Here is a 144179-nt window from a genome sequence, read left to right as displayed (position 1 = left end):
AGCTCTGATCTCTTTAGACATATGAAAATCAGCTCCTCAGTCAGCCTCATGTTCAGTGACATTTCACAGTATTGCTGGAGATACACCACTGAACCCCAGTTGTAATAGCACCTACGTTGCAGAGGGTGAATCAATATGACAGGGCAGGCCAGGGTTACACAAAGAACATCTGTGCTAAAACTAACAATATCTCATGAAAAGAGTCGTGCTACCTGGCACATAATGGAATCTTAATAAAGTTCGAAAATGTAGAATTGAATAGAAACTGATGAGCACTCAGAGACGATTTTCTTGATACATTGCTTCTATTAAAAAAGTATATTTGCTTTAATAAAATTATATTAAATGTAATAAATGTACATTTTAAAATATGATCTCTATAGTGTCAAGTCAAGTTTAGTCAATTTCAAGCAATTAAATAATCTTTTCTGACATCAATGTTCAATTCATGAAGATATCACATACTGGATGCATTGGAACTGCTTCTGAATATTTATTCAGAGTTAATAAAAAAATAAATTAAATAAAATGATTATATTCTGTTAATTCTGATGTCAGCGCATGGGCAAACAGAACATAGTTTGCACAAAACACTTGCAAAAGCACACACACCCATGCCAATTGTTCCACCCATCTCCCTTCCATCCAATCCCACCAGCACCCCAGCATCCCTGTGGCTAGTCTGCTCCCTGCTCTACAACCTGGCTTCAATACAACCAGATCCCATCCTGCTCCATCTTCAAAGCACCAGACTAGACCATTTCCCTGACCCAACTGATCTTTGATCCCAGGCTAACACACATCACCCTGGCCCTGCCTGACTCACCTGGGTCATGAGAAGGGAGCAGCTGGGTTGAGGGTGTTCAGCAGGCCCTCCGCAGATGGATGGCTTGATGCGCAGTCTTGCTCATTAGTAGTTTGGCACACCTGACAGGTCTGTGAATCCCTGAGAGGGGACTTCATCTTGTCTGCTATCGACGACGGTTTTGGCTTGATTTTCAGGTCTGTGAGAGAAACTCTATAATTATAATTGTTAAATAAAATCACATTCTATGTGGATTTTTATAAAGACTCAATATCTAAAACAATTTTGGCTATTTATTTCTACATGGTCTAAACCTTTCCAAATTGTACTAAACAGAACAACTTTGAATATATGTTAGGGTAACTTTTGAGTAACTACATGAATGGTTCTAAGCTGTGTTTTGAGCAAATTATGGCCGTTGTTTCCGAATTAAAGCAGCAAACAAATTTCACTCAATCTTCTGAAGCTCAATAACTGTAATTTACTTCTAACCAAGCACACATAATTTTCTAGTTTAACATCGTCAAAGTCAAAGAGGAATATTTTGGGTTGAACCACTGGGAGACAATTATTACACTGGGAATTCAATTCGGAATTCAAATAAAACCACCATGTGTTGTGGCATCAAAATGAACATCATCCAAATGTGCTCCTGTCCATAGAGGGTTAAAAAAAGGTGGGAATGAGTGCATCTGTCTCCGGTAAAAACACACACATGCACAAACACACACACACCAAGGCAAATTTCTCAGGTATAGTTAGCAGTCTCTAGGTGGCAGTGTTGTCATGCCACCAGCAATATGGATGCCACATGCCTCAGAAACTCTAGAGATCTACAGTCTCTTATTTAAAAAGCAACGAAGCGCAAGGCAAGGTCTTTCATTGATCACAGACATCACACTTTTTTCCCCCGTCTTTCTCTCTGAAACCTTTTCTTCTTTTCCTGTCATGGCAAATATTCACCTTACCCAGTGAAGCAAATTGCTGACACCTTTTTAAGAAGTGACAACTGTGTATATTTCATGATAGCAAATTCCATTTTCATATCAAGCGAGACGAGAATACAATTTTCACTTCATTTAATCAAGGTGGGGACTTCTATGGGTTATGGCACTTAAAGCTGTCAGAAGTTTAAGATGCACTATTGCTGTCAATCTCACACCTTGATACTTAATGAAGGAGTTCATTCAAAAACTTTCTAATTAGTGCAGAGAAGGTGAAGCTTTGCGTCATTAAAATAAAGTACGGGGGGGGGGGGGGGGGGGGGTACATTAGTGCTTGTTCTAAGCTACATTATAGAGAATTTAGATTAGATAGAATTTGATTAGTTGCTATTACTTAAATAGTACAAATACAATTTGACAAGAAAATGAAAAATTAGCACTACAAATATTATAGAATGGCTGAAATATTTAAATTAAGACAAAATGTCCAACAGATTTTAAAGAATTCAATAAACCAAAAATATATTTATTTGTAATAAGCATTATATATTATTTAGTTTATCGAATTAGAATGTTCTTGCTTGGCAAGCCAAATACTGCAACAACTCTCTCACTTTCTAATGGTGTGAATGACAGTTGCGTAGACTGGGAGAGCTGGTAGCGCTGGCCCCTGCCATTCAGCCTGAAACCCACAGTTCTTTCTCATCACCACGCTCTAGGCCTGTTTGTCCCCACTGATTAGAAACCCCCACAATGCTGTTCAGTCCTTCTACACCCGCCCCCATAACGCGCACACACTTGTACGAGAACGACATATGCAAAGCTATAATGTTAATCATACTAATTTCATCTTAACAGTGTAGCTTTCCTTCTAAACTCATGAACATGTCTAATACATGTATACACACAAGAAAGGTAAGGGATTGAAACTGACAGGATTGGGACACTGAACTTGAGGTAGTTTTGGAAGACAGCATGTAATGATTGGTAAGAGATGAATGTGAGGCATTAAGCCAATAAATAAACAAAAACAGATCCTAAACAGAAAAGAAGGCGGCCACAACTACATAATTAAGAACAAAAGTAAATACAAACACTTAGAAAGAACAAAGTTTTGCCATCTGAATATGTTTTCCTAAACTTGGCTGACTCTCAACCACCCACACAGGAAATTATAAAATTCATTTAGAAATCAAATTCACTTTGTGCAAAAGAACATTCAGATATCAGAATTGCCGATTAGTCTAACATGATGTCCATCTTAAGTTCTTCTGAACTCCAGGTGAACCTGGCCCTTCCCAGCACGCGAGAAAGATGATAAAAGTTTAGACATGTCAGTCAAGGGCAGGTATTCCAGTAGACAGTTGAGCAATTCCTTTAGGTTGCAAATTTGAAATTAATTTGGCTTCTTATATTTGCGTGCAAGGAGGAAAATGTTAATAATCAGTGAGTGAGATTTCAGGGAGGCAAGAAAGAAGAAAATGACACCTGTCATACCAGTGAACCACATTTAAACTGACATACCTCAATAAGGTTGTCAATCTAAGTAAAACCGTGGCAACATCACTCAGCCCACACCATCCACTTACCTGTCTCAGGTGTTCCTGGTTGTTATGCCCCAAGAGACTCTTCCCAAAGGCCTTTGTGAACTTCTCATAGACACCCATTTCAGAGGCCTCCACAGATGCCTCCAGTGGAAACACTGACCTCCTCAATTGTCCAATAGCAAGAAGTTGTAAAAGCATCTTCTCACTCCCGTACTCTACGCATTCTGATCCATATAACATCGCAACACCTGACCTGTCAACAGAAAGAAACTACACCAAGGAACCAACATCCAGCTCCTGCCAGAGTGTTGGCCACCATCAGGGCTGTGTACGTATATATAGAGGGCCCCCCCAACGTCAGGACTCACAGGCACACCTGAATGGGCTCGAAGTGTGCCTAACTAGCTGCACACCGTGTCATGGTGTGCTCTGATTGCCTTATCTTCTCATTTATCACAGATGAATTGGAACCAGCCTTGCTGAAAGCTCTTTTCATTGTTGGAGAATGAAAAACTGTGTGAAGCCCGGTGTGCATCTGAACAAGGGACCTTCTGCCAACCCCGAGTGGGTGAGGAAGAAAGGTGAGTGGAGAGGAAGAAAAGAGAGAGGTGGAGAAAGAGAGAAGGGAGAGAGAGGTAATGAATAAATGTGAGTGAAAGCAAGATTATGTCAGCCTCACAAGTTACTGAGTAGATTCCCCGAAAGGTAACAGTGAACCATGATGCTTAACAATGGTGCTTCACACTAACCAACCATAGGGTTAAGTGAGCATGTTTCCGCCAAGTTAGCACCCTGGCAAGCTCATCTGCAACAGCTTTGGTCGGTGTTATAACGAAAACAACAAACAAACAAAAATTGAAGTGTGTTTCTTTCTTTGGAAGACTTGCAGCACTCATCACTCACACATAGATTTAATTTGCAAGTTTTGACAAGCAATGGCTGTATGTCTAACACCTTAAACCACTGCTGTAAATGAGATGCAGATCATAGGTTTAAGCGTTACAGCACACTAGATGTGTGCTACTATCTGTTGTGGATAAGTTGTTTAAAAAGGGCCCGACCTATCACCCAATGTCTCTGACTCTACACCCCACACACACCTTTAGGTGGTCCTACAGTATATGACAGCTGTCTTTCCAAGTGTAGACTTTGTAGACCTTCTTCTCCTAAATATCGATGCCTATTTGAATTTGGCTCAGCACAGTACAGAGGAGAGTGACAAGTGCACTACTGACGAACTTTAAGCAAAACCTCTCACAGCTGCTTTGCACTCCAGTGATCTCATTAAATTGACAGAGATCACCTGAGGGGGTTGCCAGCAAAGTCTCTACATGGCAAAGCCGCCATCATGATTTTGCACCTTGGAACCTTAATGGGACATCTTCACCATGGCCTATGAAAAAACTGTCCAAAAGAGGCTGCCACAGCTGAGAAGACGAGTACTTCCAAGATCTGGAGCGATGTTTTAATTGCCTGGATAAGGTGCAACGCTAATATGGACAGTGGCAAGGCAATTGAGAGTTCCTCATCCTTTCCCACCCCCTAAATCAATGCACACTTTTACAGAATAGCTTGTGAGTCATGTCTGCCCTTATATAAAGTGAGGTAGCTGTGCATTAGATATGCTGCCGGAATCTTCTGCTTGGGCAAGTGGACTGAGAACGATGTGAATTGTTAATGCCTTTCTGCCTTAGTTCACGCCTGCTGATTGATCAACTCGCAACTGTATCTACTCTTTCTTCCATGAAATCCGGTGTTAGTGTCTGTGTGTGCGTGCGTGGGGGAGACGAGGCAGAGAGGGTTCATCAGATTTTGGGTTAAATTGAGAGTGAAGGAGGTTTGCTGTGTAGATAGAGAGAAGGGGGGAAAGACATGTTGGGGCCCAGCCTCCAAGCAGCATGGGCCCTAAAGGAGGACATTCAGAGGCACTCCGCCGATCACACGCTCCCTGAACTCCAATGGGACCCAAATTGCATGGGATGTGTGGGTCTTTTCCCAACATATTTATATCCTTTACTCTTTACAAATCCACTCAAACGCGCATGCCGCTGCCTGGCAATGGGGTGGCTGACAGGGTGGGTGGAGGGTTAACAGAACAGTGCTGTAATACAAGAAGGCTTATTTGATTTTGGATGCACACAACACAGGCTGCCTCATAAATAATGCATACTACTGTACAAACAGGGAGCTGCGCGGTGACTTGTTGCTTTGTGTTTGATTCTGCCAAGATGGGATTATTCAGTAGAGACAGAAACAGTCCAATGAAGCCACTGCGTTGGTATAAGAATACAGAATTTGGCTTTTCTTTGTACTTCCAAGCGCCAATAAAACTAGAGTCCTTTGACTTGTCTTCTTGGGAACCAAGCATGCCTAGAAAGAAAGTGAAAAAATATTGAATTCGACTTAGGACCAAAGCAGGTGACAGTCAAAGGAGGTTCAGAGGTGCTGAAGTGTGTGTATGCTCGCAAGTGTGGGTTTGGTAACCACAATCACACTTGGATACAGCGTTGTTCTCTACAGTAAAGGTTAGTGACAGACTGGTCCCCAGTGCTCAAAGCAATCACTGCAAAGATGTCAGGAGAGGAGATCTTCTGCATACCACAACTGGGGCCTGCCCTCACCAGGACGACGTGGTGAAATTAGCATTTAACACTGTTTAAAAATTAAACATATGTATTATTAAGTCTCTCTTAAAAAAGGGAGAATTTGTTCAAAGAATTTTATCAGTTGACCAAAGTTTTTTTTTCCTATTGTAAGTGCACAAATGTGAAAAAGATCTTGTTCTTTTGCAGTAATAAGACCCTAATATTCATATAATACCCAAAATATTCATTTAAAGCATTGTTAGAAGCAAACATGTTCATTATCTTACCTAATGTACTGTTGTAAAAAAACAGGTCCATCGATGAAATTGTAAAGAGAAACCATCTTTACAGTATATTCTAAGGTTTAGTTCATTTTCTCGCAACACTTAAAATTATATATATTTGTAACATACATGTTACACCTTGTATGTACATTTTGTGATACACAACCTCTAGGAAGCTGCACCATGATTCATAGATAGACTAATCTCTGTGTGATTAGACTGACATCTTTGACACAAAGAGGAATGACGGGTTGTCCGTCACTTCACGTTATTACATGCCAAGTCACATTACAGTGGCTCTGCAGACCTGGCACCAGCGGGTGAAGCCTGTCATTCCCCTCAGCAGCATCCACTTACACTCCAGGTGCCAGGACCGAGAGGAAGAAGGCTGCCCACACAGCCTGCCAACCTGCAGGGAAGAAATAGCGATGGAGGCGAGCATGTTAGCATGTGGAAACTGTCTACCCTGTCTTCTCTTCTGCATTGAGTGTCACTACAGTACGCCATATCACACAAACATACCTATCAAGACGAGAGCAGATCTGATTGGGAATTGCTGAGATCATCCAGATAGATACAATGTAGATGAAGGCTAACATTGTCATGGTTATTTGAAACTTTCACAACATTTGTGGCAAAGTTGTGCGTGCATTGGCATTCAATACTGTTTTCCAGAAGGTGTAAAACTGAAACCAGTTATTAGATCGTTGAAAAAAATCCTGTAGAAGCGCTAATGCTTGTTTTTACACTGCAGTGCTAAACCGAACTTAAAAAAATGTTAAAAGTACACTATAATTTTATCTGATTATCAACACCCGATTTTGTTTAATACAGCAGAATCTGCTTCACTTACACAGTGGTGATTGGGAATTAATGTGTAGCAATTAACAAACAGAGAAGGGCTGAAATGTTGAGTACCTATTGTAATTAAGTAGCAACGGCTCTGATGTGTTTCAACTCTCAAAGCCCAATGGAGACGCAAGTGACAGGCTATAGCATCAGCTGTAGTATCCCTGTACTATCCCTGACACATATGCAACGTTAATGACAAGACAAGATGGTGCCGCTGATGGCAGCTATTGTGTGTTGCTCTCCAGTGTTTGTACTGTTTTTGTTTGTTTTTCCTGTTTTTTGTTTTTCTAATACGATCAGTTTTACCAGGGATGACCTGCTGAACATTCGGCAGAACACACCACAAATTATTTTACCGGATTTTGATTTTTCGGACGTTTTGCTGGACATTGTAGTTGGCGGAGCCGTAGCTCTGGTCAAATGCTACAGGAAGCGTAGGCGGGGGAAGCAAGCCGGACTCCTTCTGCTCTCCCGGACAAACAAGGATTTTTCTAACTCTGCTGCTCTGTGTTTCCCGGAAACCTGGCTAAATGGCGACATACCGGACAGCGTACTACATCTGCCTAATTACCAGCTGATCAGAGCAGATCGGGATGCAGAATCAACAGGGAAATCATGCGGCGGCGGAATGTGCTTTTACATCAATGAGAGGTGGTGTACAGATGTAACTGTGTTAAAGAAGATGTGCTGTTCAGATCTAGAAACGCTCTTCATTAACTGTAAGCCGTTCTATTCGCCGCAGGGGTTCTGCTCGTTCATTCTCGTGAGTGTCTACATTTCACCACAAGCGCACGTGAGCACACCTTTACAGAAACTCGCTGATCTGATCACAGAGAGTGAGCAACAACACCCGGACTCTGTTTTAATCATTTAACCCTCTGGGCCCTGAGGGTGTTTTGGGGGCCTGGAGAACTTTCAACATGCCTTGACATTTGTGCTTTTTTCAGTTGCTTATAAAAATATAAATGGCTAAAGTCTAATAACACTGTAAACAGCACAAACAGGGCTACACTAATATGTTAGCAGCATTTATGTACATGATTGTGTTTTTGAGAAAACAACGTTTATGCATGGTTAGTGAAAAACAAAAATTTTGAAGTCACTGAAATAAGACCATAAAACACATACAGAACAATTGTTTACAAGACTCTTGAGAACCAGATCTTGTAGGCTAGAATTTTTACTTCACAATTATGTGAAAATCATTCTGCTTACTCATTCACAGAAAACAATATATTGATTTACATTTTTAAAGACATGTTTTGTGATTGAAAGACAATATGCGAGGGAGTGGTAATAGTCTTGAATAGTAAGTGATTTTCACCTGAGAGACAAAGGGCCCTCCCCTAAAGGTGCTAATGGCCCATCAGTGTGACTGTGACTGAGGCAGGTAAGAGAGTGTGAGGAGACTGAAAAAATGGGGTTTTAAAATGATTTGTATTTTATTTACAACACAGTATAATCAAAACATACATAATGAAGGTCAAAGACACATTATTGTGCACACTGATCTAACCACAGAGATGTGAACAGACTGTGACTCGTTCCTGCAACAGATTCTGAACTTCTGATGTTGCTGCAGCGAGGAAAACAGTTGGAAGAGACTGAAAGTCAGCAGGATCTGTGGTGCAGGTGTCTGATTCAATAAAATACAAACAACCAAAAAAAGAGAAAAAACATTTGTGAGCATGTTTATATCAGGAGCATCTATATATATATATATATATATATGTTTTGTAGTCATAGACTCATTCATGCTTTGTATTATCGTAAAAAAAGACATTTTATTTTTCAGAAACAAATTATTATTGTTTAGCACGCTATTAAAATCTATTTTTGAACAGAGTAGGCTATTAATAATAAACATGTTGTAAACATACTTAGACTCGTAGCATTCATCATGTTGCAGTGTACTCTCATATTACTTTTATTGTTTTATAAAATGTTTTACTGGATTTCAAACATTTTAGTCAGGAATTATAGTTTGGGGAAAACCCAACTATGATTTTGTAGTCATATAGCCATCCTGAACATCATGTATGATTTTATAGTATAAAAGATATGATTCTGCAGTCATAGACTCACTCATGCTTTATACTATAAAAGGATGTACTTCGTAATATAAAAAAAGGATATTTTATATCTGATAGCTAATTGTTATCGTTTAGCACACTATTCAAATATATTTGTGAACAGATTATTAATAATAAACATGGTCTAAACATTCTTAGATGCGTAGCATGCATCGTGTTGTACTTTGGGAACAACCCATCTAGTAATGTGTTAAAGTTTATGTCACAATAACAGTTAACTAATGCAAAACATAAACATTACTTACTCATTAGATCGATCAGCAGCCTTTATTCAGCGCGTCTTCTTCCAGAAACTAACAGTATAGCAGCGATGAACAGTCTCCGTATTTGTTGTTGGGCGTCTCCAAGCGCGCGCGCGTCACGTGGTTATTTGCATGTGAACACGAGGGGGCGGGATCTCATTAGAAATAATGAGTTAGACGGGACAGACTGAACATCGTGTTGGTTTCATACGGATTACTTCATCACAGAATATTTGTTTTCGATATGACTTACTTCATTTGAAAGAAGACACTTCAAGCTTTCTATAGAGATAACTCTCATGTCTGTGTGTAGAGTATTCGCTGAGTTACACTTCATTTTAGAGACGCATTTCTGAAAACAGATCGCGGAGACGGAGAAGACAGAGAGCGCACCCTGGTTGTTTTCTTAATTCTTCAAAAGCACAAAGTTTAGTTGTTATTATGAGTGAATACAAATAAAAGAAGACCCCTTACAGATTCGAATGGTGTATTGCTCTTATCTGAACGATCAAAAATGGCAGAGTAATTCAAGCTCATTTCTGCCTTATCAGAAAAATCTGCCCCAAAACGCGTATTCGCGTTTGTCGGGCTCAGAGGGTTAAAACTTTAATAAAGCAAATCTCTCCCGCGAACTGCCAAAATACAGACAGCACATCAACATGTCCCACCAGAGACAGTGATATACTGGATCACTGTTACACAACAATAAAGGATGCATATCACTCGGTTCCACGAGCAGCTTTAGGACTCTCTGATCACTGTTTGGTTCATCTTATTCCGTACAGGCAGAAACTTAAATCTGCAAAGCCTGTATTAAAACTGTTAAAAGATGGACTAATGAAACAGAGCGGGACTTACAAGCCTGTTTCTCTCTCACTGATTGGACTGTTTTTGAAGCCGCTGCCATCGATCTGGACGAGCTCACAGAGACTGTAACATCTTATATCAGTTTCTGTGAGGATATGTGCATTCCTAACAGGACTCATCTAATCTAAAACAGTGACAAACCATGGTTCACTGCAAAACTCAGACAGCTCTGTCAGGCCAAAGAAGATGCTTACAGAAAGGGGGATAAAGTCTTGTATAAACAGGCCAAATACACACCGGAAAAGGAGATCAGAGTGGCAAAGAGAAATTATTCTGACAAGCTAAGGAAAAACTTATCTTCCAGTGATCCTGCTTCAGTGTGGAAAGGAATGAAGGATATCACCAGTTACACCATCCCCCATCGCTCTGGAGAATCAACACCTGGCAGACGACTTGAACGAGTTTTATTGTCGTTTTGAGAAATCCTCCCACACCCGCCCTGAACACCTCTCCACACAACCATTAACACCTCCAGCAACCCTCCTCTCCCCCACACCTACAATTCAAATCAGTGAAGAAGATGTGTGCCAAGTCTTCAGGAAGAACAAAAGAAGGAAAGCACCAGGCCCAGACGGTGTGTCAGCAGCCTGCCTAAAAATCTGTGCTGTCCAGCTGGCCCCCATCTTCACACAGATCTTCAACAGATCACTGGAGCTGTGCGAAGTTCCCTTATGCTTCCAACGCTCCACCATCATCCCCGTCCCAAAGAAACCCAAAATTACTGGACTTAATGAATACAGACCTGTGGCCCTAACGTCTGTAGCCATGAAATCATTTGAAAGACTGGTTTTGAAGGACATCACCGGACCCTTACTGGACCCCCTGCAGTTTGCCTACAGAGCAAACAGGTCTGTGGATGATGCAGTCAACATGGGACTGCACTTCACCCTGCAGCATCTGGACAGACCAGGGACTTATGTGAGGATCCTGTTTGTGGACTTCAGCTCCGCTTTTAACACCATCATCACGGAAACCCTTCAGAATAAACTAACCCAGCTCTCCGTCCCCACCTCCGTCTGTCAGTGGATCACCAGCTTCCTGACAGACAGACAGCAGTTAGTAAAGCTTGGTAAATTCACATCCAGCACTCGTACCATCAGCACTGGAGCTCCTCAGGGCTGCGTACTCTCCCCACTGCTCTTCTCCCTCTACACCAATGACTGCACCTCTAAAGACCCCTCTGTCAAGCTCCTGAAGTTTGCAGACGACACCACACTGATCGGCCTCATCCAGGACGGTGACGAGTCTGCTTACAGACAGGAGGTTAAGGAGCTGGCTGTCTGGTGCAGTCTTAACAACCAGGAGCTTAACACGCTCAAAACTGTGGAGATGATTGTGGACTTCAGGAGAAACCCCCCTGCTCTCCCCCCACTCACCCTCATGAACAGCACTGTGACTGCAGTGGAGTCATTCAGATTCCTGGGCACCACCATCTCCCAGGACCTGAAGTGGGATATTCACATAGACTCCATTGTCAGAAAGGCCCAGCAGAGGTTGTACTTTCTTCGCCAGCTGAGGAAGTTCAACCTGCCACAGGAGCTGCTGAAACAATTCTACTCCGCCGTCACTGAATCCATCCTCTACACTTCAATAACTGTCTGGTTCAGCTCAGCTACCAAATCTGACCTCAGAAGACTACGGAGAGTAGTCCGAACTGCTGAGCCCCTCACATCCAGCACACTCCCTCTTTGAACTGTTACCGTCTGGTCGACGCTACAGAGCTCTGAGCACCAGAACGACCAAACACAGGAACGGTTTCTTCCCTCAGGCAATCCATCTCATGAACACTCAACAATAAACGTGGAACACACAATTATAATACAATGTCCATTCACCACACTCACTTATTTTATTTTTATTTCTCATTTCTAATTTGCACATACTTGACCTGTACATAAATAGTTGTCTATATTATATATATTGTGTTTTTGCTGCCTTGTACATTGCCTATTTGGATATTTGTATATTATTCTTTTATTATCTGTGTCCTGTCCTGTTGCTGTCTTTCTGTTGCACTGTGGAGCTTCTGTCACTACAACAAATTCCTTGTATGTGTTAACATACCTGGCCAATAAAGCTCATTCTGATTCTAATTCTGTTTTCTTACAAGCTCTTCACTCCTTGTAACAGCAAATTCTGCCTGTGCATTAGGGTATAGAAAACCCTTCAATGATCTTTTGAAATTCATATAAGGTTGGAAGAGGGAATTACATATCACGAGAGCAGCGAAATAGCTAACCGTGTGCATCACATTCCATCAAACCATCACGCAAGAATAAAAACAGTCTAGTCTTGCAGAAGGAATGCAGCATGCCACATAGCTGGGTTCAACGAAACAGCGTTGGAGGTGTTTTTTCTGCTCAATTTTAAAGCACGCTGCTGGGGATTCTTCACAAAAGGTGTTTGTAGTAGCTCTCTGAGGGATTGTAGCAGAAAGGACCTGAAAATTGACTAGCGAATGTTGGGAAAATGGTGTGAAAAGTCAAACGCCAAGGCTTGCAAAATGAGCAAAAACTGTTCTGCACATCTCCACCAGCAATACCGCAATGAACATATGACAGTACTGAGGATATCTTTTGGAAATAATTGCTAGATTTACAGTATTTCCATATATGAGCTTCAGCTCATAAGCCAAAGGGTCATAGTTACATGAACAGTACAGTATATTGCCTTTCCAATCAACAGGCAACCTCTCTGCAACACATTTGGGTAATAAAAGTAACACATTTACATTTGGGTAATACAAGTAATGCTTAACAGACAAGCCTTAAGGAGTTTGGCCCACTGCCTGCAATGAATGGTCATCTCAATCCTAGCATGCATATGTGTATCACAGGCAGTGGGGAGCAGGTTGCTTGGGCTGATAGAAACCATAAATCAGCGCTCCTGAAGGGAACAGATGCTGAGAGCATGTGGGAATAATTTCAGAATTTAGCCATAATTAAAATTCACCTTAGCACGGCTCTGCCACTTATCAACTGATTATTTCCTTCTGATTCAATATTGGTCTTATTACGACGCTCCTGGCATCTGCCCTATTGACCTTTCCTGTGCTAGTTTGTTCAAGACATTTCGCATGAACACATCTTACCACCTTTTAACATCACATGAGCAGATGATCAACAACGCAGTAGGGAGTTAAGCGGAGTATGTGTAATGATTCCTGATGCATCTCTCTATGGACTGCCTTGTAATAACACATTGTGTATCTAAACCCATCTGGATGACCAGTGTACACATTTTAAATAAAGGGCAGTTTCTTTTAAAAGCTTCAAGTAAGATGATTCTGAAGCAGCACTGGAGCAACAGTTCTTTTGTTGTTGTTGTTGTTTTCAAAGCCTCAATGCTTTTCAGAAATGCTATTTTAGTGGCACGAAATATGTAGGCATGCACGTTATTAAAATTCCGGTGGATATTGATAATCTGACAATTATTTTCTTTTTATGCCCGTCTGATAACAAAAGTAATCTAAATGTAAAATAGGAACAATGAGAATACACAATTAAATATAAAACATCATTGTAAATCCCTTTAAAAAGGGGTTGTCAGTATTTTTTAAATGTTGATTAAATTAATCAAATGAATCACATATCACACTTTTACAATTGCAAGACTTTACATTATTGTAGCTGGAAAAAGTACTGAATAAACAAAAATGTGGCTTTAGAAGTCAGTATATTGTTTGTTTTACTTATGCACGTTTGAACATAAGTTTATCACTGACCTAAAGTCCAAAGCAAACCATTTTGCTATCAAGTTTATCAACTATGGACACTACAGTGTTAAAATAGCATTAAACACACCTTGGAAATTAAAGGACAAACCCCATATATTTTTTATTTGTCTCCATCTACAGTGCATATGCTTCAACAAGAATTTAAAATGTGTTATTGATGGCCTCAAGGCTGTATCTAATGACTTGGCATTGGTGTCATGTGACAGACAATGCCCTCAGACAGGCATTATGATCAGTCCATTAGCTGTGCCAGTCAGCCTGTCAGAGCTCAGAGACAAGGCTCCACTGAGACGAGAAACCCACACACACTCCTGCAAATTCCTAAACAGCTTTCGTCCAACCTGTCCCATGCAAAACAGGCCATATACTGAGATCTTACCATTCATTTACTTACCACTTCTGCATATACACTGATTTTTTTTCCCTGAAATTATAATAAGATTATTGGAGTGTTTTACACTCTTTTCTACTTTAAAATGTCACATTTCATTCCATACTGGTGCTTCATTGTAATTGTTAAACTTACTATAATTTTTTTTTCTACACTCATTTTTTTCAGTGTCATCATCACAGACAATGTCTTATGCTAGCTACCCTTAGTAATTTTCTGTTGATGTTGCAACATAACGTAAAGTCGAAAGCTTTCATGTACTCACCAATGTAGAAATGTAGTTGTATGTAGAAACCAATGTAGTGTTACGCGCAATCATCATTAACTTGTTCTGCCAATGAAATAATCCACTACCAGTGGGTGTGGGGAAGATGTGGGGGTTACAGCGATAACTAGTAGTATTTGGCTGATCACGTGATGTCAACATGGCGCCCCCCATGAGTGGACCCGTTCCAAATATGCTAAGAACATGTAGGTATAAGACCCATTGGTTTACTGGTTCAATGACCTTGGTCATATCTGGATCCTGGATCCAAATTAAATATCTGTAATGAGAAAACAAATATTTGCTACACACGAATAGAGGCATTTCAGTTATTTGCCTATTGATGTCAAGTGTTCAATATTTTTCTTACATCTTTGTTTAATTACTGCTAAAATCATCGGTAACACTTTATAATAACGTCCAGTTATAAGTAATTTATAAGTGATTAGTTAATGATTAACTAATCGTTTACAAAACATTCATAAGCAATTAATAAGTGATATGCTAACAATTTGTGTATGTTTTGTTAATTCATTTAAAAGTCATTTACAAGTAATTAGCTAATGATGAACTAATCATTTACAAAACATGACTATGCATTCATAGATGATTAATAATTGATATGTTAATATTTTTATCTATGTTTTGTAGAATAAGTTTTGAATAATTTACAAGTGATTAGATGATGATGAACTAATCATTTACAAAACATAACTATACATGCACAAATGATTAAGTAACATGCTAACAATTTATAAATCTGTCATAAGTTATCTTTAAATATAGCATCATGAAATAATTAAACAGATCCTTAATGGTTAATAGTTACTAGTTAATATATTATTAATCACTTATAAATCATTGAAATGTCAACATTGTACTATTATCTCAATAAACATTATAAATCATTTACAAAGCTTTCTGCATCCCCTAATCTAAAGTGTAAACTACTCATCAGTTGTAAATGTTTTACAAACCTTCCAGGTTACAGGTTGTTTGTGAATATATATATATATTTACGCACACACGACTGGAAACCATAAAGTTTGTAAAACATTTACAACTGATGAGTAGTTTACACTTTAGATTAGGGGATGCAGAAAGCTTTGTAAATGATTTATAATGTTTATTGAGATAATAGTACAATGTTGACATTTCAATGATTTATACGTGATTAAAGGTGCCATAGAATGAAAAACTGTCTTTACCCTGGCATATTTAAATAATAACAGTTCTGTACATGGAAATGACATACAGTGAGCCTCAAACACCATAGTTTCCTCCTTCATATGTAAATCTCGTGATTAAAAAAGACCACTGAAAAACAGGCGAATCAGAACATAACACCGACTGTGACGCAACAGTCGGGATCACTACGCCCCCAACATTTGCATAAACCCGTCCTTGTTCTAAGCCGGCCGAACCATCAGAAGCTCTGCAGGTAATAAATAAATATTGTAAATAAACAAGCGCGGACAACAGCGAAAATAACAAAATAAATTTTATGTTCCAGGCCGTGCAGGGGGTGTGAAGTGCAGGGATGGGTTGGTGTCTGTATTCAGAAAGGCACAGAAAGCAAATAACGCGAGCCACTAAAGGGACATAATGAGAGATGAGGATGATGGCGAATGACTTACAGATCCTGAGCACCACTGACAAGCATCTGATCTTGTGAAATGTGTGGTAAGTACTGTTGCTCCATAATGTAAACATAGTTTGTGTGATCGCGTCTCTTGAAAGTGAAACTATAACGCGATCGATGGATCGTTCAAAAGCAGTTTCAATGCCTCGCATATTAATAACGGCTCCCTGATGCCTGCGTTTTATATACAGTATAATTACCCGACGATATTACTGCGAGAGAAAGTATTTAAATATATATATTTTCCTCCCTGTGCTTCCTTCTTGCTGATGAGCCGTACTGTGAAACAGCCAATCAGAACAGAGCTCATTATTATTCATGACCCTGCCAAATAAGCCAATAACAGACCGTTTCATTCTAGGGAGAAATCCTAGGGTTGTAAATGGACATGTAAAATCGTTTCTGGAGATTTTTTGCCCTTACCTAAGCCACATACCTTCTGTGTAGATATCAGAGAACAATTTAAAATACTGTATCAATGCATTCTATGGCAGCTTTAATAATATATTAACTAGTAACTATTAACCATTAAGGATCTGTTTAATTATTTCATGATGCTATTTATAAAGATAACTTATGACAGATTTATAAATCGTTAGCATATTACTTAATCATTTGTGAATGTAGTTATGTTTTGTAAATGTTTAGTTCATCATTAGCTAATTACTTGTAAATGACTTTTAAATGAATTAACAAAACATACACAAATTGTTAGCATATCACTTATTAATCGCTTATGAATGTTTTGTAAATGATTAGTTAATCATTAACTAATCACTTATAAATGACTTATAACTGGAAGTTATTATAAAGTGTTACCAAATCATCTATTTCATCAGCACCTTCTGTTTTTAAGAAAAAAGGTCGGGTAAGTGAATGGATGTGTTTTTTAATCACGCCTCACTGGAGTGCTTTGCCCTTCTCTCACCGAACATGGATGTCGAACTGTGCGGGTGGGAACATTCCCGTTTACCCGTGCTTCATTTAACAGCAACCCAGACTCGTCCTGAAGTACAGAAAATGACAGCGCAATTACACGCGAGCCCGTGCTTGACGCGAGGAGGAGTGTTAGCGCGCTACCTGTCTCCGCCTCAGTTTCCCGCGCTCCGTCGAGAGGAGTCATCAGCAATTAGACGGATGTAAACCCGTCCTCTTCCGCCCAGCAAACAGACTCGCGCCAGTCACACCTCCCAGTGTCAATCACAGCCCGTCACAACACATCAGCTCCGTGAGCAAACAGTGGAAAACGCGGGCTGACAGCTCGGCCTTTTCTCACACCTCGCACCTGTGGCTGGCTCGCGTGTGCTTTCTTCCCACACCTTGATTCCACGGTTCATGAGAAAGTATGGAAGTGTGTTTTTATTAGTGCGCTGAACAGAATGCAGGCGAACCAGCTTTTGTTTTATATAACAAGAAATCAGGAATTTGTGGGGTTTTTTTTTTTTTCCATTTTAAAACTAAAAATGATTAGGATAGAAGGACAAAGTCATTTATTTGACAGTACAGTGGCAGAAAAAATATGTGCAGTCACAAAATATGCTTAAATATGCAAAAAAATCCTTAATAAATGCATAGTCCTAAATATAGTACATAAAGTAATAAAAAGGCAGTGAAGAGTGGTTAAATATGTTGTGAGAAAATGTAGATGTTAAATCATTATAAACCATATTGTAGGGTAGGTTTTTAAATGTGTATTTAAATAAATAATTAGTTAACCCTATAATGAAAATGGAGAAATTGAGAAATTCAGCATCACTTCATTTGATCCATCACCACTCTGCACTGCATGGGTGCCGTCAGAATGAGAGTCCAAACAGCTGATAAAAACATCACAATAATCCACAAGACTGCACTCCATTAATTAACATTTTGTGAAGTGAAAAGATGCAGGCTTTTGAAAGAAACAAATCCATCATTAATGCATTTAACTGTCATTACTGGTCATAATACGAGTCCATAATTAATCATAATGCTTTCTCCAGTGAAATAGTTCAAATACACCAACATATTTGTTTAGAAATAGTTTGTACTGTCTTTGCTTGTAAACGGTGATTGATCTGTGCTTACAGTATTTCTCTTCTGATTCAGACAATATGACTTTTTCACTGGAGAAAGCAATATAATTGATAGAGGATTCATATTTTAGCTGGAAGCAATGATTTGAAGTAAAAAAAAAATTAATGAATTTATCACAAACACACAGCTATTTTTTTTGTAGCCAAATTTAAACAGTAAAACAATTCTTAAACTCCAAACACTTCAAAAACAGCAAAAATGTAAAAGGTAAAATACAAAAATATCAAATAATTTTGGCCAAAAAATATTTTGTGTACGATATTATACATTTATAAGATTTAAAAGTCATTCAAAAACCTGATTACCTTTTTCCTGACAACAAACTTCAAACTTTCAGTCAATATCTATCTTCATTATATAACTGATCCTTTATTTAATGTCAATACAGTTTTATTGTGTTAACATCTGTAATGGTAAGATTATTGTAATAGTAAAAATCATTGTAATTTAAAAAAGTTTTGAAACCAACATACTAATTGGACTTTTAACTCAAAACCTTACTGAGAACAGCCCCATATGACATCTAGCACTGGTCTCCCTACATCCAATTCTGAAACAACTAAAATAAAGGCCAAAATCTAAATAGATCATTCACACGAGGCCTCTGTTGGTTTTTGTGTTAGTGTAGTTCTAAGCCCTGGTTAACAACACCTACACGTTCCCAGTTTTCCTCTCTGAACCTCTGTGGAGCAGGGAGCTAAATCTGTACAGTGGGTTCACCTCTCTGCACTGGGCCAGGCCTGGGCTCACCTAGCGTCTCCTCTCTCAGCAGACAGGCCCCATCTGCCACCTGCTCCGCCTCTCTGTCCCAGTGACAACTGTCGAGCAGGCACGCAAGATTGATTATCAGTCAAAGCCCATAGCGCTAGCAGCAGATTTCGCTAGGTAAAGCTTGCTGATCCAGCAAAGAGCCAGAGCGCAAAGTTACGCTGGGCCGTGCCAACCACGCTCAGTGTTGGGGCGCTCAGAGAACAGCCGTGCGTGTCGCCATGAAAGCCAGCCAAGGAAACACAGCTGCAGCACAGAAGTTCCGGCCCGGAAAACTTGGCACCCAGAAAAGGACTCATAAATAAACATGGCTGTAAGATGGCAGATGACCGTTTTTGGGCGTCTCCTGGGCCAGGATAAATAGCACATGATCTCATGCACAACCCATTTGGAGAGGAACAACTAAATATAACAGCACTTGCATGGAAGAGAATGTGAAAGCATTCATATATCTCATCAAACGCCTGACTAATACGTTAAAGCTTGACTGTAATATTGGTCATTTTAAAAAAAAGTAAAATTGGAGCACTTTTCAGTCTATATGGGAATAGAACTTATGTAGTACTTTACTTAAAGCCTTTATGTATAATGCATTATAAAAGTAGTTTTAATGCATTAATTATGCCTTGTAATGCACCTTATACATTGTGCAATCTCATGAATAATTGAAACCACAGTTGATACATTATAACACTTCATTGTTACACTATGCATTGATTATAATCATTTACGACAAGATACAGCGCACATTATGTAATGCATTATACCCTAATAACCCGTTATAATGCATTATACATAAAGGCTTTAAGTAAAGTGTTATCAAACTTATTTACACACACACACACACAAGATAAGACGAGATTTAAAATATAATTTACACGTATAAGCTATTTTAATTATCTATACATATGTCTATATGTATAATTATTTAATATTTGCATTATATATATATATATATATATTAGGGCTGTCAAACGATTAGTTGCGATTAGTCGCATACAAAATAAACGTTTGTATTCACATAATAAATGTGTACTGTGTATAATAATTATGTATATATAAATACACACCTATGCATGCATATGTTTATGAAAAACATGTTATTTTTATAAATAAAATATTTATATTTATAGATAACATAAATTATATATAATTATAAATATATATTCACATGTTCATATTTTTAAATATATAGATATGTGTTTTTATTTATATATACATGCTATTTATACCATATACACACATTTATTATGTGAACACAAACTTTTGTTTTGTATGCGATTAATCTCGATTGATCGTTTGACAGCCCTAATATATATATATATATATATATATATATATATATATATATATATATATATACAAGGCCTAAAACTAACTTTTTGCCATACCTGCCAATGGCCGGTGACCTGATAAAATTTACCGGCCAAAAGTTTTTTTACTGGTATTTATTACAGCTACAATGACTAAACATATTTACAATGTTTTTAATTTGTCCTTTACTTTACTTACAAGAAAAAAACAACAAACGTATTTATTGATTTATCTTTTTTTTGTCCTAAAAATGTTCTTTTGTATGTTTTCGGCAAACGGAGCAGTCCATCGTGTTACACCTGTTTCACACATACTCAGTTTGCAGTGCGAATGTGATGCATATTTTTTTTCCGGACCCATGTTAACAGATAAGAGCAGGGCTATTCAATTAGCTTCATTTGAGGGCCGGATTATCGACCAGAAAATTTGAAGGGGGCCAAGGGGGTGGGGGCCATCCTGATCTCTATCTGGGGGACCTATAAAATTAGAAATTAAATAGAAATTTAAAATCTATAAAAGGTTAACATTGGTGCTGTCTGTCAATCGATTAAAAAAAGTAATCACACATTTCTCTGTAATTAATCATGATTAATCGCATATTTATATTGTCATAATTTCACATTGAACCTCCAAATGAATGTAGAAACAACATAAAGATAGTATATTTTAAATAAGTTTTTAATGCCATATTTTTACAAAGTAGCCTATTATTAATGAAGCATTAATACCACAGGTGTCTCTATTACATGCATTTTCCATCAAGTTTACCTATTAATTATAGCCATTCAACATTATAATAATAAATAATAATACATTTTATTTGTAACGCACTTTATATTCACACAGAATCCCAAAGTGCTACAGATTAAAGCAAGAAGAAACATTAAAATAAAAATGTTATTTAAAAAAAAAAAAAAATAAAAAAAATTCATTTAAAAGCTTTACTAAAAAGGTAAGTTTTGAGACCACTTTTAAAAACATCGACAGGTTGTGGAGTCCGCAAATGATCAGGGAGGGCATTCAACAAACTCGGAGCAGCTGAAAGCCCGATCTCCCATAGTGCGAAGCTTAGTCCTGGGAGTTTTTAATAGATATGCTGAAGCAGAGCGGAGTGTACGTTTGGAAGATTGTGGAGTAAGGAGTTCCTTAAGATAAGATGGGGCATCGCCATGGATGCACTGATGAGTGAGGAGAGAGACGTTATGATCGTATTTCCGTACCCTCATCAGGATCCTGGCAGCACTATTTTGGATGTACTGCAATTTCTGTAGGCTTTTGCCAGGGATCCCGATGAGGAGCGCATTACAGTCTTGCACAGTTGTTTAACATGAGACTCAAAAGTAAGATGAGAGTCCATTTTAACACCCAAATTAATAACTGATGTTGAGAGTGAAATATTTTGGCCAGAAAAAGTAATACTTGAAATTACAGATGTCTGGATCTGGTGAGGGGTACCTACTAGAATGGCTTCAGTTTTTGAGCCATTCAACTGCAGGAAATTTTGACTCATCCAGGCCTCAACCTCCTCCAAGCAAATAGCCATGATGGAAGATGACAGGGCAGCAGAAGAGGATGAGTTGATCTTAAGATAAAGTTGAGTGTCATCAGCATAACAATGAAATGATATTCCATGCCGGCTGATGACATGACCGAGAGGGAGCATATATAATACAAACAAAATCGGGCCAAGTACTGAGCCTTGAGGGACCCCACAGGAGACATTATATGTCTCGGATTTAGCCTCTCCCAAGGCAACATATTCCATTCTCCCAGTAAGGTAAGTATAATTGAAAGCCATTATTTTTAATAGCTATTTAATGCTCTGAAATTAAGTGATTTTAAAACAATCTTCACATAAACCATAAATTGTATATGCATAAACTATACAGATTAATCTTATTCAGCTACAAAAGTTAATCAGCGGCTAGAGCAGTTGAGTAATTTCTATTTTTCTTTTGTTCTTTGATTTACATCACATGACAGACTTTACTAGCAGCGCTGTCTCTTTAAAACCTGATGCGCATGACGCGGATCCTATTTTCTCGAAAGTCTTTACGGTCACTTTATAGCTCATTTAAGACTACGTTTACGAGGTAACTGGCCAAATCGTCAGAAACAGTGAATCTCTTTAAAAACTGTCTGTTGTTTTTACTACATTGCATTGTTATATGGCGACTGACACTGTTACATCTGCTCGCCAACGCTGATTTTTACTCGCATTTGGCGCATGGTGACTGTTAATTTTAGACCCTGTATGTATATATATATATATATATATATATATATATATATATATATTTCTAATTATAATAAATGTGTTTGGCTTTACATTACAATTAGGCTACTAATAATTACTAATAATATTTATAATAATTAAATATTATATTACAATGTTTACTGTTTTGAATGTTTATGGAAATAATGAAAAAGGTCCTCCCAGACATTTAATCTGTTGTATTCTTCAAAATATAACTTTTTTTTTTTTTTTTTACCAAAATTGTGTCCACTATTTTCAATTCAAACGATTCAAACTCAATTAAGTGAAAACAAGTTGGAGAGGAAAAGGATTATGTGGTTTCCACTTGCTCTTAATTGAATGGAAAACACCCTTTCTTTGGTAGAGTTTCTAAACAGTACGAATACTCCCAAATGTCTGTACTTTCTAAAGCTCTTTGACTGCATTCCCCATGTGGTCGGTATTCCCATTGAAAAACAAATACGAGCGCCGAGTGCTTCTGGGCTGAGCTTACCTCCTCCAGGAGAGCTCAGAGCATTGGGTCGGTTGGGACGGCCCACTGGTGGGGAATTCACCTCATGGATAATGATGGTTGGCAGGGGTGCTGCCTCGCTTGTGGCTCCCTGCCAAACTGCTGTCGGTCAAAGCCCCTTTCGCGGGGGAAGCCATTGTGGTAGATTTGCATTAACCGGCGAGGCCTTGTGAGTACAGTGCGTGTCATGCTGAGATATAACTCTTTAATCCGTCATCATTCACTTGAACTCCTTTCAGCGCTGCGTTCTGCCGTGGTATCTCTGTGTCATCTCAGGTGCGACACGCATCCACAACAACATTCATTATCCGGGACCACTTCCCTCCCTGAAAGTAAACCGTGTTTGAATTAACAGCCAGAATGAACCGAAGGGCCCCCCATGTAGACGGAGACAGCAACCCTAAAGCTTGGCAGCCATTCAAGGCCTTGAATTCCTCTCTCCAACCAGGATGTCACAGCCAAGACATAGAGACTGTATTTTCCTTTCTTCTCCTGGATCTTCTTTCCCTTTTTTCTTTTTCACGTCTGTTTGGTGGGGGCGCTCCGTTCAGACTGATTTAGGGGGCATCCTTGTCGACCGGGAACAATCAATGAACCGAGGGACAAAGCTGCCCGCTCTACTTGAATTACAAGTGGTTGGTACTCATGGAGAAGAAAGGGTGTTTCAATGCACCCTTCAGGGGGCAGCGTAGAGCCTCACCTATGTTAATGATGAGTACAAGCAGACATACACACAAGGAACTCAAACACGTCCCTCTTCGCCACTGGAGTGCTTTGCAAACAAACACGGGGATAATTTTCATACTAATGGCCGGGCATGGAACCTCAGTCTTGAACTGCTGATTTGATGTGGTTAGTGTGGCACGGTTGAAGTAAATAAGTGTTTTTATGGCCTGTAAACAGTTTGCAGAGGAAAAATGGTGTCATTAGAGGTGTTGGTTGGTGGATGTATCATATCAAAGAGGTCTGCAAGGAATTTTGAGATGCAGAAACTTCCTGAAAACACTTGTTTATTTGTGAACTAACAATGTCCCATTATATATATATATATACATCTGTATACAACCATTATCACACAATAAATATTGAAATGGTTTAGGTATCTCACCCTTTAATTACAGTAGATTATTATAGTTATAAATATAATAAAAATACATAATAAAATATTATAAATATCTTATTTTAAAATTGAATGTACCGGGGACCAGAGTAAAAATATGGCATGTTTAAATATTAATTTGAAAAGGTCATTAAAAGTAGCAAAAGCAAATGACATGTTTAAAAGTTTCCAAGGTATAATGTGACTGTAATATAATACAAAGAAATTTAGTTTTTAGGTTTAATAAAAATAATTTTAAAAAACCCTGTAGTTGAAAAACACCCATGGTTATGTTATGAATTGTAAATACCTGTAAATGTACTGCTGATAATCATAGTTTTATGAGATACAGTATGAAGCTGAGGATGTAGGCTGTATGTAAATATGTTATTTTTGTTGTTTTAGTATCATTGATATATTATGGATTTTTGTAAATATTGTGAATTATTTAATTTTTATGTGTTCTGTTTTCAGCTTTAATATTTGTGTATGTGCAAGTAATGAAAATCCTTGTTTTTTTTGTTTAGGGTTTCATTAATGATAATAAGCCTGTTTTGAACATCAAACATTTTGATAAAAATGACACTTATGGGAGTAATAGAAGCTTCAATACATTGCAGTGTATCCTTTAATTAAGACTGCTTGACTTCAACAGGATCAATAGCTTCATTTTCAGTCTGCTATTACAAACAAAGGATTGCCCTTCATCTCATTTAATTAGCGCCTTGGCATTGCGAGACTCCAGCTACCCACGCACTCTCTGGTGAAGATGAATATGTTTGAGTGTGCAGGGCGGGGGTGAGGGTCACAATGAACCGCACCTGATGACTCCTTCCTGTTTAGTCCCGATCATGCATGGACAAAATGGACAGAAGGAATGCAATACAACAAGACAAAACCTCATTTCGTCTGGCAACAAATGCAAATTTTTTAATTGCACAAAAGGTTATTTATCGTGGAAAAACTTTCTTTAGATTATTAAAATGTTCTTTAGACTAAGAAAACAATGATTATTTTAGGAAGGTTATTTGGGGAAACCAAAATGCTTTGTCACCTTTTCACAATAGCCAAAATATTCTTTATTTTGAGCATTTAACAACTTTTGGAGGTAACCTACAGCTTCTTTGGCCCACAGTTTTAAAAATGAATCTCTGGAGTTATGGACACAGCAGGAACAGCCAGTTTCCTACAGCCAAATTTCAGGGTGAAATTCAACTCTGGGTCAATGAACAAACTGATCACTCATAATCTCTGACTTCCACATCCATTACATCCATTACACCATTACATTACAACTGGATAAAATATTTTTTCTTTCAAAAAATTTCATTTTTCTTGACAAAATATGAACTATTCACAACTGAGCTTGCACCAACCGTTTCAACCACAGACTTCTAGACGTCTTCATAACGTGTCCATTCAAGGAGCAAACATTCTTAAAACCCAAGATTTCTTATTTGCATCGATGGTTCCATTAAGAATATTTAAAGAGTCCATGAACTGCCTTTGTTTTTATTATGTACTGTTCTCTGAGGCCCACTTATAATGTTATCAAGTTTTTTACATTAAAAAAACCATCATTTAGAAGTAATAAGCTATATTTTGTCCTGTTTTTAAACCACCCTCATCATAACGCTCTGTTTGAATAGGATTGTAAAAGTAAACGCCCACTGCTATGATTGGCCAATAGTTGTGTATGTTTGATATCATACATTCCTCATAGATGGACGCTGCTGTGATTTAGGTAAAAAATACATAAATAATTCAATACATATCAGATGTTCTGTAAGAAGAGACAATGCAATGGTTACCATGACAGTTTGTCAGATCCAATATTCGGCACAGCATCATCTTTTAGTTTCAATCTTTCTGAAAATCTGGCATCGAATTGTGCCTTGTTTGTAAACGAATGTGTGGTAAAATAAAGTGAACAAAGGACTGAGTTCTTACTGACGCAGTCTGGCTCATCCACTCTTTCCTAACTTTGGGATCAGAAGGAAGACAACGCAAACACTGTTTTCCACAACTTGGCACTGAACAGCATCTTGTCTTTAGAGCCATCTTTATCATTTGGTTTCAGCATAGACCTGCGCGTTCGCCTCTCTTGTAAACACTACATGAGCGAATTGGTGGGCGGTGCAAGCATTGATCTTCTTCTGCGGAGGCGGTGCTTAACCACACTATTACATCATAGAGTAGAACATTCCAAAAGCTGTGGTTTTGCCACGCTGCCTTTAATATAAGCAGTTTTTAGACTAACGACTGAGTTTTGAGTTCTGAAACTTACAGGATGTTACAATGACCTCTAATATGTCAAAAGATCAAGGGAATTTTGGTTTCTCAGTTCACAACCCCTTTAACATCCATAGAACCTTTCCCTTCCGCAAAAGGTTCTTTAGATTATTAATATGTTCTGCACACTAAGAAATAAATGGCTCTTCTAAGAAAGTTCTTCTATGGCATCGCTGTAAACCCCATCTATGTTTACACAAAGAACCTTTAACATCCACAGAACCTTTTCATTGCACAAAAGATTCTTTACAATGGACCAAAGTTATTACAGATTATTCAGTTGTTCTTCACAATAAGAAAAATTATTTTAGGAACGGTTCAATGAAAGGTTCTTTGGTGCACCCTTTTGGAACCTTTATTTTTCAGAGTATATCTGTTAGCACAGTTTTTCTGCAGAGTTCATAAAGCACTTGCTTATTAAACCAAAGATAATCCTGCTTAATTTATGAAAGACACGCATTTGCTCGTTTGATCATGGAGTGCTTCAAGGATTTATGCATCACACGCATACACAAGAACAAGGCTCGAACTAATCAGAATGCTATTTGCTAATTACTTTGTTTTATTCCTCCCAACTTTTAAATCAGTAATTAGCACAAATAATTATATGTTAGAAGTGTTGCACAATGTCATGGTAAAGTTTGTTCTGTTTGCTTTGTTTACTTTTCAGTTCCAGTAATTAAAGTAATATTTGAGTGCGGTTAGATGTACGCCAGTTGAAAGCTTTTCTTGTTAACACCTACAGAGTCTGTAAATAACAACAGCCGTCGAATAGCATTAAAGACTCTATAACAGGCAATGTTTGACATATCAAGTGCCTTTATAATTCTGTTAAAGTGTTTTTTAAGAGACATGCTGCATATTTTGAATGCTGTATATAAAAGCTGCCTTTATATTTTTAGAAAGGGAATCACATTAGCATAAGTTCATGGTAAGTGTTCTGTAATGAAGCTGTAGTGTTCTCTATACAACTTTTCAGATTCTTTTCCTGCCCTTTCAGACTTGATTTTCTAGAGGCGAAAGTGGAATTACAAAAACTAATTACACGCATCAGTAAAACAAGAAAACAAACAGCTGTTATTGTGCTTTATATATCTGAAACGTCAAACAAAAATAAATCAGTACATTTCATCATGGAATTATTAATTGCTTCATAATAAACCCAAATTGAGTAAACATGTATCGACAAACAATCTGGTTTGTCTGTTACATGTGGCTTCTATCACAGCGCTCATTAAACACTTTGTTAATTAGCAGCTGGAGACAGTGGCTGAGGTGTGCACCGTGTGATTTTTTTTCTTTTTCTGCCCTCTGTAGACTGTGACACCCAGGATATATTAGATAATTCCCAGCACAATTAACAAACATCCACCAACTTTTCTCGCAACCCTTGTCACAATCACACATATGCTGCCAGATGGAAGTGTTTTGACTAATTTTGCCAAAGTAAAATCTCACTATTTTGTGACATCCCTTTGTAATACGATTGTTGCATTTTCTTATTTAGCTCAGTTCTGTATTTGAACAATATTTGTTTCAAAAACCATGCTTTCTATCAGGATTTCTGCTGATAAATAATTTATATTAAGTAATTGTATTAATACACCACGTATTTCTGAATTTCAATCTTCATGCATGTCCTATGATATGTTTCCACTCCTTGCAATACCACATATTAATCAATAAATCAATTTTATTATGCATATAATACCAATAGCATGCGATTAGGAACCATTCTAGAATCTTTATTATTATTATTATTATTATTATTTATTAAATTGTTAAATTAATTAAAACAAAAAATAAAGTTTGAAAAAGTCTGCTTTAAATATACTCAGAAATTAACAAGCTGCAAACAAAAAAGCTTCTTTGCCTTCGTTTCCACAGATACAGCAGTGTGTTTCTCTCTAAAGCATCCGTGTAGAAACGTTTAATTTGAGGAGTTCCGCCATCTCGAGAGCAGTGGGATGTCAGAACATAGACATTTAATTGTTGAAGTACAAACATAAGTACAAATGATTTGTTGCCCAATTTTTGTAGTTTACATATATATCTAATTACAAAACATGGCTTTTTGTTAAATCATACTTGTTTCTGTCAGGGCGTTAAAGAGCGAGGCACACGCTCACACGGGAAGCAGCATGGACTGGAAAGGCCAACTCTCATGACAGCTGCATAGAAACGGAAAAAAACCCTCTTTATTGTAGGTTAGTAAGCTCGACAGTATAATTATACAATATTATTCTGCAATATATATGTACATTACACTTTTTTATCGCTTTGTATGCTGTTACGTTAGTTATATGTGGCGTACAGTACATCTTGTTCACTAACTGACTACTAAAGACAGTTTAAAATGTTCTAAACCTATTGACTATTAACTAATTATTGCTTTACAGAGTTAAATATGGGTGTGTTTATGTTGTAAATAAATAGATAGCGAATCGTCCTGCACTTACCTCTTGTTGTAAACACATAATTCATGCTTTCCTGTGCATTTTTTGTTTTTGTTTGTATTCTTCAGGAATATGGTAGATTCTAGTGGCCCACAGAAAGATTGGTACTCAATACTGGGTGCCTGTCCAACAGATGGCATACAAGAACTGAAACAGAAGTATCAGAAACTCATCCTCATGGTAGGTGTTCAGAAAACTGTTTTAAACTTTGACAATAAGAGCCAGTATTAATAATTGAGCAGCAAGTCAACATATTACAATGATTTCTAAAGGATCGTGTGACACTGAAGAGTAATGGAGCTGCGTAACTTCGGCATGTATTTCATTTTAATATATATCAAAATAGAAAAGAGTTAAGTTAAATTATAATAATATTTTACAATATTACTGTTTTACTCAGTTTTTTTTGGTCAAGTAAATGCAGCCTTGATGAGCATGAGAGACTTATTTCAAAAACATATAAACAATAAAACAATCAAAATATGATATGTACATTTTTCCCCCCTCATGGGTTACTTTAAACCCACTCCTGACCGTAATGTGGAGATTTGGTCCCATATATAACAGTCATGCAGACCAACAAAGAGTTTTCGAAACTTCTGAAATCACAAAATTAATTGCTGTTGTTAGTATTTTTGTTTTAATATATCGATGCTCATAGGTTTAAAAATCGTCTTGAAAAATGATAGGCTTTGGAATCAAAAAGAGTGTGAACCACTGCCATAAATGCTGTCTAATATGTTATTCAGTGCATGTCTACCAAGTTCATAGTGATAAAATTCATACCGAGATAAAGATTATGCAGATTATGCTTGATTCTCCCATTAAAGTTTCCTCCAAGGGCAAATTGTTCTTGCTAAATACGAGCTTTGAAAACATATGCACAATTAATCAATGGCATCAGTATTTCTCATTAATACACATTGCAGGTTGACTTATCCCAGTCAAGTTATACTTAAGCTGATTTGTTTAATCCCAAACCCATTTTAATTACAGCAATCACATAACACCAGTCGATCAATCAGGATGTGTGCCGTGCAATTTGTAGAAGCAGTTTGAAGAGTCCAGACCAGCGCCTTACGCAATATACAGCAGGAAAGTGATTGGTAATGAAATTGATGGTTTAAAACTTCAGATCCAAGTCAAATGAATCAGTGTTTCATGATAGAAATGATATGTGTTTCTTCATATTATAGCCAGACAGTTGAACAGGAGTCAGTTTACGGATCCAGAATCAACCACACCATTTGCATTACCAGTGTAACCCCAGGCTTAAACCAATCCATACTGCTGTAATACGGTTTGCAGTCGTTCAGTGTCCTGCGTTCATTCAGTCTACTGTCAGATCAGCCTGACAGTAGGTGGCAGTAGTGTGATGGTAGTAGCCTTTGTGCCCCCTGTCTCCTCTCCTCCCTCTACATTGAAGCAGAGAGCGGCTGCAGGCAGCATACTAGAGCCCAGCGGAGGATGTGGCAGTGCTCCCTTCGCAGCCTCTGAGAGATGATGATGTATTGTTAGAGTTGGCGAGTGCTCCAAATTGCCCAGCCCTTTATATTGTGCTCCTGCTCTCCAAGCTCCATTAGCCCCAGTAAATGAATATTTTACAATGCGTGCAAAGAGACAGCAATTAAAGCGTGTAACTCCAGAGGGGCAGGAGGACGGGCCGCTCCAACCGAGCACCAGCCTCTCGTTGTGTTATGCATTTATGACAAGTACCTGAGCCACGCAGACTGGAAGTTGTAGAGTAACACCATAGGAAATGTGTGATTAGTGTTTGTCACATCAGAATGCATCTTGAGAAAACTTTGGAAAACAGTATAGTAAGCATTAATGTTTACATCAAGCTAATGGTTTCAGAAATTTTGCTCCCTGAGATACACATAAAAAAAATTGGGTGTAGAAATAATTTTCTCTCAGAAATACTTTTAAATTAATTACAAGGAATTAGAAAGTAACGTTGAATTAAACATTACATTTTGACTGAAATACTTTTTTCTTGTAAAATGTACCCCAATAATAATTTTTTTAATTTACAACTTGGAAAAATATTTTTTTACAGTAGGTATGTGACATAAGCAGATATTTATTTTAAAAAGATCTGCCCGGTTTCTGACAGAATTATGTATAGCATGAAATATTTAATATATTTTAACATTACAGCTGTTCAAAAGTTTGGGGCCATTATGATTTTTTTTAAGAAATTAAAAGTATGCTTTTAATAAAGTATACTTTTTTCAGCATGGATGCTTTAATTTGATTAAAAGTGACAGTAAAGGCATTTCTAATATAAACATTTTTTCAAATAAATGTTGTACTTCGACAATTTTTTTTATTCATCATAGGATCTAGAAGAATAATATTAATCAGCACAACTGTTTTCATTTATAGTAATGAGAAATATTTATTGAGCGGCAAATCAGCATTTCTGAAGGATCATGTGACGCTGAAGACTGGAGTTATGATGCTGAAAATTCAGTGTTGTGATCACAGGAATAAATTACATTTAAAATACATTAAAATAGAAAACAATCATTTTAAGCTCTAATAATATTTTACAATATTACTGTTTTACTCTGATTTGATCAAATAAATGCAGCCTTGGTGAGCATAAGAGAATTCTTACTGACCCCAAACTTATGAACATATATTATCTATTAAATAGTCATTATGAAAAAGAATATTAATAAACCATGCCTAATACAACCAGGGACATTTTTAAGAAATTAAATAAGTCATTTTGGACAGGATTTTGTCTTATAAATATATATATATATATTACACACACACATTTTTCTTCATAAAAAATGTCATTTTTACATTCAGCCCAGCATTCCTTCATCTTTCCATCAGACACTAAATCAAACACTCAGTTACGACAGACCTGAAACCCAGTTCACAGGGATTGTCTATTTGACAAAAGACTACCCAGGGAGATGTTTGTGGAGCGGCGGTATGTGTTTGCCAGGGCTAAGCTGCACTTCACACCTGTGGTCCTGACTCCTCAAGCTTACCTACAAAGAGTAGAGGGAAGCAAAACCCTATCTCCGATTCCGCCACTGGGGAGAGAGTCTAATTCTCTGGCAGAATCTGGCGTCCTGCTGGAGGTAACTGAGACATTGTGCTGCCAAGCTTGCGCGACCATTCTCAGGGTTCAGGAACAGAGCTGTTTTTCTGTTTCTGGTCTGGCTGAGAATAGAAGTGGACTTTAGGAAAGGTGGTGTTTCAGATTTACCACTGAAATAAAAACAGCATTTCTGATATCTAAACATAAGGCTTTGGTTTCTTTAGAAATTTTTGCACATGCTGATTTAAAGTTTCACTTACAGATAAGGTTTTCACTTTAGCTATTTAGCTTTGGTCATTCTCTGATCCTCTGATCTGAAGCGTCCTAAACACAAATCGATTTAATCCTCTTAGCTGGTATCCTGTGCAGTTCCAAATCTTAATGTCCTTTTTTTACTCTGGTACGTTTAATTAAACTAGGATTTGAGTGAAAAAGGATGCTTTCTTGCATTTTACCAACTTGAAATCCTCCTTAGTACGTAATAGTGGTGTGTGAAAATGCTAGTACTGGACTGAACTCGCTCCCAAAAGCCTTCCATCTTTTGGATGGCCCCAATGAATGATTTACGACAATATATTTAAGGTTCTTTCAGTTAAAGCTCATCAGCCCCTCTTTTTCATATTCGAGGCGGCTGAGTGCTTGCCCTCTTTCACCCGCACTGTGATAACGCCAAGAAACGGTTAATGATTCTCTCAATCAGGAAGTTAATTTTTGGCTTGTTGCTGCATTTGCTTTTCTCATTGCATTCTGACCGCCCATTAACAAAGTGAAAACATCAACAAAAACACAGAGAAGGGGGGATGAACGGGAAACAACGGAGAACGGCGCCCTTAAATTTTAATTAGTTTTAAACGTAATTGCTTGAAATGATTAGTTGAATTCAGTCTTCCTGTTACTTAAAATTAAAAATTTAATCGCTGTGGACAGTAATTGGCTTGCCCCGGATTGTCGGTTATTGTAGCCCAGTGTCACCCCATGCATCATTACCCGACTTTGGCGGCGATGCAGCTTCTGAACTATAGCGACCATACAAAAACACACACATGCAATGCTCTGCTCGCCTGTGCCAGAGCATAATCAGAGTTTGGTTGAATGCCTGCTCGAAAGGATCTAAGTTGTTTTCCGTTTGCCCCTCTCAACCTTGCTCTTCTCCAGTGGGCGAATGAAGAGCCCCGCGGCTCGGCTGACCCTCGACCCCCACTAATCGATAGCCACAGCCTGCGCTCTGTAGATTCCTCAAGGAGAAGAATAACTCTATACTGTAAGAATCCATCCAGGCTGGAAGGGACTGTCAAAATAACCCCTAAAGCTCACTTTTGGGGGCTGCATTAGACTTCTGGGTAAGAAAAAAAATATATATTTTAGTGAAGCTGTGATGTTACGGTATGAGCTGTCATATTTTAGGATGCAAAGTGGAGATCGCATTAGTGTTTTTGGCTGGAGGAAGGAGGCACCCTTTGCCCTTCTAACATCCACTCTGTCTAGCCTCGTCATTGAGAAGACACATCTGTCCTAACTGATATATATTTTGCCTTTTTTGCACCATTGTCCGTATTAGTATCCATGCTCTGCCTTCACTGCTAAATTGTCCAAAAGCAAGGCTAGTCCATCAGCAAATTGCCCATGAACTTCCGTCAACTGTCGTTTTGTTTACATTCTTCTAGTCTATCTTTTGTATCTCCAGTCAAATTGTCAGTTTCAGTTGTGATTTAATAAAACGTAAATGTCCATGTGTAATAGTTTCAGTAAAGCATGATTGTCCTCAATCTCATTGCTCAATTTTGATTGGTAGTTTCACCCGGACAAGCAGAGGCTGGGCGTATCAGAAGGTGAAGCGGAGCAGCACCTGCAGAGATTCATTGATGTTGACCAAGCTTGGAAGATCTTGAGTAATGAGGAGAGCAGGAAGGAGTACAACCTTCAGCTACGGGGTACGTTCCCACCAGTCTGTTCTCTCATGGGCTCTCAAGTATTGAAACCATACTTGACTGAAGAGATTTGGAGGAATTAGTTGTTTAGATGGGCTATGTTTTATTGAATTTCATAAAAGCTCAGTAAATGCTTTTGCTAAGCGACCATGCTTGCGTTTTTATTTATTTATTTATTTTGACTATTGAATAATAAAATGGGCAATAAAAATAAAATGGGCAAATGGGATTGCTAATTAATCTCATAGTAACCTCCCATAATACTTTTGTTTGCTCCCCATTTTGATTTCATCCACTCTTGAAAGAGTACTAGACAATTTTTGAAGAATTATGTTTAGATGTAACCGGCTTCAATTTTGCGAATGCACAGCAAATTAATGTAAAAATGTATCATTCATTTTTGTTCGTCAGTGTTGATACAACTCTATTCAGAGCATAAACAAGATTTGTCACTAGCCCTTTGGGGCAGACAACTAAAATTGTCTGAAATATTTAAAATACCAAAGGAAGGAATGAAAACAGAGCTGTTGTCTTTGGTCTGGACAGATGCTTCCTTACAGAAGAGGATAGTGAGAATTGTGGGTAGCAGAGAAGGAGGGCAATAAAGAGAGATCGCGAGAGAATGTAGGTCAGGTCTGTCACACATGGCCGATTCTTACATGAAGTGATAGTCTGCTTCTCTCCTCTCTCGCCTAAGGAAAAAGCTCCCCCTAGCCCTCCATTAGGACCTTCAATAAGTGTACATCCAGGGTCCTGTGCACCATTAACTGGGGAGCTGTGGCATCGCCTTTGGGGGGGAAACACTTTGCGCAGCTACTTGCTAACATAGATCGCCACAGCCACAGAATTGACATTGAAATTGTCCAGAATTGTCCACAGAAAAGCCAGACCTCGCCTGGGCTGCACGTGCAGGAGTGATGGAGTTGACCTCTTCAATTAGATGCAGTGACTTTATTTCCCACATCAGACATGCTTTGTTTTGATTTCATATGCAAGTGTTAAATAAAGCTTTGCCTTTTATTGTAGAAATATTTGAAAATGAATTGAAAAAAAGAAAGAAAACTATACATTTTTTTAGATAGGATATTATAATAACTATTATATATCACATATATTTTGGCTTACAAGTAAGGTAAAGCAGGGGTCTGAAAATATACCAGTCCTCAAGGAGCTTGCAAGTTCGTATACTAGTGCTGTCAAACTATTAATCGCATCCAAAATAAAAGCTTTTGTTTACATAATATATGTGTGTTCTGTGTATGTTTATTATGTATATATAAGCATACACACGTGCATGTATACATTTAAGAAAAATAAATGTTAGGTTTATACATTTAAAATATTTCTAAATATCAATTATATGAATATAAATATATACATGGAAATGCAAGGAAATAATAAGAGAGCAATTTTTTTGTGGTCTCTTTTTTTCACACAAAATAAAAAAAAAATTATATTCTGTAAGTTTAAAAAGTAGGGGATGCATGATATCTAACCACACCATATTGATTCTTGGCAGATATTACTGTTTTTTTTTTTTTTTTTTTTTTTTTTTTTTTTTTATTACTGATTTTTTTTTTTTTTTTTTTTGATCGTTATCCACCAATTTGGATTTATTGACTGATATTGGATATTTAATTTAATGCTCTTTTCCTTTATTTTTACATTTAAATGACCTTTGCTTCCAATGCTCATAAATTTAAAACAGAAAAAATGTCAAAATGGTTGCCGCTGATAGCCTAGTGGGCAAGTGTGCCGACATATAACGGCTTTGCGTTACAGACGTCCTGAGTTCGAATCCCGGCTTGAAGGCGTTTCCCTTTCCCACCTCCTCTCTTTTTTATTTTTATTAATTTTTTTATTTTATCAGGCATTGTAGTATAGAATTTTAACAGTGACAGTGGTCTTCACTTATAACATGACAATAATTATTGATACATATAAATATTGGTGCATCGTTAGAAGAAAAGAGTCTGCGCAGATCATTTAACAAACTCTGTTTATATTTTAGTCTAAGGGGATATTAAAATTAATCTTGGCTCTCTACTCAAGTCTATGTGGTCTGCTTTAATTAAGTTTGGGATTGATTCTGGCCAGCTCAAAGGATACACTAATCCCCATCCAACTTAAGTAGCCTGCCCTGCAGTCATTGACTAGACATTGAAATGTGTGTCAATATTGAACAGACATGGTTTGCTGTCAAACACTTTGGCCTCTATTTAAAAGGCCACGTCTGATTGGCTTAACCTTTTGCCGTTACAAAATATATATAGTATTTATAAATATTCATGCACCCTTCTTATCAGAAATGTATTCAGTCATTAATATTCATGAGTCTTATTCCTAAAATATGAGAAGATAGCATTTTACTTGTGTTTACTGTCATAGGAGAAGTCTTTATGCCTCTAATCAGTTTATGCATCTCTGATTTAATGACTGAGCAGAAATGCATCAAGGGATAGTCATGCATTCGTTACTGGAGGTTATTCTGGGGGTACTCTTTGAATAGTGTGAGGTAATTAATTGAGTTGTTGGGTTGCATAACTGAAATCTTCCATTCAGTTCCTACTTGGCATTTTAAATTTAAATTTTGCTTTATTTTATATCCAAATGAGATTTTTTGAGGTACATGGAGACATCAGACTACTAATTTCAAAAACGGAGCTCATTTCTTTGTCTCATCAAGTTCTTTTTTGTACCTGTAGGGAATGAATGATGTAAATTAGTTGCAAGAACTGAAATGGCACCTACTTAGGACATTCCTTTAAACTAATTAAAAGAAAGCATGATAAAACGCTGCTCTCAAACCTGTTAATTGCCAGTATCTCAGACAGGCTGCCAGAAAGGGATAAGAACCATTAAGTGGAAGTGTCGCATCTTAGATTCCTCAATTCATTATGAAGCGACGTGATCTAATTTCATTCTCGGCCTCTTGACAATTAATTGTCATATTGCACTTTTTCACACACAGTTTTAGTTTTAAATTCACTTATTAGCCGCCCTTAAAGTAGTGCCTTTTGAGATGCCCAGCATTCCCTGCTTGAATATTCAATGAATATTTTAAGACAATTCATTTGTGTGTATTCATAGCAGCAGTAGGAGAAAGACACTCTAAATGACCTCAGATGACTTCGCAGCTTCCCTTTTTCTAAATGTCTTATAAGTGGAACAGCGGCCCACCAATCCTCTGTGATTATTGCTTAAATATTTCAACATACAAGGATTGCTCTGGAAACTTTTTACAGATGCTTTGAATCTTCCAGACACTCTTTCTCTCCTGCAGGTGGTAACTACCAATCCCAAGTGGTAAATAAAATGTAGCTTTCAGAGTACATTGAAATATAGACCCTAGTCAGGTTAGATGCCTTATTGAATTTAATATATTGTATTAAAGGTCCTAGATCATGTAATTTTCACAACGCACAACTTTTTAACAATTGTTTTATGGAGTTTTTGTCAACTGAAAGTTTCTTTTTTCTTTTCAGCTGATGAATCGGTATGTTGTTAAGGGCATAGTTCACCCAAAAATGAAAATTCTGTCATTATTTGCTCACTGTTCCAAACCCGTAAGATCTTCAGAACACAAATTAAGATATTTTCTATGAAATCCGAGAGCTCTCTGACCCTCAAAAGACAGCAAGGATACTACCAAGGTCAAGGCCCAGAAAGGTAGTAAGGACATTGTTAAAATAGTCCATGTGATATCAGTGGTTCAACCGTAATTTTATGAAGCTACGAGAATACTTTTGTGCCTTGAATGTGGTAGTTGCATTGCGGTCTATGCAGGGTCAGGAAGCTCTCAGATTTCATCAAAAATATCTCAATTGTGTTCTGAAGATGAACAAAGGTCTTATGGGTTTGGAACGACATGAGGGTGAGTAATTAATGACAGAATTTTCATTTTTGGGTGAACTATCCCTTTTAAAAAAAGAGCTGTACATCCATTGAATGCACAGTATGATTTGGAGAAAAAAATCATTTACGTTTCTGTCAAAAATGTAGGTCTATTTATTTAATATTATTAGTGGTGTATTAGCCATAATGTATTGCATTCCCATATGCTATGCTAAAATGTGGTGTTAAAATTACTTCTTAAGAGGTCCTTTAGGAAATACTGGTTTGTTCATGATAGACAAATAGCATATTCTTTCATTGCTTGATTCATACTGGACTCAGACATCAATTTGACTGCATCTTCATATTATATTTCTCTCTGCAGCAAATGAACTGAAACAGAGCTGGCCAGTGGACGCTCGTATAACCCTCGATGACATGAACTGGGATTGTGGTTGGTGCTCTGTTCTTAAGCGGTTTACTGGTTAATTTTCAGTCTGGGTTATACTTACAAAGCATCTCTTCTGTTTCAGGCACTGAGTGTTATACGTACAGCTGCCGCTGTGGAGGAGAATTCATCTTAGAGAAGGATGACTTACAAGAAATGGAAACGGTTGTGTGCTGCGATTCCTGTTCGCTCAGCATTGAAGTTAAGAAGGTTACATGACACTTTTGGATATGTTCAGCAAGATTCTCTTATTGGACTATTATTTAGCTATTTTAAAATGGGACATATTCTATGGACACACGGTTGATTTTAACAGGAAGTCAACCCCATTCATAACTCAGCAATGTGTGGCAGCAGTGAGAAATTATTTATTTATTAAATATTTATTCATGAATTCAAAAGACATTTCTTTCTTAATGATCTTTTTTAATGGTCTCCACATACACATACACTCAAAATGCTGGGTTAAAAACAACACCGTGGTTGGGTTAAACATTTAACCCAACTGTTGGATGAAAACAACCCAGCATGTGTTCTGTACAATATTTACCCAGCACTGGGTTGTATTTAACCCAGCTTTTTTTGGAGTGTAGATGTTCAAATCAACTACACTGTAAAAACCTTCCCATTATCCATTTCTTTTCTTGTGCTAGGGCACAATATTTTCACTCACATGTACCTTACAGCAAGTGCATCACCAAATAACCAGAACTGGTTTCCAGAATTGGGTCACACTAGACTCTCACCGTCTCAGAAAGCCCTTTGGTTGTTTCCTCTGAGCTAGACGTGCTCTTTTACAGACCAGACACTTACCAAAAGGAAAAAAAAAAACTTTGTTTGCTCCCCAGCCCCCTCCTTTCACTCCCCTGTGATTGCGAGGACCAGGCGGCTCAGTAACCTCTTAGCTCTTGTCAACTTTGTTTGCATGTAAATAAATGCACTTTTTTTCCTCCTCTGACAATGAAGTCACAAACTGCCTCCACACATCACTGGTTGAAAAAAGCCCTCCAGTTAATGATGAGCTTTTCTTTGCCTTATTGTTCTCCGGTCCACTCAATTTTGGGGGGATCCGCAAGGTTGCGGCATTGGAATAGGGTCATGGCTTTATTAAACTTCAAACAGTCATTAGACTGTTTGCTAAAATCTGTCGTCCCACAGTAGAAACAGCTTGATCGGGGCAAAACCACGCTTTTCATCAATGTCCTGAGGCCTGAACCGAGGCTAGACCTGCCAGTGGACCGGCAATGGACCGAACTGTAATCGACTGTGACATCAATTACGGATAATCTCATCACTTTTGGAGAGTGGGCTTGTCAAAGCTCTAATTAAGTCCTCGGTCCCCCCTATATGTGCAGACAGGATCAACAACACATTATAGTGCAATGATAGACATCATTCTATTTTTGAGGGGATCTAACTTTTAACCTAGCATGCACATGTGGGTCTGGCCAGGCAGTAAAGCTGCTGTGTTCATTTGAATGATTGTCCCTTTACGCCTGTGTATATGACTGTAGATGATGCAAAACAAATTCTAATAATTCATAATAATTTGCATGGTAATGATGTTTTATTTAAATATTTTTTTTTCACTTCAGTAAACTTTTTATATATAATTTCGGTCAACTATTTCAGCGTTTCATAAAAATAGATCAGATTTTTTGTGTATATTTAGTTTTGGGTTAAGCAATGAGAAAACTATGGCCCGGTTTCACAAACGGTGCTTAGCTTAAGCCAAGACTAGGCCTTCATTAAATGAAGATATTCAAGCAACTTTTACAAAAATTCCTTAGAAGAAAACATTACAGGTGTGCATCTTGACACAGAACAATGACACAGACATATTTTAAGCAGAGGTGGAAAGTAACGAATTACATTTAACGTTACTCGCGTTACTGTAATTGAATTGCTTTTTTGTGTACTTCTACTTTTTAAAGTAATTTTTCAAATCTGTAATTTTACTTTTACTTAAATACATTTTGTTTGAAGTACTTTACTTCGCTACATTTTAAAACGTAAAAAAAAAGAAAAATCGCTCCCTGGAAACTACTGCAGTGAATAATGGGCAGGATAACAAATATCAATAATATGCGATAATATCGTAATTGTTGTTTTAACGATGTGCGATTTGACATTATCAGTATTTAGCCAAAAACCAAACAACACGCTCCTACAGAGTGCCGTGAAGATTAGACTAGTGTGCGCGCGCATTTAGAGTGTTCTTTCGTGATTCAGTCTGTTAAAATGCATTTAAAATGATAAAAAATTGAAGATATAGGGGCAGAAAATGTATATTTATATAATTTCATATAATAAATCAATATCACACGAAGATTGTCGTTTTTCTCCAAAAATCAGCATGATTACATATAGATTTTTTTTTTTTTTTTAACAACAGTTCAATAAACAAGAAGTTAATTAAGAGACTTGCCTTTTAGACACTGTATTGCCTGTTTTTGCTCTATTTCGACAACAAAATGAATCCCAAACACAGCCACTGCACTGTTCTGAGTCTCTGAGCAGCATGAGGGTGTTTCGTTCCTGAATGAATCAACTGTTTAAATGATTCGGTTCAGTCGCAATGACTCACTTATTAACAGTGACTTGGGGACACCTACTGGCGGTTTTAATTTCACATTTAAAGTATATATTTTTTTTTTTTTTTTATATATATATATATATATATATATATATATATATATATATATATATATACATATATATATATATATATATACATATATATATATATACATATATATATATATATATATATATATATATATATATATATATATATATATATATATATATATATATATACACACATATCTTTTTTTTTTTAATGAGTATTCAACATTTTATGTCTTTTTGTATATCAAACATTATTTCTGCATTTGTTACTGCAGGTTAAATGCATTCATGTCCTGCATTAAACAGTGTGTAAATGCATCTAAATGCCACTTCAGATGAAGCTTCTGTGTTTCCTCTGCATTGCAAAGATGAATTTTGTTGATATTGATTTAATTTGCCTAGTAACAGCCCAAATGTCTTATTATTCCAAATAACTGATTCATTTAATTAAAAACAACTAGTTTGAGATTTATAGGCCTATCCCAGGGGTGTCAAACTCAGTTCCTGGAGAGCTGCAGACCTGCAGAGTTTAGTTTCAACCCTGCTCCAACACACATACCATGTAGTTTTCAAATAAGCCTAAATGATTAGATTAGTATAGATATAACCCTAATTAAACACAGCTGATCCAGCTGATATCTATACTGTGTAGGGCTGTGGCCCTCCAGGAGCTGAGTATGACACCCTTGGTCTATCCCATTTTTGCGTCCCTCCCACTGTTAAAAGGTAACTAAGTCATTTTTACTCTGAGTAAATTTTAAATGAGCTACTTTTTACTTTTACTTGAGTAGATTTTTAGACTGGTACTTTTACTTGTACTTAAGTAAAATGTCATTAAGGTAATGGTACTTTTACTTGAGTAAAATATCTTTGTACTCTTTCCACCTCTGATTTTAAGATAAGTCAGAACAAGATATTTTAAATTGAGACAGCTCAAACATGCATTTTAGTCTGGGACTAGCTTAAGCCTTGTTGTCAAACCAGGTTTTTTTTTTATTTTTAAAATAATCTTTGCAATGTATATTCTACTGGCTAATGCAATGTTTTCTACCAAATTTTTTAACAATATTTCAAATATTAATTAAAATTAATGGCCATTACCTCATCAGGACAGTGGGTCCAATATGATTTTTGTGATTTTTGTGGGGGAAATTACATCATCATAAACTATTTAAGTGGAACCTTGGGTCTCTCTTTTTTGGTGACTCTTCTCCCGTTATTGTCCCCATTGACGTCTGTGTGAACGGTCACCTGAAACCTTTGTCAAAGTAAGCAAGACTTTCGTTTTTTTTAATGAACTTTAATCACCTTTTTGCCCTCATGGTTTCACATTAAATGCAGACGCAATCTCAGTTGCACAGATGAGGAAACCTCCCTCCATCTTTTCAGTTCCTATTTCAGTTCAAACCTAATGGCTTCCCTGTTTTGGACAAGGCTGCGTCTACATGCCTTTCAGATCAAAAGTGTCCAGCCAAATTTTCAGAGGGACCAGCAAGAGTTACCTTTTTAGAGAACATTAGATGAAAATATCTGAAAAGGTCCATTAGTCTTTTAAATGTTCAGAATTCTAATTTATTGAAATGTGTCAATAATAGTACATTTGTATTGTAGATCTGCACTTTCACAGGCTTTTATGTTCCTATTGGTACAATGATTGATAAGTAAGTCTGCCCCAAACACATGCTATTGATTTACGCGGAAATTAACACGTTTGTCCACCCAAACAAATTAGAGCAATGTTTTGAAATTGCAACAGTGTCTAGACCCTTCAGAATTAGATTTATGTTTAAAAATGTCACTCTTCACCTTAAAGGTTGTATCATTTTGCCTCTATTTTTGGTGGATGAGCTCTACTAAAGATGTTTACAGGAAGCTGACGGCTCTATGCTTGTGTTGTGGTTGTCTGGTTTGTTTATGACTGGGAGTCTTTCAGAGAGTCAGAGGTTTACTGCCTATCCCATCATCCTATCCATTCAATTGGCAATAATGCTAACAGCCCTCATGCAATGCTAGACCTCTGTGGTTTTGTGTGTATGTGTGTGTGAGAATGAGAGAGGAAGAGAAACCGACTAAGTGGGATACAGTTCTATTAAGCCAAAATGTAACCTCTCAAAATAACTATGAAACATATTGAAACATTATAGGCATGTTTTATTTCAGATTCCTTTTTTTTTTTTTTTGCTGTAATGTGTAGACCTAAGCTATGTGCTTGAAATATGAATTGTTGTTTGAATCATGACTGTTTTCTTTTAAAGGCTACTTACACATTTATTGTGAAAGCAGTTGCCAAGGGGAGTCACAATGCCACAGTGTCCCCGATGTGCTCATAGACTGAACAAGTGACAGCACTGGTGCACCCATGAAGCCACCAGGCCCTCAGGTGCCCCACCCCGCCGTCACAAGCCCGAACATGTCAGGACCTGGTTTTAAAAATAACTCCTGCTTGTTAATCAAGTAAACTCGCCCCCAACCACTATGCCAAAAACATGCACTGTCCTCCCTTGCTGATAATTATGTCAACCTGCTCATCACACACCTTAATTTACCTGTTTTTTTTTTTATATTAGCATATCATACAGGTTGGCAGACAGATGATTTCTGTGTTTAGCCAGATTGACATTGAAAGGTGCAGCAGTAATGTCTCAAAGCAGGTGGACTTGCTAATAAACGACTGCAAGTTGAATTTGAAACGCAACAAGGAACTGTTTGGCCACACACAGCTTGCTTGGAGATGCAACTTCATTGTTTGCCAATCTCTTAATTGGTTATTGGCCTTATAGCTCCATTGAGGGAAACCCACTAATTTGGAGTGAGAGGCAGTGGGTGGTAATTGCAGTCATTGTAGCCATAATTCATTTTGAGGTGTCCAACGCACCTGAGCTGTCCGTTTTGTTCCCTGCCCTTCTCTTTTAGGAAGTGAGCATCGGCCTACAACTTCCGGGTCCTAAAAACCCATCATGTGGTATTGATTCCAAGTGAAATGGGAATGCCTGCATATTTTAGGCCATGGTTGGGATAATGAGCTTGGCCCTTTATTCCCATCGCCTGTCGCTCCTGGTGATGGAATTAGCTTGAAGCAAGCAGAGCGGAAATCACTCTCAGCTTTATGAATGACATCCCAGAGGTGGGAACGGATTAGTCTTCTCCCTCTCTCCCTCAGTCTGTGTGTCTGTCTCTCTCTCATTGCCTCCACACCACCAGGTGGCTTTTTTTCCGGGCACAAAGGTGTTTCGCTTAATCCCATTATGCTAGTGCTAAATCTCACCAACATCAAAATTACCCCCACCACCACTAACCTTCATATCTCTTTGCTTCTCCCACCCTCAGTTCGCTTTCCGTCCGCTCCCTTTCTGAGTAACTGGAAAGGTGACTTCACCTGAATGGAGGAAGAGATCTGCAGGCAGCTGCTATTTTAGCAGTCCTCGTTACCGTTGCTGACTCACAGCAATTGCCAATCCTGATCCAATTTCGCCATGCTGGTGGCCCCTTATTCCCTTGTCCAATAATGTGTCTGCTGGAAAAAATCCCACTGCTCCAAATCAAGTCTAATCCTAGCTGGAGACCTCATGTCAATCTTGTTCTCCAAAAGGGGAAAAAAAAAACAAGACAAATCCATACATCTGGTCCCGCCCCAGATCTCTCTTTCTCTCCTTTTCTTTGGCCTCTAGGGATGGCTTTTAAGTCCCCCATCTTCTCCAAAGAATAGAGAAGGGATCACGCAACATGACCTACCAGAACCTTGATATCACAATATTGCCACCCTTGGGCATTGGGACATAGGTGCGGATTAAGACTTTGCATAATAAGATTACACGCTGACTGAATGATATCAAGGGACGATCCATATGTGGCAAGCTGGCTCTCTGTCGCCGGCTCATTGGCGGGTGGTACAGCTTGTGGAGAGAGGTGCCTGGGAGAGCCGCTGGGAATCAAATGGGATTCAGATTGTAAATGAGTTGGCCATTTGCAGTCATAGCTATCAGCGCCCGGATCTCTCCTAGTTCCACATTTAAATGTGAGAGGTTAGATCAGCTGTCCTATGTGTGATTACCACAATGACCCGCAATGATGCCCAAGTCTACTGGGACTTTCTACACTGATTTGTATCTTCTGATCGCAGATGTTTGACAAAGACCACTTGCTGGGCGAGTCTTCCCATTCTCAGTGAGCAGTCAAAGCAAGTGAGATGTTCTGATTCTGTGACTTGCTTATGTCTGTAAAATACACTTCTTAACTTCTTACTTTTGACTTCTTATTCCTTATTGAAGAAAAGTCCAAATTGGTCAAGAAAGCTGGAAGAATCTTCTTTTGTCCACAGAATACCGTGGATGCCATAGTTCAACAGTGACGGCCCCTGCTGAGAAACCCCTCTATCCCAGGAGCTGCTTTTCTCTCAAGAATCTCACCATTCATGGCTCCCCATTCCCGCATCTTCAAAGCAGCATTCCGAGAAAATCCCTCACATAAAAACATACCTCTCCTCATTAGCTGATGATCCAGGGGTGTCGAGCAGTAGTTCCTGTCCCACTGTGTGCTGTGGGAAATGGATGTGTCTGTCGGCTGGATGAGATCAATAAGCACAAGGTCACAACATTGACCCGCTGCTCTTCTAAATGACTCGATGAGTCCTTGTCCGCTGTGCTGGGCAGTCAGGCACTGTGGGGAACTTAGAGAAACTGGAAATACTTCAATCCAGGGGGTCCCAAACAGAAAAAAAACACACCTGCTAGTATTAAACAATACTTTCCACACAATGTAGCAAATACAGACCACACTATGAATGAGGCCAACTGCGTGGTCCGGTTGTGTCAAAATGCTGGACAAAAGGAAAACTATAGAATGAAGTTAACTAAATGCCAACAGAGGTCCAATGTAGTTTAAATAGGCTAAATCTAAAACACCATCTAGAGTCCAGAGTTACTTTCATATTGGTCATTGATAGGAATACATGATATATTGGTTATCAGTAGAGATACAAATATTTCAAATGTCATACAAATATCATGTTCCTTGTTTTTACATTTACTTCTGTCATAAGTCTAGTTATTCTTTAAATATAATCATTTAATAATTTGCTAATGCAAATCTCAAAATTAAAATCCATTTTTCATACTGTACATTTTCATAATGTTGTGATGCCTAAATTTACTTATAGCATTTAAAGCAATGCTTTTTAGTTTTTTTTTTTTGTTTTTTTCAACATAATATAGATGTTGGCTGTTTATACATTATTGACCATAATATGATAATACTTATTAGCATAAGCCAGAATTTAAAATTTTTAAATTTAAAATGGATGCATCCTCAGTCATTAGTCAACTGTAAGAACCATTCCACCATTGGACCAATCTTCTCGCACTGTTGAATTTTGTCATTTTGTTCCAATATGGTCCCAGTAGTAGAATTTCTATATATTATTGCATTGCAGTCATTTTGCATTCAATATTCGTCCTTCAAAACATTGCCTCCTTAGGCTGCTTAATAAAAACTTATCCGTTATCAGTGTTAATAACAGCACCCCCAGTCATAATTGTAGCATATGATCACAGAACATGTGACACCTGCCTGTCCAGTATCAAAGCTGCCTACCACTTATGCAAATACAGCAAGATATTTCTGTAGATCAATCTATGAGGCCCCACCAGTCAGACTTCCCAGGAGGTTTGTGTGACTGATAGCAATCACTGCCACACAAGCATATGACATTACAGACTCAAATTAGCAAAGCGCAAGAGAGAGAAAGGGGATTAGAGCGATCCACAGTCCCACCGGCCCAACTTACAAATTAGATATGATAATCAAACAACTCGATCACAATTGGATTTGATGACAGGGGTTTAGCGAAATTTAACTTGTTACCCATGGTTGCACACTTTAATTTGGATTTTTTTTTTTATTGATGCTGGTGATTACGGCTTCTTTGTTTGTCTTTTTGTATTACTAAATTCAAGTTGAAAGCGCTAACAATGTCTTCTGGCTGCTTGACTTTAGAAGCGGAAACGCTTTTGCATTACTGTATCCATATTTTTAACCATCGATTCTGTCATTTTTATGCATATCAGCATTTTTTACCAAGTATTGTTGATTCTCTTGCAAAAAATGTCTCTTGTGGTGAAACCACATATTTAAAAAGTTGACTTTTTCAGTAACTACTGTCAGTTTGGTTAGTTCAGACTAATTAAAATTTTTATCTTTCTTGAGTTTGTGTTTCTTATTGAATTGTTCATTAAAAGGTCCAATTATGAATTACTTCATGAATGAGACTACACTAGTTGGGCTGTTTGTTATTTAGAAACATTGACAATAGTGAAAGATTGGTCTTGGGATTTTATGAATTGATATGGAGAGCATTAAGATTTTTACTCAGCCCTAATTCTAAAGACATTTGATCATTTTTGGAATATGAAATGTTAGTGGAAACAAAAGCAATCTTTTGTCTTCCTAATTTGTCTTTCTAGTTTTTATTTCTCAATCCTCAGGCCTGTAAGTTAACCCCATTCAACAAGTACTAGAGCTTTCCAATTGCATAAAAACAGCTGGCATTCAAATTGGATTCCCGGTCTAATTTCCTCTAAGGTAACACTCATGTCTGTCCCATTTGTCAGCAGGTGAGAACCAGAGCTGAAGGCGAATGCTCTGGTGGCTGCCTGCACAAACAGCCTAATTCAATAAGATGATGTCAGTGTCAGCCAATGCTTATCTACTGAATTCACACAAGGTGTCTGGGAGTTTGAACAGTGCTGGTCTGAGCAAGGTGGGAAGCTGACACCTGCCTTTCCAATCCCTTAAGACAACAGTAAGTACCTCACCTGCTGTAGTTGAATCGCATCCTAAATAAATAACCTGATTTTATTAGCATCAATTCTATGAATAGCTATAGTAAAATTAATCCGTCAAACTGTCCTTGCACTGATTCTTGAGTTGTAAAACCAACAGATTGCAGGATTCATGACTCGCAACTTCTCACCTCCTTTTTGTCAAAGCATTCTGGAGTTTATTCCCAGTTAAGAGCAATGAGAGAGAGTTGAGCGAAAGCCCCTCGTCAAAAGAAAAGGCCCGAAACAATTGTTTTGATGACTGATCTGTGGCCCAGACTGTCATCATTACCCCCCTTGAGAGGGACTCCCACCCCCTAAAACAATCCACTCTGGGCTAATGGCTCCTACGCATTTCATTTGTAAGACACTATAGAAACTCTGCTACAATAGGCTCCATCTTGAGAGTGCCCATCTGGGTGCCTCTTAGATCCTTTGAACAGCACGGAGGGTCGCTGACCTAGAAAGCCATCAATAAAAGACAATTCTTGGGAGGACAAATTGAAGAGCGGTGGAATCTCTCGTCTTTGCCTTACTCAGCTTTGAGTTTATGGGTGAGGCTGATGATATTTGGCCACTTTACTGTTAGTTACTCAACTTTACTGTCATTCTTTGGCCGTCAGGGGGTTAAGTTGTTTCTGAGGTGAATTGTACTTGGCAGGAGATTTGGAACAGGCTGTCACCTTAAGAATGCTGAAGTGAAATGTAATCATTTAAAGGGATAGTTCACCCAAAAATGAAAATTCTGTCAGTAATTAGTCACCGTCATGTCGTTTCAAACCCGTAAGGCCATCGTTCATCTTCAGAACGCAAATTAAGATATTTTTTATCAAATCTTTCTGACCCTGCATAGACAGCAACGCAACTACACACGTGTCGATGTAGACTCGTGAACTCGCATCAAAGACTGACACGGAAGAGAAGAAATTATATTTTTGTAGCTTCTTACGGTTGAACCACTGAACCTCTTCATGTCACATGGACTATTTTAAAGGTGGGGTAAGCGATTTCTGGAAGCCAGCGTTGATATTTGAAATCACCAAAACAAACACGCCCCTACCCCAAAAGGGTCTCGCCCTTATTTTGATAGCTCCGCTCCACACATACGTAATCTACGCAACCCAAGCAATGAAGCAAAGCGATGTGTTTAAAGAGAATAGAAAATAATATAAAAAACATCGGTCCTGTCTGTTGTTTATTCATTTAAGCGGTGACGTTCTACAATGTTGTCCGTTGACGCTGTACGTAATCATGTCACTGGAATTCGAGTGATCACTGTCCCAATGTGCAGTGAGTCAGGGAACTTACCAGTGACTGAATTCGTGTACACGATCAACTGATTCACGAGCTAGGGAGCTGATTGAGGCGCACCCCATGTCTACACTGGATGCTGTGCGTCGTGACATCTCCGACAGAGAACTGCTGCCGTGTTTTATTTATGACATACTGACACAAATTTCAAATGATTTTCAACAGTCGCTTTATCGCGTCCAGTGTAGGCAGACTTTAGCTGTTGCTGTCGGGCTGACACGGTGTAGACGCGGTGTTACTTACCTGTCGAGAAGAAACAAAGCAACCTTGGCGTCCGATCGTAGGCCTTCCGCTCCTGGAGTTCTCTCCAGCGCTGGAAAGCTGATCCGATATTTACACGGGTCCTACGTCTTGCCTTATCGTTCTGCAGACATTTTACACTTTTGTTTTTTATCCACCATCTCTATCTTTGTCATTCGGCTCGGCTATTCACTGAACGCTCTCTCCTTCATATAATGAGTAGACATGCCCCTTACTGCTGATTGGCTGCAAGTTTATTTTGGTACTCGGCCCCGACATAACCCACCTTTAATGATGTCCTTACTACCTTTCTGGGCCTTGAACAGCAGTTGCATTGCTGTCTATGCAGGGTCAGAAAGCTCTTGGATTTTATCAAAAAATATCACAATTTGTGTTCCGGAGATGAAGAAAGGTCTTATGGGTTTGGAACGACATGAGGTTGAGTAATTAATGACAGAATTTTCATTTTTGGGTGAACTATCCCTTTAAGTGGTTTTACCCCATTTTTCCAAACCGGCCAAAATTAGGCTGGTCAAAATTATCTGGCTTTAAAGAATGTTCTAGGTTTAACACAAGTTGAAGGGATAGTAGGATTCTGTCATCAGAGTTTAGATTGTACTGAACCTAGGATATTTCTTTAAGTTGCCACATTCATACCTGTATTGATCTACTATAAGCGTTTACTTCTACACATACTGAAGTTTTATGTGCTTAGTTTTATGTTTTGTGGCATGCTACTGTTGATATTTGTTAGCCGCTTCAATGATCTAATCAGGCTTTGATGTGCTGGACCACATTATTGACCTCAGAAAAACACCCAGCGAAGTCATACCGCCAGTCCATTGCCAAATTACAGGTTTTAACCACCGCCTGTAAATGACCAAATGAATATGATGAAACGACACAATCAACCACACATCTGAGCCCGTTGACAGTCTTTCAGTCAAATGTACAATATACATTGTAATTTAAGCTATTGGCCCGTAGGAGGGGAGCTAATTGTTCACTTTTTTGGTCAATAATCAGAAAAGGTCAGTGGTGGAGCTGTCACTGCCTTTTCACAATGCCAGCCAGGCAACAGATGTTAATTCGAACCATTACTGTCCTATCGCTCGACGAGATGAGTTCATGACAAACAGCAGAGCGCTCTCCCATGCCGAGAGAGAGACAATCCAACAGACTATAATTACCTTCAGTGCCATGAGACTGATGGAGACAAGCCCTGCAGAAAAGGACCCATCACCTACCTTAGATATAATATTTTACTACCTAGTAATTTATCCATCATTCCTGAAAGCACTTGGGTCCTATTGTTGTCAGAGCAGGGGAATGAAGGCACTGGCGAGGACTTCAATCTCTGAAATTACACCGTTTTGGAGACAAAGGCGGGATGGAGGGAGAAACAGGGAAGCCATGCTTTTGGGTGGCACTTTTATCATTGAATGGCAGATAGTTGAACAATCAGCAAGTCTGGGGGCAAAGTAATGTTGAGGCAGACAGTGCCTTTTGTTTTTAGGCTGAATCGAAATGGGTTTGGGGCTGCAAATGAAAAGAGACATTCATAGCATATCAAAATATAATTTTACTGTAACCGATTCTGTTACGGGGGGGTGGACATGAGTTCTTATGGAACTGATCATGTTTAATGCTGCAAGTACATGTGCGATAGCTGTATTTCCAGTCTGTCAGGCTAGACATTAACATGCGACACAAAGCTTATCAACTGCAGTTTCATTCCTAGGCAACTTTTGTGACACCAAGAAGCTTTCCATTCGTTTTACATTGTTTTCTGTTTCAGTCATAGTTTTTGTCCTTTAATGGAAATATATTTAAAACTTCATCAGTATTTCATGTCACATTCATTTTAATCAGCGGTTCTCAAACTTTTTGACTTTTTACCCAGTGGTTTTTGAAAGATGAATTTTGTTTGATTATTAGCATTTTAGTTTAGAGCTCCCTAGTTGAGAACCATTGACTTAAATTTATTCAAATGTATCAACATTTACCGAAAGCATGTGAAAACTCTCAAGATAACTTTATAACGAGTATGCTATTATAATATATGTAGTATACTGTGAAATAATTTGAATTAATTCGTTATTTAGTGTGTTACTATGGAAAGAGTGTATTCACATGACTTAAATATTCTGACTTGCAAGTAACTTAGTTCATGTTGACCTTTGTGTTTGCACCATTTTCTGCAGACATGAGCTGTAATATGACATTTATTTTCTGTATATTTTTGAGTACTCTCATATGTATTGGCCGTGTTTGGGTGAGTTAATTAACCCATAAACAAAGGGCTTCAGTTTATGGGTGTTCATTCACTGTTCAGCTTCAACTCCAACTCAGATATCTTTCAGTATTATTTTCTTGTCATATTTTCATATCAAAATTGTTCCTCCTTACAATCCACTCCTTCACCTTTTCCTGAACCTTTCAATCCAGATCTAGCCTTTGGAGCGAAACTACCAGAGTCGGTATAGCGAAAAGCCACCAGCCAAGTCAGTGAATCCCACTAAAGAGGAAGTGCATCTTCTGCTTGTCATTACAGCTCGGTGATGTTGCTGGTTTTAATGACCTCCCTGAGCATTCACCACAGCCAGGGGGTCATACAAACCCACGACTCTCCAGGAAAAGCCCTCCATTAATGGGAAGAGGAACAGAGGCACCCGGGCCGCTTCAGTTCAGCGGACAGATGGGAGACCATTGTAAATATTTTGATTGATGGAGGGTGGGGTCAAGGCGTAAACCTTTGTTTTCCATATAAATGGGGAGGGCGGGAATCCAATGCAGGATGTTGGCTTGTTTTTGATAGGCCTCCCATTCCTTTGCATGGCAAAATGCAGAGACACTGAAGGTTAGGGAAGGTTTCCATGGATCTAAAGGCGCTTAAGGAATGTTGTGGACATATTTTGTGTATCTGACCTTGTTTTATTGGAAAGTTCCTGCTGGTCTGAGAGGAATATCGTGTAGCGGAGATGTCTTTGAGAAATATATGGTCATATATGAGTTTGCAAAGTGACCGTGTGGGTAATAATTTATTTTTTTTTCCTTGACAGATTGATCTGACCCAAGGGATTGCCTTTTTTGTCAAATTAGACCTGACCAATGTGATTTTTTTTTTTTCCCCTTGAGAGAGTGACTTTTTTTTTCTTTCCCAAGAGGTGTCAACAAGCAGAGGGTCCAAAGCAACAGGTGAAGTCAGCCCCTCACATACACTCTCAAACCTTCCTCTCCTTCCCAAACAGACAAACACTCCTAACCGGCAATCTGCAACAGTGACCAGCCCAGGGATCCAAATCAGCCTTTACCCACACATTACCTTAATGATGTCACACAGAAATGCCCCATGGTCCTACCCTCTGATTGGCCCCCAGCTTCTCACAGGTCTGATCGGGAAGTGTTGGTGTTAAGAAGAGTGGCTTTGCTAATTTAAGGTGTTATCTGCGAGACAATGGCCTGTTTTGTTATTGCATTAGAAAGGTGATTTGTCCCGGGGGCTCTGACACCATCTTCTCACACACATGTACCTTGTTAAGGGGCCGAGAGACCAGAACAACATGTTACAAAGTATAGACTGAATCACATTTCATCTTTGAGAAATTATTTTCAAAAACCCTTTAAAAGTGATAAAATCACAGTAATGGCTTTGAATGGTTTATGACTTCTTTTTTATTATTATAAAATGTGATCGTTGTGGTCCTGGGTGTTGATTGGTCAGTACAGTGTTCTGACTGAAAATAATAATAATAATAATAATAATAATAGCTACTATTATTATTATTTAATTTATTGATTTTTGTTTTTAAAATGTGTGTACTTTTGTATGTTATTTTTTAGTCCTATGAAGGTTTATTTTATTTATTTATTTTCAAAAGTACTTGTCCTATGTAAGGTTGTGGAATTAAAGAATTAAATAATTTATTATCATTACTATCATCATCATTGTTATTATTATGATTATTAAATATTATTATTATTAATGTATGCATTTATCAAAACACTTGTCTTATGTAGGTTGCACAATAAATAATTAAATATCTAATAATTAATAATGAATTAATTAAAATTATTTAACATCCATCTGTCCGAATAAGTAAATATATATATTTTTTAATTATTTATTTTCCAAAATGCTGCCCTGTGTAGTGAAGCAGAATGGATGAATTTATTTATTTAGTTAGTTAGTTAGGTTTAGTTATTTTCCAAAGTGGTTGCTCTATGTAGGGATGTGGAATGAATTTATTAATTTATTTAAATGTTGTAACAATTCTCTAAAACCAGCAATACACTCAAGGCTCTGCTATATTGTGAATATAGTCATGACTTGCAGGATTTGCAAGCATGGAAGCCAGCTGTCAAAATTGAACTTACTAAGTGTTCTCAGTCCTCTGTGCTATTCTTCCAAACATAAATTTCATAATTTACAGTAAATCTGTTTGTAATGATCAGTGTGGCTGATACAGGATGATTGATATGAAATGATGTCTGATGGCGCTGGAGTTGTTTGCACATTCAATTCACATAAATTGACTGCAGAGGAAACAGCCGCTTGGAGTCAAACAGACACGCATATGCATGAACAGCCCCTCATAAACATGATTGAAAGCTCCGTACACATCCATCCACGTGCTTGCCTGAATTGCACATAATGACTCCAGGACACACACGCATACACACAACCACACAGTCAATTGAGTGTGAGAAAGACGATGAAACAATCTTTTCCGCTCTGGGCCTGTAATTGGGGCCTCACTTTTGAGCAGAGTCCATGTGAATATGTAGCATATTTGTCACATGACTTTAATAGAGAGAATCAAGTTATTTAGTTTGGGTAATGAGGTGGTGGCTTGTTGTGAGTTGGCAGTGACCTCTGTCAAATACAGGGCCATGAACACGTGAACCGAGGCACTGATGAACACTTTGCCCAGAAAGAATGGTAATATCTCACTTGATAAACTATGGATCTATTTCATTCGGCTGCCTAGATCGCTATATCATGAATCAGTATGAACATGAATTAGTGGACTAACAAGGGCCTTGATCCTGTAAACACTGACACAATGTAATTTTTCCCCCCGATTTTGGGCAGTTTTACATCACTGGGTGGATTTCCCATCCTCCATAACAAAAAGAAAAAACTTGAAATTTGTTAGTTAAGCATATAATACTATGATTGTTTGCATTTATTTAGTCTTTAAATTACTTAAAAAAAAAAAAAAAAATTTCAGTTGATTTATCCAGACTCAGACTTTCATCTTAAAGTATAAAAATCCATCATAAAAATATGAATTATAGTATTTTGAAAGCATAAACTGTTTATTGGCATGATTTCCACAACAATGAACAACTGTGTCTCTAATAAATTGCTAATTGTTTTTTCTTTCCCTTTCTCTAAAGAAGACTTGAGGAGCTTGAGATGAGACATGAAATGTAAATAAAACACAAATTAGATCAAGGTAAATATCACCGGTGAACAGAATATTTTTGTGTATCATTTCCAATCAATCTGGCATTTTCTTAAGTTATGCAAAAAGTGTTAGAATGTGCCTATTTAGAATACTTAATGCTAGCTACAAAATTAACCATTGCAAGACAAAGAAAAAAAAATTATTTCCACTACGTCATTTCCACCACTGAATATTCTCGAAAAAAAAAAAAAGAAAATAATTTGAGATGTGGTGGAAGTGACACTGGTAATTAATTTATTGATTTTAATGTTTAGCTTTCAGTGCTGTTTAACCCATTATTGTTGTAGCCATAAAAATATAAAGGTTTATATTAACACTTGCACTGGTCCATTTTAGATGTGACATGACATTGTTTCTGGTGAGTAAATCTAGTGAGTGTTCTTGGACTTTCTAGAAAGTGAACATCACAGTGCACTGGAACTATATTGACATGGTTCATTCCCTAGCTAGTGTACTGACTACTCAACTAGGGATCTAATTGAGCCCCACCCCATTACACCGGTTTTGTTTACCTCATCACTGTACTGAGGAATCTGGCACGGCTTCACCGCACTTCTATTTTTGGCTGTCACTTTTCGTTTGTTTGGTCTACTGTGGCATTTAACATTCTTTTTAAAAAAGACGACGATGACTATTGTGGATTGAGCTAATAAAACCGTTTATCCATGTGCTAAGAAGTGTGTGTGTGTGTGTGTGTGTGTAAAGAGCACTTGAGATTTGTCCCAAACCACTGCACCCTTTGTGACCGTTGGAGTGGGTGTGATCCTTAGCCAACAAAGCTTGTTTGACTTGTAGAGTTTATTTTTCTGTTAACCGTTCTATTCTGTTAACTCAGTTGTCATTACAAGCCGTTGCGTCGTAATTACAGTCAATTATTCGAATTTGCTTTTTTCAGTCGTCTAATTCCTGTCTAAAAACATCACATCAGACTGTAAGAATAAAAAAATGGCTGAATGATTTTATGCCTAATTTTGTCTACCTATGGAACAAAGCGATTATTTTCTCTCCCCCGGAAAACAAAATTAGAAGGTACAGTTCCTATTCAATGGGCCGTTTGTCTACCGGCGGCAATATATAAACTGTCACAGCATGAAATCGGTTTTCTGCCTTGGTTCATTTCAAATCAGAGGTTTCGAGCGCATTAGTATCGCAATTAGAGGGCTTCAGTTATACGATGCTAGCCGTGGAAACACAGAGCCCAGTGCTGACAGTCCCTTTTCTTCCGGGACTGTCGGCCTTTAAGAAGGTGATTGGGGCCCGTACCCTAATCGCCACAGATAATAAATTGATCAACTCTTAAACTTCTGAGAGGGTTGAATGGGGCTCACCCCGTCCATTGAGCGTGGACGGATTACTCACGCTTAGTTGGCTCTAGGTAGGCTTTGGCAAGCCTCCCCACCAGGCCTGGGAATGGGGCTGCATTGAGGCCCATTCACAAGCGCCTGACACAGAGCGTGCTTTTATACCGCACTGCTTTATTATGAGAAGATCCCCAGCCGCCCACCCCGGGCTCGTCCTGGCCGTACTCTTTCTTGCACGTTAAGAAAAGGTTATCCCCTACCTTAATCCATATTGCAATGTGGATTAGAGCGCGAGTGTGTGTGTGTGTGTTTGGAGGGGGGGGGGGGGGGGCGTGCGGAGTGTTTCAACTTCACACAGGATTCCCCCTCCCCACGAGACTCACTCACTCACTCTCTCTCTCACCCTGTTTCTCTCTCTCTCTCTCTCTCTCTCTCTCTCTCTCTCTCTCTCTCTCTCTCTTTTACAAAGTGCCTATAGGCTCTGGTAAAGGATTTGCATCTTGAATGGGCAACCTGCAGTTCTCCTCAATGAAGACATCAGATCAAAGTTCAACCAGTCAAAGCCCTGCTAAAACGTTAAGGAGGCCGGCACGTACACAAAGGCACGGGATGAACGGCAACTACTGCCTCAGGGGAGGGGTAAAAAAACAGACTGGAATCCCTGATCCAGATTAAGAGTGGATTATGACGTTCACAATGGAGCCGGTTTCATTTGAATTCACTAAAGAATTTTGTTCAATATTTCAGTTTTTAATGGTTATTGTAAACTTTCCATAGGATTAAAAATGGGGGAAAAAGCAACTTCATTATCCTCTTCTAGGACTTTGGTTCCATCCATAGTTTTACACCTGTTTCTTCTAGCAACTTTTTAAATTTATTTTATTTTATTATTGTATTTACGCATGTCTAACTTTTATCCTTTTTAAATGTATTATAACATTTAATTTAAAGGTAATTTATTCCTGTGATGGAAAAGCTGAATTTTCAGCAGTCCTTACTCCAGTCTTCAGTGTCACATGATCCGTCAACTGTTTAAAACAGTTGTGCAGCTTAATATTTTTGTGTAAACTGAACACTCTTTATCTTTCTATTCAGCAAAATTCTTTTGTAACATAAATATATTTACTCTCACCGCTTGATAAATTCAAATTTTCCTTGCTGAATCAAAAGTATTAATTTCTTTAATAACGTTTATGTATACAAATCAAATGTAGTATCTGGCAGTACTTGCTGTACTGTCTTTAATTTATTCTCTAAAAAAGTCATCTTCACCTTAAGGTTTTGCAAAATCTGATTCATTTGTCTTTCTAATTCTTTTTAGTAATAATGATATTTAATAATATTTTTACTTAATTTGTATTGATTACTTCCAAAAATGTTCATTTTCCAAAAAACGTCTTTAGCTCCACTAAAACTAAAATAGCAGTGCTAAAGACAATAACACACTTAATTACTGCACTTTCGTGGTGTCAGGTCATGCTTAATTGCTCTCATCTCCTGGCATATTTGTGACAGTCAGATCCTTAAGTTTAGGATTTGGGTTTTAACATTACGACACAATGACAGCTCACTGACTAGAAATGAATCCTTTTGCTGTTGTCTCCTAAATGAGCCAAATGCCCCATGTTGGTTCCCTGACTATTAAATTGGGTTACTTTATGATATGGTATAATTGGTATCAATTGCTCTCCAGGTGACGTGGACCCTGTTGTTTAAATGGTGCTGCTTTTCCCATGAAGGCAGCGCCTTGCTGGGTGCAAACTGTACCGAGACACTTCTCTAGCTATAATATTAATCGGCTAACCCACTCGTTCATGTAGATATTCTCGTTGCCGTCGTCATTATCTATATGAAATACACCCAGCAGGATGGCCATGATACAATATATTACACACAAAGGCAACTGTGTGAAATGTGTACTTTCCCCTCCTTAAAATCATGGTGTGGTGGAAAGGACCTGAGCACTTTTCTCCTCATTTAATTTGGTCCTGGTGAGCGGTGTTTAGCGCAGCGGGCTCAGAGGGTGCCATTGTTTATTTGTCAAAAGTTAAAAATACCTCTCTTCGGCAGCCCTTTGAAAGCAGGTTTAAGAGGTGCCCCGATGCTAAATTGTAAAGTTGTGTCCCAAATGGAGCACATGGTAAAGAGTGCCATAATTGATGGGTCCGTTGTAGGAATAAGGAAAGTGCTTAAATTGATGTTTGGTATTATATCCCTTTTATGTGTAAGATGCCTGGTTAAGATCATAAAAGCGAAGGAAATGTTAACACTTGGAAGAAGTACCCAGTAAAATAGCATGAATTGTAATGTTAGATCATTTGTTTCCACAGGCTGTATGATACAAGAAACCCTAAGCCACACTTAAAAAGGTGTGAATGTCATTGCATTAGAAAACAAAATATCAAACCAAATGGCATTTATTAGAACTATAGCAAAAGCACACAAGTGTTGTCAAATGCTGGTGAAATATATCCATAGTTAATGTGATTTCTGCTAAGAAATCAGTCTAAGCTGGTTTTCTGCTCTTAACCGGTCTCCCAACCTAGACAGGTTGGAAAAACCTCCTTAAACCAGTCTATGCTGGTCTTAACTGGTTTAATTAAGATGGTCTCCCAAGTAGGTTTGTTGGTAGAACCTAAAAATGTTTTGAGCACTTTTCAGTGATTAGGTGGCTAATAGACAAACCAACTTGGCTGGGTTGGGAAACTATCCTAAACCAGTTAAGACCAGCAAACTAGCTTAGACTGGTTTATTCAGATATTTTTTTTTCTCCAGCAGAAATTAACTATGTCTCAGTGAGCTTTTAGGGAACAGACTTCAACTAAACTTGTGGCCACTACCTTTCAAATGTTTGAAAGAAATCTCTTGTGCTCAGCAAGGCCATGTTTATTTGATCAAAACTACAGTAATATTGCAAAAATATTATTACAATTTAAAATAACATTTTTCTATTTGAATATATTTTTAACGGTAATTTATTTCTGTGATAGAAAGCTGAATTTTTAGCATCACCACTCCAGTCTTCAGTGTCACATGATCCTTCAGAAATCATTTTAATATGCTGATTTGATGCTCAAGGAACATTTGTTATTATCATCAGTATGGAAAATAGTTGTGCTGCTTAATATTTTTGTAGAAACCGTGATATGCTTTTTCAAAAAATTTTGATGAATAGAAGATTCAATTGAGCAGCATTTATTTGAAAAAGAAATCCTTTATAACTTAAATGTCTTTACTGTAACTTTTGATTCCTTTGATGCTTCCTTGTGGACACAAAATTAGATTAGAAAACAAACATCTATTATAGCTTTGATATAGCTGTGAGGAAACCAAATATGCCATTCTGAAGAACCTATAAAATAACAAGAGCTTTTTAAAAAAACAATCTCCAAAGAACCATATAGCCCATTATTTTTACTTTTATTTTTGTAATATATTGAGCCAAATCCCTTGGTAAAGCAAGTTAACGCAACATGGTAAAGCACAACAATTTTTCCTGTCCTAGTTGTGTTTTTGTTTATTGTCTCATTTCAAAACATTTACTTCAAAACTTGTTGATGATTGTTTGGCGAATCTCTGGAACTGTCAGGCCTCACCTTCATTATTCGGAAGTGGAGATGAATGTAAGAAATTATTATACCGGCAGCCCTAGTCATTATCTTATCAAACAATGGCAGGCCTGTTCAAATTAAACATTCTTCTGTTGACAGGTGTGTACGGATGTGCTTGTCTTGCCGCGTAACTCGTGCGCGTTCGCGTCTGAGGTTGTGAGTGTGACAGACAGGGGTTTACTGTGATAGAGAGACCCCCACACATTCCCAAGAGACGCTCTCCCTCCCTGACAGACAGTATAGCACAGATAGCTCATCTTCCAGGTGAAGGGGTGTCTGTGTGTGCGTGTGTAAGCGTAAAGTACACGGCGTAGGAGTAGTGTGACAGACAGAGGTGCAGTGTGCATGTGGGTGTATCTTGATAGACAGAGGTTCAGCGCAGCAGAGGCAGGTGAAGGTGCTGCCCTGATTCAGCTGTGGACTGTTTATTAGAGAAGGGTGGAGGGATAGACTGATGGAGGGGGGGCAGATCAGGTGTCTCTCACCCAGCCCCTCATTAATGGCTCGTTCATTATTTCTGATTTAGCACCAGAGTGCTGCGGTGGTGCCAACTCTTAACTTCGTTCATTAAATCATTAATTTTTTTCCAGACGGCCAGTGTAATGAAGCCATCACAGTCTCAGCAGAATTCACCCCTTGTTAAGCATCTCTTGCAGGTTGTGAATGGCAGTCACTGATTAACAGCTTCCCCAGTGTCTTAATGACGGCACTTATCAATGGTTGGCCATAGAACTGTTTGGGTAGACTTGTGTTGCATGCATTATAATTGTTTGGGCTATGTATTCCTTACACTAACAGAATGTACTATTGTATTTTATATTTTTATTTGATTTTACATTTACATTCATGCATTTGGCAGATGTTTTTATCCAAAGCAACGTGCATAATATTCAAGGTTCCCGTTTTATCAGTTTTTGCTATCCCTTGGAATCGAACCCATGAACTTGGCATTGCAAGCTATTTTATTATATATATATATATATATATATATATATATATATATATATATATATATATATATATATATATATATATATATATATATATATATATATATATATATAATTTTTTTCCCTTTCTGGATATGGTATTTTGGAAATATTTTGGATTTCTGGACATGTACTATGGTACCTTTTTACACTGGCATTCTTTGAAGTACTGTGGAAATATGAATATGGTGATCATTTCAGTATCATAGTATGTATCAAAGTAACATGGTATTGCAATCTGATCCCAGGTTATTCATAGGGGATTTTGTCTATTAAAGGGGGGGCTATTGTTTTAGAGGGGAAAAAAGATTATTTACTTGTTACTCTTTAAATTTGTGGTATTATATGAATAGCAAGGCAAACTGATATGATAACCATGAATATATTGACTGAACTCTTCATCGTCTTCATAATCCACCATTATATCCACCCCCACTAGCTTTTTCATTTGCAACACCCAGTTGTTGTCACCAGTCCCTGGGATGCCGGTTCAGAAGTTGAGAACAGGCCCAGGTACCTGAAGAAGCCTCGATAGAGCTCTCTGAGCCCTCTCCTCCCCTGTTATCTTGTTACTAATGTTTTCCTCCCTTTACCTCAGGGATTCAGTGGCCTCCAGGGTCTGCCATCATCAGCAGCCAGCAAGCTGTTTCCAGGCAGCTCGGAGGCAAACAAGTATTGTTGAGTGTCATATATGACAACGTGCAAGTCTTCTTCTTTTTTTTTTCACTGTGATCTGGCAAGACGCCACATGTTATAGGGCATCATGCCTTTCCCACCATAAGTTTACTTCCTTTCAAATGTTGTTTCCCCTTTTAAGCCTGCAATATAAAGGAGATAATGCTGGATAGAGATTTATGCAGAAGATTTAAAGTTAGCTTTAAAGTTTAGATTGATTTTATGCGAAATATTATCTTTTAATAAGATATCTTTATGTATTTGCCACCTATTATATATGTATCCGGTTCTATTTTTTACGTTTATTTTATTGTTTTATTTATGGTTACCTAATGCACAATATTACCTTTTAATAATGTATTTTTTAGTTTATTAATACAGATTTATTAATTTTGGCTTTTTTTTTGCGTGTATGTTCATAACCACTTTTTTATTTTAAACAGTTCTTATATATATATATATATATATATATATATATATATATATATATATATATATATATATATATATATATTTGCCGCCTATTACATGTGTATCCGGTTCTATTTTTTTTACATTTTATTTTTCTATTTATGGTTACCTAAAAACCTTCTTTTGTAGTATGGACTTAGTTGTCGATATGAAGTCCAATACTGCAGTTGTGTGATCCAGAACAACTAAAATGATTTTTTTCCTTGTTGTCTCCTGGAGCACACTCTTTACAGCATAGTTAAACTGCTTTCATATTCACTTCAAAATATGTGGAGACAAATGATAAATCACAATGGAGCGCAGCACTTTGAATGCTGTAAAGTTCAAAAATAAAGCTCAGTTGATGATTCTGGCAAAAGGCAGTCTTGTGATCTTGCGGCGTGACGTTTTTTTGGCTTCTCTCCCCCTCAGTGTGCATGAAGTCTCCTCCACGACCCTAAGCTTGACGTGCCAAAAAAGTTGTGACTTGCTTTTGAAAGCTATCCAGCCTTTTCTAAAGGAAGTCTAGACAGTTGATTGGTTGTTTTGCATTAGTTTAGTGCTTCTTTTTGTAGATTATTTTTAAACGGCAGATGATAGTTTTTGCCAAATGTCTTAGTGAGCTCTTGAATATGTTTATTTATATAGTTTGCCATAATTCAATGGGAAGCAGTTTTTTTTTAAAGTAAATATACACCATGTATTAATAGAAATAGACTCTTAGTGTCTAAATCAACTAAAGAAGGTTTTGTAAAACTACTTTGAAGGCGTAAATTCTGGTGGAAAATCATATTATTTTATATTTTTAAAGCTCTCCTCTGGCTATATATATATATATATATATATATATATATATATATATATATATATATAAATAATTATCATTACTTTAAGATTAGCCAGAAAAGAGCTTTCATAACTAAGCTTTGAGTTTTAAAAAAGACTTAGTTGGTAGGTTTTCTTTCTCTCCTGTGTGTGTGTGTGTTCTGAACGGAACCCCCTCCCATTTCACTCTCACACACAATAAAAAGGCACTTTGAATGAAACTTACTTAGCTTCTCTCTTGTGGGCTAATGAGGTTCTGTTCAATATGCTATTTTCCATATTCCATTTGATGTGTTTAAATATTAATCTTGTGAAATATTAATGTGATGGGAGCCTTCTGCAGTGGCTGTTAGGGGAGGATAACTCCTGATAAGTGTTAATGTATCAGAAACAGTGTAAATTTAGTGTGAGAGCTGCTCAGAGATCAGTAAGCTTTTGTCTTTTGTGGTCGCTAATGCTGTGACTTTTAATGAACGCTGTGATATTAGGGTTGCATAACTACATGCTGTGTTTGCATTTGATTTTATGCATGCAATTAAATTCTATGTGTATTTGAGTGCATGGATGTCAGTATTGGGAAGTATCTGACTGTAAGACCCAGTTTACACCTTGTATTAACATCTGTTTTTGATCCATTTTAAACAAGATGGTGCTAAATCAGGGCTATTATAGTTAACTAAAGCTGTAACTAAAATTAAAGCTATTAAAAAACATATTTGATACTTGAAATAAAACAAAATAAAAATTAATCTAGCTACCAAGGCAACGTTTACCATTTTATTTAGTTTAACTTGGTGTACTAAAATAAATAAAATGACAAATACACACAACAAAATTAGTAAAACTTTAAAATTTAAATAAAAAAAAATTTAATCAGTTTTTTTTTTTTTTAATATAATTAAATATTAAGTATCTCAAGTAATAGTAAAAAAAAGCATGATTGATTGATTGGTTTATTTTAATTTTTTATATTTAGTTTTTTATAATCACAGTAACCCAAGATGTATTTTAATACCAAGTGTAAAGAGGCCCTAAAAAACATTTTTAATGAATCTGATATTTGTTTGAATTCGTACAGGAACAGATTCAAAATGTAAATCGCAGATTTAAGTCTCTCCATTGCATTTTTTTGTAGTAAAATATTGAATAAATATATGTTTAAAAGGAAATATTTAATATTAATAAATGTAATGATTTTAATTATTTCTACTGTTCATTACACTAGTAGCTTCAGTGTTGTTTACTTAAATCTACTGTTTCTAAATAGTAGCTTGGCTATAGTTTCCCTACTTGAAATTGTGTACTTGGCAACCTCCAACTCTAGTGTAGTTTTCTCAACAATGGTGCATGAGTGTCTATGTATGTATCCTAATGCTCTGGCCCTGTGCACATTCTGGTGTTGGTCTGCCTTACTGTACATTGGGGTCACAGCGTGCTGGAGACGGTGTCAGCTGGGTGGGCATATGGAAGTCTTGGCTGCTGGTGCAAGCAGACTGGGCAACCCTGGGTCCAAACTTGGGCACATTTGTTCTATAGGCAGAAGGCAGGGGCAACCCCTATACCGGCCACACTCTGAGGACCCGGGACAGCAGCCCCCACCAGATGCCTGTTTTTGCACACAGTGCACTGCGTCATTTTGAGATTAATTTAGCTGTAATTTGATTTCAAATGGTTCATTTTTCGAAACGTCCATGTTGTTCTGAAGTGGTTTTGAAAGCATTTTAAGCAGACACTCATTTTGTTATTGCGTTTTCTCAAACTTTGAATAATGTATAATTAAAAGCCTGTTACATACTGGATGAAATGGTTATATAAACATAAAAAGTGTTTTTTGGAGGGATATTCTCTGGTGGTCATTTTGCAAACTTGCAATCTAGTATTTCTGGAGCTCTTTTTATGTCATTTCATATGTCAGGCTGATTAACTGTAAGAGGTACTAGCAAATTAGGAGATCTTGACTTGACCCAACTGAGATGACGTATAATGAAAATGGACAAAAAAAAAAGAGGAGAAGAATAAACATGGCTCTCGGAGCATGAATGTTTTATCAGCTCTATGCTGCTGAAAGCCTCAAGTTGAGTTTCTACCACACAATTGACCTGAAAGTTTAATAATAACTCACTCATGAGGTGCTGCATGTGTGTCAGACTGTGTTTCTGCTTCTATATGTACATCTTTGCTTGTATTTTCAATTGTTTTTCTATGTGTGTGTGTTTACAGAAAATTTGACACCCCCCACCCCATTCTGGATGAAAAGGGTCCTGCGAGAGAGGAGAGTACAGCCAACCACATGGCAGGGCAGGCGCGGTGTCCTGGGCTGGGGCCGTATGGAAGGTCAGGGGGGTTGGCGAGTAGCGGCAGCCAGGATTCTGAAGGAAACAGTGGGAGAATGGGGCGGCTTGAGCCCGCTGGTCACCAGCCAACACGTCCAACCTCGAGAGTTCGCTTTCCTCGACTCTCAGTCTCAAAGCACTCCATGCAAAACGGTATGCAGAATGACCCAATGTAGTTATCTGGTAGTGATGTTGACGTTGCTGACATACCCCTTTCTGAGCTTAGTTATGAAAAATATAATTGGCATAAACAGGGCTTATTTGTGACTGCACAATACAATCTTAAAATTGAAGTGTTCCAGAGGAGGTTTTCGCAATGATGTCATAAATGGACCATTCTGGGTTCCCCAAAGAACAATCCACTAACCACTTCTTAAAAGAACCAGCGTTTTCTTAGTCTGAAGAATATTTTAATAAACTAAAGAACCTTTTTCTACTATAAAGAACTTTTTCTGAAATGGAAATGTTCTATGGATTCAAAAGCTCTTTATTGAACCATCAATAAAGAACCTGTATTTTTAAGAGCGCTTGCCACTTATTATATGTTTGTGTTCCAAATAATTAATGTACACAAAAATATTTGTTTTAGATACCACGAGAAGAATGATACCACAGATTGATATGATGTGAGATATTAAACTGGCAATGCTATGTTGGAAATCGTTTGGTGTGTGGGTGGGTGTGTGAGTGTGTGTGGGTGGATGGATGGATGGATAGGCAGACAGATAGATAGATAGATAGATAGATAGATAGATAGATAGATAGATAGATAGATACATTGATAGATCGATACGTTTTTACTGCTGGTCAATATTTTGGAATATTTAAGATTAAATGTTTTTGAAAGAAAAAGTTTTTGTTTGCACAAATTGTTAGCATTTTTTTTTCAGCATTGATAAAAATAATAACCTTTATTAATAATTCAGCACCAAGTAGGCATATTATAATGATTTCTGAAGGACATGTAACATTTTATTACTGTAATAAGTTATTTTAAATTGTAATAAAACATTGTATGTTGTATTACAACAATGTATTATTGCATTTTTTTTTTTCAATTTCGTTAATGTAATATTTTGTATTTTTGATCAAATAAATGCAGTCTTTGTGAGCATGAGATCAAATTAAAATGGTAATTATTACAAACTTTTGCAGTGTGATTTAGAAAATATACATGAGAAATGATACGTTTTATCTATTAATTTCTTTTTTGAGCCTGCCGATCTAATTTCATGAGAAGCTGTCCATGTCTTTATCACAGACTCTTTTCAGTCTATATACAAAACAGTCTCCACAGCAGTGATACCAAACCTTTGCTCGCTCTCCCTTGTGTTTTAAAGTAGGACAATGAAAATTGCATAAGGCCAGGGCAGCAAACATGGAAAAGGGGGCCATGTGAAATATTGAAAAGGTTGAATAATTCAGGGCATCCGGTCATGTGTTAAAAACAGGATTTTGGGGAGAGGGGGTGGAGTAGAAGGTGAGGCATAAGGGGAGTGATCCCCCAGCCGCTCTCCACACCCACCTGCAGGGTGACAGTCCTCTCTCCTGGCCTGAACCCCATCTGGAGCGGGACGGGATTAGACCAGGCCTGACAATAGTGCAGGAATAACTATGGAAAAAGTTCAATACAAACTGCTTCTGTTCTAGCTTTTTCCAATTGTGGGCATTTCTTTTTAAGTATAATTTTTCCTCATTTGTACTTTTACTTAAAATAAAATCTTAAAAAATATAGATACATTTTAAATAACGTGCATTAAATTAATAAAATTCAATTTATTATGTTGTTTCCATCTCTTTACACAGCTAAAGTTTATTTTATTTCCCATGATTCTATGAATATCTTAATATTTATGTATTAAACACACATGCAACTGTTATGTTTATTTATCATTTTGACATGTACTTATATTTTATATGATTTAAAATTAGCCTTACCTCAGAGGACATCTATGGACCAACTGCTAGTATTTTTTTCTTTTACCAATCACCCTTCACATAAAAGTGTGTTGGACATTTTAATTTAAATAAATAAATAAATACAAGCATTTTTCCTTATTTGTACTTCAAAATATCGCGTGAATAAAAAAATAATAGAATAAAATTAAATAAAATTAAAATGAAATGAAATACAAAATAAGATAATTAAATTAAGTTATGCTATGCTTATGCTGTGTCCATCTCTTTACGCAGCATTTTATGGCTACAAAAGTAAGTCAAGGTTTTATAGTTCCAATGATCCTGTGCATGGTTAATCCAATCGCATGTATAAGACATAAGTACATGAATTGTTTATTTTTAACATTATGACATATACTTTTATATTTTATAGGATATGAAAAGTAGCATTACTGCAGTGGACCTCTGTGGACCAACTATTGATTTTCTTTCCTTTACGAATCAGCCCTCGCATAAACCCTGAGGTATTCTGCCAAACACACACACACACATACGCAATCGCACACACACCACGTCATCCTTTCTGAAGTGAACGGAGGGGTGGATGGGCTTCTCTCGTTCTCTCACACAAAAAAAGTGCATTAGGGGCTGGGAGGGGTACATGGCAACTGCTCGCGTGTTGTCAGGATAGATTAGTGTGACACGACTCAATCAGACGTTCAGCTCGGCAGACAGGCTCGGGGGAATTTTGCAGAATGCCATACGAGATCACACACACACACACCTACCCACCCATTGGCCATCTCCACTACTAGTTCTTAGAATCAGACAATCAATATTTATTTCTGTTTGTAATCCTATTACATTTGTACATATTGTGCGTTTATAAGTATTGTTGTATTCGCATGTGTGTGCATAAAGCATGACTAATTGCACTGGATTTCATAAATGTCATCTATACAGAATGAATATTTTTAGTTTGTTGGTTCTGGTACAAGTTTTATTGGGTTATTTGGTACAAGCGGTGTTTGTGTGTGTGTTCGAGCAAGAGAGAGTATGTTTGTTCTCTGTAAATATCAGCAGGCCAACTCAGGTCTCCTCCCACTGTTTTGTTTACCAAAATGAATGACCCCATTACATCACTGGCAGGGGAAACTCAACATGGGTTTCTTGTGCAATGTAAATACATTCATATATTAGGCAAATTATTTAAATAGGCATCACAACTGTTTTCAACAGCAAATCAGCTTGTTAAAATGATTTCTGAAGGAACATTTGACTGGAATAAATTATATTTTCAAATTTTTTAATGGTATAATATTATTTTACAATATTACTGTCTTGGTGAACATAAGAGACTTCTTTCTAAAACAAAAAATTATTTACCGACCCTACCGTTTTGTTGTTTTTAAACAAACAATTAATCTGTGATGATTATTCCGAATTACAAAACGTTTTTATATTCTTTCCTCACAAATGACTGAAATGACTTTCCTTTTCAGATTACATCACCAAGCCCTCTTATATTTCAGCTCCGCCCCTTCAATCTGCTGTCATATAAAGATCCCTCTTCACAACTGAGTCTTCTCCTGATGGAAAAAACAAATCCAGCTCACTTCTTCTTGTTGAATATCTTCTTTCTCGTTAATATGAAAGTAAAATCAGTTTCATATTGGCTTTAAATATCAGAGAGAGTGAAAAGGGTGATTTTTGGAACTAATTTGACCAGTTTGGTCCTCCAGGAAAGCAAAATGCAAGCTGTTGTGTTTTTACATGAGGTAGAATATGTAGCTCAGCTCTCTGTCTGTCTCAGCTTTCTGTAGCTGCAGCAATGTGTGGCTGAATCCTGCATGCCAGCCGCCCTGTCATATGCAATTAGACCAAGAGCACTTCCTCTCTTTCTCTGCTTTTACGCACAAGTCTCTCATTTCAAAAATAAATTACTGAATTTCTTTTTTTATTTCTTGTGACAACGTATATACAGTCATGGACTTACAATGGAAGCCATAGATTTTCATTGTAAAATGTAAGTGCCTTTCTGCAAAAATAGAGTTGTTATTATTATTAATGGGGCAGGTTTGGGATTTGAACAAACCCTCAAAGTGATAATTCACCCAAAAATGTAAGTTAATTAATTACTCACCCTTATGTTGTTCCAAACCTGCAAGACCTTTGTTCATCTTCAGATTACAAATTAAGATATTTTTGATCAAATCCGAAAACTTTCTGACCATGAATAGACAGCAACGCAACTGATACACTCAAGGCCCAGAAAGGTAGTGAGGACATCGTTAAAATAGTCCATGTGACATCAATGGTTCAACCTTAATTTTATGAATCTACGAGAATACTTTTCTCAAACTATTGTGCAGTTTTGCATGATCAAGCATCACATTTTCTACAGAAATTGTCCATATTTTCTTGTATTCAACCATGAATATTGCTTTAAATTTTTATGTAAATTTGAACTCTCTCTCTCTCTCTCTCTCTCTCTCGCACTTGTCCCTGTTTTGGTAGCTGCCCACTGGTGCATTTAATAAAATAAAAAGGACTCAAGCGTGCTGTAGGCATGGTGCAAGGTGATAGTCGGATCTGCTTACTGTAAATACTGCATAAAAACCCCTCACCTCCATCACATGCAGAGGTGACTGTGACAACGAACCCTAGACGTCTTAAAGGACCACAGAACCTTAGAACGGTTAGTTGTTAGCTCTCCAATAAGAATGGCTGTTTATCTTGTTCTGCTTCATTACATGAGAATAATCACAACATTTTGCTTCATTGCCTCAAGTGTTGAAACTGCACCGCAGACAAAAGGAACGTGTGTGTTTGTTTGTGCGAACGTGGGGAGGTGTTGCTAGTCCAAGGGGGTGCTTTCGGAGTGGGAACGTTTTGCTGAGTCCCTCATCAGCAAGTCAAGTTTATCCATCTGGGTTGGCAGGTTTACTCTCTTGTCCCTAATTTTCTTTTGTCCTCTGGCAGGGCCTCTCTGTGCGGCTCATATACACACACATTCTCACACACACACCTCTGCCTGGTGACCTGGAGTGTGTGTGAGCCTTTCACCGGTGCTTTTAAGCCAAGCTGTGAGCTGCCGGCTGACTGAGGCCGAAACTCTGTGCAGCCAAGCATGGGCTTAAAAACAAACACATGTTGAATTTATTCATTTCTCACTCAAGTAGATCATATTGTTGTACCCTGTACAGATAACAAGATTGTTATATAAATCCTTTATATATATATATATATATATATATATATATATTAGTAAAAACAGTAATATTGTAAACATTAATATCATCAGGGAGCTAGTAATATTTTAATAATAATAATAATTATTAGTATTATTGTTATTATTATTACTGCTATTACTATTGTTTATATATGTGTGTGTGTGTGTATGTATGTGTATATATATATATATATATATATATATACATACACACACACACACACACACACACACACACACACACACACAGTGGGTACGGAAAGTATTCAGACCCCCTTAAATTTTTCACTCTTCGTTATATTATAATATTCATAATATTGTTATATTAGTTGTTGTGAAGCCACTACTTCGTTATTTTAGCTGTGTGCTTAGGGTCATTGTCTTTCTGTACCCACTTTATGTATATATGTGTATATAAATATATAAATAATAGCAATAATAATAATAATAGCAATAACAACAATAATATATATACACACACATATATAAGCACAGAGCAACATATTTGTGTGTGTGTTTAATGCACACAAACACATTTATCATGCACACATACACACATTATTTATGTGATAATACACACTTTTGTGCATTGTAGTAATGTAAAACAATCAATTTATCTATATGAACAGTATTATTCATTTAAAGCATGTCTATTTGTACTGCTTATTACCATCCATTAGATGTTCAGTGATCACATTTTGTGGCTTATTAACTAATCTGGCAACATTTTCCATGTCTGTAGTCAAGAGGAACTTAACAGTTTACCTACTGAAGCTCCTTAATCAAATTACTGATTGAATGATGCTGTTTAAAACCTGATTACATGCGTGGTCTGAGCTGAATTAAGACACTCAAACAGTTCCAAGGTCCATCAAACATTTGCGACGGCAATGTTTGCGATATTAGGTTAAATTGGTCGTAAATGTCTAGTTAGCGTTTCAAGAGAGAACTCTCTCAGCTTTTTGCTCGGTCTTCTCGTGCCGTACGGAGCAATGGGTTTAGATAACTCGGCTCAATTGTATTCAGTCTCAATCAGTAATCTCTCTTTTATTGAAGTATTAAGGGCCTATAATGGCTTCTAAGCTCTTGTGGGTGGCCGGTGGTAGCATCTAAAGAGCTTCGGTGCTGCTTCTTTAGGTCTGGCAGATCTTCTCGCAAAGCCACCACCGCTGAATGTGTCTGAATGCCATACCTCTCTCTGATTAAGTCCCCTGGCCTCGACCAGCCGAGCGTGAAAGATCAAATGTGCGAAAACAGAGGAGGGTCCATAGTGACGTGATAGTTATCTGTCCCAGTCAATGCAAGGGAGCGAGATAATGGGTGCACATGAAACAAGTGGGCAGCACTGACAACCCCGGACCTATCTGATCCTCCCCAGACCGTAAAGGGAGCTTAAGCCAGGCCCTGTTTCACATAAGAATACTCGGTAGATAATTAGCATACTCCTCCTCCCCTCCTTTCACAGGCCGGCTGCTCTATTGGGTTGGCACCGCTTTGGTGTTTGGGACTTCACCCTCAAATGACCGATCTGCCCCTGTCTTGACCTGATGGCCTCTTTAGCTGACCACTTGATTAAGAGACTTGGGCACCCTGTCACATTGCCACAGTTCACCTTCTGCTTTGCTCTGCTGAGGGGTCTCTACTAAGGCTATCAGACAATAACATATTTGAATCAAATTAATCGCAATCAGTTGTGCACAGTATTTGCTAAAAATAGATACAACGTGTCTTGAGATGTCAATATTTGGTTTATTGTCAAATTCCCCTGTCTGTCTATCTGTCTATCTGTCTATCTGTCTGTCTGTCTGTCTGCCGTTCTGTCTGTCTATCGTTCTATCTGTCTGTCTATCGTTCTATCTGTCTGTCTATCGTTCTATCTGTCTGTCTATCGTTCTATCTATCTATCGTACTATCTATCATTCTATCGTTTGATCTATCTATCTATCTATCTATCTGTCTGTCTGTCTGTCTATCTATCTATCGTTCTATCGTTCTATCGTTCTATCTATCGTTCTATCGTTCTATCGTTCTATCGTTCTATCTATCGTTCTATCGCTCTGTCTGTCTGTCGTTCTGTCTGTCTATCGCAATAAGTTGTGCACAGTAATTCTACCCATCTATCTATCGATCGATCTATTGTTCTGTCTGTCTGTCTGTTCGTCTATCGTTCTATCTATCATTCTGTCTGTCTGTCTGTCTGTCTGTCTGTCTGTCTGTCTGTCTGTCTATCTATCGTTCTATCTATCTATCGTTCTATCTATCTATCGTTCTATCGTTCTATCGTTCTATCGTTCTATCGTTCTATCTATCGTTCTATCGTTCTATCGTACTATCATTCTATCGTTTGTTCACTCTATCTATCCATCTATCCATCTGTCTATCTGTCTGTCTGTCGTTCTATCGTTCTGTCTATCGTTCTGTCTATCGTTCTGTCTGTCTGTCTATCGTTCTGTCTATCGTTCTGTCATGCTGTCTGTATCGTTCTGTCTATCGTTCTATCGTACTATCTCTCATTCTATCGTTTGTTCAATCTATCTATCCATCTATCGTTCTGTCGTTCTATCTATCGTTCTGTCGTTCTCTATCTATCTATCTATCTATCTATCTATCTATCTATCTATCTATCTATCTATCTATCTATCTATCTATCTATCTATCTATCTATCTATCTATCTATCTATCTATCTATCTATCTATCTATCTATCTATCTATCTATCTATCTATCTATCTATCTATCTATCTATCTATCTATCTATCTATCTATCTATCGTTCTGTCGTTCTATATCTATCGTTCTATCTATCTATCGTTCTGTCATGCTGTCTGTCTCTCTATCGTACTATCTATCATTCTATCATTTGTTCTGTCTGTCTGTCTGTCTGTCTGTCTGTGTAAGTTGTGAACAGTATTTGCCAAAAATAGACAAAACGTGTCTTGAGATGCCACTATTTGGTTTATTGTCAAATTCCCATATCTGTCTGTCTGTCTGTCAATTCTATCTGTCGTTCTATCCATCTATTGTTCTGTCTATTAATCTATTGTTCTGTCGTTCTTTCTATCTATCTATCTATCTATCTATCTATCTATCTATCTATCTATCTATCTATCTATCTATCTATCTATCTATCTATCTATCTATCTATCTGTCTGTCTGTCTGTCTGTCTGTCTGTCTGTCTGTCTGTCTGTCTGTCTGTCTGTCTGTCTGTCTGTCTGTCTGTCTGTCTGTCTGTCTGTCTGTCTGTCTGTCTGTCGTCGTTCTAGCTATCGTTCTTTCTATCGTTCTATTGTTCCATCCATCATTCTATATATCTATTATGTCTATCTTTCTATCTGTCATTCTATCATTCTAACATTCTATCCATTGTTGTATCATTCTATCTATTGTTCTGACTATCTTTCTATCTATCTACCTATCATTCTTTCTTTCTATATCATTCTATCAATCAATCATTGTTTATATACACATTTTTTGGTTGTTTTTGCTATTTTTATTTTTTTTTTGCATTTTGCACCATGAGTGTTGCAGTTTTTTACTTTCAAGAGAAAGTAAACTCAAAACCTCTCTAACATCTATAAAATAGTAGTGTAAATTTATTTTTATACCCATTTTCTCACAAGATAAATGATTACGGTGTCATTTGGAATTGCTTTTATTCCCTTCTGTAACTTTGCTTGCATATTTAAGGCCGGTCTGTCACGTTAGTTCCCCAGAGGTGCATTAAAAACCTCCACACCCAATAGCTGGCCCTCTCTACTAAAAGCATCTTAATGAGTCAGAGATTAAAAAAAAAGTCTCCATCTGACTAAATGATTGTCCTGAATCTCCAGCAAAAGGGGTATAATCCTCAATTGGGCCAATTAGCACAAGCCTGGGTTCACTATTCGCATACAAGCCAACTGATTAGAGCTGACACCAGTCTAGTTCTCACTGCTGCAATGCCAGGTATGATGGGTCTACTTCAAAGAGCCTCCAGGCATCAGCAGGGCAAAGGATTGGAGGCCTGCTAATCTCCCTGCCACTAAAGCCACGGCGCTCCCCAGTACTCGCACAAAACCAGCTTACAGTTGCACAATCAGGAGGTATTAAGGCCTGAGTCTGAGTCATGCCAATTGCCTTTGATTTTCTGATCATCTGACCGAGAGGATGGTCGCACGTCCTGTCATATGTTTTTAAGGCATGCCTATGTCGCTAAGTAATGTAATAAAAATGCCTTTCTGGGAATATAATCTTTACATTTAGATCTATACAATGTATTGGCATCACCGGGCTTATATTACACACTGTAAAAAAAATAAAATAAATGTGACCCTGGACCACGAAACCAGTCTTATGTCGCTGAGGTATATTTTTAGCAATAGCCAAATATACATTGCATGGGTTAAAAATTTCCATTTTTCTTTTATGCCAAAAATCATTAGGGTATTAAGTAAAGGTCATGTTCCATGAAGATATTTAGTGAATTTCCTACCGTAAATATATAATAACTTAATTTTTGATCAATAATATGCATAGCTAAGAACTTAATTTAGACAACTTTAAAGGCAATTTTCTCAGTATTTAGATTTTTTATTTTTTTGCACCCTCAGATTCCAAATTTTCAAATAGTTGTTTCTCGGCCAAATATTGTCCTATACTAACAAACCATACATCAATGGAAAGGTTATTTATTCAGCTTTCATATATATGATGTTTAAATCTCAATTTCGAAAATTTACACTTATGACTGGTTTTGTGGTCCAGGGTTACAAATGAATAATAGAGTCAGTAAAGTCTTTATTAAGTCAATACAGAAGTGAATACATTTGTAAATAAAGCCAGTTATTTGATTATTGAAAAAAAAGAAAGAAAAAAAAACACTTTAAGTTTTTCTACTTCAAAATTTCACATCTAATTCAATGTTGCTGTTTCTTAGTAATAATTTGTGAAACTTACCAGAAATGTAAACATAATTTCATAACACTTAAATGTAACTGTAAACTCATCTATCTATATACAATTTTAATTTACATAAATTTACATTTTCTTAAATATATTTGGTCAAAACAGTAAAGTATTTCAATATTGGCCAAAACAATACATTTTTGACTTTTCAGCAGCCATGATTAAAGTATCAGGACATCCCTAATGTTTATTCATACGAGAACTATCAAAATACATGTAATCAGTCCTTTTTTGTTAGTTCTGTCTTTAACGGTGACTCCTCAAACCTGTAAAGGTAGCTGTTAGTGTGCATTAGTGAGTCTGCAGCTTGACACATGATTGGCAGGTCTGTCTTTGGAGAGGGTTCAGGTAAAGGCTGATTGCTGCTAAAGGGAGTTATGCAACTTCTAATTTATGAATTCTGAATGAATGAAGAGGAAACTTATGTCACAAAGCTTCATATCCAGAGCACATTTAAAGGCGCTGTCAAACAAGTTAGTAAATGACTTTCAAGAAGGCTAAACTAGACCTGGACCAGGTGTAGAAACACAATTGGCTTTGATTTACAGGTAGGTTATTTTGTTATGGGCAAAAATTCCTCTTAATCAATTTATTGTTTGGTGTGAGGATTGACTAAATGTAGATTGATCTTTTATCCAGTAAAAAGAAGTATATGTGTTGCATTCCTCATTAAAACACTAATTTGTCTTCTAGCTAGTAAATGCTAACAAACTGCAAGAACTAATAAATTAGTTTTCCAATTGGGAAATTTGAAAGTGATGTTTTATGCTTAAAATTAGCACTTTTTATAATAGCACTAGGTAGTCATTAACTTTAGGACAGGTGAGCTATGTTGGATTAGTTTCTTCACACTGGAAGGTGGGTTAAGGCTTGGCTAAGAATGTGAAACAGGCATGTAATTAAACTTCTTAAGTGGTCGGCGATTGACGCTAATGAGAACTTCATCACTGACAGGGTGAGAATTTGGACAAAATTGATTGGTTTCAAGTTAGCTCAGCTTGATTTGCTTTGGAATGTAGCGCATGCAGCCATTGTATTTGCCAGTGGTGTCATTGTTGTGATGCTTCTGTTAAGTCATTTTGAGAATCTTAATAATTATTTTTGGTTTTCGTTGTTGTTTTTTGCTACTTTGTCTTAATTGCAACTTTATATCTTGCAATCGTGACCTTTTTTTTCATAATCGTGACACTATCTCACAATTGTGACTGTCCAACCCAATGGCAATTTGTGCATATTTTACGAGGTGGCTCGCTTGTATGAATTTGTAAGATTTCTGCTAAATCATACGTATTTTACAAATTCCCCAAAACGTATGAATTTTTACGAATTACCTACCCTTAAACCTGCCCATCTCTAGGGTCTAGACAAATCATTCAAAATCGTACGAGTGAGGTTGTACACACACACACACAAAACCCCCAAAACAACTATATACTATAACTTAACTATATATAAATATGTACGTACGTACGTACTACTCATATATGCTTTATTCTTGGTTGTAACCAGAGGGGAAAATAGCTGACTTGGTCAATCTGGTAACAATTTAATGTTTTACTAACAAGCAATTGGGAAAAAGATATAATACAATAATAAATGCATATTTTATTTTTCTTTTACTTTGTTTTATTTCTTGTAATAATACTTTCAAATCTACAATTTTGCAATGTGAGTCAAAAAGTTATTCATTCAAAAAGAGAAGATTTTTTCACTGGACAAAAGTGTGACTGATTATTTTTGTGTGATGTGAGCATGATTTATGAGTCAGAGCTTAATGATAAATTAATAATAGACTTGTTCAATATTATATGTACCAAATATGGTATCTATATTATGACAGGTTTTACTTTCACGGAGCTTCTGAGACGCATCTGGGGGGAGGGAATGTCCAGCGCTCTCTCCACCCTCAATACCACGACTGAGGTGCCCTTGAGCAAGGCACCGAACCCCCAACTGCTCCCCGGGCGCTGCAGCATGGCTGCCCACTGCTCCGGGTGTGTGTTCACGGTGTGTGTGTGTGTGTGTGTGTGTGTGTGTGTGTGCATTTGTTCACTACTCACTGCTGTGTGTGTGCACTTGGATGGGTTAAACGCAGAGCACCAATTTCGAGTATGGGTCACCATACTTGACAATACGTCACGAAAAAAAAAAAAAAAAAAAGAGTATTTAAATCACCCATATAAAAAATGCATTTATTTATAGTTGATAACTCTGTAATGCAATGTGTAAAATTCATCAACAACGCTTTTAGACCCTTTTTAGACCATCAAGCTCAAAACATATGAATGTTAGCGGTGGGATTAAATGGATTCATATATTCATGAGGTATTTTGTGGTTTCTGTTGTTGGAAGCTCCAGCTACAAGCCTAGCTGCTGGAGTCTAGGTCACCAGTTCAGGTCCTTGTCACCTGGAATTGCGCTCTTATCTGAGCTGTTTTGTCAGATCCTGTCATGACATCTGTGCTCCTATTGGCTACAATCTAACCTGAAACATGTTGGCATGAGCCTGAGAGAGAGAGAGATGAAGGAAGAGAATAGGAAGGAGGTAGATTGGAGGAGAAAGGGCAACGGTAAAGACGAGACGACAAATAAGGACAAAAAGGGGGGTCAGCTTGGGGACTTGAGATTGTGAATTCAAAGCGTGTATTTTGTTCTTGTGCAGCAAATACATGATGGTTGGATTTATCATTGCCCATGTTATGTAAGATGCAAGGTGCCGTTTTGAGTGCTGAGGGCAACATGGCCGCCAAAGTGATTATCGGTCAGTTCTAATTAAAGAAAATGCACGAATGAGTAAAACAGACTTGTTCTATTATGTTTTTTGCCTACTTTGTCCTTACCAATTAAGTTCTCAGTAAGCAAGCAGTTCTGGCATTGTCAGGTGCAAATGATTTGTGAGTGTAAAATATTATGGGAGGCAAGTTAAAAATCCTTAAACTAATATTCTGGGTTTGCTACAAGTTGAGAGCATTTTTTCACTACAAATGACAGCATTTGTGCAATATTGTTGATAACCACACAACAACTGCCTAAAATTTTGACTCCTACAATGAAAGTGAGTGGGGTCCATTTTTTGGGAAAACAAATTAAGCATTCTCTATGTATATTAGATGCTACTTCCCCTGTCAACTCAAATTTTGGGTCTTTATCCACCTATAAACATTGCATAACATCACTTTTGAAATTATTATACTTGCATTTTTAAGAGAAGTTTAATTCCTGCTGTAATGGCATGTCTCATGCAAACTCTACACTAGGCATACATTGAATAATCATTCAAAATGCATATGCTTATGTGACTTTGCACTAAAATGTTGACAAGGTTAATGTATTTGGGGAAAAAATCTGTTTGCTTTTCGTGGAAAGTAGATAACTTTAAATCAATCTGAATTATTTTAACACCTGTGACAAATTAGCATTGCGAGAGGTCACAGGTCATAGTTTTTTTTTTTTTTTGCCAGAGAGTAAACATAATGTGACGTTTATCAAACATTCACTTGAGTGGACAACAAGACTGTGAAAATATGAGCAAACACTTAATGTTGTTTATCTAGCAGTTATACTTAACAAAATTATAAACGCAACACTTTTGTTTTTGCCCCCATTTTTCATGAGCTGAACTCAAAGATCTAAGACTTAAAATTAGCACGCTGCTCATTTTCAATCTTATTTCTAGCAATTATCATCAATCTGATTTCACAGATACTATTTAAACTAAACTGAGCTAGACAATGACATCTCTGAATTCAAATGAAAGGCAAATGAAATGCCTTTAACTGAAAATTGAATGTTTCGTCTTATTATTATACATTACTGACACTCTATCCTCCAATTTGATACTATTAAGTGCTTTGACACAATCTGTATTGTTAAAAGCGCTATATAAATGTATAAATAAAGGTGACTTTTTCTATGTACACAAAAGGCCTATTTCTCTCAAATATTGTTCACAAATCTGTCTAAATCTGTGTTAGTGAACACTTTTCCTTTGCTGAGATAATCCATCCACCTCACAGGTGTGGCATATCAAGATGTTGATTAGACAGCATGATTATTGCACAGGTGTGCTTTAGGCTGGCCACAAAAAAAGGACACTCTAAAATGTGCAGTTTTACTGTATTGGGGGGGGGGGGGGGTCTGAAAACCAGTCAGGAAAATGTGACCACCATTTTCCTCACGCAGTGCAACACATCTCCTTTGCATAGAGTTGATCAGGTTGTCCACTGCTCTTCAATGGCTGTGCGAAGTTGCTGGATATTGGCAGGAACTGGAACACCCTGTCGTATACACCGATCCAGAGCATCCCAAACATGCTCAATGGGTGACATGTACGGTGAGTATGCTGCACGCTCCCTCAAAACTTGCAACATCTGTGGCATTGTGCTGTGTGATAAAACTGCACATTTTAGAGTGGCCTTTTATTGTGGCCAGCCTAAGGCACACCTGTGCAATAATCATGCTGTCTAATCAGCATCTTGATATGCCACACCTGTGAGGTGGATGGATTATCTCGGCAAAGGAGAAGTGCTCACTAACACAGATTTAGACAGATTTGTGAACAATATTTGAGAGAAATAGGCCTTTTGTGTACATAATAAAAGTCTTAGATCTTTGAGTTCAGCTCATGAAAAATGGGGGCAAAAACAAAAGTGGTGCGTTTATAATTTTGTTCAGTGTATATTAGCATTAAATTGTTAGATCCTTTGATTTTCAAGTATCAATTGTGCAAAAACTCCTAGTATTGGATTGGCGGACATGTGACTGTGGTTTTGGCTGAATTTATTGTTATCAGTGTCCCAGGCATCATCCGCCACACTCTTGTCCGTATTCAGAGGGGGAAGTCCAAAGGTGGAATTTTTATCCAGGCCATAGAGTGCCATAGCCAGGAGCAATTCCTGCTTTGTCTCCATTGGCATTCGACTTAAAAATAACTTTCCCACAGTTTGTGTCTCGTCCAGATATGGGCTGCTGCAGGACAGGTTGTTTTGTCAGATAGAAGCTTTGGGCTTTGCTTAGAGGATGTGGTGAGCAACTGTGGTGTGTGTGAATATAAATTCACATTAGACAGTCATCTGATAGTTTAACTCAAATGCTTTTTTTGTGACGTAATGAAGTAATGCTGTGATATATGTGATTTGGCACTTGCAATTCTAAAATGCATGAGTAAAGGTAATGAGAGCTAACTGACAGCAATGCAAGTATTACTCCTCTCCAGAGAAATTACGTAATGTATTATGTATTGCGCTACAAAATTATTTTGGAAAGGAGTGATCCTGTTGTTATATATTGCCTAAATATATATTTAAATAGTTTCATACTAGAAATGACTGCAGTTCAAAGCTGTCTTATGCTTCAGTAGAGTCTGTTGCAGCTTTACCAAACAGACAACATGACCATACGCGTTTTAAACACATGGGGAATTGTGTGGAACTAATGGCAGTTTGTCTACATCAGGGTTAACACCATATCACATTTCACAACAGGAGATAAGAGAACTGTTGTGTATATTACAGTAAAGTCAAAAACATTGAATTTTAATACAATTTTACCTTTTTGTTTTTACTTATAGGGTGGCTACTGAGTGTGTGTTTTAGGGCTGTCAAACGATTAATCACATCCCAAAAAAGTATATAAAAATATAGTATATTTAAAGTATATTTAAAATTGCAAATTAAAATGCAATTAATCCGATTATTTCTTTAATCAGATTATGGAGAGCCGTCTGTGTGTGTGAGTTTAAAGGTAGCTACTATTTATTAATACTATACATTTTTGTGAATATTATTTGCTTAAAAATAAAAAATATTATTAAAATTTCCCCCTCTGTTTAAAGAAGAGCTTACAATGATGACAATTGCTTTTTGTGTGTGTGTGTGTGTGTGTCTCTAGTGGAGGATCAAACAGTGACCATCAGGTCCAAACCCCACAGGTAGCCTTTCAGAGAGGTTGTATAGAGATGTACCAGAGCACAGATAATAAGTATTGATCACCGAAGAATGTACCTTATTGTTGTGGAAAGATTGTTCACGGCCAGGCATAAAGAGTAACACTACTTCAAAAAAAGGGTGTCTGTGTAAGTAGATCCGCCTTCTATTTTTGAGCCCCATTCTAAACTGAGGATGATTTTAAATGTGTGGCTAAGATAAACTTTCCCATTGTCATTCATGAGGACAGCTAATACTGAGTGACAAGTGCATTTGGAGAGGGAGAAAAAAGAGCCGTTAAATTTGTCAAAGTAGATCATTTCAACTGAGCAAACTTAAGGCCTTTGGAGGGGGGGGGGGGGGTTATTCTCATGAAGCCGTAGCCTTGAACCATTTTCAAAACATACAGAAAAAGCAAAGAAATGCTGGAAGAATCTTGTCTATTTTTGCTGTGTAACATTTGGCCTCTTGAAATCTGTCACTAACACTGATGTGTATACCTATGTTTTTGTTCCATCGTTTTAGTCTTTTTATGGATTTCAAATGCCAGTCACTGATGAAAGTGACAGTTTTGCAGTAGCATAAAATAATCAAAACATTCAAAGATCAGATGTTTGTGTTACAATTGCTAAGATTTTTCTTTTTAGTTTTTTGTTTACACTTTATTTTGATAGTCCACTTTGGACATTCTACTAACTAGAAGTAACTTTGCAACTTCATGTCTACTAACTCTCAGAACAGACTTAGGGTAGGTTTAGGGTTAGTAGAATAAGTTGACATATACTTGCAAAGTTTCTCATAGTCAGTATGTTATATGTTGTGGACCCATCAAAATAAAGTGTTAGAAGACATTAAGGAGACAGTCTACTAATACTCTAATGACTGCTAGTTGACATGTAGTTGCAAAGTTACTTACTGTTGGTAGAATGTCTAAAGTGGACTATCGAAATAAAGTGTTACCAGTGTTTTTAGTCTCTTATTCTCACCAAGGCTGCATTTATTTAATCAAATATACAGTAAAACATGACTGTAAAATGAAATATTTCCATTTAAAAATAACTGTTTTCTGTTGTAATACATTCTGTATCATTACTCCAGTCTTCAGTGTCATATGATAATTCAGAAATCATTCTAATATGCTGATTTGCTGCTCAAGAAACATCTATTATCGGCATTGAAAATAGATGTGAATGCAATTTTTGCAAAGTTTTTTACTCGCCCCCTGTGGCACCTCTGACACTTTTCGCTAGTTTATGCCAGTCGAGCCACAACAGATGCTAATGCAAAAGCCACTGTGTCCCTTTCAGCATCTCTCTGCCACATTTCCACAGCTCCCAAGTCCCGGCCCTAATTCAGTCTGTCTGGCTATTCCTGTGATAACTATCTGAGGAGATTTCTTGCAAGCAAGCCATTCCCTATTCACGGGCCCAATCACTTTTGCTGAGAGCTAAGTGATATCAAAATAAGATGAGAAAACGAAAAGATGTCTTATTTGATCTCAGCATTTTCTACAAAGTTGAAAATGCCATTCTTTGTATTACAAAACAAACAGAAATACTAACCAAATCAACTTCTTTTTAGAACATTTCGCCTTACCTTTCATTCCGCGGCTTTGAAAATGTATGCCCATTTGGCAGATGCCAAGGCTCTTAGCCGACACATTGTGCAAGAAAATATGACAGGTCTTAATTATCAGTAATGAAGCAGGAATAAGCTGCGCACTTAGATATAATATACTAAACGACTTTCAGGGGCTAGGAGTGATGATTAAAGGTATCCGTTTCATGAATCATGCCTCATTTAGTCGCTAGTCTTTTGTGTTGGCTAATGAGCGCGGAGCGACGTTTTTAAGTTGGACGTGTAAATGGTTGGAAAGTGTAAAAGCTGATTAAACTGATTTAGTGCCTTGAGACCAGTTGAACATTACTTTAGTTTAGAAGAAGCTGCTAGCCGTCTTCATCACAGGTTTCTCATAGAGCTGATAAGGACCCTGCTGTCTCATGCTGTTTATTTTATTAGCATACTCAAAGATTAGCATAAGCGAAGGAGAGAAATTGTAGGCCTACTTAACTCTTTGTTTTTGTGCAATGACGGTCTTTAAATGCAGTATTAATTAATTATTATTTGGAAGTTGAGGAAATGGATGAATTGTGAAATGCTAAAGGCTAGCATGCTAAAGGCTAATACAGAAAAACTGAGCTGTAGTAGTTTGCACAATCCGCATCTTGATAGCTGGTTTTGAGTGGTATTGCAATAAAATACCCAAAACAATTTGTAACTCTTTTACGTCTTGGTGAATTGGTGGCTAATTTGTATGAATAAAAACTTTTAGTTTTTTAAAACGGAAGCACTTTGCAGTAGAAATGCATAAAGACTGTGTTCGGTTCCAAAATGAATAAGACGTGGGATTTTACATGTCTGTTAGCAAACTCGCTAAAGGTCTTGCTAGAGGGCTGGAGGCTTGAGTTTGAGGTTGTGCTGTAACATTTCCTCAGTATCTACCTCTTAACCACCCCCACCAACCCCAGCTGCCTCCAAATGAAGATGCTGAAGGGTTCAGCTGTGGGCATGAAGCTCCATGAAACTGGTTACGTGCAACTACTGACTTTTAGTGAGTATGTGGTCTCTTAACTTTAGTTTTAAAGATATGTTCCAGTGTAATTCTGTATATTATTTATAGAAGATAAGAAGGATAAAAAATTACATTTGATGGTACAATAAAAATGCAGCTTTTATGTTGCAGTCCGTTAACTCGCCTAGAATATAAAGCACCAACTGTAATAGTATTTCTTCAGTTTCTGGCAGAACAATGTTGTTTTTCATTACTGGAAAACACTAGCTGAACAATTAAGCCTGTGTTGATTAAGATGTAAATTCTTTTTAATTAGAATGTAAATTCTTACATTTATATGAAGACATCAACTGTCAACGTTCCATGTGATATCTGTTTTTTTCAGCCCACTTCCTGAATGAAGCTTTCATCGTTCATTTACGATGCTAAAACAATTTTGCTCTCCCTTTTGTTCCTCGATTCCTGTGTTCCCTTTTGACATTACTTTTGTTTGTATTGCCACTCGCATCCCGTGCAGTAGTGCCTTGGGACTCCAAGGAAATTTGGAATGAAAATTGAGTTCATTCAGTGTGCACCAATTACTTCTGCTGAATATTCCTCAATGCAAATCAAGCCTGTGCTCATGAAAGGTCCACATGTATTTGAAATAATTAATTTTCTCCTCTTTGGGAAGCTCACGCCAGAGCTTCTAATGTTTTGTTGTGTCTTTATACACTCTCGCGCACACAAACTTATTCATTGACAACCGTGTCAATATTTCTTTTATCTGTCAATTTAATTTCCGTTTTTAATTGTGGGATTTCTCATACAATAAATGTTAAACACAAAGAGTGAAATTGGCATCGTAGGTGCTCTGGGGACCGATATCATCTTTAGCCAGATCCGAATCAGGATTATTTGGCTACGTTAATGGATGTTGGCTGTCTCAGGCTTTGTTTAGTTGAGCTACGGTGCACGTGTTTAGGATAGAGAGTGGGGAGGTGGTGATGACTCCCTGGCTGAACCCAGGGCCCGAGCTGGAGAAGAAGTGCCCCAGGGAGGATGGCCCAATCAGGGTTAATCTGGGCTGGGGCCTGCCTCTAAGCCTTCTGGAGCTGACAGGGTGAGAGCCAGAGGCAACCTCTCTTTCCTTCACTGTGTATATGTGGCCTTGTTTTTTGAAGTAGTTTGAACGTCTATATGTGTTATTTAAAATTTTAATGTCTCTATTTTTCTATGATATTTATCTATTTGTCTGTCTGTCTGTTTTAAATGTTTCTTTCTGTCTGTCTGTCTTTCTGACAGTTTTTTTTCTCTCTGACATCTTTCTGGCTTTCTTTGTAAGTATCTGACGTGTGTCTGTCTGTCTATCTGTCTGTTTGTCATTTTTATCTATTGCTATCTGGCATTTTTCTCTGTCGTTTTTATTTCGAACTGTATGACCTTTTTCTGCTTGACTGTCTGTCTAAGATAGATTGATAGATAGACAGACCGACCGACCGACCGACAGATGGATAGATGGAAGGATAAAACCATATCTATATAGAAAGACAGAAAAATTTCAGATCGAAATAAAAATGACATAAACGGGGATGGATGGATAGAAACATGTCGGATACATACACAGTCAGAAAGAAAAATGTCAGACAGACAGAGAAAAAATGTCAGAAAGACAGACAGATAGATGGATGAAAAATCATGGCTACCACCGGAGAAGAGGTTGTGTTCACACTGTGATCTGAATCAGATGGAAACAGAACTGCACTTCCTAACAGAATGCTCCAAATACACTGACATACAGACAGTGTTCTATGATTAAAATACAGCAGATCCATCAGACATTTAAAACACTTTCAAACCAGGAGAACACTGCCATATCTGTTAGGAGAACACAAGAATTGCTGTGTGTTTGCTGCTCAATATGTGTCTGCCTGTTACGATAGAAGAGAAAACACTCAATCTGCCCTGATCTGATGTTTCCAGCACATGTAGATGATATTATGCCATAGTACTGTGTTATATTACTTGGATGTATATTTTGCTTCTGTAAATCTGTCTAATCCCTTATCTTATTTTATTTTTTAATTTCTAATTTATATACTTGCATACATTAGTAATTCATTTTGCACAACATGCTTAATACTTTTTTATATATTATTATTATGATTTTTATTATTCTTTTTTTTCTGTTAATACATATGTGCACTATTTGTAAGCAGCCCAGCTGCGATTGCTTTGGCAATACAAATGTATTGTTTTTGTCATGCCAATAATGCACACTTTTGACATGCACACTTGAATTTAAATTGAATTGATGGATGGATGGATAAAACCATATCTTTCTAGAAAGATAGACAGAAAAATTTAAGATTTAAACAGAGATGGATGGATGGATGGAAACATGTCAGATACATACACAGTCAGAAAGCCAGAAAGAAAATGTTGTTTGCTTTCCCTTTGCTTGTTGTAGAAGTGTAATATTGTTTCCTCAGATTTTAAAATCAAACTTTTGATGACCATGTTCCTCACGATGCTACTTACTGTGAGTTTATCTGATCTCATTCGGTTAGCAGGAGGGTGTTAGTTTCTCATTACTTTTTTCTGTGTGTGTGTGTTTGGGTTGTGGCACAACCTTGCTCTTGCTCTTCCAAATCCCTCTTTGGCCCCTCTAAGCTAACTTGTTGACTAACAAGTTGTGGCTCTTTTCTCCTCTCGGCACTTGGTTCAAGACAACTACTTGAGACGAGAGGGGAACATTTATCCTAGAGGCCACTTGTGACTACTCAAGCAGAAAGACGTAACGCTCTCTCTCTCTCTTTCTCTCGCTCTCTCTTTCCCTCTCTCTCCACAGCATTCCACATTTTTAATGAGTTTCTTCACAAACACTCTAGGGCTGCCTATTCTCTCTCTAGTACTGGCTAAAAGGGGATTTGTCCTAATAAAGAAGGCCGCTCATGTATGTGATAGCACACAGTGCCCACACATTACTTTTTAATCACCTTTAGTTTGCAAAAACTGATGATGACCCTAAGTTTTATTTATTTTTAAATTTTTTTATTAATCTTTATTTTTAATTGTATATATGCAAGCAGAAATTTCTCTCGCGCTCTCTCTCTCTCTCTCTCTCAAATTTGGGTTTCAAAGTTTTTCAAGTCTCTTTTCAAGAGATTACCCCTTCTTGTTTGTATTTTGTATTTGTGTGTCTTTCTCTCTCCCTCCTTGAAAAGAAGTGGTCCTTCATCTGTCCCTCCGCAATTACCGCATGGTACTCCTCCATGCATGCGACGCCGCTTTTGAAATGGCCCTCTTTTCTCTTTTGGAGCTATATTTCATTGTTGACGCTAGTGGGCTGTATCTATGTATTTAGAGGATAATTGGTGGGAGATACAAGGAGCCAGTGAAGTACATCCACTTATCTCACTTCTCTTTTTTAGCCCGCCCGAGCATCTTGGTGAGCAGGACAAAATGACCATAATGTCTGTTTTATACCTAGGTGGACAAACACAATCAAGGGCTGGTTCGGCATTGTCCTCGCCGCTGTTTGAAATGGTCTCCGAGTGCATCGTTTGTGCCAGGGCTGGCTGCGGGCCCTCCAAGACGGCAACCTTTTGAAAACCCCCTCCCTCCTGTCGCTGAATGGCATAATCTAATGATTTCACTTACACCTCCCTTATTTAACACTGTCATGGAAAGCACGGAATCAACCATTTATAATTTACATGTCATTTGCTGCCTCATATTGTGTGAAATTTAATTACGGCCCCGCTCCGATTGTGGCCGGTGCTCGTTTGTCTCTGGCGGGGCTCACAATGCGGCATTGATGTGAGCCGGGGCGGCGCTGGCTGTGTCTCTTTTTATCTCATCACCTTCTGCTGTAGCCTTCAAGTCTGCTTGGTCCCTTCCTTTCAGTCCTTTGTGAGGAAAATGAGAGAAGTTGACCCCTCATTTTCATTTAAAAATCCAGAGGCCATCATATAAAAGATTCACGTTCTTTTCAAAGGATCCCATTCAGGGCTTTTAGTACAATGGAATAAACTGATATTTTTGCGCAGAAAGTGATTACCGCTCTTAATCGCGCTGTAAAGATTTTTCGAAACTTTTGACTATGAGTGAAAGCGGCTAGTCCCAGGTGTCTGACTAACTAGCGCAGACGTTGTTCGGCGTTTAGTGACGTCAAACAACTTTGTGTGTGAGAAGGAAACTTCAAGGGAGAGAGGGTTTCTTTTGGGGCTCTGGCCTTCAGAATCTCTAATGGCTTATTATTCAACATTTTAGTCAGTTTCTGAAAGTTTCTTTTAAATCAAAGACGCCGCCGTGCTGTAATTGCAGGCTGCTCGGCCTCCTGCGGAGCGATTCATATGACTGTAATCCACCTGACAACTCAGACTCTGCTTCGAGCTGGCAGCCGGCCCGTTTCTCAGCTAAACACTAAAGTCTGAATTAGGAGGATGAAGAGGATAATTATTAGATTCAGAAACAGTTTCCCAGCAAAGAAAACTGTTATTCACGGCTGGGAAATGTGCTTATGACATTGGTTGTAAAGAGTGGTTTTGGGCTTTGGTGTATGATGTCGCAGTGAGGAGAGGTTTACTGAAAACAGCAAGCTGGAACGCTAATGGCCGAGGCCTTTGTGAAAGGGTGTTGAGAGATACAGAAAGGGAGAGAGAGAAAGGGGCGAAAGGAGCGCTGCCTGGGGTTGAATTACAAATCAAAGATTGCTGAAGTAGAATAACAGCATTCCACTAAGTGTTTGATGCTCACGCATCCATTTCTCAAAATACTTTACAACTCATCCCACACAAATCATTGGTTCACCTATTTATGTTAAAATGTTAATGAGAAGCTGTGCTTTAGAGTCACATACATTATTCGCAATGGCAGATTGCACTGTTCATGAAAACAGTGAAATCTCTGTACAGTCTCATGACTGTTTCCAAACAGGTTTCCTGTAGCACCACTCCCATATTCTGTCATTGGATGGCCACCCAGGTAGCCCCTCCCCAAACTCATGCCATTGGTTGAGCCACTGTTGCTATGCCGGAACTGGTCATATTTTTAAACAAAATAGAGCAATTTGATAGCGCCACAGTGTTTACACTGCAGTTCAAAAGTTCAGGGTCAGGTTTCTTAAATCATTTGATTCATCAAAGTCAGTAGTGTGACTATTGGAAAATATCAGGCTGCAATAAGAGAGAGTATTTTAACAAAGAAAAATTCTACCTTTAAGTTGTTCTGAAAACGTAGAATGAAAAATATCTGGCAATTCAGATTCAGTGACATGCTGGCACTTTATACTTGAAGATGTATGAAATCATTTCAGAGCCACAAATCCATATCCAAAAAATGTTTATTGGTATTCCCTTTGGAAAAATTAAGCACTGAAGCGTTAAACACCATTGATTCCTTATGCAGTGTTGCTTGCCAACAACATGCAGTATTCTCTGTCATTTTACAGTAAATGTACCCAACAAATGGCAGTCAAAGGAGACACTGTAAATGTGTTTTCTGCATGTGCTGTAGGGTTTGCACGTAGGAAACATGTCACAATCACTTTCATGTCTAGTCACCAGTCCCTGCAGGAATTTACTGGTTTAAATTTATAACAAAAATACAATTTAAAAAATATAATTTATTTTTAGAACAATATCAGCTTCATCATCCTTCCATAAAGAAACACAGGAGATTTGCAGTAAATTCAGGCAGTTTTATGTGAGAGAAATGCTAAATGGTGTTTTTGTCGGGTGAGGATAGTGACACTGAATATATTACCCAGAGGGCCCTGATGGCCATTGTTTGGCCTCAACTGGTTAAAGTTATTGAACAATAGGCTTCAGTGTCAAGAATACCAGAAAGGGTAAGGGAGGTTACTGTTGACAACACTGTCCTGCACAATCTATGAATGTTAGGTTCCACGTAGCTGAAATGCTGAAGTACAGATGATTGCTGCTTTGCGTTTGTAGAATATTGATTGCAATTCCTTCTCCTTTCAATCAGAAGTGTATTATAATCTTGTCTCCAAACAGACCTTCTTTCTGAGGATGGCATGATAACCTAAACATGACCTCCCCACTATAAAACAGCAACAGACCTGCTTACAAACTGTGTTTGGTACCTTTGTGGTGTCTATAGTTTCTGACAGGACTCGCCGTCACCTCCTTGCATCGTCTAGCTTGTAAAAACCGTCACTTCTAGAACCAGCTTGTACTCTGAAAAGCCAGGAATAAACACAAAATCCATCAAATGCATCTCCTCCCTGTGCTTAACATAAGATAATACGCATCTTACTTTGTACAAATGAAAGCGGGTCATACAAATAGAAGTGTTGTTTTCTCTTTTTCCCCTCAGAAATGCATTTCTCTGCAATAACCGAGAGTGAGATTGTCACATGCCACTTGTGGTGGTGGTTCTGGCTTGAAATAGCCTGTTTCTGTGATACCCTCAAAACCAGTTCTGAAATACTAGTGACACCTTTATTCAGAATTCACTTGTATGCCTTATGAATTTCGTCAAAGTGGAAATGTGACTTCAATCCTGTGCAAAATGTTGCATGATGAGAAGAAAAGTGATGCATAAATTCATCTTTAACATTTTGTTACATATGCTGTCAGACACATTTTTTACATTGCAAAGCTTTCTTTTTGTTTTTACAGGCCAGTCATAGAGACGTTATATATCACTAAAACAAACAAGCCTACCTCTCCTTGTGGAACAAATCCTGTCTTGTCATGATCCTGTCTAACTTTAGGGGTCATCGGACCACGACAGTGACCTCATAAAGACTAGATTAGCATTGTATTTTACGGCTAATTAACCCCAAGTTTACGTCTTTAGGCTGGATCTGTACACTGATTCTGTCGCTGGTGAAATGAGGTGCGTTGCTTTGTGCCAACGTTAACAATGCTGTCCTTAAAAAGCTTGTTTCTGTTGCAGTTATTACATGCTATATCACACGTTTTTAGCGGAGATTAGCATCTATATGCATTTTATGTCAACATGCACAGAAAGTGTGACTGAAAAGGATTAGATTAGTTCTATGAATATTCATTTTCATAAATGCCTGCTCATTAATATTCATGCATGCTCTCACATGTAGGTCCTTCTCAACACCTGATTAAATTACTTTCTCATCACCTTTACAGCAGTAAAGTGAAATATGAGTTGGATTTCATGTTATTGTTTTATTTATATAGTTATCTATGTAAATGAAATGTAGTAATAATAATAGTAATAATATTTAATTTGGTTTTTGTTCACTGTATTATGGAATGTTTGTGTATATGTGTGTGTGCACAGTATAAAATGTAAATAGCCTTCAGATATGTTGTCAAAGTTCATCCCATTGTAACATTCGCAATGCCTGTGTATTTATTCTGAAGGCAGCACTTACATGTATTTTGCTCATGCAGTGTGTCTTGCTCTCACCCCCAGGGCCAAGCCTCACACTCTTCAAATTTTTAACACACACACACACACATACACACTATCTGCCCTGTCTATGCTGTAGCCCATGCTACCCTTGATTCAGCTCTGAGCGCCAAACATAAACACACAGTACACACTCATAACTATACACAAATATCCACATAGGATACTTAGTGTCTTGCTCTATTGTGCTGAATTGCATCTGCTTTGCCACAATATATATTTTTTTGTTTTTATTTTTATTTTTTGTGTGTATACAGAATCTCAAGTGATTTTAACATTTGCCTCATATTAGAAAATACTTCTCAAAGTAGAAAAAAGTAAATATTCTCAGTGAGGAGAAAAAAGTGGATTTTTATGTATTTTATTCTTGACACAAAAATTATCACTTACATTTTTGCAGAATTCTTTTTTTTTTTTTTCTACGAAGGATGTCCAATATGTTGATATCGGCTAATATTCTATATATATAATGTTTAAATGTATAAGTATTGGTATAAAATTGAGATCTAATTATGTATATTTATTCATCTACAGTACATTAATTTTATGATGCCTAAAATCACTTTTTTTAATTTTTTTGTGTTTCATTACATTTTTGGACAAAAATAATATAATCTGAATATCAGCCATTTATCTGTTATTAAATGACATGAAAATAATTATCATCATTATAAATAATCTGTATCAGACAGGATTTTAATGTCAGTGCATCGAGTTATTATTAATAAACTACAATTAGTTATTTTATTTTTATATTTCTAAGACCAGATTCTCATAACTGTTATTTATTAGAACATATTCTCATCATCCCATCAATGTTGTTTCCAAATGTATTAAACCTATATATTGTAATATTTTACACGGTAGTTTTCAAATGCTAACACATGGGACGCTGTCCATTCTCGGTTTAAATAACCTGTCTTGACAGGAAATAGCATGTTCTTTTATCTAACTTTCTCTACCTATGTGGTCATAACCATGCTCAGTTCAGCATATTCCAAAGGTCCTTTTACGTCCAGGTGAATATGTTGCTGATATATTACAAATGACCTTTTCATGCAGGCAATCCTCAGAGAATCTGTTTTTCAAATCTGAGCAATAAGAAGAGAGCGGCCCTAGCAAGCAGTGTGCCCTTTACAAGGTCTGATTGGCATACAGGACATATTTATAGAGTTGTGTGCTTCTCCATTTGGCTTGTGTGTGTTTTTTGCATATGGGTATTACAGATTTAGGTAAGACGACATTCATTGCCTTTTCTATATTTGATTTAATTATCCTCTCACCTTTAGGATCCATAGCACCCAAAGACCTTAATTTACCAGTCAGGAAATTTTAATATAGTCTTATTCCACTATTCCACCCTGGTAAAACATCTGCTCAGGTCTTGTTCCTGTGTCCGGAGTGCAGTCATTCAAAAGTCCCGGCGAACAATGGCGCGTAACTCTAGATGATTCAGGGCTTATGGGCAGGCCGAGAAATTTTTGTGTTTTTAACAGTAGGGTTGAATTTCGGTTCAAGAATACTGCCAGACAGAGGTTGTTGGCCAGGCACAGAAGCTAGGATTGCTGAAAAACAAGCTTAATCATCCCCTTCAAAGGAAATCCAAGAGCGCACACAGATGTCTAGATGTGTCTTAGGAGTTTCCTCTGAACGACTTAAAAATGGCTTAACTATGGTGCGAGTAAATAAATGTATTAAAATGTAAAAGTAAAACAAGTTTCACAGAAGTAATACAATGCGAACGAACCTGTATTTAACTTTTAGTCCATCTTTATTTCTTGACTTTTTGTCTTTAATTGACAGTAGGGCAATGCAATATATCAGTACCATACCTGTTATTGGCCAATATTTGGGATTTAAAAAAAAAAAAAAAATGATTTTCACAATTTTTTACTATTCACTATTTAAACTGCCCAATGCTCACTTATATGTAATTTATTAATTACACTAATAATGTAATAACACTGATAGAATAGTGGAGAATAATCAGGAAGGTGGAAGGAAAAATGGAATGGGACTGGTTCAAGACTCAAACCCGCATGCCCATGTCGGCAGCACAGCTTTTTTTGTGAGCATTAACCACTGCACCACAGCTCTAACATGCCAATAAATCTTGAATTTTCCCCATTTACTTTCTAATTTTGAATCAGCGTACAATATTTAGTTTTTCAACTCATACAACTAAAAACTGTAAAATACTAAAACCGCTAAAAGTTTGTCTATAACTTTACTTGCAATGCTAATCATGTCAGAATTCCTTATTTGATAATTATTTTCTTTATATTTATCCTTGTAAGTACCCTATACATTTGTTTTATTAGCCATATTTGTGTTAATCGTCCTCACTAGCTTGAATGTTGTATGGAAAATGTCCCAGGAACCAAAAAAGTGACAGGAATTAGCACCTAATACTTTTGTCGTTAGCAACTCTGGCCAAAGCTTTGGAATTCCTTTGATGCCGTTCTTATGGTAAGAGTTGTACTGCTAATCTCTGTTTGAGGAAATCATGGTATTTGGGTCACAAATTATTCACTCACATTAGTGATATAAACACTGCTAAACTGCACAAAGTTGTTAGCGTGGCGCTCCCGCTAACACACAATCCTCACACTCCTGCAGTGTTTTTGTTGAGGGATTTGTTTATGCCATGACCAAAAACACGTGTTTGGGGCTATGCACTGCTGAGCCATCAATAATGTAAATATAAAGTTACATTCTAGTGAGACTTGGGCCCGAAGTTTTGGCTCTAGCAGCGCAGGTCATTCATTGATGATGTTCTTGGTGTTGTTAGCATAGCTGTTTTTGTTATCATGTTCTGCTATTCATGCTGCTGCTTCTTCTTTTAGCTTGGTCTGAGGGAGTGTTTAGGGTGGCGAGGTTTATTTGAGTGGAGAGTTGGGTCTTTGCCCTGTCCCACAGTCGCAGGTGGGGGGTTGGTTACAATAGAGAAGCACTGCCATGCTGCCATCGCCATGATGGGCACTGGCTCAGAGGACTGTGTCCTGGTCCAGAAAAACGCCGCTTTCTGTCTGTCTCACTGACTGGGGTGTCCTGAGACGCTCCAAAGAGAGGAGTCAAGGGTGAGGTGTATAGACTAGACCCCTTTCCATCTGCTGAGTGAGTGTATTTGTGTTTGAGTTGAGCTTGTATGCGAATGTTTACATGAGTCAGTAGTGGCGGAAACACAGCTTCTCCTTTATATAATATATTATATTATATTACATTATATTTGATTTGATTTATATTATACAAATTTACGTAGGGTTTTTTAATTTAATATTTAAATACTGTACAATTAGTGTGTGTATTTATATTTAAGTTCTGCTTGAGTGAATATTTAAATGTGTCAGAAGTGGCGGAAATGCAGCTTCTCCTAAATATAATATAATATACACAATATACACATTTTGTTTGGAATATTTACTTAATTTGTAAGTATTGTAAAAAATACACTTATGATTTATATTATATTTAGTGCTGTCAAACGATAAATCGCGAATAATCACATTCAAAATAAAAGTTTTTGTTTACATAATGTGTATACTGTGTATATTTATTATGTATAAATATAAACACATATGCATGTATATATTTCAGAAAAATGTCATGTTTATATATTAAATATATTTATATATAATATAAATGATATGAACATAAATATATACATGTATTTTCAAAAGTGTGTGTATTTACACAAACTTCTATTTTGGATGTGATTAATCATTTGACAGCACTAATTATATTATACAAATGTAGTCTATATATTTTTTATAATTATTATACAAATTTAGTTTAAATTTATTTCATTTTTAAATGTTGTAAAAAAAGGGAAAAAAGCACTTCCAAGCTTGGACAATTGTTTTTTGTTATTTAGTACATTATTAAATTTAATTAAAAAAAATTGCAATTATTTTAAGTCATTTTACTGTTCAGTAGTAGTTTTAGAAGCATTATTTTTATCAGCAGCATTTATTTTATCTTTCTAAATTATATCTGTTGAAAAGCAGCAGCTGCCACTGTCTGTGTGTGTTATTTAATAACTGTGCATGTGTGAGTGTGTGTCATTCATGCTCAGCGTGTCTGGCCCGTTGTTTCTCCAGCTCTTTTTGCCAGCTGCTGTCACTCATCTGTCCTGCCTGTTACAGCATTGACGCTCATCCCACTATCTGTTAAAACCTGGCCGAGGCCAGCCAGCTTTCACTACTGTAATCAACTGCAGGATTTGTGAATGGAGAGGTAATATGATTAAACACATTTATAGGTACAAAACATTACCGAAATCCTTTCTCTGAAAATTCCACCTCTTCAACATAATAAAATAAGCACAGAGAGGATGTCAGGACTCAAGGTCACTCACTTTACCATGTAATTTTAGCTCAATGCTGTATTTCGGGAAAAAAATATTGTTTTGCAAGTCTTGGTCAACTGAAGTACACCAAGAATATTTTATATTGTATAATTAAAATTATTAAAATATGTATTAAAATTATTAAAATATGTTTTAAAAATATATAATATTTTTCTATCATTTAAAATTGACAATATTTTTTGCACACTTTTGTGCAAATAATTAGAGCTCTCATATATATATATATATATATATATATATATATATATATATATATATATATATATATATATATATATATATATATATATATATATGCAAACAAAACTCATCCATTGTCTCAGTAGTTTTATGAGAGGCTGTTTGACTGAATTCAACTCGTTCCTCCACTTTAGGTGAGCTGAAGTGTCACTTCACCCGCTGACTCTGTTCACAAGTGGTCAACCGCGAGGCCTCTCAATAAAGCTTAACCGTGCTAGTTCATTAAGAGAGCGATAAGTAGCAGTATTTGGTCAGCAGAGCTTGTCTCTGGAAGTGGGCATCGAGAGGAGGGGTTTGGGCTTTCTGAGGACGTGTGAAGTGGCTATTACTCTAAATTACAAGCTTCAGTATAAAGCACTGGCAAGCAAAGGATACACACACTCATACAATGCAATGCTGAAGCATTATTGCTCAAGTACCAACAGCCACTTGTCTTTTCCCCTCTCAGACAGACTGATAACCCTTCTTTACACTCTCTGGAAAACATTCTGTGGTTTTACAGGGCATTCATTGCATAGCCTCCCACTAGACTAATAGCATTTTGATGGAACATACCATCGTTATAAACCTCGTTCAGTGTAACGAGTCTCTGTTTTCCAAGCCTTTATTATTTTATTGCCTTCTTTCTCTCATTATCTATCTTTTTGTCAAGCATGCACAAAGGATATTTCAGATCCAGACGTTTTATAGTTATATATAGGTGGGTACCACACTGAAAATAAGGAATGTTCTTTTTTTATTAGTGTTATTTAAGTTTTGATGTAAAAAATCAGATTGATTTATATCTATATATACACACACACACACTATATTGCCAAAAGTATTGGGTCACCCCCTTCTAATGAACAGGTTTGACTGCAAATCTTAATGTTTAAGCATATAATGATATTATAGAGAATTGCGTGCTTCTAATTTTATAGCAACAGTTTGGTCAGGAGCCTTTTCTATTCTAACATGACAGTGCCTCTGTGTATAAGGCAAGGTTCAAAAAGAAATAATTGATTGAGTCGGTGTGGAAGAACTTGACTGGTCTGCATAAAGCCAAGTCCTGATCCCAGCTGAACTCCTCTGTGACTTTAAATGCAGACCTTGAGCCAAAAACTTGTCAACAACCAGTAAACCTTTATACAAAATTTTACAATATTTGATAATACATTCAATAAATATTTTAATAACAAATAAAATATCTAATTATAAATATTTGTAAAATAAATGTTTATCTATTGTGTGTGTATTTACATATTTTATTTATGTAAAATAGTAGCATTCTCAATACTGGTGTTACAGACAACTGTATAGATTTGCAGCCAACAATAGAATTTGTTCACTGGTTGGTTTTATTGCCTGATTCTGGTTTGTTTTTTGCGTCTTTGTCTTTTTGCCTCGTTTCCTTTGTGTTTATCATTTCAAACACAGCTGCATTAACTCTATTGTAGGGGTCTACAGAGCAGAGACCCTTCAGACTGATGCTCAGAGCAGAATTACAACAGAGCGCACGCATCTGCAGCCAACAACAGAGCGAAACATAATTGTGTCCTGTCATATTTAAATGCTCCTCGACTTCAGAAAAGGGACAAAATATCGCCCTCTCTCTAGATTTTCATTGGTCTTTTTTGCCTCCTCCTCATCCTCTGTGTCTCTCTTTCATTCTCTCTCATTCAGCAGATGCAGCTTTAGCCTCTAGACTTGTCAGAAACAGCCAAGCGTTTGAGCGAATAGGCTTTGGCAGAATCCAGTAAGTGCTGGGGCTGAGGTGTGGAGCAGTACAGCCATGGACTAGAAACACCTGGGTTTCCTCTGCTCCTATTTAACCGCTTCATGCAAACAAGGCCTGAGATTCAAACTCATTTGATTAGCACATAAACACCCTATAAAACAGCAGACGTCTTCTCAACAGATGTGTTATTTAAGAATCTTAAACTGATCATCCTAAATGTTTTATTTATTTTATTTCATTTTAATTTTAGTTTTATTCAATTTATTTTATTATTTTAATATGCAATATTTGTTCAAATTCACTACGGATATGTTATTCAATAATCTGTACTTGACAGTATTGTATAATACACACACACACACACACACACATACATAAATACATACATACAGTGGTGGCCAAAATTATTAGAACACTAGTATTTTCACCTGCTAAAAAACGGTTTTAAGTCAGTTATTTCTATCTTTTGTTGTAGTGTGTCAGTAGAAAATGTTTACTTTTCCAAACATTAATTTTGCTATTAATTGTAATAATCCATTGAGATAATTGTTTGCACAAGGAGTCTGACAACAGCCAGTGCTCCACACAGAGATCTGATCTCGCCATCATCCAGTCTGTCTGTATCACATGAAGAAACAGAACAAACTGAGACAGACTAAATCCAGAAGAACTGTGGCAACGTCTCCAAGATGCTTCAAGAAACCTACCTGCAGAGCTACCTGAAAAACTATGCGCAAGTGCAGCTAGGGCAAAATCTGCTTTAAACACAAAGGGAGGTCACACCAAATGTTGATTTAATTTAGTTAATTGATAAAGAAAATCTAATTATGATATTATTTTTGACAGCATCCTCATTTTACATCTAAAACTTTGAACAGTACTGTAGCTTTGAAGGTAGTTTTCTTGAATTTTACGGTTAGCTTTGAATGTTAGTTGTAAATTTATAGTATTATTTTATTTTGAGGCTTTTTGCCACTTCATCGATACAGCAGAAAAGGACAGAAGGTGATGGGGCGAAGAAGGGAAAGTGGAATCAGTAATATCACAAGCTAAATTTGAGCTTGTGTCTCCCAGACACAGCTCACGGCCTTGTGCGCAAACCACTAAGCCACATCTCATAGCCTCTTGTCATGACTGTACACTGAAATCCTTTGCAGATGAACCTAAATGAAAGGTCTGTTGTTGTTTGTTCCTTGGCTGGAGAAAATAGTCTTGCCTCACTTTCAATCAGAGGTATTTTCCACCTCTGAAGTCCTATTGTGACTAAACATACAACCAAATCAAGTCAAATTCTCACAGCTATGTACATGGAGCAGACATATCTGGGGTTTCCATTTCGAAGTGGGTTCAATGTGATCGCTGCAGGCTGAACGCATGTCCCATCGCAAGTCTCCTTAGCGTTGTGCTCGCTGGTGTGAAAACATACCCCGACAAGGCTGTTTCTGACTAGCTTTCATACATGGATGGCTTGTGTGTACTTTGGTTGACTTTTGGTAGCCTGTGTCTAAAAAAGAGAAAGGAAGTACAAATTGTCATGTTTTTGGAGTAAGAAACATGTTTTTGAATGAATGTTCTAGATTGTAAAAGTTTCTTTGGCACTAAACCATTCACTAGATATTTTTAGTTGCTAAAAATGCACTTATCAGACCCTCAAATTAGAGTATTTTCAAATTATCCTCCTGTGTATATACAGTAGCCTATATATTTACAATTAATTTGTTGAATGGTTGAATTTTGCAACAACTTAAACTATTAATATACATTGTCTGCGGCTGTTAACAAAGGAATACAGTTCATAGATGCTTGATTCATCCAATACTCAAACTCCCACAGCGTAGGCTATTATATCAGGAATTACCTACAGTTAAATATGATTCTACATTTTATGCTAACGTTAACAGTGCCATCTCATAAATTCAACAGTCGTTTAAACTGTCAAGCTTGAAGTTTAGCTCTTCGTTTCTTTTGTGGTCTTTAATATCAACACAAATTTGCGATCCTAACTTCTACTCAGTTCTTAATTGCATCAGTGCAGGAAAACTTAGATGACTGTCATTTCAATTTAGTTACATACTAGGGCAGTTATACGCAAATTATATACATTTTCCAGTCTACTGTATCATTTTGTCTTTGTTGGTATTTTTGTTGACACACCTAATGTTGGTTGTATTTTCTGTACGTGACGAACAGGCCAATCGCAGTCACACATACCTGACTGTTCTCCTGTAAGGATTCTTCTCTACATTTCCCTCCCTGCTGGGTCTCCCGAGGGGGCAAAATCACATATTTTACCCTGCAATCATTCCTTACACTTAAAGTAAGATAAATGGTAAGATACTGTTTTTTACGCTTTTGATTTCTTCTTTTGAGTAAACAGTTGCTTAAGTTCTTTTTGTTTGCTACTTTTCTCATTATGTCCGTAGTGGTGTTTCAAATATAATACTTTCCGAAACGTTTCTTAAATGCATGCCGGTAGCCCGTGTTGCCAAGTCCGCGGTTTTCCCACGGAATTGGGCTATTTTTATAAACTGCTGCCACGGACCGAAGCTAAATCCGCCGTCCCCTGAAACACGATTGCGACCAAGGTGGGACTTTCTGGAAGCAAGTTTGACCCGCTGGAACGGGATTATGATTTGATTATGATTATGAGCCATTTCCCCCCGGAACGCGAATGGGCTAGTTTTGGCCGTGATTGGACTACTTTTGGCCGTGATTGGACTACTTTTGAGTATCAACTGGGCTGGTTTTGTTACGCAGACCTGGCAACCCTGCTGGCATTCATACATCTATGCACAGCAGTGAATGCGTTTTTTGATTATGAAACACCACTTTTTTGTTTTTCATTCCTTTTATGAAACAATTTAACTTAGTACACCATTATTAACATGCAGATTCTTTTAAAGAGAACAGGCTTATTGAAAAATCACAAGAATCACATCTAGTTTCAAGTTTCTTCTGAATGGAAATGTAATATGAATGCAGATTTGGATAATTATGGTAAATATAATATATTTTCAATCACGTATTTGGAGATAAAAAGGCTGAAATGGCCTTTTTTGTTTTTCATTAAATTTTTCTTTCACTATTAATTTTTGTGTTTCAGAACCATCTGCTGGAGATTAAACACTTAAAAGCAGCAAATGAATTAATAATTATTAAAAAGGATGTATGAGATTGGATGAACTGATGATTGTAATAAATAATACACCATATTCTTATTGTCAGCTTCAATAATGTTAGTTATGTTTAAAAAGTGGCCTTCAGTGAAAAGCATGTATTGAATATTCAGAAAATTATAAAATGAAATTAATTTTATTATAGAAATTGTTCTGCGAGACTTCTAGGGAAGACAAATACTTACATTTTGACATAAACAAAACTGAATTATACCGAAGACACAATCTACCGTTTTAAACTACCAAACATTTTCCTCCTCCGGTTCAGCAGTCACCATGTTCAACAAATAGCTTACGTTTGTCTGCAAGCTTTGGAAAACAATTTCTGGATTGGCTTCCTTTTAACTATTTTTGTCTTGAAATGATACAGAGATTGTTTGTTTCTACAGGTCCACGTTTGAAACAGAAATGGGCAGTTCTTGATATCAGCTGATGATGAAAAAAGAATGATGAATAAGCCTGCACAAATGATCTTCCTCTCACCGATGCAAGACCAACTTGGTTTGACAATCCATCCACGGTTGTTCTTTTTTTTTCCTTTTTTGTCATAACATACAATTGGCCATTACATGTACAAATACATCAAAATGACTTAGGTTGGAAACTGAAAAACAGATTTTTTTTTCCATTTTACGTTATAATACCGGGCACTTTACAGAAGTCTGTTCTCTTTTATTCTTTAAGTCTTTGTGTCCAAAGAATGATAGAGAAGTGGCACTATCCCAGTACAAAAAGGTCCTTTAGAGCCTTCTCCTTTCCTTCCATAGTTAAATACTGCTGAACAGCCCTGCCTTGAAGCCAAATAGACATAAGGAGGTGAAGAAGCTCCTCTCTCTTTTCCTCTCCTCTGTTTTCTCTTTTTTTGTTCTCGTGTGTCTTGTTCTCACTGTAGTCTGGGCCAGTACTGGGACATGTCTGGTTCACTGCCTGGCACTTGGACTGGTACAGACACTCCAGGCGAGATTAGACCTGTAGCATGTGGAAAAAATGTGGAAATATTTAGACTTGTCATATTATGTAACTTAAGAGCAATTCTCAACAAAAAAAAACATGTATAGAGTATGCATGTTTAATATATAACAAATCAGACATCGAGATTTTAAATAATAAGTTAAATGTTAAAAAAATATTTAATTAGTTTATAAATAAATTTCTGAAAAAGTTAAGACTGTCGTACAAATTTTAATAAAAATATAAAATTTCTTGTTTAATATTTTAATTAATTTAAAATAAAATATTAAAATGATCTAATAGAATAATACATTTTAAATGCTATGTATTGTATATGATAAAATATTAAATCATAAAATATACAAAAAAAATAATAAATTCAATATTAAAAATATTTAATAAAATTGACAGTAAATTTCAGAAAACACTGAGGCTTATTATGTCTCACATATGTGACTTCAGAGCATTTTCTGCTTTTTAAAAAAAATGGTATACAAAATTTAATTCATTTTAATTAAAAAATTTAAAAACATTTAAGAAAGTCTTTAATAAAGAAATATATAGTATTACAATTTTATTTTATTTTTTAAATATTTCTTTTAATTTTTTGCTTTAGTAGAGGAATAAAGGTTTACCTGTTGAGGTTGTGCCTGAGGTGGCCATTGATTGGCTGTTCATATGTGCCTGCATGTGCGGGGGTGTGTATGTGTCATAGCTCCGCCCATTCAGTGAAGGACTAGTGGGCAGCATGCAGGAGTAGGATGAGGTCTGGCTGGGCTGTGGAGGGGGTAAAAAGGGCAGACCTGTCAGCAACACTCACATCTGATAGAACCCGCCTTACAGACCTGTATGCTGTAATTGCATAAGATTTTACACTGCTCTGAAATATCAAATTACTAATCCTTTGAAATACTAAGGCAAGCCCAACATAGCATAGAACAATATAGTACAGTGTGAGGCACTAAACTGACAAATGTAGACATACTTGCATAGGAAGGTTGTTGGCCATGGTGAAGCTTGGCATTGGTGGCAGGGCGCTGTATGTGTTCGTAAGGGCTGTGTCTGATCTTCCCAACATTGAGCCTGATGTGAAGGATACTGTTTAAAAAAAGGAAAAAATAATCTAAACATACTATTTTGGTAAATTTTCACTAGTGTTTGCTTAAGGCCCTCGTGAGCCAACAATATGCATGTTGTAGAGGTTTTACCTGGCGTTGTGGGCTGAGGGATTGGCTGATAAACGCTAGTGCTGAAGCTGCTACTGATGGGTATGTGACTCGAAGAGTTTGTGGCTTGTCTTCTTTGATTTCTTAACTTCTCCTCTCTCCTCCATTTTGCTCTTCTGTTCGAGAACCACACCTGGAGAGACGTACTTTAGTTAGTTATCAAAGACATTTTAAAACGATGTAGAACAAGCGGTATCTAGGATGAATAAAGATAAAGTGGGACGCTTTTGTATTTAATATTTGTCCCTTTAGGTCTTCATTTCTGTGTTGATGTATTTCTTAGCACCTGTATTCTTGCTTCCGGTAAATCTATTTTCGCAGCTAGTCTCTCTCGTGCAAAAACGTCAGGATAGTGCGTTCTCTCAAACTCTGGTGGAAACATTAAAAAATAAGCCATGAGTTAAAAAATTAATCATTTTCTGTTCAATTACACAATGGTTGCTTAAACGTCATGCATTTAATTTAAATATAAAAGTTTACAAAAGTTTTATTCTTGAAATGAAGTGTGATTATTTTGTTCAGTTGTAGCTAGTCTACAGATGCTTTCATATTAGCTCTATTCTTCATGTTTACCTTTTTCAAGTGCTTCTATTTGTTCTTGTGTAAAAGATGTGCGGTTTCTTTGCAATTTTCTTTTTAGCTGAAGCCTCATTTGGGTTTCATCTGAATCCTCTCCATTGGAACTTATTGAGTTTGTGTTCTCACCGCCTCCGTCTGATTGTTGGCAGCCATCTGGAAAGGAAAGGAAATATAAAATGTAAGTTTGTTCTGTTTATTCACACTTCTCATTCTGTGTTTGGACTCTAGTTTTTAAATAAGGTATATCTTGGCTTGCCTGTCATATTTAGATTTTGGTAGAAAATGAGTGGAGCGTTTTGCAGGCTACTGTATCGCCCTCTGCGATGTTGTGGGAAAACATTTAGAGCACGCTCACTTAGATCTTTCAGCATCGAGTCACAAAGGCTGACAAGCTTGAGGGCTTTACAGAAATGCGATAAAATGTCCCAGAAACCTTTTCAGATCCTCTGAAATGTTTTTTAAAAACCAAACACCCTCTCCCCCTTTTCATTCCCGAGTTCTTCAATTAGGCTACGGCCACCATATGGGCGTTTTCAGAGCTATTGAGGTGACCACCAATACTTGAATAGGAGAGGGATGCTTTCACAGCTACACAATGCGGGAGAGTAAGGGTAACTCTTAAATACTCGCTGGGAGGACGGATGGCACAACTTTCGTGGGTTGAATTTTGAGGACACAATTGGAGCGGGCGACAAAAGGATTCTCTCCAGCAGTCATTGTAGCACGAGGATTCCAGTCAACAGACTTTTCAGCTCGGCGTGTTAACCTTTATGCTCTACTGTCATTAATCACTGTCCCTAGGGCCGGCCCGTTCAACCTCGGTTAGGATTTATACCTTCTGATAGGCGCAGGAAGAAAAACAGCCAGGCCACCGTGAATGAGACATCTAAATACGAAGCCTCTTGTTTGTCTCACAGACTAAAGGATTGGAGTGCCAACTGAGAGTCGATAAGCTTTAACCTGCTGTGTTGTTGGACACCAGTACATTTAGTTTGGAGTTTGAAAAAAACTTGATGTATTGTGGAGAGTCTTGCGATATTAATGAAACCCCAAGCTTTTACATGGGTGGTAGTGTAAGTAGTCACATGGCCACCCAGTTGCATTTGAAAGATGATTTCTGTGCACTATACAAGGAAGTCATGTATAACCTGTCATAATTTGGAATATATATTATTTAAAGGGTCTGTTATGAATGTATAAAATAAAGCTCATATAGGACCTGTAAACATCATAATTGTGACCATTTGGAAAACACAGAGCCTGCTTTTAATAACTGTGTCCAATTAAAAAAAGAAAAGAAAATTATCTTAATCTTAATTATAAATTAAATCATTTTATCAGTTATCGTTCCATTTTTCCCTACAAATATAGAAACGTGTGTGTGTGTGTGTGTGCATGTTTATGTGGTTTATGAGGACACAAATTTGTATAATGACATGGGTATGACAGAGGTATTACAATATGAAGGTGGTTTATGAGGACACTGCCTATGTCCCCGTAATTCAAAAGGCTTAAAAAAACATACTAAATGGTGTTTTTTTGAAAATCTAAAAATGCACAAAGTCTCCTGTGAGGGCTAAGTTTAGGTGTAGGGCAATAGCACATACAGTTTGTTCAGTATAAAAACCATTACGCCTATGGAGAGTCCCCATAAACCACAAAAACCAACGTGTGTGTGTGTGTGTGTGTGTGTGTGTGAGAGTGTGGTCACTGTATGATTGAGCAAATGTGTTTTTGGACTCTGTTGTTTCCCATAGGTTACAGTTGATCCAGAATAAAAATTTTACATTCTCATGATTGTTTTTTTTGGAAAGACGGTTTGTTTCATTGGGCTATCCATAGAGTAAAAATGCACGTGTTTATTTAGCTAGGAAACAATATGACGTTAAATGAGTTAAAACTACAGTGTTATGAAATTAAGTGCACCATTCTTGGAGTATTTTTGGAAGTAGATTATTTGCTTAATGTGTACATTTTTTATATATATTTTCTGGAGATTGTGAACTGAGTAAAAATCATATAATTGAATAAGAGACTAAAATGAAGCTCACTGCATGCGCATATAACCATTGGAAAATATTCTGTCAAAAATGTACTTTTCCATACTTTTTATTGATATGATGTAAATTAGACATGGTTACTCTTCTACTGATGTAGCAAGAAATATCAGGCTACTAGCTTTCCTTTTCTTCTCAAAGTTATTTATTTTTCAAAGAGTGCATTTCAATGTTCTAAGAAAGTTTTAAAAGGTCTTTGTGTTTAGTATCCACAATTTTCAAGAGCTAATCCGAATGTGTGGCCTGTTCTCAAAAGCCTGACCAACTGTCGCCAGATTTCGGATTTCTTTTCTCTGAGAAAGGCGCTGGGAAATAAAATCATTCCTTATTGGGGCGTTGTTCTAACCGGTGAGGCGGAAGGCGAGCAAAAAGGTGGCAAAACAACCACGGCATCTTTCAGCTGTGGAGGCCTTGATCAAAACATGCGAGGACCCTTGGAAAAAGAAAAGTGTCCAAATCCTTTAGACGGCTTTAGCACCCCGAGCCTATGGCGGAGGAGGGGCTGCTAGGAGTCCTCTGAATGCGATAGAGTTGTCTCTTTTAGCGTCCTGTCAGCCCAGATGAATCCGCTATTTTATTCTGTGTTGCGTGACATTCATCAGATTTCGACCATATTTGTCTCGCTAAGAAACCTCACCCTGACTAATAGCCTACTTTGGGAGTGGACTTCGAAACGATAGTGATGAAAATTATACAGGCCTAAGTTAGCAATTTAAAAAAGCATTAGGGTAAGGTTTGTAGACTCGCAAAAAATTAGCCAGCCACAAATGTATTGTTGTTGTTGTTGTTGTTACATTGTTTCATATTTGTCGTAACAAATCAAAAACTAGATGATTTAGAGTTCTGGCAATGAATCCACAGAATAAAATAAATAAGCACTTTTATTAATAAGATTTCGTCTCAAACATGGTGCGTACGAGACCATATTTCATAGGCGTATCCTGCACAGTATTTTATGTAAATGTCCTAATTGCAATTATAAAGAAGTTAAATATTATAAAACGTAATTTGCTCGAATGAGCCAGTTTTAGGCTACTCTCCTTTGTATAAAACACGTTTGTTTTGATATTTTACAGTTGCTGTAAACCAGTCAATAATTTGACAGGCCGATATTACACAGACAATAATTCTCTATTTATCATATCTTTTTATATGTCTGTCTTTCGTTGTGTAGCGCCTTTAACAGTGACAAGTCTAATTGGCAGACGTTGCCATGTCATGTCCAGGGTGTCTCCGGTGGAACATTTCCACAGCTGTCTCCTCAAACTAAACGCGTATTTATGTCGCCTTAATGGGAAACAAAACGTTCTCTAATGAGCTATTACATAGCGACAGAACTGTTCCCTTAACACATTTTTCTGTGTGACAGAAAAATATTTTGTACAGGGAATCCTTGTTTATTCGATGTCGCGTTCTTTAAGAATTGTGAAGGTGGATTGCAATTATTATTATTAATTTTTATATCATCATTATAGTCATGGCATTATGTATTTATTAATTCAAACATAATTAAATTGTTGCTGTTATAACAGTGGATTAATCTCCGTGTAACATGCATGATAAATGATTTAACATGCATTTGATAAATTAGAAAAAAAGTTATATATCGTCTAATAATATGCTACTTAAAAGCATGTGGATTAAAAAACGACATACTTTTATTATTAATATGGAAATTGTTTTATATATTACGCATTAAGTTCTATTACGCATTAAGTTACTACTAACAACTTACTGCATTAAGTTGTTACTATTACGCATTAAGCTCTCTGATTAGCCTATAATTATTTATATATATATATATATATATATATATATATATAATTAATTATAGGCTAATTTACTCCAGGTTGCAAAATAACAATTAAATTTAGCGAATCCAATGCCCCTTTTGACACAACCTTCCTCTATGAAAAGTAAAATAGCCATACCTTGATTGGGCTGTCCTGGCACTGAGGTTCCGGGGTACCATCCCGGCCGGGTCCCCCACGTGCCGGTCTGACCGTTCAGCATCCTCAGCTTTTCATACATGCCATCTGCGCCCATCTGTTGCTTTTCGCTAGCCAGGTTGCGCAGTACTCTGTTTATCGATGACACCTGAAAGACGAACCCAAAGATGCGGCACATTAATTAAAGAGCGCATCCGCGATGTGGCATGTTGGCTTTTGGAACGATTGGCCCCATTTCTGCACAGGCTTACATGCCAGAGCATTACATCGCATTGCATTGTCCTCTGGTGTAGAGGAAATAATAGCAACGGCCGGAGAAGACCGATATTGGAGAATGTTCACGTTCAAGGTCATTGGTGCATGCTTTTAAAACATTGCATCAAACTATTACGCATTAAGTTCTCTGAAAGAACTTACACTGGGTATATTATCGTTTGTGCAGACCCCCTCTGATAGCAGCCTGTCTCGGATTTCCCACGCGAAGATTGACGGACACTCCCTCTTGTACTGGGCAATTTTGCCGACCACCTCGGGAGTCGCTACTCGTGGTTTACTTCCTCCGATCGCCCTGGGTCTGATGGAGCCCGTTTCATAGTATCTACCCAAGATTTTACTCACGCAGCCGTTCGACACCTAGATGGAAAACAAAAGAAACAATTCACATACATTATTTAAGACTAGTGTGAAATGTTAAGTGTATGCTGCAAGCAATGATAAGCTTACGTTTTCATTGTCCAGCACTTGGACTTTTGCATCAGCATGGGTCTATAACACAAGAAATACCTTTAACACGAAAAATATGTCTTCAGTGGTACGAGAAATTGTGCACTTTTTAAAATGCATTTCGGTCGCCAATTTTAAAAATTGCCAAATGGGGAAAAAAGAGAACTTCTTCGATCCATTCCACAAGACTTCGGTTTATGCATTCCAAATTGACATTTGAAATGAATCCTTGTTGTGCGCTGGCATTAATAATGCAAGGACTTAAAAAAAAAAAAAAAAAAAAAAAAAAAAAAAATAAATATATATATATATATATATATATATATATATATAATTGTTTTAAAAACTACTATACAGCTGGAAACAAGTAAGTATGAAAGCACAAATGTTAAGCAAAACTAGTGTATAAATATTTTAATTCTTGGTGAAGAGTTCACATGAACGGAAAATATGCATTCTCATCACCTGCAGAATCCGGGATATGTCACACGGCCGCGCGCCACTGTGAGCGAGTTCAACTATTTTCTGTCTCGTGGAGTCTGGCAGCGGTCTGCCGTTGACGAACACACCGCCGAGCTGGTTCACTCCACTGTGACCTTAAAAAGAAGAAGGTAAGATCCCGTTGTAAATCACCAAGCATTAAGCGCAGGAGCCTCAAAATACAGACTCTATTTAAACAGATTCCAATCACAGAAGCCTTCAGGTCGCGATTGTCTAAAATGAGTCAAGCATTACAAGAGCATTGTCAACAAATCTCAATCTTCAGAGTAAATCGCTTTTAAATCAGCATAGCCGGTCATTATTGCTATTGTTCAGCTGTCATATGTTTTCGACTGTTCTCCAGATGTGCTCGTACTATCATAATCTCCTAATGCACAACTGTAATATAATTACACATGCAGAACATTGATTAAGCGTCAGCGCTCTCGTATGATCTGGAGCAAAACATCTCCAACCCACTGAGCCGAGATTTGCGCATCTTTGCAAAGCCTTAAACGGATCAGACGGCGTAATGCTATTTGTGGCATTATATGAAAACATCTTTAACCCTGCTATGATTTAAAGCATAGCCTCACTGTTACTCACACATTAAGTAAAACTTTTTTTAAAGCATCAACCAAGGCACAGCATTATGTTACTTTGTCAGTGGAAAATCCCCTAAAAAGCAGACCAAAGGCACCAAACCTGAAGCCAAAACGGAAAAGCCAGCCTTCCCGGGTTGCTTTACTTCTCAGCTCCCTTCCCTCCGAAGCCTCGCGTTAAATTGAGTCCAAGAGCACACGCTCCTTTGCAATAAATAAGCTCCAAATATAGAAGAGGGGGAAAATATGATGAGCCTGCCTGACATTTGTCTTTAAAATAAAGCTAGCTGCACGTCAAGTTTGAGCTTAATTTCTGGAAATAGGCGGAAGTCGCCCTGGATCATGCATGGAAGGCTAATTGAAAAGATCAGTTGGAGCACTTGTGGCAGGCATGTCACTTTATGACATCCCTCTGCTTTTGAAAATCGCATCGTCACGACAAATAGTAGCATGATAAAACGACCCTTTCTGTCTGCATTTGGATATCACTCAGACTAAATTGGACTCTACTCATTTCCCCTTTAAGGGAAGCTTAATTTTAAGGTAGCCAGGGGCTGTGCGCGTGTACGTCCACGGGGGCGCGCCTCGCCCTTAATAAATTAAAAGTGACATTTCATTTTTTCCCAAGTGACAAACCTCCATTGCCTATATTTGCGCACTGGGAGCGAGTCTGCGGGATGCTGTTTTGTTCTGTAGGTTTATGCATAATAAGTATGCACAGCGAAATATAAAATCTGAATTATGCACGAATGTTTTATTTTTATTATGCACACTACCTGAGAATTATTTCTGATAATATTTCTGGCACACATAACATGAAGAAAGGCGGAAAGAAAATCCATATCCCTTTTCGGGGCGAAGTTTAATTTGTATTTAAATAGACACATGTAGATTTATTGGCTTTGAAATCAAATGCCGTATGGCTTTAAAAGTACAGCCACTTGATTTGAGCTCGCCAACACGCAGATTAGGATATAAAATCAAACTTTCGATTGAAAGGTTAAATCTTAATCGTTCTATAATTCCCCACGGTGAATGGTGTCGGTCTCGCCCAGTGGCAATCATTACGCGCGCGGTACTCTGTTTCTAATCAATTAATAAGAAGACATATGGTGTCAATTTGGACGCTCCTCTCTATATACACCCAAGAGTTATTAGCACAAAGCTTGGATTGCCGCCTGTGACCTTTAAACAAACCAAAGGCCTAACCCGAATGATATCTTTTTAGTAATACACGCGAGACATCACACGACAACATTTGTGTACAATAACACCGTTTGTCCCTAAGAAGGAAAAAAAATCAACGGAAAGTTTTTAGGCAAAAACTTTTTTCGGCGAGTAATATTTTATTTGTTTTTTTGTTTTTTTTATCTCAAGGCCTTTTTCAATAATGGTTTGTAAAATGTGGGAATATAATTTTTTTATTTATCGCTCATACAGTGCTCCACTTCAGCTGACCTAGATTTAAACGCTCCTTTAAAACTCCAAAGTGTCGCACCTACAGAAATAGTCTATGGACGTCAAAATTAGTGACTAACACAGTATACCAGTTGTTAGTATGAGGACAGATAAAAAAAACTGGCACTTACAACAATAAAAACAATAGAAATGAGAGGATGACATTCAACACACCTTCATTACAGATGTCATACACCTCTTGTCCAGCATTAAGAGAGAAAATATGTCTCATTTATTGTAATCATAACTTACTCAGTACTTTCCACAAATGACTAAGAATATGTTTTGCTAGTTGGCCTTCACACATCTCAAAGACACAGACACATCCGCGCATGTAATTTATTCATGCTCTACAACACTCAGTGTTGCATCAAAGCTCAGTCTATTATTTCACTCTCACGGTGTTTCATAAACATGATAGACGTTCCATCAGAATCATGCAATGTCAATTTCGTCTCTGCTAATGGACTAGGTGGATTGGCCGCCGATGCTAACATTAATTCAGCAATTATTTAAAAGCAAGTCAAGCAGAAACATCCTGTCTCTCTCTAACACACACAGACACACACAATTATGCAAAGAGCATATGGGTTAGACACTCTAACTAGGTTGTGTAGATATGCAGAGATATGCAGGCTTCCATGTGAGTTTTTTGTCATTCGAGGAATTTCTAGCTGGGAATGTAATTTTTGCTCTCTCAAATGTAGCCTGTAGAATTTTAAATAATGGCTTAAGATGTTCCATAAAACTCTAAAATTGTTAAAGTCAGGCTTAAGCAATGAGTTTAACTTACTATGCAGTGCTCAGCTACTTTGAGGGAGCTGTATGAATGACAGGCAAAAATTTGGCAGCATGCACACGCCCAACACCCCTGATGTACAGTGTAAACTGCCTTCACTAATATACCAAAACAAATGCTTTGCTGGCTAGACGCCCCTCACGTTTTTCTCGTGCCACCCCCCCCCCCCCCCCCCCCCACCCCCAAACACCTTACTTTTAAATAATAAAAATGCATTTCAGAAAAAGAAAAGAACTCCACTTACTGTTTTGCATCATGGACGCGACGCCAGATTCCCACGTGGCCCGGTTATAGTATTCTATTAGTCACAAAGAACCAATAATAATGATCAGTTTCACATTTTTAAATCAAGTGTATTGCAGTGCATTGTGTGTAAGACTTGTGTGCAAGAAAGTTACGGACAATATTTGTGTGGGCTGAAGCCTCACATTTTTTGCATTCATGCTGCAAAAAGTTAGAACAAAAAATACTGTCTCCACAAATACACTTATGTCCAGGGTTTAAAACTTGCCTGGAAACAGAGTTGACTGTCCGCTTAAAACAATTTATAGACTCTCATCTGCTTCACTCTATTAAAATATCCCTAGGACAAAGCAAAACAATTTATTAGTACACCTATCCATAATTATTTCTTTAGCATTACAACTAAATCTAATATTGGCTTTTTTTTAGGATAGTGTTTTTATAACTAATAAATTGGACAACAATTAATTAGTTTTTCGGTTTAATGAAAAAAAAAATCCAATGTTTATTATAGTTAAAATCTTTTCTTATTTTACGTTTACTTGTTTATTCGAATAATCATAAAAATATAGTCAAATTACTATTATTATTGTTATTATTATACAAATTACTTTCGACCTGTACACCTCCTTTTCCCTTAACTTCATGATTAGAACACTTCAAATGTTGTGGGCAAGGCCTACTTTTTTCCTCTCCTTCAGATACACTGTTCTGGTGACACACGCTGTCTACCTCGCCTGGCTGCGCTGCAAAAGTAAAGCCAGGAGGGGGTGAGGGGTCCCCGACAAAGCCCCGCTGAATTTTAACAATAGCTTTCTTTCTCCCTCTACACCAAAACCCAGAGAGTAAAACCCGGGCTCCCTAACTAGCTACACCGCTTCCAACTAAACGTACCAACAACTCTCAAAAAATACAAAGAGCTGAAGGGAGCGAGCCCCCCTCCTCCTTCTACACCCGGTCCAGCATACCCCCGCAACAGCCAGTGCAGCTCACTATGACCCGGTGCCCGTTGTCTCAATGCCTTTTTGTTTGTCTCGTTGCGCGAAATAGAAAAGTAATTTCTTGTTATAAGTATCTGGAGGTAATTGTGTTACTGGTATGTGTCGTTAAGGGCTGTAAAAAATGTACAACAGCGCAGTGGGGTGCTTAATTGGTAAAAGACAATTGCAATAAAGAACCCATTCAATACATTTACCGAAAAGGAGGCCACTGAAGAAATACTCACTGCTTTGATTTTTTTTTTCTTTTTAAGTAGATTGATTGTGTGCGCGGTTTACAGTACACAGCAACAAATAAATAAATACACCAATCGCCAGCCAGCGTTGCACGTATTTCATGAAATAAATATGTACTGTATTGCTTTTTAAAATTATTGTTTACTCTTTGGATATATTAAGATTTTTTTTAACAACGTTTCACTTTTTTAATTTCTCTAGAAATTACATCAATTCAAAACCATATTTGGATCGCAAATAAATATTTGTAATATCACGATTAAATTTGATATGAAGTAAACCATTCAGTATTTCTTTCCCACGTGGGTTATTTAAGGTCTTCTGCCTGCACTCATCTTTTTAGTTAATGATCTGTTTTAATAGTGCTAGCTGTAATTGACAGGGCCTAATCTGCATTTTGTTCGTTCTAATGTGCACATGAAGGCTCTTAATTAAAAACACTTATTTAAGCCTTTGATATTCGGCTGAAAGTAGATTCTAGTCAAAGTTTAGAAAGCTGAAAACGGTGCTGATTTATACAAATTTATAAAAACTACTATACGTAGCCTGTATTATAGCATGAAAATTACTGGCACCGTAAAATCAAGATGCATAAAAAGAATTAGATGCTTTAATTTGACAGCATTTACTTGTATATTTGTCAGATGTTTAATGTAATACTTTTATAAGACAAGATTTAGATTAGATACAAAAATAATATCGATCATATTTTTGTTCGTTTTTTACTACAAACTTCACAACAAAAATTGAGTAAATGAACTGTTAAGTTTGAAGTTTAAATATTAACGTAATTAATTATGCTTTTTAATGGTTAGTCTGGGACAAAGAAGGCAGCGTTTCCCTGACTGAAAAGCAAAACACCAAGTTCACGGTGCGATTTGGTGGTGGCGCCCGGCTGAATGTGATGGTGTGATTCAACCTGACACTCCACCTCATCGGGTCATTGCGTTCCCATTTTCAGAACTGATCGCGGTCTTGGCCTACTGTGACTTTTTGCTTTCCTCTGTCATAAATAAGAAGTTTGCTTGGCACAAAACTCGACGTAGCTAAAGCATAAAAAGGCAAAGAGCGTCCGTGAAAATCCATGATAGAGTTTGACACCACGAGCTTTTAAGTTTTCTTTTTTAGTATCGTGCTTTTCGTTGAACGTTTTTGTTTTGATAAACAGTTTCTGCAAGGCCATAACTAACTTTTTCCCCCATAATTATTATTTACAACCCATTTTTTTGTTTGTTTAAAGGTAGCGTGCATTTAGCATTTTCACTTGTAAGTGGTGCATGCTTGCAAGTTGCTCGAAACAAAAAAAATGTCTTAACTTACCTTTTTGAGGCATAGTTCCAACAGCCTTCGTATCCTTGCTGATATACTTCGCTTACAATAAGGAGAAGACTCTGAAGTTCTAGAAAATCGTCCTCAAACAGTTTGTCTTTTATAGTTTCCAACTGATCTCGGGCGGAAAATTTAAATTCCCTGCGAAGGAAACAGAGATTGACAGTAAAATGGGATGTCAAGACTGCGCGAGACTGAAAAATGTGCGCTCGTGGGAGAGAGTGAGCGAGAGAGGGGGAAAGAGAGGGAGAGAGAGAGAGAGAGGGCGCGCACCTATGCTGATTGGTGATAGCACTCGTGTATTAATGTATGTGTTCCTGGTCTGTGCCTCGCCTCCTCTCCTCTTCAGTGGCCCATTAGCTGAGCCTGACCTCTGTCATCATCTCCCAGCAAAACACTTCCTCCTGCCCCGGTGACAGAGCGGGAAACAGGGCCGAGCAAAAAGCTAGTTTTCAACCCTACTTAATCACTCCTCATAAGCATATGATTCTCTCCAGAATTTTTCCATTGAAATGCCTTTGGGCGTTCACGTTAAAAACTAGTACCTGTTTTTTTTTTTTTTAACGTACCAGGAAGTACCATGGTAATGTATTTTGTTTGTTTGTTTTTTGGCATGTAAGCGTGTTCTTGGAATTATCTGGAATAGCCATATTTTTTATGAGAATTTGCCGTGCCAGTACTTATTTGTTGTCAATACTAAACAAGCGAATTTGTATACAAGTAGCCTAAGCGTTTCTTAAATGTTGGCCTGCTTTATTACTTGCATTTTTCCTTAACTCCGTTATTATTGTGTCAGTTCACGCTACTCTTGTCGATTGAAACGAACCCAAACTTTCTCCACGTGTCATTGTTGACTTGGTGTCTGAGAATGTCATCCGCCTTTACGGCGCGCGCTCAACGATCAGTTGGGAGACCCCATACTATTTACATTAATAGCGTGATTTGTTGTCGTTTTCAGCGGGGGAAAAAGAAACACTGTGTCGTGGGTTGCCAAGGGGGGAATGAAAATATCATTACGTCCATGGCCGGACACTTAAACTACATTTGTTGATTGCTTGGACATTAGCACACACCTCGGTAAACTCCAAAGCAACCCCTCCGAGCCTGTGTTCGAGGTTACATGCGCTGCACTCTCAGCTCGCCACTCGCAGCTTGGGGTGTTCCACCCGTTCACTGGAGTGGAATAGATTCCGGGTTGGGATACAAGAAATGGAGAGGGGAGGGGGGACGTATAGCATGGTGGGACATCTTTAAAGAGAGACAAAATGTGTTGGGACGCACGGAGCATAAAATTAAGCTGTGGATGCATACACTTGACTTCGTTTTGACATGTGAAAAGTGCTAAAAGTCGGAGCTCATCAATAAACTATCGCGAAAGTGAATGCGAGCTCTGACAACCATTGCATTCCCCACTATAACACAATGAGGAAACAAACGACACTGCCAAAGAGTCTGCATCGCAATGGGAGTCGGATAATGAGCTGGCGCGACCGTCATGCACTGTCATCTCGGGTCCTGCGGTGCGACCCCGCCACGCCGTTTGATATTTTCCCTCTCCTTCCCATTTTAAAGTTTTGCTGGTTCCTCCGAAGGTGCAAGTTCAGCTTGAAATGCAACACGTTGTGCTACTGCACTGAGATTCAAACGCTTTTTATTTATTTTTTGTCTGTAGCGTGTCGACTCCATCCTGTTTAATATATTCGTAGCATCCTAACTGATGGTTGTCCTTAAAATAGAGCAGTTTTAACATTACACTTTCAACAATAAAAACTCTTCAATGTTTTTGAAGGTTCAGCACAAAATCTTATTAAGAAAAGCATCTTAATAGCTAACAGTATTTTAAAATGAGGTTGTTCAGTGATGTAATTTATTTGTTTTTAAAGTAGCCTATACCAAAATTTAGTGAATAAAACGTTATGTATGGAAGATTCCATGACATCACACTTTGAAAATATTTTGGTTCTAATTGGAACGTTTAATTTTTAGCAGTGTATTTATTTTAAAAAAGAAAGAAGGAAAGAAAACAAAAATAAGAAGCCACTAAAATATGCTTATGGTAACCAAAGAAGTGTATATTTGCTCTATAGTTTAAAAGGCTGGTCGACATCAAATATTTGACTAGTTCCAGACTTTTCACACGGATGGACTCTTGTAGTCCTCCCATCAATTAGCACAGGTCGGATTAGCAGTCAGTGGTGTTTGGTCATGAAAAAGACCCTAATCTTGTCGCTATTTCCCTCAGGCAAAATAGACGGTGCCTCGCCTCTCCCTAAAAGTTTTCAACAGGGAGAAAAAAAAAACTAATAATAAGGGGCGGGGACAGGACTGAATGCAGCTGACGTCAGAGCGAGCGAGAGAGACGTCTATAGAGAGAGAGAACTGGCTCTTATTAAGGCAATGTGGGAAAAGTTTATCGTTATGGCCAGTGCAAGCCCCACATCCAGTCACCATTTCCTGGGGGAGGGGACCTACCAAAGTTTTTTTGGCGTGGTTGCCCACCGCACTGGCAAAGGGCCCTGTGTAGGCTAACTCTAGGCGGCCATGATCCAAAAAGTTACACATTGTTCCATTTCATTAGGTATAATAGACAAGTTGTTGTGAGCTAATAATTTAAATTATTTCAGTTCTACCTTTTGCTTGTTATTTCAGAGGGAAAATGTTTTGCAGCCTAACTCATTTTAATTAGTTAGTGAAAGTGGATTTCTGTAAAGCTGCATAAAGTGTAAACATTAAAATATTTCGATAAAATAGCAATTGTGACATAATTTATGGACCGTGTAATCTTCATTCAGGGCAAAGTTTATGCATTGCAAGTCAAATGGGAATGTTAATCTTGAAATGTATTTCTAACGACTGTGTTTTATATCAGTACTGAATAGTGTAATTTGCATATGAGCCATATTGTAGCCTACTAGGCTACTTAAAATATTTATTCTACAATTATTTAAATACACAGTTGTTAAATACACAAATTACGCTTTACAGGAAGAATTGTATTTTTTATGGAAAATTAATGTTTTTGTGTAGGCTAGCCTATATAAAATATTAATTTTGCGGCAACCACACATTATTTTTATTTATTATTACTATATTAATTTTAGTAGTAGAAAATATGTTTATATAGACATCAATTTTATTCTTTAACTTACTGGTGAAAGTATTTAAAGTAACTCGAATACGTTAAGCTATCAACTTTAATTTGTTTATTAAAGAAAGCCTTAGTGATGCGCGACGTCCTTGATTCTTAAAATAATGACAACGCATAGTAATAATAATGAAAACAAAGATGCAAAGTATGATTAAATGTTTAATTATATGTACTCTTATCTGACAGATAACATTAGACTATACTCATAATCATGATGTCCTGTTTACAAATGTCTTTACAAGCCAATTAAATGAAATCATGTTTCACATAAAGCAGTTGACTGCACGGTGTCAAAACGTGTATCAAGTATTGAAGAATACTAAATTAACTTCACGGCATAGTTTTAGAGGAATAAAGTTCTGCATGGCAGTCACATTCATGGTAAATTAGATATTGCTCGAGATTAACAGACACCTAAATGCTGTCACCGCAACAATCTGATGGCATAACATTTGTGAAAACATGTTTTAAAGTACAATTTAGAACCTTGTAAACTCACCTCAATAAACGATATAGCCCGTTCCGCTAGCGAATCATATATGAGTGATTTCGTTATGAAATGCACGTTTCCAAATGAGCCTGGAGACGAGAGAAGTGTCTAGAGAGAACCCCGAAACGATTCACAAAACTAGTCCCAAAGTAAATAATATCCAGTCCAACGAGCCGAAAAGGGAACCACGACAGAAGTGGTGAGAGATTGTAAAGCCCTCTTTGTAGTTTGGATGAAAATACTAGCCTATTTAACAGATGAAAGCAGTTCCAACTTTGGACTCTCCCTCGAGTTAACTGTGTTGTCTTGTTGAAAATACCTCTTTCTTTAAACGTGGTTCGGAAGAAAAAAAAGACGTCCTCGTCTCACCATCAACTTTCTCTTAATATTAACCTCAACCTGGCAGTGATTGGCTAGAGTGACGGCCCACGTCACACTTGACGCCATTTATCATTCCCCAAACCTGGAAGTTGAAGCAACAAGAGCTGCTGTCTGTTGTGTGCGAATTTGAGAACCTATAAACCATAGCATGTAGCTTCTTTAAGGTTCATCTCACTTAATAATTCTGTTTACTAACAGTGTTTGAATTAGTGAGGTAGGCTATTATTTTGTAGCCTTTAAAAAACAAAACAAAGGAACACATTTTGTTGTGAATAGGTCTATAAATAATCTTTTTAGGGACAGGATTTAAATGAAATTTAAAATCATAGAAAATAAGCAATGTTGCAGTACATTTATGCTGTTTACAAACGGTAACCTACATTTATACAGGCCAACAAAAAAAGTGTCTCAAAACTCTAAAGTCATGTTAGCTAGTTTTACTACCATAGGAAGTTTGTTATTTATGCCGAATGACAACACAAAATACAGTCTATACAGTCGCCTTTGTTATGGGATCCCATAGCCTATTTATTACATGATATATGTTCAGTGATGCAGTCATGAAAATAATTTCTTCAGATGTGTAGGCCTTAGCTATATAAAAAAGATGAAAAATTCGAGATTGTGGCGTGTTATTGTGTAAAGCAGCGATGCTGCCAACGTAGTCTAACTTAATATTAACCGTATTAAAGATTATAAAGATTGTATTGGCAGATTCGTAAAAGTATGCACATTTTAAAAGGGAGAACACAGATGAGCATCAAGTGCTGCCGCCGTTTAGGACTCGTGAAACCGGTGCAACCCAGCAGAGTTCTTGAGATCTCCACTGGAACCCGCACGGCCTGGCCCCGCTTATCAGGCTGTCAATAAAGCGAGATGGGGATGCTAAAGCCGGGCCAGGTGCTGTCTCTCCCTCTCTCCGCTGGCCTGCACTCCAGAGCGCGATCAGGCGTAAACTTAAATCTGTCCAGCCAGCTTTCCCTTACGCCGACCCTCTGCTTCCAAGTGTGTGTGTGTGTTTGGGAGAGAGAGAGAGGAAAGCAAGGGGAGCCCACCCGACACACATATATGACACATATACGACACTTTATATGATGGCACACCAGCGAGTGTTAAACATTCTGAAAAAATATTTTATTTAGGCTATGTTTATTTACTATTATTATTTTAAGAAATGTTATAATTTTAAAAATATAATATTATTAAAAATTAAAACATACCGTTATAAAGACACTTTACACTACTCATTAGGCTGTATCTGACTCCACGCTCCCTTTCACTATTTTACGATTTTATTAAGCTACATTTTGTTGTTAAAATGTAGCCTATGACCGTTTGCATGTATGTTTATGGTGATTAAATAAGCGACGTATTGGCTTTTTCTGCTCTGAAGAAACATTTTCTTGATTATTAAAGCCAATGTTATGCCTGTGGATTTTTGCTTTTCTATTAATTAGTAGCTAATCAAAGCTCCTTCGATTTTACAAAAAAGTGACGGCCTGTTTAATTCATCATGGGCACAGAATCATTCATGTGGATAATTTATCCATAGCAAAAGCTTTCCTGACTTGTGAAAACACCTGACAAAATATTTATGGCACTAATCGTGATTTTATTGGAGGTGCATTTTTGGTGATTATGAAGTAGGCTAATTTAATAAGCATGCTTGTCTGTGTATATGGTTTTATTTGTTCAGGCGACATTAGTTAAATTCCCTCGGGGTGATTTGATGTAGTTTGCTCCAAGTCGACAGCCACGTCCTGTATGTTAGAAATGAATTTTTGCTCAACACCACAAGGCTGAGTTCGATATTCAGTGTATTTAAAGGCGCGTCAAGCGGAAAGACATTTGATTATTTTCGTCTAATCCCAAACTGTTTGCAGAAGACGCTGTGTTTGTGTGCAAAAAAAAACACGTTTCGTTATCTTCATTAAGACTCACCGCGCCATTCAGAGGCAGAAAGATGCGCCTGTGCGTAACCGTGTTTGGGTAAAATCAACAATTGTACCTCAGTCAAAAGAGAGCTCAGAGTCTGAGATTAGATATTGACAGGGTCCAATAAAGCGAACACTGACACCTGCCTCTGAGTCGATGCATACAACAAAATTATATGAAAGGATCGAGCACGTTTGTCATTTTCTTGTCAAGGAAAAAAAAAGAAAAAAGGACAAAAGTGTTTTGTACCTACATGACTGCCAGTAGGAGTAATTGATTTTTTTCTCCTGCACACACAAAAATTGTTTTATATCAGGGGCATTTTGACTGGCCAGTCAATATATATATAATATATAGGCTAATATTAGTAAGTCTGATGTGTATTATTTTACAGGTTACTGCATGCAAATGAAAAGTAAAATCTATTTTGTTGTGTGAAATGGGAAATGCATGCATGGAAAACATTTCTTGTGTGCTTAAAATTAATTTCTTGAGTCTAAAACGTGTCCGTATGTTTATTTATTTACTCTGTTGCCTTCATGTGGTACTATTCACAGTCTACAGGTAAATTATATGAGTAAAAATGCTCCAACTGTATGGATGAGAATGAAGACTTTTTTGGAGTCCATTCTACTCAGAACATAGTCCATCAAACTCCAAGCTGCGCATTAAGATTATCAAATGACTTGGAAGAGAATGTCTGTTTCAGACAGTGATGTAAAATCTCACAAAATTGAGTAATGACTAAATGATGAGGGCAGACTATTCTGTCCAAAATTCCACTCCATAAATGGACAAATCCAGTATTCTTTGTGATCAGTTAGGTCAGACATATGTCGCGTGCCTCTGGAAAAACTGCTTTCTCCTGAGATCATCCTCCTCATCATGAGGAGAGCTGCCATAATCATTAATGGCTCCGCACTGTTGGTCTTAGATCCTGTTCTGTGTATTTGTTTCTTAGCTTTGTTAACATATTCTTCATTTGACCCTAGTTGCCCTCTTAAAAATTGTGGACTGTGAATACATAAAAGGAAACAAGAAAACGGGCCAATTTTTTCAAGGAACAATTGCATTCCAATGAGTTTGAACTAAATGTAGATACACATTTTTTGTCATATGTCATTGTGTCTTGATTTACAAATATCTTTCCATGTAGTTGCTATTGATGAACAGCTGTGCATTGCATCTAATCAAAGTTCATAGAGACAATGAAAGCACAGTAAAGACCTCTGAACTTGGAAAAGTTCACAAGCCAGAAATATGCATAGTGTCATAAATGCATTTTTTTTTTTATATCCTGCTCCCAGATATAATTGCAAGGAAATATATGCCTCTTCTCATGGTTGTGCAAAGTTTGAATTTAAATATTCTACACTTTATATCGCCGCTGAAAGCAATTTGTACTGTAGCTCCACTTTTTCTTTAACCAAGATCCTGGATTTTCCTTTTCTATAAGCAACAGGCTCATTTATCAGTTTTATTTCAGGTTACAGAAATCTAAGCATACACTGTCCTATTAAATGACCGTACAACAGTGGGTAGATATTGTAGATATTGCTCTGCCCATTCCTCTAAATTAGGCCCATGCAGAGGCAGAGTAAGACATCAAGCGGTGAATTAGGTTTCCCTTTTGCCTGCTCTCCCTTGTGAGTCTTTCCATTTACATTACAATTTCAAATGCCACATCGCTGGGTGTTTTATACAATTGTTGGGGCATCCAAGTGTCCACTGAGACCAAGACCCTTGGCAATTTCTTATAATTAGCAACCCCCATCTTGCCAATAACTGAAAGGATTTCATTTCATCCCAATCTTAATCCATGTTAATTTGGCCTGCGCACCTCCAGGTGTTCTTTCCCCGACGCATGCATTGGAATAAAGCTGCATACTGGGCACTTCAAGGAGTGATACTATGACTGATATGAAATTTTATCCTGCTGAGAAATCAAGTTTTTATCACTATTAGGTAAATAAACATATCTCTGTCTGAATTCAACTTCCCAGTAACTGTATGTGGGCAAGATAAGAAGACATGGAGTAGCTATAAAGGAAGGATAAAGGTAATGCCAATCTAATATGATTATGTAATTAATTGGTAATTTTGGAGAAGGATTTATGAAGTGCAAATAAGATTGGAAAGGAATCCCTGCAAAAGGATGATGAGTGTCATTTGAAATCATAAGAGAATTTAATCTTTGTACGTTTTAAAAAAGAACATACAGTGTGTTTGTATGGATTCATACAGTTACCCTTCACATTGTGAACTACATTTACACGTTTGTCCATTTAGCCGTAGCCTATTGTCTGTCTGAAAATCTCGTTAAACGTGCAGCGATGAGAAAGAGGAGGATTGTTATGTTTTGTGAAACCGCAAAGCAATTTTCTAGGAAACCTGAATAACAGGAGGGAGGAGATTATGAATAAAACTAAGGTCATTAAATCGTGCTGCGTAGCTCCCAGCGAAGCGAAGACGAAATGTAGAAACACCTAAAGTGACAAACTCAACACAAATCTGGCTGATACATTTAAATAGATGCAGCAGCAGCGAATAACAGGAATACTAACACTAAATCAGGCAATAACAACGACAAACCGCCTGGAAAATAGATTCATGGAGTAATGAGATTTTTCCGGTTTTATCTAGCTGACAAATTTTGTCCTAAAGTAAATATTTTGAAGATAATTGAACTGATTGCTACTCGCTTGCTCATCTGAATTTCTGAAAGCGTTGTAAAACAGAATACACTTTCAACAATGCGCAATTTAAACCGTTATTAATTCAGTTAATCAAGTGATATTATAAATAATGTCACGAGCTGTTAATGCAGATTCACTCGTATCCGTTGATATAAATTTCCAGTTTTCCAACACTGAGCGTCTCTGAGCCTTAAAATATTGAAAATAATGCAAATATAAACTTTATGGACTAAAACGGTATCATTTGCATGAGTTTTACTAGCCTGAACGAATTTTTTTAATACCGTGCATAAATAAAAAAGACAACAGGAATGAAGGGCTTTTGTTGTTGTTGTTGTTTTATAGTGATAATGGGACGTCTCGCGTTACAAAACGAGATCCATCGAATGAATTCTTCAAAGCTCGTACTGTTGACAGAAAACCATCTGTTTACATTCCTGCCTCTGACAGAACCTTAAATATGCTTTTAATTAATGACGGGTTAAAGCTGTAAACCTCATGATGGACAATAATTACAAATTACACTACAAATTCGACAGATGTGACAAGGGGCCTTCGTCTGCAGGGAGAAAATAAAACGAAGAGCAATTTGACAGAAGTTGTGCTGAATTCATCTGGTGTCTTTGATTATCCAGGCAGGATTTGTTCTTCTTATCCGTCACGATTGTTTTCATATTTCTTTGACATCCATTGATTTGGAGGCAGCTGTAAGACTTTGTCACAAGAGAGAGGAGCAGTCACAACGCATTAGTCTGATGGCATAACTCGAACAGCGCGTGTCTTGGCTCCCATCTAAACGGATAAAAGGTATAATTAGTCCATTTATTTTAGTCAGTTACAAATCTGATACGGGATCATTTAAATTGTAGCCTATAGGCTACTTCATCACTTTTTACTACTGTAAAATATGATGATTTAGGCTGATATCCGCAATGAAACACGCACAAAACAACTTTGAATTTAAGAGTTCTGAGTTGTTGTTTTTTTATTAGTTCTCAAAACTCGTATTACTCTTATCAATAATGTGTAGCCTAGTGGCAGAAAAACACTGTTTATGAAAATTAATTTTATTTCCGGTTGTCAGTGCACTTGATGACTAAGTTGTTGATTTCTTTTTATAATTTTTGAGAGTGTAAAGTTGAAACCAACCTCAAATAATTGCACTGAAAAAAAAAAAGATTTGTATGTAGGCCATGTTAAAGATACGCATCAATGTGCAGCTACTTTAGAACTTTTTAAAGGATTTCAATCAAAAATAGTGAATCTTGACTTTAGTATTTGTAAATATTGTGTCAGTGCAGAACATTTCAATTCTTCTCATGCCTTTCAGACAACTATTGTTGTTTTGGGATGATATAAAGTCACCTTTTGTTATGGTAGCTTATATAAGAACCCCTGCTTAGTACAGAAGTGTAGTTTAGAACTTTACTTTAGATGTCTTATATTGTACTGATTAGGTTAGACTGGCATCAACAAACTTTAAAACAATTGCAATTCCCCCTATAAAGTTATTGCAGTTTTGTCTGTTGCATGCGGTGTTTGCTCTATAAAGTTGGCGGTGAATGATGTGTTTGAGAACATGCATATAGCAGTCTCTCGTGGACTCATTTGGCTGTAGACTGTACCGATGTTTCAGCCAGTGTGGGTTTATCCCCTGTAACAATGCTCGATCGCCCTCTAGCGGTTAATCTGCAACAGAAATGCAGAGGGGGAAAGAGAGAAATCACAGATGCGATTATAGCATGCATGCATAGGCTACTCAATGGATCAAACTTCAAGTCAACAGACGTGCACAAATAAAATAAAATAAAATGGCAGGTAAAAAAGGAGGAAAAAAGAAAACGGGTTGCCTTAACAATAATGCATGTTCAAACTTCAGCTGGTTCTTATGCAATGCTTTATGACGTTTAATGTATCCCTCTGCTTCCAACATAATATAATCTCTATGTAAAAATTCAAAAATTTAGCCTCTCTCACCCATGATAATGCTATATTGAAAAGGGGAGGGAAAAAAACAAGGCTATTGTAGGTGCTTGCACACGCTTTTGTAATTTGTATTTCTTGACATATGTATGAAGTCTGTTGACTTCTTCAATGGTTCAGGCGCTCGTGGTGCTGAACGGACAGCGACAAGTAGCCTAATAAAACAATAGCAACAGTAGGCTACGCTTCTTCAGCGCTTTCTGTTCCGTATCGGCCGTTCTCACTTTTTTTATAGATTTTCACGAGACAGATATTCTTACAGAAACTTTAGCGTTTTGTTAAACCATGTTAATTACTGAAAAATTTATTCTGGAAGTCGAAAAATTCTCCTTTAAAAGCTACTGTTAAAAGTCACGCGACACTTGTTCTGTGTTGCTCTTCAAGGAAGCCGGAATGTAACTTACAGTTTAAAGCTTTTTTTTTCTTTTTTTTTCATCACTTGAGTTTCGCAACTAATCCACGAAGTTTGCAGGCCTATTTTTTTTTGAACGCGCCCACAGTAAACACTGTGTGCTTCGGGACCTTTTGGATGGTAATGCCCAGTCAATTACATTTCTTTCGAGATCATTAAACACAAATCGGGCTTGTCTTTTAACAAGGCAGTCCCGTGTGTTAATGAGGGTCATGGAAGGTTAGAGTTACTTTTAATGGACGCTTTTCCCTCTGCAGCATCACTGTTCAGTGTGCTAGACAAAACTTTAAGAAAATACTTATTCCCTTTGATTCCCAAATGTTGATTTTGTTCACTTGGGCACATTAGTGTACATGGATTATTAATAATTTGAACCTTTTTGTAAATGTCCTCACAACATCAACACTAACAAGATTTAGAAGAAGAAGAAACATCATTTATATTTATTTTTTATAATATTCATTTGATATTTTACACAATATTTTAATATTGATGATCTCCTTCACACATAAAATTGCATTTTAACACTTTTTTTTCATGTTGAACTTGAAGGTGAGCCACCCTGTTGTCAATACACTTCACCAGTCATCAGCTGCCATGTAACTAGAATGCAATTTCTCCTCGATTCCGACATGAGAGCAGTGCACCGGTCTATGGTGAGTGAAAGAATTGCAATGTCTAAGTCATGTTTCATGTTCAAGGCCCGGTAAATTACAAAGAGCGAGCAATTGATTTCTGGATTCGTTTCATGATTCATTGCGTTGCATTAATTCTGTAGGATGACATGCATGAAATATGTTGTTGTCTCAATACTGATGAGGAGCCGAGCTCAAAGTGATACCAGATCTGATGTGCTTTTAAGAGTAATTGGTTAGAAAATGGTTACACGTTATAGGAACGATAGAATTACAGAAGACATTTGTCTTGTTGTTGATTTCACCTCTAATATACAAAGCAAAATGCATCTGTTTATCAATAATTTATCATCAGTCATTCAAAGTACAACTTTGGCCATTATAGCTGTTCCTGCAACCCAAAGTATTACATTTAGATTATTTTATGGTAGATTACAGATTTTCTGCACTGATTAAAAAAAAAAGACTTTGATTTTGTGTCAAGCTAGCATAAGTCAGAGATCTTCTCTACTAAATGAGGTGCTCCACGCTTGGCTAATGATGCTTAATGAAGTATTCCAGAAAGCGAAATTATCATTCAAAAACGTGGCAGCAAGAGGCAAACAATCTGAAGGGTTGTAACACTCAGCCACTCAACAGCCCAAAGAACAAAAGTATCATGCTGAAAATTAAACTAATGATGAAAAAATGTGCATTAATTTTGCATTTGAGGGGACATGGGAAATGTCAGGCATATTTAAAAGGTTAATCTTTAATTCAACCACTAATAAACACAGCAGGGGAAAAGGATCAATTAATCAAGTGTTCTTTCACTGGACATATTAAATATTCTTACGAATTAATAACTGTCTGCCCTGCAGTGTTTTCCCCCTAAATTAAGTAATTATCAGTCTTATCAGTGGATGAGGCTGAAATCGAAAAGGTTTGTGGACAGTACAGAAAGAGTTTGTAGTTATTTTGGCATTTGCTCTGAGAAATCTTGGCTGAAGGATGAACAATTGAGTGGAAATATTTGGTGTCGGATAATTATGTTGGATTGTGTTTTTGATGCAAATAAACTAATATGGCTAGAATAAATGGATCACTTACCCATCCTCGTGCATAATGCAAAAGAAGATGTTTTACCTATTTTTGGTCTTATGAAAGTCAATGGGGTCTAAAACAACAACACTGGGCCCCATTGACTTCCATTCTTTCATCTTCCTCTGTGTGCCAAAAAAAGTCATACAGGTTTGGAACGACGTGAGGGTGAGTAAATGATGACAGAATTTTCATTTTTGGATGAACAATCTCTTTATTCTGCTCATAGATGCTCAGAGAGCCAGCACTAATGTTCTACTACTACTTAGGAAATTGTCAGAACATGATGGATGTGGATCATCATGCTTTGCAGAAGGCTGGGGAGAAGTTTGCTGAAATTTAAAAAGCTGTAAGTTTAAACTAAACTTTAATGTTTTTTGCATTCATCAAATACTCTTTCCAGAAGCAACCAATTTAATATTGTCCTCCACTTTCTCAGCACTCAGTTTTCCACTCGAGCTGAGTCTATTTTGATGTATGAGTGGGAAAAGTTTGCTCTAGGTGACGGGCTAAGGTCATGCTTATGTTATTGAACTCAGTGCCAGGCACGTATGCAGGGAGTGAGAGAAGGACTTGGAACAAAAGCGGATTCACCCGCTAGGCAGCATATGCCTCCACACTGCCATTCCCTACAGGCCTACAGCACACATCCAGTCAGATCTGCCGCTCTATGCCCAAAATATAGCTCTCTGCTCCTGTTACCACATACTGCAGACCTCTCAGTATAAAGAACGTACTCCGTTGTGTAAGATATGAAAGGACAAACTGTTATTGCTGGCTCCCTATCTTCAAAGATTGAGGATTTTGGTAAGTCAGTGGGTCACTAAATGTGTCACTAGGCGAGTTAAAAATAAACTTATGGATTAAAGTGTTTTGTAGATATTTTGTCATATATTTATGAGTATGAAAGTAAGAATTTTAATATAAAAAGATGTTTAACTCCTAGTCATATAACAATGTAGTTAATATAATGTAATAAATGTTTAACAAATTTAACAAATTAATTTAAAATATGCTTCCTGCCCTGAAATGGTGGCCAGTGACGCGTTTATACACTCATTACGAGGCCGTTTTTCTTGTGGTTTAGTCTTCAGCAGAGTTTCCATGAAAGATATTCTGTCCATTGCTCTCTATGGTGTGACCTTAGGCACAATGGGGATCCCAATCTGCCCTAAGCACTTATTAATAACACAGAAATGTGATTATTCATGGTAGATGTCTTAGCTTGTGTAATCAATGAAGCATTGTCCTCAGTATGATGAAGATTTCTGTTAGGTAGAATAACCCTCACTTGAACTAATATTTTAGGGGGAGTCACAGCCTTTTTGTTTCAGCTGCTCATCCATTAACCCTCATGTTGTGCTCCAGTCATTCTGACCCAGAGAGTTCTTTTTTTCCTGAAAATGCTTTTTCATGTTTCTGCATTTGATTAAAACTTACTGACTTTGCTCACAAAGGTTATAAAAAAAAGGGGGGGGGGGGTAATTTTTGTACTTCTTGGGTTCCTTGTCAAAATGACCAGCCTACAAAAAAATGCTGATAGATTTTCCATTATGCTACATCATTACTAAATGTTGAATTCAATAATTGTATATGTTTATTTCAATGTTTATATTTATAAATATAAATACATAAATATTTATAAATATAAATATACACACATATTATGTAAACAAAACTTTTATTTTGTTTGCGATTTAATCAGAATTAATAATTTGACAGCAAACACACACACACACACACATACAGTATATATAAAACCTCCCTTTGGGGACATCCTCATTTTTAAAACTGGTAAAAAAAAAAAATGTAAATGAAGTTCTTTTAAAATTGTAAAAATGCTTGTGGAATGTCCCCATTTAGATGTGTGTGTGTGTGTGTGTGTGTGTTTTAACAAAATAATTAACCACTTATCAGGCCAGAATTTTAGGTTCATCCCTAGTTCCTACTGTACATACCTCTACACTTGCTTGCATAAATCAAGTTTTTGTCAGGCACAGCCACTGACCCTTCACCCGCTGCAAAAATAAACTAGGATTGTAGGTGTGCAAAGCCAAAGTGTGATCATGCTGAAAGCTTATGGGCTGTAGAAGGCCTTCTGGTTGGAGCATTATCAGCATATGGGACTTCTGATCCTATCACTCACATTTACCTCCAACACCAACTGTGCATCTGTTCCCGCCATGCTGCATATCCAACACGCTGCTCAGCCCTGCAAAGCCAGATGTGCTGGGGCTTAACCACACACACGTCTTATAAAAGTGGGCACAGAGTCCACCGAGTGGAACTTAAATGGTGAAGGAATGAAATCAATAGAAATTTAGATTGCAAATGGCTTGGCAGGATTTGTACTCGTGTTTTAAAGATAAAAAGCTTTGATTGGCCAGTGAACTGCATATAATTAGAGAGGAATTATTAATGAATGGTTGATTGGTATGAAAGCAGCTAATAATTGAAAGCAGCAGTTTGTCTTTTAATATTTTTGATTTCGAATCTTTTACTTCTGATTTACATTCCCTCTGCATGTGCTTGTTTTCTTAGCACTGTAACGCTCCATTGATCAGTGATCATGGGAGCCGAACAGCTGAGCGAGGACATGATGGTTTTGGGATAACGCATATGTTGCTCACACCCTGTTTGCCAGCTGCAGCCCTTTGTATCACTGCAAGCCCGACAACTCTTTACAGGTTCCTCTGTCAGGTAATAACTACCAGCCTCTCTGACTCTGCCTACAGCCGGCTGTGCGGCAAGATGGATTACCCTTTGATTTCTGCAACGTGGAGATGATTTCATTTGTTGATCTTGATGCTTTTCAGCACTCTAAATCTAATGATTTCACTTTTTCGAAGGAACTCAAGAGATTTGTTCCTGATGTGCTTTATTGCGGAGCCAGATTCATTATGGGTGGTAAACAGACAGGAGAACACACACACACACACACTCTCGTCAGCAGAAGATTCTGCTGAGCATATTGTGAGCCTTTGATACTTTTGCAAGCAGGTGTTCAAGGATGTATGCAAGTCGAAACGAGTTCAAACACAGCTATACTTTCACTTGCTGGTCTTGTATCTATGTACACACAATGTACTGGTAATTTTCTGACATTAATTTTACAGACATTTCCATTTAATCTAAAACATAATGCAGTGTAAAATTCAAAATAAAGGTAAAACAGCTGTAACAAAATGAAAAATTCCTTCATATTAATACTTAATACTGTGTGTGTACTCTGTATATTAATATGTATATATAAATATACGCACATACATAAATATTTAAGAAATGTATGTACTAGGCCTATATATTTATATACTATATAAATGGGAATATATGCATGTAAATATTTCTTTAATATATAAATATACACAGCACACACCCACATATAAATACAAATTTTATTCTGGATGTGATTAATCATAATCATAATGTAGAAAATGAAAACTGCATATTAATTTTGAGATTTGCTTATATAACATCAGTGTTACTAAATAATTAGTTTTTTAAAGATTAACTTTACGTGAGCATATGATGAAAGTAACATTCAGGTGAGGTTTATTCAGAACTGGATGAAGTATGAATCAGATATAAATCAGAATCAGATGTTTATGAAGTTCATTTTAATGTGAAAGTAGGGAAAATGCACAAGTAAAAATCTACTATCAACCAGTATTTATTAAATATTTTATTGAATCTGTTCAGTGATTTGTACCGAATATTAAATTGTTACACTAGCAGATGACAATTGACTTACTCAATCATACATATTAGGCTAAAAAAGACCTCTTGATTTAATTATCACCAAAATGTAATATGGCCTTCTTTAAAAGTCAGTCATATTAAATAATATAAAATACATTTGCAACCTACAACATATGGTACTAAACTCACAGAACAGTTATTTAATTCATCAAACAAAAGCATTTGACTTTTGCCTCAGATTTGTGCAGGATATGGTTTTATGAGTCTTGTGTTCTCACTTCAGCCAATAGCACAGTGCTCTTTTAATGAACAATTTTACATTCAGGCCACATTAAACCTCAAGACTCATTTTTCCTCAGCTATACAGCTACAATAGGATAATCAGTGTATTGTAGGAGTTGAGAGAGGTTAGTCAAATAAATTCTGAGCACGGTATAAACGAAGCCGCTCAAAACGGTTTAATCTCTTTTTCATGTGCTACATAATTCATTGAAATTAGAGATGAAACGCTATCATATGTTTATAAATACTCCAGCATTAGGATTTTACTTCCCCATAAATCTGCAGCCGACCACAGTCAAGAGCCGAGGAATAAAACCCCCAGTAGAACAATGATATATTCCCTTGCTGCCCATCGGGCCATTCATCCCGACACGTGCACACACTTCCTCAAACATTACTCCCTCCATTGATGCCCCTCATTTCAAATCTATTTCAATTTAAAGATGCTTGACATGCCAACAGCGGAAGAGTGACTAATGTTGGTTCGCTATACATCAGAGCATACATCAGAGTAAAGGACTCTCTGTCTTTCTCTCTCATCCTTGTCCTTAATTTCTCAGTCTCTCTTTCTGAGTTAAATGAGTGAGCGAGCGGCGGTCCGGGTTCAGCATGGTCACTGCCGAAACAGGGGAGTAATTACCAGATCAGCTCTGCTAAAAATGCAGGCAGGGTGTTCGGTGACCTATCATCCACTAATCTGCATAGTGAAGTATAGCTTCATAACTGTAAATTGCTGACTTAATTAAAAGCTGGGACCTTTCTGTCATTTAATTACAGGGAGAAAAGGTTATTGCTTAAACGCAATTTTCCAAATGCGATTTCTTAACAGTTATTAACGGCGTCGCTATCATTTATTGTTTCAGATTTTTCAATTTGGAAATGGCCGCCGCTGACAGAAGTAATGAGTCGGAGGGGGGAAAAACTCAATCTCGATAGCGCACACACGGCGGCCATTTGTTTCCCACAAGTGGAGCCGATAGGTGGGGGAAGCTTGGAAATGTCACAAGGAGGACGGGCCTTGATTACTGCAGTTTTTACTATAGTGATTAAACCAGAAGTGGAGTTTTGAAGAGAAGTTCATTAACATTTCTCAAATGAGCAGGACGGGCAGTGGTTAGAAACGTGGAAAGATAGCGAGGAGGAAACAGAGAGGAAAAGGGGCTTGTCATTTTTCTTCTTTAAAAAAAAAAAAAGTTTTACACTAAGAATTTTTTTTTTTTTATGAAAAACATTCATTTTACATTGAATGAGTCACATAGTATTCACTTTATCAGAATAAATTAAAAATAGCAAAGGAATTATTCCTACATTGTTATTGGTAATCTCGTATAGTCAAGACTTTTGACTTTTGGCATAAGTGCTCTCTGCAGTTTGTTCTAATCCAAAACTGCCCACCAAGAAAATGAGACTAACTTCCATGTAACTGACTTGTAAAGCAACCAATCAGTTTTTGTTTTTATGTGCTGTTTATGGGCAGGGTTGGTTATTCCACAATAATACACTGGAAAATAGGAAGAAATGTACTTAAATTATGGCATTGCAAACAATAAAATAACAGAACATTTGTATAGACTTGTGATCAGAATTTCTTCTTGATACCTGATGCTTCATCTATGCTGGTAGGTTTTAGTATAAAGTTCAAGTCATTGTGGCCAATGAAACATAAAATTTACTATTATAAAAAACGTTTTTGTGTGTGTTCCACTAAAGAAAGAACAGGTTCAAACAGGTTCAGTATGACATGAGGGTAAGACTTTTTTTATTTTTAAAATTAGGGTTGACTATCCCTATGATGTTAGCTTCTGAAAATATGGATCATGTCCACTTCTGTAAAGACTTGAAATTTAATTCAATGAGTTGGCTTTGCATACAACAAACCAGTCTTTTTTCTGTGCAGCAGTGGTCCACTTGCTTGAGTTCTTCACTGCAGTATCACATCAGGTGGAATGGCCCATCACCTACAGCTCATGGTTCATGTTTGCCCTCTGGCAGGTAAAACGTACTTGACCGGACCTAATTTATACCATCCAATAAACACGTCAACTCAGCATGTCCTTTTGACCTCCCCAGCACTACCCTACAGGCCCGATTACATGTTTTATGGCACAGATTATATTGAGTTCAGTCCATTTAATCAACATATGCGTCAAAAGGAACCGATCTGCTTTTTATTTGAAGATCTGGTTAGGGCCAGGTTAGGGCAACTCCAGTACCAATAACATTTGGATATATAAACTTTTACGAGCAATAAATTATGAATTATGAATCCAAGCATTGTAAAGCCGCTATGGGTATAATCATTCTTTTTAAGGTTGTTATTAGGTGACTTTGAAAGTGTTTTAGCATGTGTTGATATGCAATTATGTGCATTCATAGCTGTCGTGAAAGTCAACCACTGTATAAAGTTTCAGCTATTTCCATCAATTTTTTTTGTCGCTGTAGTTGAAAATAGGCTACTATTCTTGTGATCAATTCTAGTTTTTTTTTAGCTTTTCCAGTAATGAGCTGTTTTAAATAGCATTGGTTTCGCATCTTTTAAAGTGAGGAAAGAATAAAATGCTAAACCTAAATGGTTCTCTCTCTCTCTCACAAGTAGCACTGGAAAGTTCAAGTGTATTGGTTCAAAAACAGACCTCTCTTATATGCAGCGTTTGAAAGTTTGATTCATTCAAAAGAATTGGTTTGTTTTTAAATGGTTCTTTTTCTCTCAAATGTATCATGTCTGATGATTCTAGTTACTCAGTTCATCCTAAACAGACCTCTCTCATATCTAGCATTGGAAATTTTGATTCATTTTACAGAATTAGTTCGTCCTTACATGTTTATTTCTCCCGTATGTATCATGGGAAAGTCAGATTCATTCCATAAAATTGGCTCATTCTAAACAGACCTGTTTTATATGTAGTGTTAGAAAGTTCAGTTCATTCCAGAGAATTGTTTTGTCCTAAACAGACCTCTCTCATTTGTAGAATTGGAAAGTTTGATTCATTCCACAGAATCGGTTTGTCCTTACATGGTTACTTCTCTCATGTGTATCTTTGGAAAGTCGAATTCATTCCACAGAGTTGGTTCATCCCAAACAGATCTCACATAGTGTTGAAAACTTTGATTCATTCCACAGAATCGGTTTGTCCTTACATGGTTACTTCTCTCATGTGTATATTTGGAAAGTCTGATTCATTCCACAAAATCAGTTTGTCCTAAACAGACCTGTCTCATAGTTGAAAAGTTTGATTCATTCCACTGAATCAGTGCGCCATTATATGTTTGTTTCTCTGATATTCTCCATTAGTAAAAGTCATATTCATTCTTGTGAGTTTTGTTCATGTGAACAAACAGATTAAAAAACATTAACCAAGTTTTTGTCTTATTTTAGTATTCAGGTTTAATACGGTCATCTTAATTGAGTTTGATAGTTAATTCCCCCTTATTAATTTACTCTCAGCAAAAAATTGTATAATTGTAGCTAAATTATTATAGCTGAGAGGTCTGAGTGAGTGTCTAAATAAAGAAGTGAAACTCTTGTATACTTTCTTCACAGTAGCTCTTTTCGTGCATCTGCACTTTCAACAAAACCACTGGACATATGTTGCGTCCAAACGATTCCCAGCGTGAACCTGATCCTAAAGTGACACGAAAACACCACGCTGCTCCAAATAGAAGCCACTCTGCTCTCTAAACACAACTTTTCACTTAATTAAATCACTGATTTACAGTGTTCTCCTGTCTAGCGGAATCACAGTCTTTCCGCCCAGCCCCCCTCATCACCCCTCCCCGCTCTCACCCTGAAATATTCATGTTGAAAAGAAGACATTTATCCAGGCTGCTAACATCGTGTCATTGCTGCTATTGTCTGATGTCAACCTCTTAATTATAGCTTCTGATAGCGATACAGTATTTCCTTCATTTCTGTTCATCGCTCAGCCCCTGCTGTCCCCCCGCTAAAGGTGATTAGCGACATTTTATGTCATATCGTTCGTCTGTTTGACAGCCAGCGCAAGTGAACTGGATTAGATTGGACGGCCAAATGAGATAGGCCTGAATCAAATTAAAACAGCAGAGATTATACAGTCTTTTAATTACGCTAGCTGCGGTCAAACGAGGAATATTACCTCTATATCTTTCCTTTCTTATAACCTGATGTAAATTGACCATTTAAGTCTTCGTTCATTCATAAAGTAACATTTTCTGTGGCTTGAGGAATGTGCTGACACAAAATGAAGCAAAAGTGATCATATAAATGCCATGTTTTGTGAAATAACTAACTGGCTAAAACAAAAAACGCATAATATCTTTGTCAGACGGCTGAAATTATGTAACTAGTGATGTCTCTTTCTACAGGAAACCAGTCCTCTATGGCGTATGTTTTGAAGTGGTGACAGTCTTTCAAGATCCTTCATGATCCAGTGTCCCAATGGAACAACCTGTCAGCCCTAAACATGGAGAGTAAAGGGGAAACTTAACGATAAGGTGACCTTGATGATAGCGTGGCAGTCATCCGTGAAGAACCTTGTTCCACCCGGAGGAGATGAAGATATTTGGGTCCATGTACCTAAGCCCATTTAGGCACCGCTAGCATCGGCTCAAGCTAAAATAGAGGACTGTTTTCAGAGGATGTGATGGGCTTGCGTGAGACAGGTACTCCCAGAGTAGAAGAGGACACCCTGGGCAGGTTTAGTAAATATTTGTCTCAAATGAACTTTTCTTGCAGGAGTGAAAGACATTGTGGTGTTTTTTAAACATACAGGGTTAGCTAATGCTTGCTAGATTTTTCTGTCAGTTACAATATGGTTAGCTTAATGTGTATTTATCTGTATGTGTGGCTACAAGAAGATATTTTGATAAATGTTTATTCTGTTTAAGTCCATGAAATGAAGGTCAGTGGGGTCCAAAACAACAATGGACCTAATGAATTTCATTCTATGGACCAAAACAACTGAGCAAAATATCCTCTTTTGTAATCTACCAAGTTTTTACCAAATCTACCAGAAATAGATTAATTTGTTATTACCTGCCCAAAATGCTTTTGAATCCAGATTCCCTTGCATTGAAAAGTAGTACCAAAAAAGTCATACAGTTTTCAAATGACATGAGGGTGAGTAAATGTATTTAAGTATTTATTGAAGAGTATTGTACTTTGGCATGTAAACCTATTTTAAACACGGGGAAGGTGGTGAAGTGCAATAATTTGTCATTTTTCTCTTGAACTGTGTGTTAGTGGGGTTATATTTCACAGATATTTCACCTAGTCAGGGTCTGACGTTTTGGACTAATGCACTATGACTTCAGATTTCATAAAAACTGCAGAAACCTCTTTAGCATCTTAATTATTCATGCTGGTGAAAACATGTTACATAGAAAAGCAAGATTAGAGACAAAACAGCTCCCCTCGATTGAGCTGAAGTGTTGAAAAGACCAGAGTAAGTTCAGACAGATTCAAGTCAATGAAAGCGTGATCAGCATTAAATATTGATGCTATTTTGACAAGTCTGTAGTGTCTGGTTTGTGTACTGAAAGAAAGATGTCACAACGTTGTGTCGTTTGGACTAGGTGGTTTAAAGTGGGGAAAAAAAGAAGACCGTTAAGATTTAAGCTTGCTGTAACCTAAAGGAATGCAACATTACATTTATGTGCAATGTTTATATCAATATCTTGAAGGCCTTATGGAAACTATGAGATGAGGTCCCACCGACAAGTAGTGGCATCATTTATAAGCATTTGTATCAGAGGTGAAATATAATTTTTTTTGTTCTTTTATTCGATTTTTTTTTTATTTTTTGCCTTTTTTGAGATGAAATATTTTTAGTTCCTCTTCCAGGGTTTATGTCAATTATACTGAACAAATTGTGTAGAAATAATATTAATTTTGAAATTGCTAGTAAATTTGAGAAATAATCAGAAAGAACTGGCAAGTAACTGAAAAAGATTTAATTCAATAGACATAATAGTTTTTGTCCATACTATGGAAGTCAATGGGACGTTGAAACTCTTCTAAACCTTTAAACTCCTTCAAGTTGCAGCAGGAGGAAAATTAGCAGCTACTAATGGATTTAAAGAGCGTTTGAGTGAGTAAGATGCAAACAATCCTGTTTTAGCCTTTTCTTGTGTGCAGCATTAATGATTACTGCCGCTTCGGTCTGTTTTGAATCTCCAGTAGATAGATTGAGGACGGCGTGTCAAAGCACCCTCATCGCTTTATTCTCCCATCCACCTCCTATGTCTCCCAGTTCTGAGTTATTTCCTCCCTGCCACCTAATTAGGATTATCTTTAATTTGCAGGATTACAATTAATAGCTTACTGCAGGTAAGTGATTAAGAGTTACCTGGTAATGACCCCGGGAGGCTAACTACAGAAGGAGGAGAAATGATGACAGCTCCTGAAGCCCAGCGCGTCAGGCCACAATTTAAGATGGCCGGCCGATTTGGAACGCTCCCCATGAGCCAGCAACACAATGGAGGGGTACACTTTCCTGCTCTGTAATTAAGGTCCATTGAGTGAAATTACCTTCCGATAATTACCGGGTAGTTGTCAGCGTTTGTTATAGCGTGGTGAGGCTCTATCTTCTTCGCCAGGAGGATGGACTGGGTTGGGCCTGCTAGCCTTCACCTCATGTTGGTGTTCTCTTGAGAGGAGGGGCTGCTCGTGTCAGAAACGAGGAAATGAACGCTCAAGTAGCACGACAGAAATATCAGGCCTCATCTGGCATCCTGGAACTCTGACCTCATTGTGGAGATGATGGATTTTGAATTCATGTAATCATATTTTTTAATAAATATATTTTAATGTAAATATATATCAGTAGTATTTATATAAAATTGTAGTACTTATTAATATTTTGAATGAGCTTTTTTGTTTTTAGGTTTTATTTTTATTTTTTAATATTTCTATTTAGCTTTAATTATGATTAAAAAACCTGCAATTGTATATTATGAATATCGTTGGATCTTTGACAGATTGCTTTTGTTCCTCTTTTATAAGTCACTTTGGATAAACGTGTCTGCTAAATGCATAAAAAATCTATTACTTAGTTGTCAAGGAAATATTTCTAATGTTTATGTAATTTATATAATGTAATTTAAGTTTTCATTTGATATTTAAATTGTATTTTTTTATTTTGTATTTTCTCTCTCTTTTTTTTAGCTTTTAAAGTGAAGTGAAGTGACATACTGCCAAGTATGGTGACCCATACTCGGAATTTGTGCTCTGCATTTAACCCATCCAACGTGCACACACACAGCAGTGAACACACACACACTGCGAACACACCCGGAGCAGTGGGCAGCCTCGAACCCGCAACCTTTGGAATACGAGTCCGAATCTCTAACCATTAGGCCACGACTTCCCAAAGTTTAGGTAATTACAGCTTTACTGTAATTACCTAAAACTTTATAAAAGTGTCTGCTAAATTCTTAAATATAAATGTAAATGCATTTTTATATCAGTTTTATTATATATTATATATAATTCTATTGCTTTTAACTGTATTTCGTTAAACTTTAGTTGCCAAGGAAGTATTTCTATTTTTTATAAAATGTATTAAAAATGTTCATCTAATATTTATATTGTTTAATTTATATTATTCTAATTTTAAGTTTTTTTTTAAAGCTTTTTTTAACACACACGCACATAAAGTTGTATTCACAATCATATTCATATAATCATATTTTTAAATCCTAATGCTAACTCATATACATTATATATCTGGATAGCCTTGAACAATAAACTGAATAGCAGCAATAAGGGAGCCTCTTTTAAAATACGCAGCACTAAGTGTTAGCCATTGTGTCTTGTCTCTTTAGGTCCGGCAGACCCCTCAAAAAGGTACATGTGAGGTGCATGATGCCCCTGCTTGAGTGCCAGCCATCCAAATGACCAAAATGATGTTTTCATGCAGCACTGTACAGTAAGAGTTTCTTTCCTATGAATAATGCATAGTCAAAGTGCTTTCAGATGGGAATGTTTAGGCCCAAAGAGAGCCGACCTTTTAGGCAGGAAGAATCAGAAGAGGAAAGGTTAAAAACTCACGCTTAATTGAACCCAGCCAGAGTGGCACTAAATTTGGACAGCAGCGCGAGAGACCGTCTGTGATCACACACCTCATGTTCATACAGTACATACTGAAGCACTTAGATGGAAATTACATACACTACAAACTGTATTACGCTGTATACTGTGAATTATGTCAAATCAAGCATGTTCAGGTTATTTTTACATTATTTTATTTATTATTTATATAATAAGACCTGAAAACACTTAACAAATGCAATTAAATAAACTATATAATTACTTAGTTTATTAAAGTTCAAAAATAAATAAAAATGTGATTTTATTGCATGTTTTAAGTACATATATACTGTATGTGTATGTTATTAAAATAAAATGATATTTAATGATATTTCATCATTTTAATTGTTAAAGGTTCAAATTATTAGTGTGAAATTTAGTACAAAAATATTTCTGTTGATATGTTGGGCAAGATATTATTTGGGTCACAATGACTGATTTTCCTAAAAACTATATTGGGCTTTGTGTACATTTACATTTAAGCACAGACCATTGGCACTGTGGATAAAACGTGTGCGAGTTCATTTAATGACGCCTAAGGGCTGTGTTATTTCACTGTGTAATCCATTTGTGTTCGTTAGCAGGCCAGCAGTGTTAATTAGTACTAAAGGACTTCCTTCCACATCTCCACTGCGAGCATATGTACTTTGTCACATGTCATTGGCAGTGTGTGTGTGTATGTGTGAATCGCAGAGGTCTTCCACAGTTCACCATACGCTTATCTTTTACACCGGCCCTCTCAGTTTAAGATGAGTATCTAATTATTCAGGCGAGGCTAATTTAATGGCTGCGGACAGGTCTTATGCGAACGTCTATGTAAATTATGTGCCTCCAATAAAAATTACAGAGTCGGTCTGAGAAGCGAGATAATGTAATAAATTATGTTTTAATTTGAATATTAATATTTGAATGTGGCAGCTTCCATATCGGCCGGTTTCTGGTATAATCAGGATATGGGGATAATTTTGTTGATGGGACTTTAAAGCTCAGAGAGAGGATGATGAGGGAACGAGTGATGTAGAAAGAGAGGTAGAGGGGTGGAGGGTGTAATATTGCCAGGAATGTGCTGGCACAGTCAAGGTCAATTGACTAAATAGGAAAAAAAGCGAGAGAAAGTCCTTACAAAGCATTTTCTGGGGGAGGCATGAACGAAACTGTTTACACACATTGATAACTAAGGTGTTTTAATTATAGCTTGGCCATGTGGTCACATTAAAAGCACATTTCAGAGATTTGAATTCATGAATAAGAGAAAACTGCAGTTCGGTGCAAAAATTAGTATGGAGACTGAATTGGCCAGAAAGCACTTTAACTTTTTATTAGTTTATTTGTGATTTAAATAGTCTGTACCACTTTGATTTTTAAATGTATATAAAATAACAAACAAATCCATGTAAAGGAATATTTCACCCAAAAATGAAAATTCTGTCATTAGTTACTCACCCTCATGTCGTTCCAAACCCGTAAGACCTTCGTTCATCTTCAGAACACAAATTAAGATATGTTTTATGAAATCCGAGAGCTTTCTGACCCTCCATAGACAGCAACGAAACTACCATGTTCAAGGCTCAGAAAGGTAGTTAGGACATTGTTAAAATAGTCCATGTGACATCAGTGGTTCAACCGTAATGTTTGCGCACACAAAAAAACACCTTTATGGGACTAGAATGTAGTAGTTTCTTGCTGTCTATGGAGGGTCAGAAAGCTCTCAGATTTCATAAAAAATAGCTTACTTTGTGTTCACGAGAGTGAGTAATTAATGACAGAATTTAATTTTTGGGTGAACTATCCCTTTAACTATTTGGACTGGAGTTATGCCAAATGGTGAGACCATTTAAAATTGGAAAACATGTAATTTGTAGATTTAAAGGGAAAGTTCATGGTTCAGAATTTACTCCCCTTCATGTTGTTCCAAGCCAAGTGTGGATATTTAAATCATTTTCTTTTACCATTGTTGTTTTGGACCCAATTGATTTTCATTGTATTTACAGAAACATTCTTGAAACATTCCTCAAAAATCTTATTTTTTGTTCCACAGAAGAAGAAAAAAAGGTCATAGAGGTCCAAATCAACATTAGGGTGAGTAAATGATTTTTAGATGAACTGTCCCTTTAAAAAATACTTGATTCTACCGTTTTCTGTTTAATAAGCCATGCAAAATTACAAAACACCTACATATACAGTATACAATTACACCCCATTTACACCACAAGTGATGATCATTTGCTTGCAGTGTAGACAAAGTGCTATATACTCCATATCTGCACTGCCCAGAGAACCCTTTCCATAAGTGATTCCTGAGATATGGCACTATTTTAGACTGTATGTTAGGCATCCATAATATAACCAGAAGCGTAGAGGTTATTAAGACACAAATTTCATGTGGTAGAGCTGATTGTATATTAACTTATCTTAATTGATTTGCATTTCCCCGCCCCGAGTGAATGACGGACAGCGAGGCAGAGCAGTTCTCACCCCTCGTGGCCCTGCAGAGTAAAATATTAATGCATTCACACCGTTGAATTATATTAATGCTTTTTTTAGACAGCATTTGCATATCACATCAGCCACCTCTTTTCACCTAAAACGCATTCTTGGTGAAACTCATGCTGAAATTCTGTATTAGATTTTTTACGTATAACTTAAATGTAATATTTAAGCACATCATCAATTTAGAGCTCATATTTTTGGACACATGAAAATGAATGTGCCATGTCTATTTTTGTTCTAGCAATAGCATCATTTTATTATTATTTTACTTTTTAAATTAAAATATACTCTACCATTCATTCATTCGTTCGTTTATGAATAAATGAATGACTGAATGATGTCTCTTATTGATTAAGAATACAGTAGAAGGTTAGTAGACTGCTCACGCTGCTCTTTTCCATATAATGAAATTCAATAACATAGTGAAAAAAAATAGGCTATAAAAGTGATCCATATACGCTACATTCCAAGTCAAATAATAGTTTTGCATGATTAGACTAAAGATTAGACTGAAAGCCAAGTCGTATGGACTACATTTATGATACTGGAGCTTGATAGTCCATGCTCACCATTCACTTTCATTGTGCTCATTCATTGGTTTGGAACAACTGGAGGATGAGTGAACAACAGAATCTTCTTTTTTGAGGGTGAACAATCCCTTCAACTGGACCTCTCCACCACAGCTTCACATTGTCTCCATTAAAGTTGATCATTTTGAAGTATCTTTAAAGCAAACGTTTCCTAGATCCAGAACCATGTTCTGTCTTCATGGATAGAAAGGATGAAACCGCTACAGGTTAGCACTCAATTTAAAAGTGTTTTTGTTTGTGTAGAGATCAACTCCTGAGGATCCTCAGGCTCCCAAGTGTTCTGTGCAGAGTATCCTTTCAAATAAAGGCATGTATTTTTCTTCACTTTTTATTGTAGAACTTCTGTCCACTTGTATAGTTCTGGATCAGATTGAAAATATACATCGTAAAGGCACATTATGGACTCTGCAACCCATATACGTTGATTTTGAGTTTGTGTGACAGAATAACCTGCAGTCTTGCATGAATTTTTAATTTCAGCCTCAGTATCTGAATAAAGGTTAATACTGCACTGATACAGAGCCCTCCACTCCTCCTATAGACCAGAAATAGCTATGACAGGCGCTCATTTAAGGGCCACGAACTCACCGGCATGCAGAACAAGTCTTTTTGTCTTACATTATGCATTTTCATCCCGCCATTAGTCGCCCAGGCATCTTTTCCCTTGATGGCTACACAATGAGAACGATATATTTTAATTTAAACACCATAAACCCGTTGAGTGCTTAATTAACTTTTACCATCTTTAGGGGAAGAAAGCCAATTTAGAGACGCTAGTGAGGGTTTGATTTGATATCAAATGGTTTTACATCACCCGTCCATTTGCCAGGCCTTTTCAGAAGCTGATTAACGGACAGAATTACCGTGTTGGTAAAATTCATACCCTTTCCCCATGGGAAATCTCCTCTCTCATGCAGTGAGCATGATTAGCTCAGCCATTGTTTTTCTTTAACAATATTATTTAATGAGCTTTAAGCAGACAAAAACGAGAAGAGCTCATTTTAATTTGAATATTCGGCATATCAGCATTGTGATGTCACAAAGCCGCCTGAAAGCTGCACAAATGTTCGTTTGAAAATGAGTCTTTCTTTGCTTTCTGCATTCGGGTCAGCAGCAAATAAAGATGATCAAATAAAAAAGCTTTGGAAAATCTAGTTTAAAATGGAAAAAATGCACATAAAAAAATATATAAAATATGATATATGACTATATATATGATATGATATATAAGGAGTGTGTATGTGTGTGTATAATATATATATATATATATATATATATATATATATATATATATATATATATATATATATATATATATATATATATATATATATATATATATATATATATATATAACTTAATAGATATGCATAGTCCAAATCATAAAAGCAGAGACTTTCATTACAATTAAACAGAGACAAACAAACAAAAAAAAACTTGTTTGTTCACTAGCTAGAATGAAAGAGCTGAATAATTACACAGGACATTAAGTGATCAGATATTAATGCCATTAAAGGATGATTTTCTGAGAGCTCTCTGCGTGTATGGATCACATAATTTCCAAATGGAAATGGAAATGATCTTTAATTAAGAGAGCAAGCCAAACATTTTCATTAAGTCTGCATGACAATGAGCTCAGGGATCTGACTAGTCTCAGGAGACCAGCGCTCTCGTTCTCTCTCTCTCTCTGTTCTAAGACAGGCTTTTGTCGCAGTAAAACACACATGATGCTACCGCCTGAAGGCTTGGTCCCTCTCTCCCCCTGCCGCCCCTCTCTCTGTGTCTGCCTCCCTTTGGCAAGGATGGAGGAAGCAGGCAGGAGAGATGAGACTGGGGGAGGGGGTCCCCTTGAGCTCAGCCCCCTGCTCAAACTCTTATCTACACGATGTTAACAGATGTAATCCTATTACAGTCTTTTATTCTTTGTTTTTCTTTCTCTTTCTGATCCAGGCAGCTATCTCCCGGCAGGGCCTAAGAGGGGTGGCAGATGCCCGGCTATGGATGGCCTACATGTGCCCTTTGAGTGATACATACCAGGGCAAGTTACCAGTGCCTTCTTAACCCCTTTCTATGGACTGTTTAGAGCATCCTACAATATAAGCTTATGTAGTATATTTATAAAGGACTATATTTTTTGAAGAGATGTACTAAAATAACTAAAACTGAAATAAAAATGAATAAGTTTTATATAGTAATTTATTTAAAAACAAAACAAAAACTAATAAAAATGA

The 144179-nt window shown here is 37.1% G+C and overlaps 2 protein-coding genes across 12 annotated transcripts; one reads left to right on the top strand and one right to left on the bottom strand.

Annotated features, from left to right (window-relative positions):
* The first annotated feature begins 28693 nt into the window (after positions 1-28693).
* On the top strand, positions 28694-100466 carry dnajc24 (DnaJ (Hsp40) homolog, subfamily C, member 24). Of its 4 annotated transcripts, XR_013784100.1 has the most exons (12): positions 28698-28777; positions 29095-29206; positions 33883-34021; positions 38238-38306; positions 38386-38501; positions 47540-47727; positions 52360-52495; positions 54701-54759; positions 64843-65108; positions 67288-67378; positions 99446-99584; positions 100359-100466. XR_013784100.1 is itself a non-coding variant. In XM_079414567.1 (5 exons), the coding sequence occupies exons 2-5, from the start codon at positions 29099-29101 to the stop codon at positions 38517-38519; spliced, it is 450 nt and encodes a 149-aa protein (XP_079270693.1). In that variant the 5' UTR covers positions 28694-28773; positions 29095-29098; the 3' UTR covers positions 38520-40308. The 4 variants fall into 4 exon arrangements, 2 of the variants coding, with proteins under 2 accessions (XP_079270693.1, XP_079270692.1); XR_013784099.1 differs by lacking the exon at positions 54701-54759; XM_079414567.1 differs by lacking the exons at positions 47540-47727; positions 52360-52495; positions 54701-54759; ... (2 more) ...; positions 99446-99584; positions 100359-100466 and having other exon boundaries at positions 28694-28773; positions 38386-40308.
* Positions 100467-100550: 84 nt separating this feature from the next.
* Positions 100551-118087, bottom strand: LOC306868416 (paired box protein Pax-6). Of its 8 annotated transcripts, XM_079414562.1 has the most exons (14): positions 117710-118062; positions 114054-114203; positions 111767-111838; positions 111500-111553; positions 108382-108512; positions 107917-107958; positions 107611-107826; positions 107176-107341; positions 103182-103340; positions 102895-102977; positions 102591-102741; positions 102368-102480; positions 102018-102159; positions 100551-101400 (listed from the first exon to the last, which is right to left on the bottom strand). In XM_079414562.1, exons 4-14 carry the CDS (start codon positions 111510-111512, stop codon positions 101315-101317), a joined length of 1302 nt encoding a protein of 433 aa, XP_079270688.1. In that variant the 5' UTR covers positions 111513-111553; positions 111767-111838; positions 114054-114203; positions 117710-118062; the 3' UTR covers positions 100551-101314. The 8 variants fall into 8 exon arrangements, with proteins under 8 accessions (XP_079270688.1, XP_079270689.1, XP_079270685.1 ...); XM_079414563.1 differs by lacking the exon at positions 107917-107958 and having other exon boundaries at positions 117710-118087; XM_079414559.1 differs by lacking the exon at positions 111767-111838.
* Positions 118088-144179: the final 26092 nt, after the last annotated feature.

Source organism: Barbus barbus (genome assembly GCF_936440315.1).
Source record: "Barbus barbus genome assembly, chromosome: 50".
NCBI lineage: Eukaryota > Metazoa > Chordata > Actinopteri > Cypriniformes > Cyprinidae > Barbus > Barbus barbus.
Note: the sequence above shows the minus strand (reverse complement) of the source record. Positions and strands in the feature narration are given on the sequence as shown.

Bases quoted from the DNA above. Each gene is read 5' to 3' on its own strand.
- dnajc24 (XM_079414566.1), top strand. From the start codon at position 29,099: ATGGTAGATTCTAGTGGCCCACAGAAAGATTGGTACTCAATACTGGGT. The intron at 29,207-33,882 runs GTAGGTGTTCAG...TTTGATTGGTAG, and splicing joins ATCAGAAACTCATCCTCATG to TTTCACCCGGACAAGCAGAG. The intron at 34,022-38,237 runs GTACGTTCCCAC...TTCTCTCTGCAG, and splicing joins GTACAACCTTCAGCTACGGG to CAAATGAACTGAAACAGAGC.
- LOC306868416 (XM_079414559.1), bottom strand. The intron at 108,513-111,499 runs GTAAGTGGAGTT...CTTCTTTTTAAG, and splicing joins CGCGTCCATGATGCAAAACA to GTCACAGTGGAGTGAACCAG. The intron at 107,959-108,381 runs GTGATGAGAATG...CTTGTGTTATAG, and splicing joins ACATATCCCGGATTCTGCAG to ACCCATGCTGATGCAAAAGT.